This window comes from Hypomesus nipponensis, chromosome 14, assembly GCF_054491055.1.
Source record: "Hypomesus nipponensis isolate SF chromosome 14, ASM5449105v1, whole genome shotgun sequence".
NCBI classification, from domain to species: Eukaryota; Metazoa; Chordata; class Actinopteri; order Osmeriformes; family Osmeridae; genus Hypomesus; species Hypomesus nipponensis.
In genome coordinates, this window is record NC_140374.1 from 14,296,931 (window position 1) to 14,429,510 (window position 132,580).

Below are 132,580 nucleotides of genomic sequence, written 5' to 3' on the forward strand. Positions count from 1 at the left end.
GGTTTAACGAATGTACTATGGATCACATCTTGTAGTCATAAGTCATTATCTTTTGTTGCATCATGGCAGTGATCACTTGTGTTGCATATTTAAGACTTATATGATATTTTAATGTCTAAATGTGTTCCACGAAGAACAATATCAATACTGATCTAAATCGTGTCTTTGGAGACAACATCTAACTGCCATTACAGTAATATGCCCCAAGTCCATGACTCAAATTAAATGGGTTTCCCAAGTGCAAAAGCAAGTGGGGTACTTCTTAAGACCTTTCACTGCTGGCATTAGTTGTATTAAGGATTCCGGTCCAAACCAGTCCAAACCAGTCATCTTAATAAGCTTTATCGGGAAATCTGAAGACGTCAAACAGGCTGTGTTTCTTTGAAATGGCTAAAACGGGAATGAAGCCATCCATAGATTTATGCTTAATACACCCCATTAAAAAAGAGATACATTAGCGAACGATTCAGGCACTTACAATCGACTGAAGTCCAAATCACAGAGTCCCCATTGTGTCTGATGAATCACGTCTATTAGCATCTCAAACCCGCTGGTGTTAAAATAGTTTTATGTGAGACCGTCTCTCTCCCTCACCTCAATCCTCGGCAATCGCCTCACTTACTGTGTCTCCTCAACATTTCTCATAGAAGTTCTTGTCACGGTGGTGCTAATGCATTAAATGCTTCCTCCTCCCAGCCTCCCCCTTCATATTTACTGACGTTGCCTTTTTTCACGCTCGGTCAAGTGTGTGGAAGAGGTGTTGGTTGTATACCTCTCTCTTTCTCCCTCTCCTTTTCTCCTCCTTCCCTTCTTTGTGTAAGGGGAATAATCAGCAGAGACCATTTCATAATCTCCCACAAGTCATGTCATGAGATGAGTGCCCGTGTGTGCCACATGTCGGTGGCTCCTTCACACACTGACGATTCTGTGAGGCCTCAGATGGAGGAGTGGGAGGTGGAGAAGGAGCCATTCAAGGGAGAGAATATTTAAGGTTGCCGTACGCAGGGGGCTGCACGCGTGTGGGTGTGTGTGGGTTGTGTGTCTGCTTGTGTCAGAGTATGAGTTTGTGTGATAGTGTCTGTGTGTGTGTGTGTGTTTGTGTGTCTGCAGCAGAGATGCAGTCAAGTGAGGACAGCACCAACAGTACACTCCAGCCAAAGCGTTTCTATGTCAGTCGAACTGCCCTACATATCCACGGCATGGCAGGCCGTTCAGACGTGGCGTCAAGGAATCACAAAGAAAAGTGTTCTTTCTGCATTGCCAACAGCCTATCATTCTCTTTTCAGAGCGGGAGGAACAACACAGAGTTCCTTCCTGTTTCGAAGACAAAGTCGTGACTTTTTACCTCACTGGTGACAGTATTTGCCATGTTGCAGTTGTTTGTTGTGCCACCCTCCAAACAGCAGGGACTGCGTCACCAGGCCTTGCTTCACAAGTCTTTGAGAACCTCTCATTGCGTGCGATAAACAGCCATTGATTTTCTGGGACCGGCTCAACCGAGAGAACGTTGACGTCAGAGTGGACGTTGACAAAGAGAACTCTCTCATCTCAAGTGTTCTCTAGTGTCCTCTGTGTTGCACCTTCACATCCAGCCAGCAGCCTGTACTTGCAATGTCAATGTTGAAGAATGTGGGATTCTTATTTTATTTTTCGGGGCCATTTCAATTGACTCGACGTAAAACCACATATCCCAGGTCAGACGTTATTTTCAGATATTATTTCTCCATGTTTAAAAACCCGGCTGAGACATCTGATCCCAAATCTGTGGTGTTTCCTTGTTAATCCCACTGGCTGGTGGAAGCCGGAGCATATTACAACACGTTCCTCTGTGTGGGTGTGGTCACCAGGCAGACCTGTCACAACTTATGAGCCCTAAAATAAGCCAACTTGGCCTGTGGAGCCGTTTTCTCTCCTTCCCAAACGGACCTAAACGCAGACATATTTGTTTATATTTTACAGTAAGTGGTCTATCTCCGTCTGCGTCGGCTGTCTGGCTCTGTGGTGGAGAAAGTGGGACACTGCAGCACTAGTGTGTGGCACTGTGACAGTGATTTAGTGCTGTGAACCCTTTTACCCGTCTCTGCCACAGCCAGTCATTGATCTACATCCTCAAGACAGACCTGTAAATCTGTCATTGTTGACCAGGCAAAAGATTTACTCCTTAGCGTCTTGCAGACACAGCATCGTAAGTCTCTCTTGTAAAGGTAGGATCCCATGCAATGTGAGGGAAAAAAAGGTGTGTGTGTGTGTGGGGGGGGGGGGGTGTACGTGTGCATGCATGTGTGTGTATATGTATGAGATAGTGTATGTGTGTATCCGTGAGTGTGTCCGTGTGTGTGTGTATGTTCTACTGCCTCTATTCTACTGCATGTGTCGTTCTTCAGCCTGCTAGATGTGAGTTAGCGCTCCGCTTTGTCAAGCAAGACTCCCCAGAGTTGATTAATTCTGACGAAAACTGGTGTGATCCGGATCGGAGAACTCTAAGCTAATATAGTGTCGTCCCTGTCCAAGTTTGTCCAACTGTACCCCCATTCTTTTTCAAGAAAGAGTGGTGTTTTTCAAGGGAGTGAATACAGCAATCAGTGTTTCTAACTCTCCTCTTTGTGCTGGGATGCAGCTGTGGCGCTATTAGGACCGCGCCAGGCTGCGACTTACTCAGAACGACCCCCCCCCCTTCCCCCACCACCACCATCTCTCCGCTCCAACACCGCCGGCGCCCTCATCAACCCCTCGTTGCCCTTCGGTAGGCCACTTGCATACTCTCACACTCGGACCTCCCTCCCTCCCCACACCCGAAACACCTCCTCTTCCTCTCCCACCCCCCTATAGAATGACCTCACGCCGGAAACTCTTCTTTCTTCCCTCAGAGAAAGAAAGAAAGGAGCTCTTTTGTCTGGGCAAACAGTGGCTCCCTCACAATCAGCTGGGACTTTTTCTCACCCAGTTGGAGAGTGGAGCAGAAAAAGGGGAGGGAGGGAGAGAAAGAGAGAGGGATATAGAGAGGGGGAGAGAGACAGTGCCAGAGAGAGAGAGACAGAAAGGGAAAGAGACTGTGCCACAGAGAGACGCAAAAGGAGACTGAGGGAGAGGGAGGGAGAGAGAGAGAGAGAGAGACCGAGCGAGAGAGAGAGAGAGAGAGAGAGAGAGAGAGAGAGAGAGAGAGAGAGAGAGAGAGGAGGTGAAAGTGCAGAAGAGGGGAGACTGAGGGCACAATTTGCCTCCAGAGTTCCAGAAATGCCTCAGACCTTCCAGCTACAACCAAAACAAAGAGTCCACAGAGGTAGCGGCTCCGTGACCCCAACACCCCCTCGCACCCTGCCCCTCTCTCCGCCCCACTCTCCCCCTATCCCCCCTCTCCGTCCCTCTCTCTCCCGCTTAGGGAGAAGTGGAGCCCCTTTTTCAAGCCTGCCTTTTTCACACGGTGTGTTTTCTTTTAGTCGCCCCCAAAAAAAAGAAAAAAAAAAAGATCAAATCCCCACCAACGGAGCCCAGGCGCAAAACCACCGCCGTGGAGCCAAGATGTCTAGCGAGCGCCTCCTGAGGAACAAGAGGCGATTCTCGCTCGGCAGGTCCTGGCGGGTGCAGAAATAAGACCCCCATCCATCAAGAGCGTCCCCCAAGTCTTGAGTCTTTTTCCCTCCTCTCTGCTTCGACACAAGGACGTGTGTTGTTCACAATTGGCCCCTTGTCAACAATGTACAAAGAGTTCACTTTCAGCTGGGTCCTAAATGGTCGTCTCTTTTTTGGAAGAAAAGAGGTCCCTTATAACATCTTATGTGAGGTTAATAGAAAATCGGGCCCCTGTTAAACAAATGTAGCAGCAATATGACATGCAGGCAGTTGTGTTTTGTGTGTGTCTGCGGCAGTGGTGTTGTAGGGACGACTGTCATGGCTTTCAAAGAGCTGCTGTCCTCTCAGTAGAGCTTGAAAGGGGATCGTCTTTCCCAGCGCAACGCAGACGTGCCGTTGAAGGGCTCTCTCATTTCTCCCTCAGGACATCTCCAGCCTGCGACGGCTGAATGTCTTTGACGTCGGCCACCTCTGCACATGTCGTCGGGACCCTTTGAAACGGCATCATGGGACAATTCTACTTGAACCGGAAAATGTGGCGCTTACTTAAGATTTTGTCACAAAGCAACCACCAGCCTAACCCACTGAACGACTTTGCAGTATTTTCAATGAATTTCACGTGACAATACACAGCTACAGATTGGCTTTTAACGGGTGTTGCAACTTAAACAAGTTCTTATTACTTTCATGGATTCGAGTTTCCCATGTTTTGGCTGTTAGACTTTGATGTTAAGCTGATCCCATCAATCAAACCTGGGTTATATACTATGAAGTTGGTTTTGGTAGCGCTGTAGCCTTGAGTGAATTGCACAGCAAACAGTACTGAATGCTACTTTGTGCTTGCAGGAGTGCACCGCCAACAAGACTAACAATAGTGCTCTTTATTTTACAAGATAATAACATTGATGTTCACACTAATGACCCTATACAGTAAGCTGTTGTTCAGAGACACATCTGATATTCCACTGGTACATGTATGGTTCTTCTCCTCCATGAAGTGGCTTCAACTCCAAGTGAACAATGACACAGTTCGAGTTTTGCAATTCCCAAATATCAACCTAATCCCTGTGCTTGAATGCTTCACTGAATGGAAATAAGTCTGGTTAAGTGGCACCCCCTCCCACAAACAGTCACATACACACACAGAGGTTTGTCCTCGTGGGGACAAACAATTCATTCCCTTCCAAAATTGTGCTATCCCTAACCCCTAAACATCAACCCTTAATGGAATTCTTGCATTAAAACCAATTCTAACCTAACTAAGTCCTCAGCAATAGAAATATAGCTTTGCTTGGTTAACGGTGTAATACTGACCCTGTCTATGTGACTGCATCCTATGACATTACAAGCTTGTTCAGCAGCTTTTTCGTGTCCAAACATGCACACACAGATCGCGGGACATCCACATCAGCCTTCAAATGCAGATTATAAAGTAAACCCATTTGAGGGGTCAACAACAGGAGACAGAGTTCAATACACAGAAAGAATCATGCCCAGTATATGTATGTGGATGAGGTGATTCAAACAACAAGTGTATTTCTTGGGACATAAAAACAGAGCTGTCAAAGTGTAGTGCATGTGATATTTTGTGTGTGTTTTGGTTCCAGTGGCAAAGAAGCTTTTGTGGGCTTCTGTCAGTTCAGTCAATCTTCTAGGCAGTATTTTCATGTGTCAGAATGGTATGAAATCAGCTTCACCTTGGGTCATTGTCTTAAACCTTGGCACCGTTCTCCAATCACAAAATACAAACTGTAGGACATTCCAACCAGAGTTACTGAGCAAGGCTTACAGAACAGTACCGCTCTTTTTCCCCTTAAAAACGGATTACAAACCAAACAACACTTCTGTTAAATCCCTAGATCCAGTCAGCAGGAATGTCAATGTTCCACTTATGTTCCGTGTTCATCTTAAGAAATGAAAAGAAGTTCTTCAACATGACTTTCATTAAAATTTTGACCAATTGATTTACACTCCTTGCATGCCGGGGAAAGACATGATCTACATTTTTATCTGGTTAAAAATGTATTCTGCTGTTTTAATCAAATGAAATGTCTCACACAGTGCAGTATCCTCTCTGAAGCCACACCTTTAACACTAGTGTCCTGGCAGACATCCAGGAGTTCATTTCAGGTTCCCAGATTACTACAGTAGTCTAGTGGCTTTGCTAAACGACCTATTTCTGCAACTTCTGACGCTGTGCAGACGAGCGGTCCTGGCTAGAGATTCTCAGCCCCACCCTCCCTGACAGGATGCTGAAGTGACTGAACCACTGATGCTTCTCCTTTCCTCTCTCTTTCTGCTCCCTCCCTCCCTGCCTCCCTGCCTCCCTGCCTCCCTGCCTCCCTGCCTCCCTGCCTCCCTGCCTCCCTGCCTCCCTGCCTCCCTGCTCCCTCCCTGCTCCCTGCCTCAGTGCTCCCTGCCTGCTCCCTCCCTCCCTGCTCCCTCCCTCCCTGCTCCCTTCCTCCCTGCCTCCCTGCCTCCCTGCTCCCTCCCTGCCTCCCTGCCTCCCTGCTCTCTCCCTGCCTCCCTGCTCTCTCCCTGCCTCCCTGCCTCCCTGCTTCCCTGCTCCCTCCCTGCCTCCCTGCCTCCCTGCTCCCTCCCTGCCTCCTTGCTCCCTCCCTGCCTCCCTGCCTCCCTGCTCTCTCCCTTCCTCCCTGCCTCCCTGCCTCCCTGCCTCCCTGCCCACTCCATCTCTGTGGTGAGCCAGAGAGATTATTTTTGTTACAAGGCTGAATATCACGAGCCCGACCACTCCGAATGTTGCTAAACTGAAACACAGCGCTCTCTCTCTGGCTCTGTGTCTCTCTCTCTCCCGCTTTTGATCTCTCCCTCTCTCCATTCCTGAATTAGCCTCTTCCTTCGCACCATCCCTTCCCCTCTTGCGTGTGTTTCTGTGCGAGTGAACGTGTGTATCGGTGTCATTGAGGGACGTGTGTGTCCTGCGCGCGCGCGTAGATGTCGCTGCGTGCAGAATCGTGCTCGCGTGCGCCTATTACGTACTGTGGGCGTGTGCTCAGGTGTGTGTCAGTACGCAGGCTTGTGGGCGCGTACGCATGCAGAATTGGGTGTGGGAGTGTGTGCGTCTGCATGTGTGTGTGTGTGTTTGAGCTGTGCCTTGAATTTGGAGCATTAGCTGGAGCCAGCGTGTCCCCAGTTCACCTGCCTGCTGCCATGCTACAGAAGCAGCTGGAGACTCCCTCTTAAAGGCACAGGCGCCCCTCAGCCAGAACACAGCCTCACGCTCAGACAGAAGACGAGCACACACGCTCAGAAGACGCACGCACGCCCACCACACTCATTTCTGCAATCTCGTCCTCTGTTTTCGAACGAGACTCATCCTGCTGATGTCGCAGCGTTGGAGCTGGGTGGCCCCGCGTCACGGCGCGAGGCGCCGGGGCACGGAACGCACTCGCGAGTGCCCCCCCCCCCGCCCCGGTGTCTTGGTGTGTGTGTGTGCCCACGCGGGTCAACAGTGCGTCTGTGTTTTGTGCGTCGTGGGTGTACGTGCGTGTGCGTGAACATCCGAGCCGGGCAGGCCTGCTGAGGGTTGCCGTTCAGGCTTGCATAACAGCCCGCACCGTGTGTGTGCTGCACCAGTGGGTGGGTGTCCTCCTCCCTGGGACGTGTGTGTGATGAATGAAAAGCAGGGATGAAGCCCAATGGCAGAGCGTCTCTCTCTCTTTCCTTGTTCACTCTCTCTCTCTCTTTCCTTGTTCACTCTCTCTCTCTCTCTCTTTTCTTTTTCTCGCCATTTTTCCCGGTTCGCCCCGAGTCTCTTTCCTCGGCGTCCGTCCTTCTCCTCCCGCCCTCCTTCCCGTTCCCCCTCTCCGTTCTCCTTTTGTCTTTCTCGCCCCCTTTTCTTTCCCCTCGTCTTCCTTCATCCTCCCCTCCCCTTTTTTTTCCCTGCCCTGCAGGGCTCACGAGGGCTAGTGGGCTGCAGAGGAAGCGCAGTGCAACCCTGGCAGAAAGAGATGGGGGGGGTGAATCGTGTAGGGGGGAGGAGGAGAGAGGGGGAGGGTGACAGGGAGTGGAGCAGAGGGAGTGAGAGAAAGAGAGAGAGAGAGAGAGAGAGAGAGAGAGAGAGAGAGAGAGAGAGAGAGAGAGAGAGGGTGACTGACAGAGAAAGAGAGTGACAGAGGGGTGTGTATAGAGACAGAGAGAGAGAGAGAGAGAGAGAGAGAGAGAGCGCAGGGGAGAGGAATATTCACAGAGCGCCAGTGTGGCTGTGAGGGGAGCTGCGTTCTCCATCACGACAACGAACCCCCTGACCCGAATACTGAGCGAGACACGCCCTGCCCCTGATGCTACTACTGACGCAGAGCCCCCTGTGGCCCCCTGCTGGACAGACATGGTAGCGCACCTCCTTCAATGTCCTACACGTCTTCATCCGAGAGCACTGGACACTGACGTATACAGACACACACTTCACTCGGTTGTGTATTTTGGTGTCATTCTCTTGTGCGTGAATCTTTCATGGTTTGTGTTTACATAAAGTTGATGTGTTTCTCACAGGCCTGTTGTTGTTGTCGTAGTCTCTCCACTTGTTTTGTAGTTCATTTTTTGCTCTTTTCTGTCCCCTCCGTCTTGTTCCCTGTCTGTGTAGACAGAACTTCTGACCACATAACCACTCTTGTTTGTTTTCTCGCTCTCCCTCCCTCTTTCTCTCCTTCCCATTCTCTTCTTTCTATCCCTCCACTATGCTGAGAAAGTTAGAGCACGGTAGCACAGATGCCCACTGTGGGAGCGGCGAGTGTGTTAGTCCACGTCTCCCCTCTCTGCCTCGTTCTCTCGCTCTCGCTCTCTCCCCCATCCCCTCTCTTTCCTCCCTTCTTCCAGTCGTCTCAGGAGCCACAGTTGCAGAGACGAGGAGAGAACACTGGAGTCCAGTGTGAGAAACAAACCCACTTTTCTCTGCAGAGAGAGAGAGAGAGAGAGAGAGAGAGAGAGAGAGAGAGAGAGAGAGAGAGAGAGAGAGAGAGAGAGAGAGAGAGAGAAACTGTGTCTTTTCAGCCTCTGAGTCAAGAACAATTTGTCAGAAAAAAAGTACTCAATTACTCAGCCCTCAACCCTTCCCTCCAACGCTCACAGGCTGACTCATACACAAACACATTGGGACCTACCAATCAATCTCTAGGAAGAGAAAAGAATAACATTTTCATTGCAGACACAGCGCAGTGTAGCCTTGTTCACTTTCAGACAAGCGCATTTAGTATTAAGTGGTTTGTGGACATTCTGGTTCAAACGAATCAATGCTACAGGGCTTTGTCATTTATGAAGCTGATGACCAGATGTCTAGGTGACTTTATGCTCATTAAATGTTCCTTTTCCAGTTTCCACAGGGAGATGAATAAAGTACTTTATAGTAGTCTAAATAGTAATCCATCTATCTATCTATTTATCTATACATTTTTCTCTCTCTTTCTTTCTCTCTGTCTGTCTCTGTCTCTCTCTGTCACTCTCTGTTTCTCTCTCTCTCTCCTAAATTAGTACAGTAGCCCATGATCTGTAAGTCATGGTGAATCATGGCAAACCTATTATGACCCATAGTCACAAGACTTTTTATTGTGTTTGTATTGTTGTATTTAGTCAGTTACGCAAATCTGGTGAGGGGCACTCCAGGATATTTTACGTTGACAGGAACTCTATTTTGCACTCAGTGGGGGTGTGAGCATGAGACAGCAGACGTGACAGCCTCTTTTCCAGACACTCTGGAGAGCATGTGCACAAGTCACAGAACTTCCTGTTACTGGAACACTGCATCAGGCCCAGAATCTCACCATGGGCAGAACCGTTTATGGTTAAGAGAAAGAGAAGGGTCTGTCAACTAGATATACTGTACCTGCATTTGAAGTATGAATTGTGGCATCACGAGAGGACGTGTGGTGGAGGGGCGGTACGTGGCTCTCGAGGAGCCCGGGCCCAAGATGGCTGCCGAGAGGACTACACCTCCCAGAAGGCACCATGCTGCCAGGTGCACCTGCCTCAGTCCCCTGATTGAGGCAGGAGCTCAGGTGGGGGAGGGAGAGAGAACATAAGGCCGGAACCACCAACCCAAAGAGGAAGAGCGTACCTGGCGCAAGGAGAGGTCAACACCAGAAGAGCTTTGCGTTGAAGATACCTGGTAGGCGCAACTTTTTGTGTTCAACATAACATTTATGTTTTGCTTCCGGATCGAAACAACAACCGTTTTTTTGTTGGTAAATAAACCGGATTCCTTGTTTTGAACCCACTTTTGCCTGCTCTGTCTGGTTTGTTTGTTCCGGTGGTCTAGCCTCTCATGATACCACAGAATATAATATTCAAGGATGGTTACTGTAATATCTGCTGAGGTATCTGACCAAATTCATGTTTCTGGTGTAACAAACTGAAATATCATTTTAGGGATGATTTTTCCACTTTACAACAACGAAGAGGTTATTAGAGGTTATAATAGCTATACAGTACAGTGTCTTCACACAATGTTGGAGGTATGGCTTTCAAAGCATCTTCACTATGTAGACATTTGTATTATCTCTTCATTTGAATCACTGCATGCCTAGCCTGTTCAAGTTGAAAAGTTTGTACGGGAAAGAGTAACACACAAGACACACCGCCAACCTCAACGCAATCTGTCTATCAAGAAACAAAGATGTGAACTGGCGAAGAGTGAATAACCCCCAATCCTTCCACTGGTTCACCCTCTTAAAGGATCAAGTTCACCACTGACGTACGATCTGAAACGAAACCCCCTGCATTCGACGTCGGCGGAAACGGAAAGCCTCTGTGTGGACGAGCGACAGCATCGAGGCGCAGGACGCGTTACCCTTTCCAGATGTCAGTGCCCGTTATCTCCGTCATTGCACCGTGACCTTCTCCCTGCTTTCCGGTGCTCGTAGCAGGGAGGGTGACGCTCGACGGCATCTCTCTACCCCCCCCCCCCCCCACCCCACCCCACCCCCCGGTCTGAGGAGGGTGCACGCCTGGAACTCTGTGTTCCCTCGCTCTGCCTGGAAAGATGACAGAGGAGAAGGGGGGTGGGGTGAGGGAAGGTGAAAAGAGAGCGGGGGAGGGGAGGGGAGGTAGTAGGGGAATGGGGAGAGAGGAGAAGCAGAGGAGTGGGAGGGAGTGGTAGAGAGAGAGGTGGGGTTCAGGGAGAGGAGAGGAGGGGGTGAGAGAGAGAGAGAGGATGGGGAGGGAGTGGATTAGAGATATGTGGGGAGAGGACAGGAGGGAGTGAGAGAGATGGAGGGAGGGAGGTGGGGGTTTGTATTGGATGGTTTCATCTCTTATTGTGTAAGGGATGGGCTTGATGCCTTTGAATGGAGTCGCTCAATAAAGCGGAAGGTGTGTGTAATGGGGAGAGTGAAAATGAGAGAGAGAGAGAGAGAGAGAGAGAGATAGAGAGAGAGAGAGAGAGAGAGAGAGAGAGAGAGAGAGAGAGAGAGAGAGAGAGAGAGAGAGAGAGAGAGAGAGAGAGAGAGAGAGAGAGAGAGAGAGAGAGAGAGAGAGAGAGAGAGAGAGAGTATGTCTGTGTGTGTATGTGAGTGTATGTGTATGTCTGTTTATGACAAAGACAGAAAGGTCTGTCTGGGAAGAAACGGACGGGCTTTGATGCCACCCAGACACTAACTAACCCTAACTAACCCCCTCTTAACCCTGAGGCATTGTGAAAGGCCAACGGGGTACCCTCTTGTAAGATTGTTGGAACACACTCTGAAGTTCTTAGGGATTTGGTGTGTGTGTGTGTGCATTTGTGTGTGTGGATGTTCACATTTGCATTTGTGTCTGTGTTTGGGGTGGGATTGGGGAGGGGGTGACGACTTGAAATGCACATGGCGTTTTGGTGGCAAGTTTGGGAAAGTGTTGCGCAACCTTGTTAACACTGCTAGGTTTGGTGTGTGTCTGTGGGGTGGGGGGAGGAGGGGCGGGGGGGGAGGTTTAGGGGCGGATGTTAGCTGACCGTGTGTCCTGATCCAATTGGATCTCTCCCTGACACTCCCGAGGACCTATTTCAACACAGAACACACACAGTTTCACACATGCAAACACACCCGTCAAACACGCTAGCGTACGCAGCGGGGTCACCATGGCAACGTCCCGCTCTGCTGTGACAATGCTCCAATCGGCATTTCCAGCCGGATCTGCAAGCTCTTCCCACGCTGAGGGACGACAGCCTCGCACACACGGATACGCACACACACACACACCCACACACACACCCACCCACACCTCCTGGGCCAAACATGTTGACAGGGCTTCCGATGAGATGGAAACAAGAGAGCCTTCATTGTCGGAGCTGAATCTTTTTCCAATCAATGTCCTCTTTCATGCGTGTGCCGGCGTGTTTGCGCACGTTGCCTTACACCCATGTTGCATCACAGTTGCCTCCTGCTTGCGTGGACACCGAGCTCCCCTCGCTCCCTGGTAAACATCAGCCCTGATCGGCAACGCCGATCCCTACACTTCTCCTTTCTTCCCTCTTTTGTTTCCTGTGGAAGAAAGAATGGAGGAGAGGAAAGGAAGGTCAACAGAGAAGTCGACGAGTGTGCGTGTGCGTTTACGTGCGTGCGTGTTCAAGCAAAATGGGTGTCTATGGCCTTGTGTGTTATTGATGTTGTACTGTATGCGTGGGTGTATACAGCATGTTCACATACTGTTTTGTCTGGGGCCGTGTGTGTGTGCGTCTGGGTGAGTGAGAGAGAAGGAAACTTTCCGCCCCCTCTTCTACTACAGTGAAGCATGGTTTGAGCACTTATTGGCACTTGAACATACTGTATACACCCACACATACAACATCAATACGCTCACACACATTCACATACACAGAGACACGAAAATCTCCATTCAACAAAGCATGCACACAACTTATGGCCTTTAACTTAATGTATCTGCCCACACATGTCAAACATACAAATAAACAAACAAAGAAAAAAAAGCACATTTATGTACACACGCACACACAAATACTTACATCAATCGTACATGCCCTTTATTCGCAAATCATGTTGACATACACACTTACGCACGCACACATCCCTGCCCTTCACACACATCCAAACACCATCCACACCCATTCCATGCATGCACACTCCAAAGCCCTCCAAAACCAAACAGTGAGCACAATAGAGTTACTGTCCCCACACACACACTCTCTCTCAGCATGGAAAAGCAAAGTGTGCTGAACCCTCCAATCCACAGAGGACGACAACAGAGCTTTCTCCCGGAGCCACGACTCCAAAGCGTTCCCATGACCTCATTTGGAGACGGTAAACGTTCTGGACGAGGTTGTGTGTGTGTGGGGTGTGTGTGAGGGGAGGGGTGTGTGTGGGGGTGGGGGTTGGGGTTGGTCCTTGGCATCTAGTTTGTGTTCACATGTTCCGCCTCTGAGACTCTCTCAACAGGATTTTGAAATCCCTGATCAACATAAGGAAAGTGACTCAACTTTGATGGTGATGTTGCTTCTTGGGGCTGGTAGACCAGACTTTGCCATACCATGTTAAATACTAGTGTAGTCGTGCCTGCACATGCGGGTGCAGCTGGTCCGCATATATACACTTGTAAAAAGTTTACAAATCTAAGATACTATTATCAAGTATTTAGCAAATGTTGCTATAACAAAATGTTCCTCTCCTCTTCGGTCCTCCTCTCATTTCCTCATCTCTTCTCCTTTCATCGCTTCTCCTCTCCTGTCCTCCCCCCTCCCTCTCCTCTCTTGAGTCACAGTTCCTTGAAATTCTCTTACATGGAACCCCACCTCACACCCACACACACCCCTCCTCCAAGTACCCATCATTTTTGGGAGGTCTGGTCAACGTTACATTCCAAGAGAGTAATCACATTTCCATCCTTTACCCAAGAAAGGCCATGCTTTCATTTACACCGTTCCCCTCCCCCATATCCAACCCCCCACCTCTTCCCCCTCCAGCCTCCCTCCAGCCCCTCTCCAGCCCCGCTCCAGCCCCCCTCCAGCCTCCCTCCAGCCCCCCTCCAGCCCCCCTCCAACCCCCTCCAGCCCCCCTCCGGCCCCCACGACTCATCCCTTGTTCCATGCAGCTGGAGAGCTATTAAGGAACAGCTGACCAAGTAGGGGTAGCCAGACAGTGCTGAGATGCATACACACACACACACACACACAGGCACACACACGCAGACACACACACACACATAGACATTGACTGTGAAGGTGGTCCAGCCTGTGCTTCAGATCTAGTTGTAGAGGAGGAGACAGCTGGACTGGCTCTTGGTAGCGTTGGGAAAGCCCATTCCCCCCTTTTCCAAAACAAAGATATGGATTGTGTGTGATTTACACACACACACACACACACGTTTACACACACATTGACACACGCCACTACCCACCTTTCACAGAGACACATAATCAGGGCCATCCACGTGTTTACCACAGTGCTCACACACACCGGCTATTTTAGGTTGACTTTTGCACCTGCAAAACAATCCGGGGGTTGAGATGCACCTATAAATCAATAGAACGTCATCAGTCATCAATCAGTCTGACTCAAAGACATGGACATACCGCCCTGGTGTTCCCTGCATTCAGTACATTCACAACCAGCTTGCTGAGAGGGGGGGTTGAGGGATGGAGGGAGGGAGGGGATAGAGAGAGAGAGAGAGAGAGAGAGAGAGAGAGAGAGAGAGAGAGAGAGAGAGAGAGAGAGAGAGAGAGAGAGAGAGAGAGAGAGAGAGAGAGAGAGAGAGAGAGAGAGAGAGAGAGAGAGAGAGAGAGAGAGAGAGAGAGAGAAAGTGGTGGGGGAGGTGGGGGAGAGACACACTCCATTAATGCTCTTTTAAGGTCAAGGATAAGACAAAGTTCACAGGCGTTATTTACCCTTACCAGGCACAATTGAGAATCCGCCCGGAACCTGTGTTCCGTCCAGGCAAAGCAGTGGACGACTATTTTTAGCTGAGACCTCAGGAATGACTTTTTGCACATATGTGTTTGGTGGAACATAACCTTTACGTAACCTTTGGATTTATAGCTAACACTGCACTTATGATAACAACATGTTCTTTTGGCAGAGGCTTCTATGCACAGGAGGATTTGAACCTGCGACCTCTTGGTTTACCGTCATATCCTATCCACCACATATCTGCTTACTATCATACAGTTCTGTCCTTGATATGGGTGAGAGGTCAAGGGAAGGTGAAAGGTCACAAGGAGGGGAATAAAATTGAAATTCAGATGTGTTCATTAGCTGGTGCTTTTATTCATTAACTGGCACTTTTGTTAAGATAAATGTAAAAATAGATATAGAAAGTGCAGCAGTTATCAAGTACTAGAAGAGCTCAGAAGTGGAACAATATAACGAGTTATTGCCAAGGAATAGAATGTACAAGACACTGTGCAACAATACCATCATCTCAACCACAACCTTTCATAATTCAGCAGATAAGAGAACCCCAAACACAGCAACATCCTGTGTGGGACATAGGTGCACTGTGTTATAACACAGTGCTACAACAAGGTCTCAAAGACAACATGCCCCAAAAGTGTCCATCAGGGGAGAACACTAGTGTCGAGTCTCACATCCTTCACTATGCTCCCTTACTCATCTCTCGCGCATTTGATAGGGTCCAATCATGAGGTTCCTAGCCCTAGATCTCCTCGCCTGAAGCTCCTCAAGAAAAAGGCAGGGAGAATAAACAGAGCAAGTATCAAGAAAGAAGACATTCAATTGGGAAATCTGTGGGATTGTTGGAGAGGGTGACTGCGAAATGGCGTCTGTCCCTTGAAGCAACTATAGTATGCATGGGGCTCTTGTTGCCATGGCAGGGGAAGGAGGGAGGCATAGTGGCACAGGAAGTACCAGCAGGTTGATTGACAGGTCTGACATGTCCTAGATTGTAAGGCTAATCAGTGAGCTGATTAACGTTCGGGGTCTGCTTCTTTGTAGAGATGGGCTGCCTGGCTTGGTGTGTACATTGTGTACCCTGCTAGGAAGATTTTCTATAACTACATGCTTCATGTGAAGTTCATAGATGGTAGCAGCTCGTACATTTATATCAAGTGGACATGCTGGACCAAAAGAAAAGATTTCTAGAAAGAACATTCAGTCTTAACATATAGAATGACTCTTTATCTCATCGGAAACAGTCAAAGCAAATCCCTTCGCAGTTTTGTGTTGCCTGGCGTTGATGAGAGCCTGTCCCTTTCAACAGAGAGCTTCCAGGAAGGCCACAGTCCATATCAGGTTAAAAACAGGTCAGGCTGCACTCGAATAAACCTCACACTCCACTATCGAAAGTAAATATTGCCTGTGGGCCAAGTAAATCAGGGCAAGAACAGCCATGTGGGACCTATGACAGAACTGTTATCAATCCCCCCACTTCTGCAGGGTCAGAAGGGAAACACAAGTAAATAGTGACCCTCGATGTGTGCTACATTGGAGAAACCCAGGGAGTAGCCGTGCTTTTTTCTCAAGAATTATGCAACGAGTGTGTGTGTGTGTGTGTGTTTGTGTGTGTGTGTGTGCGTAGCGACAGTCTGTCTGTCTGCTCAGTGGGTGTTTGGTTTAGCTTTATGGGATTTTTTTTCCTCCCAGATTCCAAAAGTGGCCAGTGTGTGCCCCCTGTGGAGGCTGTGTAGAGTCCAGAAAAGGACAGCGTGTTCTCACTGTGACACCAGAGGAGCAGCTCTCACACAGCGCACACAGCTCAAACGCTCTCTCTTCTCGCTGGGCTGCATCTCACTTCACGCACCAGCGTCAGGCAGTACACAATAGTGTACTGTATGGACACATAAGCATCCCCCCCCTCTCCACACACACACACACCTACTCAACAACCCTCAGGCTGAGGAAAACCCCGCCCAATCAGGCGCAGACAGCAATCCCTCCTGATCATTCCGTCCTTTGCGTCATTCTCTAATGTACATCCTAACCTCCTCTGCACCCTGGCACAGGCTAGGTGATCCTCATTCGCAAACACCGTCAACCCTAATCCCAACCTCCATGGCTTGCTTCCGTCAATTTCTAAGTGCCTGCATTGCCCTGACTGTGCAGTTGTACTGCAGGCATCCTGAGTTGGCAATTTTCAATGCTCAGACATGCTCAGTTTCTTTTTCCCTCTGCTCCCTCCGTCCCTCTCACAAACACTCCCATATTGAACACAGATGGTCAGATATCTCTCAGACATTACAGTAAAATACACACGGTCACATTCCACACAGCGTCTGAATCCAGATCCAGACGTGTCACTGGCTGAGTTGTGGTTCTACAGCAAGCCGTGCTGAGGGGGAAGAGGGCGTTCTGGTGACTGGACTAAAACCACTAGCTTCCTGCTGTAGCAAGTCTGGGGTCGACAAGGAGACAGACAGTCTGAAATTGGTGTTGGTGGTCATGGTGTGTGTGTGTGTTTGTGTGTGTGTGTGTGAGAGAGAGAGAGAGAGAGAGAGAGAGAGAAAGAGAGAAAGAGAGAGAGAGAAAGAGAGAGAGAGAGAGAGAGAGAGAGAGAGAGAGAGAGAGAAAGAGAGAGAAAGAGAAAGAGAAAGAGGGAAAGAGAGTTTATGTGTCTGTGTTTGTGTGCTTGTGTGCTTACAGTATCTGTCCATGTCTTCACACTGTAAACATTTGACCGTTTTTGTTTTGTTTATAAATAAACTCTTTCTCTATCGCTAAGGCCGTGCTTCCCTCTCCCCATCTCTCTTTCGCACTACCTCTCTACCCCCTCTCTGTCTCTCTCGTACACACACACACACCTCATTGTAGTCTGCCTTAATAACACGGCGAGTGAGGTTTTGGAGTGTCCTAACATGCCCTCTGTGTCTTTCAGAGATCTGAACCCAATTACGTTTTATCGTGTGCCTTCGTTACAGAGAGAACGCGTGTGAAGGAGGGAGTGCAGCAGAGCGAGGGAGAAAGGACAGATGATTATGGGAAAGAGGGGAAGGTGCTGAGAGGGAGGATGAGGGACAGTAGAGAGACACGATTCGTTGACATCCTTCTTCTTTTCTAATTGTTCCCTCAACGCATTAACTGGAGCAGAGTGTTTTTCCCCAGGTGTAAGATGTTGGTATGGGTGGTCGTCAGGCTAAGTACGCTATAAAAAGGTACATTGTGTGCTGCGTTTCTCATGGGGTTATTGCTGTATGAGTGTGAATCTTTCCTTTAGCTAATCCATGGACTATATGTGAGTGTGTGTGTGGAGATCCTTAGCTCCTGTTATTTATGGATTTCTTCCCAACCTCAACCCCCACTGTTCTGCACCAGTTGGCCCTGCCCCAGGCTCCTAAATGAGGGTCAGAGAGTCAGGTTTGGGGGGTGAGAAGGTGAGTGGGGGTTGAGGTGGAGAAATCCAAGAACAGAATTTAATAGGTATGGTCCACAAGGGGTGGTCCGTCAAATCCTAAACGGAGGAAACACCCTCTGGAAACAGGTTTGAGGTGGAACACCAAGATTCCAGATTCCTCTTTGGTTTTTCCAGGGTTCCACCTGTTATGAACAGTGACTGCATAAGTAGCACTCACCCAGCTGTGAGGTAGAAGACACTTGACCCTATTGTCAGGGATGGCGGACAGAGACAATGTAACTGTACCTTCGTTTATGTGGCGGGACTCAACATGAGTTATTGTGTTAGGCAGCACTGGGTAATGATGGATTTAATCATCACTGGCGTATTCATAGGGTGGTGTACAGTTGGTTTGCGTGGCTGAAGATGTAAAAAAAGAGAAATGTATGAGGAGTGACTTGAGGTGATGTTCAAACCAATGGGGTAGAGAGGCTTGGGCGGGGTTTGTGTCTGGGGTTGTGGGGGGATGGGGCTGAGCTTCATGGGGGGAGGGGGATTTTAGGAGGGAGAGGGAAGGGTGTGGCAGAGAGAGCGAAAGAGGCCGGGGATGGGGGTGGGGGTGCATGGTCTCGCTGTGCACCATCTGTTAGGACTCCAAATGGATACTCCCAAGGGTCCCTATCTCTTCACTCTGAAGGTTTGCCATTGTTTAGCCGCTTTTCCACCGCATGGTGCGAGGTCCTTCGTCTTCCTCTGCGGAACAGAATACCCCTAATGTAGCTGGTCGTCTTAGCGATGCCGCATGAAACTGTTGTGATGTCATCAACGTGACACACACCACTCTTTCGGGATCCTTTCATTCTGCAGCCAGACAGAAGAACGTCTGCATCTCGGATTGTGCAAGTTGGCTTTTAATCGAGTGGTCCAAAAATTTGTGGCCACAATAGCAGCGTGTTAATGTAAAAATGACGGGGTTTGTGCTGAATGTCCCTTGTTGCGATTCTTTCACACCAGTTAGTAGTCTATTACATTTGGATTGACATCACCTGAACATAATTACATTCCAATTCTATTGACACTAAAGATTAATGTATTCCGACCTTTTCCATCAATTTTTTTCTAAATCGATGTTAATTTCAAACATTGTTGAAGATAGTAATACCATTAAGATGTATCTCTCTGTCTTAAATAGATGTCTCTCTGTTGCCCTCTCTTACATACTTGTGCTCATTCACACACACATTCACACACACACACACACACACACTCAAATATACACAAAAAGACCCCTATACACTCACCAAGGGTCCATGATTGAATAATCATAGCCTGTCTAGTAACAGGTGCCATCTCCTTTGTGGCTTCATTCTCCAGAGAGAGACTGTCTGTCACCCGGCTAAACAACCAGACAATGCCAATTGAGACCATGAATATCCTGCCTTAAAATGGCAGGATACCCCCGCTGCGCATGTGTTTAACATTCATTTCAATATGCTTTTTAACCAATTCCTTTTGTTAGCATTTTAGCTTTGTTAGCGTACCCTTTCTCTGCAACAGGGGGAGTGGTGGCCAACATTTTTCATCAGGTCCGGGACAGCCCAGCTTTGTCTTCTTAACTCATCTCAATATGGTTTCAACAAGGCGTCGTTATTAGCTTCATTGGGAGTAGCTAATTTATCATGGGTGTAAATATCCAGACTGAAGGGGGTGGTTGTGGTTATTTGTCAAACGTGACTCTGAAAGGACTGAATCGTATATTATATGGCTTGTGCTTCCTCTGCCAGACCTTTGTAGATTAGGTTTGGTCCAATATAATTTGGTAAAATATACCGCTGGAAAATAAACAATTTGAGAGTGGACTTTAGATTGACTGATGCATACAACTTGCTCTATCCAACATGCACATTGTTACAAACACAGATGTTACAAATATTTAACTTTAATATGAGTATTAATACAATTAGTAGTTCATACAGTATGTGTGTGTGTGTTTGTGTGTGTGTTTGTGTATGTACTGTATGTGCATATTTTCTAGGGGCTAGACTAAGATAAGAAAAATCCATAAAATTAGCACTGCTAAACGCTGTCAGAATTTGCGGCTTTGTATTTGTTTTTGTCATACCACACAAAACACAAAGGATATGCTTGTTTACTATATGATGAATCTTCTGATCTGTTCTATCATTGCTTTGACGTTGACCGATAGATTGTAGACTCTGTGGCGGTAACGTTGACATTAAGTGGAATATGATGGAGCGCTGTGGCCAAACAGAAACATTAGACAGTGGTTGGGGGTTTGGTGTGTCTCAAAGCTTTTGTACCTCATTGTTTGGCCAGATAATGGCTTAATGGCAGCTTGTTCCTGTAAACATATCAAGTTAAACAAGTGCCTGAGATTTCCCCACTACAATGAAACCAGTGGTGGATAACTGTACTGTAGCGAACTGCTACTAAATCTTTATTCTCTCACAGGAAATACAATGGGGGCCAGATACATGCTGTCTCTGCCAAGGAATGTCAGCATGGTGCGAGGGCTGTTGGGCATCTGATGCCCTGCCAAGTGCCAGGCATCCATTATCGCCCACAGACAGATACCCAGGGAGAGCCAGGCTGTGCTGTGGGGGTCGACGAGTGCAGAGCGCCACCGTGGAAGGGTCTGGTAACTGTCCCAGAGCAGACGCTTGAACTCTTTAAACTATTAGATTGTGTCACAGGGTGAATGAGTTGGTACGTTTTGTTTGAGAAAAAAAAGTGTTGTGTCCTGTCATTCCGAGGCCCCTCTCCCTTTTTTGTCCGTTGCTGATCCTCTCTTTGTTGTTTTTGTTTGATTTACATTCTTTCTGTTCTCCCTCGTTCTTTTTGCTTTCCAAAAGGCCTCATTTTCTCCCAGAGAAAGAAAAATCTCAAATTGATCTTCAGTATGCATTTTTCTTGTGAAATAAAATAACCATTTGATCTGCTCTCTCCTCCCTTCCCCCTTTCTTCTTTTTTCTTTCCCTCTCTCTGTTTCTTTTCTTTTCTCCTTCAGGGATTCACGTTCCCCTACCTGATACCCCATGCACCTGCTGAAGCTCAGTGATCCATCACCAATCCTGTCAATAAACCCCCTCCAAGGCCGATGTTTCAGGTCTCCTGCTGCAGGTCAAAGGGCCCCTGGGGGGCAGATGGTCCGCCTCAGTAAAGGATGTCACAGAGACGAGGGCCTGGTTTGTGATTGTGCACTCATTTGGCTAACGCCGCAGCAACCCAGGGCCCCATCCAGGGGTCAAAGGTGCATGGGCGTGTGCTGCGCCTGTGTGTGTGTGTGTGACTGGTGGGTGGGCTCTCCCAGAGAGAGAGAGGGGTCATTGGGTTTACGCAGGCTAGGTTGGAATGACTTGTTGTCTGTTTTTACTGTCCGTTCGCGGGGGTGTGGCTCTGCGAGGCCGGCGACTGATTGTCTGTTGGTTCAGAGCTGCCAGGCACCAGAGGCTTCTGTCCTGTTGTAAATAGTTCTGCAGAGGTATGAACTCACGTCTGATTGGTTTGTACCATGATATCATACAACCCTCTCGTGAACTGTCAACAGTGTGTAGTGTCGCAGCAGCTTTATTGTTCTGACATTCAACAAAGCGTCTCAAACATTCATGTATGTATATCAGCACAAAGAGTTCTCAATTATTTTATAACATAAGAGGATTTGGGATGAAAATTGTAATATCATATGTTGACTTCCACTCCCCCCGGCCCCCCCCCCCCCCGCAATCCCCACTCCCTAACAACAACAAAAAAACAACAAAAAAAACAAGCAGGTTGAACTATTTCAAATCCCAGCTGAACTCTATACAAATCAAATCAAAAGCACAAGAGAGATGAAGACGTCGGCTTTCTTTCCTTTCCCAGTCTGCCCCTGTCTCTCCCACTAGGCCCCCTCCCAGCCCAGGAATGTGTGTGTCTGTTGTTGCGGTATGCACATGTTTTTTTTTCTCTTGCAGGGAGACGTATGGAAAGGATCAGTGAGAGAGAGGGAGGACGTCTCCCCCCTAAGCGTTAAAGACTTCCAGAGACAGCAGGTGGAGACGAAGCTCGTTTCCATGGGACCGACTGGGAGGTTGCACTGTGTGATGGACAGGGGGAACGGGGGGACTGGGGGACGGGGGGGTTGGGTTAGGGTACAGACGCTGAGATCACCACGTCTGATTCCACTCTGGCCTAACGGACCTCACATGGTTCTGGTTTAACGAGGCTGAGCTCATTCGGATTCCTGCTGATTGTGACCCAAATTTCCCCCGGCTGGGTGGCTGGACCCCGCCTCTGGAGGGGGAATACCGAGGAGGAACATGAACTGCTGTGAGAGGTATATAAACGTCTTCATGTGGATGTATTGGTTTGCTTGTGAGACACGAGTAGAAATCATTGGGCAAGCTCTGAGGTTCATGGCTTGGGTTTTGCACAGTTCCACAGTCAACAGCCCAATGAAACAATACACTGTTAGAAACTGTAAAAACGTTCCTTTTCAGCTCGGTAAGGTGCAGTGTGTGGTTCAGCATGGAATCTTCCACCCAAACCCAAACGACCAGGGCTCTGTCAGGAAAAGGTGTTGTTTTTCTCACCTCTCGCCTTCTCCAAGGACCCCTCAGATAAAATCTACTCAATGATTCTGACACAAAAGAAAACCAACTGGTCTGAAACAATTCCTTCACTATCTGCAAAAATATATGTATCATTTAAAATATATCTTTGGCCATGACTCCCAACTTACCCCATCCCAAGGCAACACAAACACATAAATCACCTCCATCACAGTTCATCTAAACATCCACTCACTCACACCCTGGAGCTTACCACCCTCAAACCACTGCCTAAAAGACACACACACACACACAAACCTTCACCCCTAACCATCCATAATGACATCACCGGCTCTACACGCGCCCATGTGCGCCTGGCTGATCCAGTCCAGAGCTTGTACAGTCCTGTCCACTAACACCCCCCCCCCCCACCCCCACCCCCACTCGCCACCAACCCCTGAAATAACAATGTGCTTTGCGTTGGAATGTCGGGTTGGGAGGTGGAGACGAAAAAAAGAAGGGGGGGGAACTAGATGTTCATTATCTCATCCCACTGTTGTCTGTGCTCCATATTTGTGATTCTTTTTCATTGTCCTGGCTTACTCTGTCCTACAGGAATGCCCACATCAGCAGTATAGGCTGCATGCAGGCATTCAGCTGGGACTGTCTACAGCCCTTCCAAGAGAGTGAATCTACTGTAGCGCACACAAACAGCTTCACACCGTAGGGTTAAATGGGGTGTGGGTTTTTGTTGGTAAACAGCTTAAGAATTTTAATGTCAGTGTTTTGTTTTGGTGTGATACTAAATATGGATTATATATTGTACATCTCAGGAGTGAAGGAAAAATAGCATGTCTGTGAGATTATCTCTTTGTCTTATGCTGGCGCTGTAAGTCTGCGCTATGACCAACTTGCCTGCACAAACAAAAACATCTGCATGTTTCAGCAACACTCCCTATGCACACACACTTCGGGTGTGAGCATGATCTACTGTCCATTTCAAGACTTCCTTCCTCCCCAAGTATTTATGACACAAGTTCCCATCTTTCTGCTACACCAGGTCATTACACATTTTAGGCGAGCTGTTTGCCTAAGAATCTCAAGCCAAGCACAGCTAATGCTGCCTTCCTCTGCAGTACTGGTGTCATGACAAAAATACCCTGACAGCTGTGCTTTAAAGGCAACACATCTGGTTCAGGATGGGTTCAAACATGGCCGACACCCATACACACCGGAGGATACAAGGCTTCATGTTGAAACACAAACTTTGTTGTGATGGTGAGTGTGCATGATAGGAGCCTTTTGAAGCTCAAGGAGTGCCTGACAGGAAACGGATTAGTCCTCTTCTTTATCTTGTGCTATGCCATTACCCACATAAGGGCTCTTCTATTTCTCTCTCTCTTTCTTTCTCTCTCTTTCTCTCAATCTTTCTCTCTCTTTTCTCTCTCTCTCTCTCTCTTACACAAACTGTGTCTCTTTATCTCTCTCAATAATACACACTATAGTTGTGGTTTTAACTAAGGTATTATGTTGCAGAGAGCTTACATGCGTCATAGAGGTGGGATAGGACATGAGAGCATAAGCAATTATGTTTTGGAAAAGGATATGGACACCTTTTCTCAGAGTGCTATCACTATTATACAGCCTCTTCCTTTAATGGAACAACCATTATGATAACAACATAATTCAATGTCATTGAAAACTGTCTATCAATTGTTAGCTTTTTGAAATATGAGGATTAAAATATGGATTAGCTCAAGAATGTTGGAATATTCTTCAATAAACAAGTTTGCCCCCAAACATGTAATAATACATTGTTATTCTAGTCATACATTCTAGTCTTTTCCGAGCTTCATACTTACCTGTATAATTGCCCCACCTGCTGGTCAAGTGGACAAAATAACACTGGAGAGCTTTCTAGGAGCTTCCTGTGGTGGTAGAACGTTAAGAAAAAAGTAGGACTACTGAAAGGCAAACTTTCATCCCAAATCATTGATCCTGGCAGGTACGGCACTCTGGCAAAGCAGGGGGATGATAACTCTAAAGGAAGGGGCTTATTTCTGTTTAACAGTTGTGTACGGGGAGAAGTGGTGGTACTGGGGTGTTGGAGGGAGGAAGTGGTATGGAATAGGTTATGTACTAGGCCTACAGGGCTGTATTGTATGAAGGGTGCAGGGTGGAGGAGACTGTTGACCATACTGAATGTGAGGTGTATGACATTGAAAGGGAAAGGTTGTATGAGAAGGTCGGTGAGGTTGGACGGGGATTAGAACATAGTGGTGTAGTGCGAGAGGGGAAAGGTGGGATCAAGTTGGAGGATTTTAGTCGGGTTTTTTAAGGACACTGGGTTGTGTGAAGGAAAATACACTATAGCTAGGTAGGTCGTGACAGGCCACACACTCCAGCACAGTAGGTGGCGGTGTTTGCTTCAAACAGTTAGATGCGAAACGCCAATCAGACTCCAAAGAAGACGTCAATGTAGCATTTGAGCATTTGTATGAAGCACAGGCTGGAAGTGTCACAAACAAACTTAAACTTGTCATTCAAGCGTTCTTAAAAACAAAAACAAATTGTAGTACAAGAAGGCCGGGCGGCGGGCTTTACTTGGACACTTCCTGTCAATTTGATTGCCAGGATAAGATTTTTAGGGGAGCGCGGCTAAAAATGTTTAGTAGCCTACAGTAGCAGCTGCCCATCTTTGACCATAAGACCCCCACCCTCCCTACCCCATAAAAAAACAAACACAAAATGACTAGAAAAGCATTTTTTTCTTTCGGGTAAATATGCACAAAAATGCCACGGTGAGTTTCATGGTAATTTGCCATTGTACAATGGTACGTGAGCAGTGTCTGGATTGGCATACTTTACTGACTGCTACAGCTAATGTGAATGTTGTACTATTGTACCACCATAACTTTCAATTTTTTTCACTGTCTGGCGTGATGACGTGCAGTAGGCTATAAACCTAAACTTTGACCCTGCCTTGTTATCAGTGAAGAAGTCCAAACTGTCTTGCGCTACTCGTACGAAACATAATAGGCCTAAGTTAACCCACAATAGCCTATACAGGCGTTATGCATTGTTTGTCAAATTTACCCACAAAGTAAATCTTGTTTTGTCTTGTTACAGAATGGCCGGAATAACACCGTGTCCTTTGCTGTCGGTTGACCCATCCAGAGGGCTCGTGGATGAAAAGTTCACGGTACAAGTCAGTAGTTTGCCACCCATTCAACAGATCACATTGCACGCGCAGATCCATTCAGACGACGGTGACTTTTGGGATTCGTTTGGACACTATGTTAGCGATGCTTCGGGAGTGGTGAACGGTATGAAAATTGCCTGTGTACTGTAGAGTATGTTTTAATTTGGGTGGAGAATAATACAAGGTTAAATGCCTGACCACGTTCTTTGTAGTTATTGAATAAGAAATTATGCAATTAAACAATGAATACAACACACCAAGGTGTCATGACTAGAGCAAGGCACACAGGTCTTGTACCCACCTGAGAGGGAGGTGTTTGTTAGGTCATTGGTCAGAAGACAGTGGGGAGGGGATGCCCTCATCCTATTAGATTTCAATAAGAGTTTGTGGGCAGTCCAAAGGTCTGATGATGTCCAAGGGGGGGAGGGGACAGGGCAGAGGTCTGCTGATGTCCAAGAGGGGGAGGGGACAGGGCAGAGGTCTGCTGATGCCCAAGGGGGGGTGGTGGGGGTGGGGGTGGGGGGGGCTGGTGATGTCCAGATGCTGATGACTCCCACTCTCTAGACTTGTGAGGCCCATTGTACACTCTCCTGGTGCCCTAGTCCTCCCACCTCCCTTCAAGTATGCTGACTATTGCATTCCTCTCCTCACTAAAAGATACATCTTGGTGCATAATCATACATTTGGAATATAAGTTAATCATTATCATTAATTATTATATCTGGAGCATTGATTATATTGGGAATATATGTTCAGCATTGTCATTACACATTTTGACCTTCATCAGTAGGTTTGCAAATAACCTCGCCTTTCTTATAGGTGCCAATGATGCAAGCTTGGGAGGGACATACGATGGCGTTGAACCTATGGGTCTTCTATGGAGCATAAGACCAGTACCAGGCAGTCGACCTGGACTCAGGTAAACATGCTGTACACTCCTATAACTTTTGGAATGACTGTCTCCGCTAAGTCTTGTCAACCATTAGAAACACAGCAGATGAATACATCCAGTATTTTCACTGCAGGTTGAGGAAGAAAGAGGTCCATACTCCTCTGTTAGTCTGCATCTCTGTGTACAAAGGCCACATGAGCCAGGGCTTTGGAGAGCGGGCCGCACTGGCCAGTGTGGTCGTGGAACGCTGGTACATGGCACCTGGGGTCAGCCGGGTCGTCTTCGCTGAGGGAGGAGTCAGGGGGACCCTCTTCCTGCCTCCAGGTTTGCAATATTGATTTAATGACTTTCTTAAGAACATCAAGCTTAAACTCTTAACGTTCTAGACTGGTCCAGGCAATACGATAATGTGCTATTTCCAATAACATTCACTGGGATATTTAGATGCTGTACACAAAGTTACAGTTGTTTGTTGGATAGGATCCTCCAACCCGAATCCAAAGAAGATGGTTTGTTAATTGTTTGTTTATTTTTCCAGGACCTGGGCCCTTCCCCGCCCTGTTGGACTTGTGGGGAGGAGGGGGGGGTCTGGTGGAGTACCGCTCTGCCCTCCTAGCCTCTCGAGGCTTTGTCTCTCTGGCCCTGGAGTACCTCACCATCAAAACAGCAGACAGCTCCTCCAGAAATGTTGGGAACGCATACTTTGAGGTATGAGAATCCAGTCTGTCATGGAATTAAAGTTACAATTGGAATTGAGTTAAACAGCTTCCTGCTGATCCCCTTTATGGGAAAAGAACAACAGATTCTGTCAATATAAGGGTAATTCAATCATTTGACCTAAGTTTAGAATAAAAGATGTAGTGGAAAATGTCTACTATTCTATCAACTAACTATTCAATCATTTAACTTCACCATAGAAGAATGGGCACATAAAAACATAGAGGGCAATTTAACTTTTTTATATTGTTTAGAGGTTCATTGACCTCTTCCATACCAACACACCTTGTCCAAGTTATATTCAGCTGCTTACCTACACAACACTACTTTATTATTGTGAACTGATACTATATGATAGAGATGTAACAATACAGCCAACCCACAATTCAATCATAATCATAATAATGGGCTCATTTAATTTTCTCTAAATGTTTCTTTATAAAATGAAAGATTATTTTTCTGAGTTAGGGAATAAACCATGCTAAATGATGCATAAACGATGTAAAACAATGCAAATATCTCCTCTTCTTTGTTTAAGTGAAACTGAAAATGTATTACTAAGTTGAATTTAAAACAGATCCCACATCAAATGAATTAGAGTAATTCACGACGATTCAATTTTCTTGTCACGTAAACATCTAGCTGTAAATATCTAGAATTTTCAGTTAATAGCCACATTAAAAAATACTTATGTAATATATATTACACAGTCTATAAATATAAAACTAACAAATATATAACACATTAACTCATGTTCCCATGTAAACCCAGGCTGCATTCAACGCTATTCAGCAGCATCCTCAAGTGTGTGCAGAGAGAGTTGGCATACTGGGCCTGTCCTTTGGCACCTCAGTGGCGCTTGGAATGGCTGTGTACTCCGATCTGATCAAGGTGGGAAAGAATGAACATGTCTGCTATGTTTGTCAACATGACAAACATAGCGTGTAGGTTGTGCACACAAGTGTGAAGTGCGAAGCTCTGCTCGAGTGGCATGAAACTTAGACACAATTAAAATAACAGGGTCCTGGGACTTGCGTGCGTGTTTCCATGCCTACACATTAGTGAACCTTCCGGTCCTTCCCAGCCCAGGTGTTTGGTCTGTGTGAGTGGGAGCCATGTCCAGCCCGTCAAAGGATCCCTAGCTGATGTGTTTACTCAGATCGGAAAGTAAGTGTCCCCTCGTTGTTCCAATGCAAAACCAGTGGACTCAGCTTCACTGTTTACACATCGGACGGTTATGGCGGTCTTCGCTTGCATACATGCTTGCATATATTCTATTTTGTATTCCCCTTAGTATTAGCTAGACCCCCTTAGTATTAGCTAGACTTTGCTCCTTTTGTATAGTTTACATATTTAAGTTTCAATATTCCTATATGTTGAATGTATGCACCTTCCTGCCAAAGTAAATTCCTTGTTTGTGCAAACATTCATGGCGAATAAGATCCCTTCTGATTCTGATTCTAATACAGAAATGTCAGGAACACTCGCTACGATGAGGAAAATCGAGTCATCTGGCGGGATCTGCTCCTGCCCATTCCAACTGACCCCTCAAAGAAAGTGGATGTGAGATATCAAGCTAGATTATCATTTCCACTTTTGACATTTGATGTTACGGGAGGCTATACTGCCTTAAGAGTCCATGTCTATTCAGCAAATGTTGTGTTGTGTCACTACCATAGTTAGGGCAACTCAAATGTCCTCTTCTGCTGATCGTTGGGGAGGATGACCAGAACTGGCCAGCGTCCGAGTCAGCAGAAGATGTGAGTCTAACACATCCTTATAGGTCTTAAGGTCTTAAGTGTTATTTATGTAAATAGTCATTTGAATAATGCTAATATTTATACATTAGGGTACTTTGTGAGCAAAATCTGAGGGGTTGGCAAATCTCATAGCGTTTCAACATTGACTTTGTGGGATGGATGTCTTATGCTGTCTTATTTGTATGTCTGACATACAACTTTGTCCTCTTGTTTTTGTTGTGTAGATGAAGCAAATGATGGAGAGTGCAGGGAACAGCCACCTCCTGACGGTGCTGTCTTACCCTGGAACAGGCCACCTCATAGAGCCTCCATACACCCCTCACATACTGGCCAGCAACTTCATCGTAGCTCAGACCGGGGAGAAGGGTATGTTTCATTTTACATTTGGAAGTGTTCAACATTATTTTATTACCTACTTCCTTTGTCCAATCAAATAGCTCCCGATGCCACATGAATACCCGCAACCCCCCCTCCAAAAAAAACCCATCAATCTTGTTGATGAGGTTCTACAAAGTAATTTAGGTTTTTTGCACAAGCGTATACAATAGCCTACTTTTATGGATACCCAAAATATACATTTTGTTTGTAGAGAAAGCACTGACTTGATGTTGATGACATGGTGATTTGGTTCTATGTGTGGCTGCTATTTTGTCTGAAGGAAAATGTGCATGTCTAATCCAGTAAAATCTACTAAACCGAATGCAAATTCACTTCCAAACACCCAAATTCAGTTCAGGTTTCACTAAAACGGTTTCAAACTTGCTATGCAGTGATGGTTCTCTGGGGAGGAAAGACTGTCCCGCACTCTTTTGCTCAGGAAGACTCCTGGAAGAAGACCCTTGATTTCCTGGAGGAACATCTGTACCGCAGTAATTAGAACCACAGCCTGAGAAGATATAGACCTCTAGCACCACACCTCTGAAATCACACCTCTGAAATCTCATCTCTGTCCATCATCTAAAATGCCTTTCATCAGAGACAAGGGTAGACATGATTTTAATTATATGCTTTTTGCGGCCTTTAAAGTGAATGTTTATTTTCAAAGAATGTTGAACTTCATTTGAGTAGAATTGTCAATCCAAAATAGTCATGGAACCTTTGCATAACTGTGGCATATGTAAAAGGGTAACGTTTTGTGTTTCCCTGGCTAACCTGGTTCTGCTAACAGGCCTGCTCACCTGCATGTGAATTCATTACTGTAATAACTTCTTTCAGCCACAAGAGCACCTCCTACTGGCCTCTAACAGAATTTCGTTGATCTGCCGGTGCGCGCAGTAACTTTTTTTTTGTATTGCCCCTCAGCATTTTTTTGGTCAAACTGCTCGCCCTATACTACATTGTATGGCAGAATGGTTATTCACTCCTCAATACCCCAAACCTGAAGGACATCATTTCCAAATGCAAGAGTCAAAGACTTTTGTTTCTATTAGCCCAACTTGAAACAAGTTTCCAACTAGTTGAAAAACTAGTAAAATCATTAAGTAATTTATCAGCTTTTAGTTTTTCTCCTCCCTTGTAGGACAAAAGCCATCCTTGCCGGCCTTGGTTCCAGGCCCTTTATTGCCTTTATTTCTGTCGTCACCTGGAGCCACACTGGATCTCTGCACCTCTTGGTGTTGCTGTATTTATCGTTGCATTCATCACTTTCATTTATGCTGTTCTACAATAACGTGACAATGTTTCTTGGCTCCTCTTGGTATTGCCTTCTTCATTCATGATTTTCTTTGCATTTGACAATAAATGCTTCATTCATCACTCATTTTAACGTGGTGTCCCAAGGTCGACAATAAAATTAGACTGTCTCTTGGCTTCTGTTGGTATCTCTTCATTAGTGTGCTTGCTATTGTTCCAGCAGGGCACACTATTGTTACTTGTATGCTTACTGCCAGCAAGGCATCCCTTGCTGAGGATCATCCTCACAACTGGTCTTACAACTGGTTCCTTTAATCTCCTTAGTTGGACCTTGGGGCTCTTCCCTGTCTCCTGTCTTTCATTTACATGAGACACATGCACCAAATGCAATGGGAAGAAACACCACAGGAGGTTTTTGCCATTTCTAGATTTGATTCCTGTGTAAATGATTATTTGTTCACACTATGTAATAAACAATTACATTTCAAGTGGTCAAAGTTAGATTACCACTCTGTCTCATTAGATGTATTATGTTTAAAAGTACTGACCGAATGTTAACACACCCATTTGTAGAATTGATTGTTTTCACAGTTTAGAATTCACAACTAGTGGATTTGATTGGCTTAAAAGTGTAGTTACCCATGAGTTAAGTCATATTGTAGTTATTAAATTGTCAGATATTATGTTATTTATAACCTTTATAAATATTTTTCCCTAACTATCGAAACTTCTGTATATCGAAACAGCCTGGAAGACTATACCACTAGATGGCGCCCTCCAACTATGGTTTGGCAGAGCCTACTTTCATAAAAAGTCAACGCATGCTTTCCTTCGCCATACAGACTTTCCCTTGGGTGTATGAAGCCTGGTCGTTTCTTAAATAAATACGAATATAAAAATAGTTAATTTCCAAACAGCACCTAGTGTTTCCTTTATTAAGGGCATTTGTAGCCTATTGGTCCACAGAGTCGAAACTGAATGACGTTCGCCACTTTTACGTTTAAATGAAGTCCTGACTCGTGCTCACAATGTAGACAGTGCAATCGACGCATTTAGCATAATTGGGTATTGTAGGGTGCCTTGGCATGATTAATATATTTTGCTCACCGCAATGCAATGCGTCACTTCATAATTACGTTTCTGTTGCCCGTCTCTATCTAAAACCACTTCAAAGTAGTTGCAGTATTTAATAGTCACATAGTGTTAATGTGAAACTGCAAAACATACAGAAACAATTACGCTAAATGCTGAGATGTATCAGAGTCGGTAGACCAATCAGGGCGGTGTGGGAGTATTGAGTGATTCCAGCAGACCGAGAAGCGCTCGCTCGGTCTCACGATGCGCTGTTCTTTCAGCACCACGAGATTTCAGCACCACGCGCACAGGTTTGTCTTGCTGTGGGGAGAGCACGAGTGACCCTCAGGTAAGCCACGAGCTGTTGAATTTATCTAAATATTAATCCGTATACATGACACATGTTTCTGAATGGAAAAAAGTTCAACAATATTGCCTTTTCACACTTTAGATGCGGATATGTATTAGTTGAGAGTATAATCCCGCAAGTAGGCTAGTAATCAAATGTAGGTTGAAATAGGAAGGCTACATGAAGCTGTTGTCCACTTTCCTCAAAGTGTCCATCTGTAATTGGTTGATGTAATTCAACAAAGTCTTAAGAAAAGAAAGGTTTTACCTGTGTTATCTTATGTCTTAACTGCTGTGAGTTGTGATGTTATCCACCATGATCGATTGCCTATTGTCGAAATCTAGTGGCGAAAATATCAATGCAACTTCAACATGTATCAGAATGTGAAAAACTAAAACTGGCCAAAAACATTATTGTATTGCAAAGACATATCAGGTGTTTAGCACGAGTAAAAATTGCTCCAAAATAATCATGTCGAATTGCAGGTAACCGGCAATGAATGCGTAATTTGATTACACATTTGAATGGTCAGTTTAATGGCACGTAGTTTATGTCTTATAAACTGCAGAGGCATACTGTAGTCTACAAAAGCTGTGTAAAACAAAACAATGCAAACGTCACCTTCATTAAACATGAAACGTTCAATTCCATGCTAATTATAAATATAAATGGTCATTTTCCGTCCCCTAATTCAATTGCGGCTAAAACAGTGCCTAATCAGAATCCACTCAAACGAAAGTAGAGCTGCAATAAATTCGCGTTTTCCTGTTAGTTTAAATCTCTTCAAACAGTACAACACTGGTTAATTAAACACATCTATTGTTGTGTTAATTGGATTGGATTAAATACATTGATCTTATTGACATTGAGCCTATAGCGCACCATTCGGCAGGTTGATGCTGAACAGGTGCGCGTGCTTATAGCTTCTAGAGGGCAACAAGGGACTCTTTCCGGATTATTGAACAGTTTTACCCAAATATTGAGACCTAAACATTGTTCAAGCTTTAACATTGTATAATCAAATTTACCCCACATCATTACAAACACGGAGCTATCAACTCCACATAATTAGAAATAAGCAATCTCAATTGACTTTCAACGGCTCGAAACAACTTGGCTACAGCGTTGCAATAAAATGGAGGATCGTAAAACCAGTAGGTTTTTTAAACATTTAAGACTGCATAATGATCCCTAACAATTGTAAACAAAAGTAGTCAATATGCTAAAGAAAATGTGCTCAAAAGTAAAGAATGTAATTTGATACTAGCGTGGTCAATATACGGAGGCTAAGTATTCAAACTAATGAGATACATCACCCTATTACTACCGAGCCACTGCTATGTGATGTACTGTTGCCAACTGTGTGGTGGGTTGTTTTTGAATGCAATCAAGCTGTAGTACTCTATAACAGAAAAATAGATACATTGTTAGAAAAAAATACCTGTGAGACTTCACTGAAGGTTACATGATGCCATAGGGATTAAAAATAAATGTGTATTTAAATTAACATCAAGGCAAATGATTAGTCTCATTCCCAATACATCAGCTTATTGTATGATAATGCTTTCTTTGATGTTTTCATTGAGCACATTCTCCGTTTTGTAGCATTAGTTCATGCAGATGTGACAGCACACAGTGTTCACTTGAAGACGTTCTAGTTTCAAAGGAAGGTTCCCTGCAGTGTCATGTGGTTTGTTTGTTTGTTTGTCTGTCAAGATGCATGTGTATATGTGAGAAAGAAAGAGAGTGAGAAATGCAAGACAGTGCTAAACCAAATGCAAGGCAAGAACTACTGTATCAGAATGTGTGCCGCATATTGTAGACATTTGTATTGTGTTATCCTCCACCCTTGACTGTATCAGATGAATTCTTCATCTCTTTCATCTCACCCAGCACAAACACGATTCTGTGAGCTCCTGAGATCCAGGATCTGTGAACAACATCCCTGTCGTGTTGGGCTCGAGTCTACACAGCCTCTTAAGCACCAACATTGTGCTAAAGCTCCATCTCCTACCCTTCTCCATCTCCAGTGATGCTAGGCGTGCGTATCAGGGGCACCGTCCTTTCAAGAGGTAACCCCTCATAGGTGGAAACTCCCTCCCCTACCCTGCCTTGCCATAGTGAGGGAGGCACCCATGGTCCACCCTACCTCGTGCACCCACCACCACCACCCTCCAGAAACCTGCTCTTGGGATACCCCAGTTGACCCCTCCCCTTCGCCACAGTCCCGCTCCACACACCATGGCTAGGGAGTCCAAGCCCCCCTCCCTCTCCCGCCACTTCCTCTTCTTCCTGCTGACGTCCGAGTGCTCCTGGCTGTTGTCCGCCTCCCAGAAGCCATCGCTGGACTCCCAGCCGCCCGTGTCGGAGTACGCCCACTCCATTCGCCTGGACGGGGACATCATGCTGGGCGGCCTGTTCCCCGTGCATGCTCGCGGCGAGCGCGGCGTGCCCTGCGGCGAGCTGAAGAAGGAGAAGGGCATCCACCGCTTGGAGGCCATGTTGTTCGCCATCGACCTCATCAACAAGGACCCCGAGCTGCTGCCCAACGTGACCCTGGGGGCGCGCATCCTGGACACCTGCTCGCGGGACACCTACGCGCTGGAGCAGTCGCTCACCTTCGTCCAGGCGCTCATCGAGAGGGACGGCTCGGACGTGCGATGCGCCAACGGGGACCCGCCCATCTTCGCCAAGCCGGATAAGGTCGTCGGGGTCATTGGGGCCGCGGCGAGCTCGGTGTCCATCATGGTGGCCAACATCCTTCGGCTGTTTAAGGTAGGAGGCTCCTTTAGGTTCTTTTAGTGGTGTGTTTTGCCAAGATCCCATGATTGTCTTTGCGTGCATGTGTTTGGTCCGAGTCAGTATGAGGAGGCTTGTTTAGCTGTGATCAGTGATTCCGAGGAATCAGGTGAAGTGGACTTGATTGTCTTATGTAGATGTCCCGGATTTGAAGAGTCGACCAATCAGAATTGTGTAGAAGTGTACACAGGACAACACTATTGTTCAGGTCAAATTCATTGTGTTCTATATCAAAGATTGTGATTCCATTGGGTTAACAGCGCTGGCTTGGCTGTGATGACTCTGATGGGGAAGGGATTTTCCTAGACTCTATGGCACTAAAGCAAACTCTTTGTGCAGATGGAACATTCCTTCTCCCAATGCAGTGATTTGCCTTTTGTGGTAAACTTCAAGATGTTCTTGACATCAATGTTGTCGTCTTGTCATGCCATGTCACATTGCACTACACTGAATGCATTGACAAGTTAACATCATGGCTGCATGCCTGGCTTGTTCCCATTGAAGCAGATAAAGCTGCATTATGACAGCTCATTAGTAGGGGAGTCAGTGCTAATAACGTTGTTTGGTGGGTTGGAAGATGTGCGGTATGGTGTCCGAAATGAAGACTTGTACAATCATCCAAAGCCAGTACTAAGCCCTGCACAACACAGGAATTTCCTGAACAAGCACTTTCTATTCTCTATACTATTCTCACAATTATGGCACGCAGTATTTTCAAGTGTGAGAATCCCTGATGAACTGGTTTGAGACGTTCAACATGGCTGACTACTGGAGTTCACTTCAGTCTTAAGTGTTTTGAAATAATTCAAGTGTTTTGCATTTTTTACAACTATTCACATCTGTGCTGTTTAGTGATCCTGCACGGAGGGCAAGGTGAACATACATATTCATAGGAATCAAGAGCAATGTGTTGCCCTTTGGTAGACTGTGGGTCTCATTGCATTTTCTTGTCTTTATCTTTCTCCTTGTGTGTTCCAAGCACAGCATGTAAACGCTCAGTATAGCAGACCTGAAATTCGATAGGCATTCCGCATTTCTCAAACAGGCTCAGTGCCTCTTTTCATAGTCAGCAAATGCATGACTGGGGAAGCTCGCGGAAATGAATAAAGATTGAATAAATATCTGATCAACTGAGGAGAAAAGGTGAAAAGGGAGAGACAGCCTCCCCCCCCCCCCCTTTCCCCACACAGGGACAAATGGAAGAAGGAGGGATCGTTGCCTTCGAGCCGGGGCCATAAGCGATGGCTCTGCCGACCACATTAAAATGCTGATGGAATTCCTTAGCAAAAGCAGGCAGCTACAGAGGTCGAATTCAGAGGAGAGGAAGGGACTTGACAGGCTACATTTAAAGGTGTTGCCCTAACAAAGTGGACTGTGTAAGCCATCTGCTCGGGACGCGATGCAGAGCGAACCATGTCTCCTTATTCCGGAGCTACTCAAGGCATCTGTTGCTTCCTTCCTGCCCCCTTCTGGCTCTTCCCTCTTCATCACAGACACCTGGGGATTTTTGAAAAAATAATCAGAAGTCCGCCATATCAGTGTCCTTTATCGGATACGTTGCATCCTGGACAAGCACGCTCACATTTCACCCTCCATTGGCTCACATAAACAGACAAACCTCGCTTTCCTTCTCATCGATTAGCGTGCTGAGGCCAACCCAATTACAATCTTTGTAATGGAATGGATATGCGCTGCAGCTTCATCCTGGACAAACAGAAGAGTGCTCCTGGGACTTAGTTTTCCCTAAGCAATGCTGCTGCGATCAGGTTTCATTCACCCCAATTCTTCCCCTCTTAACTGTTGGATTTGTGGTTTGTGGTGCTCTTTCCTTCATTGGGGTCTTAAACATTGAAGGAGAGAGGAAAGGAAACATCCCACCGACCTGTCAGTCCAAACTGTGTGTGTGTGCACACGCACATGATGCACCACATAATTGGAATTATGAAGTCAGCAACTGTGCATAGGGGGACTTGAATAATACCCGAGCAAATTCAGAACTGCCCAGAGAAGCCGCTGTCACGAACATGGAGATGATGTGATCAACGGCACATGTGAGCAGGCAGGCGTGGACAGACTGAGAGCTCCACTGCTTCATGGCTGGGTGAGCTTGCAGAAGCCTGGAGGTGCACTCCACGTTGATGTGGCCCCTCCACTGTTCCACCGTGTCTCCTGACCCGAGCTGGGCTGACCTGTGGTGTGCGCTGCATGTGCTTAATGTGTGAGCATGACTCAACCACTGAGGCTGTGTGTGTGTGTGCCATCCAGCAGAATTTTCAAAGTTCAAAACGACGGTGACATTTTTGGCCCGTTCAAGTTCCAATGTGACAACAAAACTAAGGGTCCCTCATTTGGCCAAATACCACAACTCTTTCGTTAAATTGTTCTCTGCGACTAAATAAGTAATTGTTAGTTACAAAAAAAAGAAAATTCTCCTGGGAACATGGACATAATTCAGACAAACTATACCTCAATGCAAAGCCAGGGTATGTCACATGGTAAAAAAATACCCGGCAATAAATCTGTAATGAGACACATGAATCATCTTTAACAATGGAGATTCCATGTTTGTTGAAGTCTTGCATGCTTAATGAGGTAGGAAAGGGCTACCAAACATCAGTTAACTAAAATTAGCCATAAAGGACCCGAGGAAAACATGCCGGATAGTGCTGATGTGGCCATTTTCTCTCCCACCCACCAGCAGTGTTGAGACACCACCCCAGTATGAGAAGAGATTTCATATCTATTGAAGCTTTCCAAAGTCAAACAATGTGTCTCTGCAGTGTAACGAACCGTTACCGTGAAGGCCTGAGTGGTTTTTCAAGTGAGACAAGCGAGGCTGAAGGAGGGGAGACTACCTATAAGCATTCAACTTTTCCTGTGGTAACGCCCCTCTGGTGCAACAGATGCCTTTTAAAAGGAAATCAAAATGACATAACAGCAAAAAACACCTTTGAATAAATGTATTGTACAAGGGATACAAGACCAGACTTATTTGGTTCTATATGACCACACATTTGACTATTAATGTTCTGTTATATTTATAAAATAATATACCTTAAATTGAAATAGTCTAAAACAGGCTCGCTGTTCGATTGACTGTTTATGAACGGTTGACTGTTTATGAATAATAAATGCCCTGGGTCTATGTCATCAGTAAGCATAAATATTGCTCACATATTAAAATCCCAATCACTGCCAAAGTCCCAGTACAGACCTGCAGCACTGCAAAAGAAATATGTGGGATTCAGGATATTAAAGGATGAGTCGAATCACAGATTCTGATCATTAGGGAAGATTTTTTTAATACAAGTCTTGAGACGATCGACACAATGGTGCCTCGCATTGCTGCCTTGTTCCCTGCAGGACTGACCTTTGTATTCCTTTGGAATAATCATTCATCACCATCACCAAAATTCAATTTTATTAATGGTAATGACGTTTTGTCCCTTGTTCCCTGCATATGTTGACCCCTTGGATTATGTCATCAATGATATCCCGTGGTAACATGACCTATCATCACACAGCATAGTATAACTCCTCCACAAATGTACTCACAAATACACTCCCATGCCCCCCCCCCCCCCACACACACACACACGCACACACACGCACTCCCCATCGACACAGTCGCATACATCCCCCTAACTAACACACGCAAGACACACTCACTTGAAAGGGTACTAACATAGCAAAAGCCTCACTGAATGAAAAGTTACACAAATAAGATGTGCCCTTGCATTAAAAATACTTACACAGATTCTCCCGGGAGAGAAGTTATAACTTTATTGATCTATAGCCTTGAGGGAAAAGGGAATAATAATAACCTATTGCGGTAATAAACACTTAGCAACAGGGTTCTGTGAAGGATTTGGCTCTACAGTAACACTCTCACTCTCTCCCATACACAATCATTTAAACTGGTAATGATGATCATAGGTTTTAAGCATTGACTGTTGGCAATGTTTCCTTAGTGTGTACACAGCACAGCGTGTCCCAGTGTACGTGCTGGCCCTACATGAGTGTGTATGTGTCTTTGCGGCGTGTGTGGTGTATGGCTGTGTGTGTGTGTGCGGGGGGGGGCAACTCATCTTGCTTGGGAGTTAACGTGTGACGGCCACTGCCTGATTTCCATTATAGAATTAGATTGCTAGAGGTGTCGCAATGCAGTCTTAATCAATATACTGTCTGCGCTCTTCGTGTGTGTGTGCGTGTGTGTGTGCGTGTGCGTGTGCGTGTGTGTGTGTGTGTGTGTGTGTGTGTGTGTGTGTGTGTGTGTGTGTGTGTGTGTGTGTGTGTGTGTGTGTGTGTGTGTGTGTGTGTGTGTGTGTGTGTGTGTGTGTGTGTGTGTGTGTGTGTGTGTGTGTGTGTGTGTGTGTGTGTGTGTCCGTCCGTGCGGATTTGGGACGAGGGACAGAGTATGAATAGGGAGCTGCTCCTCTATTTGAACATGTAATTGAGGTTGCACCAGAATCCTATCACCCCCCCCCCCCCCCCCTTCTTCCACTGACCCTTCTAAAAACAGGGTAGACCTTTTTGAATGTCATTATTGAGCCTTCTCGTATTGGGCAAGTCTGGAAGAGGGCAGCACCAGGAGCCAGTTCAATTAAGACATCTCACTAGGGTGGAGATGGTGGATTTCATGTCATGTTTTTTATGTTTTGAAATCATGCCTTCCTACCTGTTCTTAGTTGTTGCTGGGGTTGTGTTGGCAGTCTTGACGTGTGGCTGTGGTTGTTAGCGAGGAGTTGCAGTCTGCAGGTAAGGCGGGTTCAGAGGTCCTATTCATATGGATTCAACTTCCAGCTGGCTTAATTGGGCATCTGAAATAAAGCATAGGAGTGCATTTTTAGGACACACAAGATCATTTTCCCTGCATTGTATTTGTTCATAAGCATGCCAGGATTTCTAGAAATAGATAACAAATCTTTGAGAAAAGAAATGTGTTCTGCTTTCAAATGCTGTCTGCCGTTGATCTCTGGAACTGCACTTTTTTTTATCCGTTACGTGATTGGCACCCGAGACTTATGTCCCTCATTAGTCTCTCATGTCTATAATTAACTAGCCGCACAGGAAGTGGCAAGGGCCACCGTGACGCCCGCAGTTCATATCATCACCAGATTGATAGGAAATGTATTGGAAAAACCTGAAATGCCATGACACCACTTAGATGTGCCATGGAGAGTCAATCAAATTAATTATCTTCTCTGTTAGGCTATCACCCTGCCACCCCTGATGGAAACCCAGTGGTTGGGGATTAACTAAACCCATTTGGATATTAGTTTGACGGCACCTACAGGCCTGTCGAGAGAGCGTCAGTAGACAGCATTACATAGGGGCAAGAGCCACTTGGGTGCTTGGGGATTATTTTCTAAAGATTTTCACCTTATCTATTGTGCCATTCATGCAATACGGCGAAGAAGAAGAGATACTGGGCAATATATGTGATGTAGCGAGCCAAAGATTTGTGTGTGTGTGTCTGTGCGAAAGAGAGAGAGAAAGGGCGGCTGAGAGATGGAGATAGAAAGGGGGGGGGAAGAAAAGAGAGAGATAAAGAGATCCCTGTTGTTCAGCTGACTAAGCGGCTTGATCATTAATGCATGTCTTGTACACTGAGGGCTGACGTAGAGATGATTTGTCAGCATGGTGTCTCTCAGTCACAGTCTCATTGTTGCCCGTTTTGCCAAGACCACAGAATTTACACCATTTAAAAGTAAAGTATACAGTCTGTAGAATTAAAACCCAGAACTGCTGTTTATAATGTCAATCAAAGGCAGGTACAGAAATCTCATGGGATTCAAACGCTTTGTAACAGATCAATAACCCACGGAAACACATGATCATTATGGACCTCTCAAATCTTTAATGTTCTTATATTCTTTTGGATGAAATGAATATCAAACAAACAAAGCTACAACCCCAACCACACATAGGCATTAACAACAAACTAGTAGGCGTTGCCCAATCCGTCAACAATGACTCAGCTATGCCTAGCATGTAAACATCAAGTCTCTTGGGAAATGGATGGCAACATAATTTTGAGGCCATAGTAATTACTTTAAATGCACTGCGATTACACTCTCACTGGCCAGTATACAGAGGTGCCAGGATTGATATATTGCACGGAGTTCACCATGGCATAAGCCCTGCAATATTGTAAATCTAATTTTCATTTGCTGTAATGGGAATCCTCACTATGGAAGACCTGCAGCACTGATTACTCACATAGTCATTTCCTCAGATCTACACAGAGTGGGTCAATGGGGATCCAAAGTCCTCGCAAAACAATTGTATTTGTGTGTGTGTGTGTATGTGTGTGTTAAGGTAATCTCTTTCTATCGGTTTACTTTTGGCCTGTGGTTATCCTGTGCACAAGAATTCTCAACATATTGGATGGTATCCGGGATGAGTCATGCTGAACTATCAAGAGAATTGGAGTCATGCTGTCATGCTCAACTGTGTGACTGAACAGCTCTTTAAAAAATGACGTTTTAGTTACTAGTTTGTTTAACGACTCCACAGTTTGCATACTAAATAGAAAAGGAGAGAAATTAATATACCAGCTGTTTTTATGCAGCCTTACTCGTGGCCTTATGTAGCAGTGTCGATGGCTCTGTTTTTAACCTGAAAAGCAAGAGCAAAAATGCTGATGGTCTTCAGGGTGGCACCATTATTCCTTCTATTGGAATCATTGAAGGCATATTGAACTGTGACATTTGGACTTCTGACAAACTTGTGCCCTTTCTGGCTCCAATCCCTCATCGTTGGAGCGCCGTCTTTCATTTATTGCGGAGCACCTCACCCCCGTAATCTCTCCACCGGCCAGAATCAAATACCCGGATTAGCATGTTGAGGAGCATGCCGACCCCTCCTCCCACCCCCCCTCCTCCGCCACCGTCACACACACACAGGACAATCTTCTGAGGCCCTTTTGAAACCGAGTACCAGTCAAGTGTAGAGGTGCAGCTGTGCAGCCTGCGGGAGGACACCCACAGTGGGAGAGGGTTGTGGCATGTGCAGTCCCACTCATCCTCCTTGACTCCACAGGAAGATCCACACCGTGTGCTAAAGAAACGTATCGTTTTTGAGTCAGCACTGATCTATTCTTTTTTTCTTGAAGAAAACCCGACTTCTTTTTCCATGAGCCTTGATAGCTTTGTCGGTGGTTGAGTCATTTCCCTAAATCTTGCGGGTGCTTTTCTGTACCGTTTGTAGAATGTCAGTTTTATTCGAATGATACACAAAGGTTTCGTTCGATTTATTACACCCTTACCCCCCACATATTTTTGCCAATGCTGCAGTAAGTACATAAACATAAGCTGTCATTCGCTCTCCCACGCACCAGCTAAGGGTATGGAAGGGAGGAGTATGGAAATTGGAATCTTGCAGATGGGAGAGGTGTCGGAATGCACGTTTCCAGCGTGACGCTAAGCAAACTGTACAGAATGTACAGTTTGTGCAAATGTCATGCAAATCTTGTGCCTCGCGCAATCTCACCTTGTGAGTGTTTCATTCGTTTTTATAATTCTCTTTTTGTGCAACTTTGGAGTCTAGAATATATCAACTATTTGATGAACGTGACTGGTGTGTGTAAGACAGCACAGAACGGAGGATCATTAGCATGGTGAACGCTTGGGTGGGGGATTCATGAGTTGCAAACACTAAGCATTAAGCTTGTAGCTGTTCCTGATATCGTTGATTACTCTAACAATGTTCTTGGATCTGGAGGAGGAGAATTAAATATGTATTGTTTATGGACTAGGATTTAGCCATCCGAGATGGTTTCTAAAATGACCTTAACATCCTTTTTTGAGGAGAATGTCAGGTCCAATCAGTATTCTCATCAAATATTGATAGGGTAAAAAGGCGAATGTAAAAATGATGCCGCCTTACCTATTACTAACTAAAAAATTAATCACCGCTTTCTAAGCATGAGCTCCGCTCTACACATCTGGGAGTTTATTGAGTCTAGATTACTTGGTTGTTGAATAACAAATTACATTTCATTTGACTAAAAGATGGGGTTTTGTAGAAGGATGATTAAATTGAAAAGAGAGAATCTGTTCCATGCACTGGTGATGATGAGTATGAGGACAAATTGCACATGGAAGAACTTTAAAATGTGAAGATATAAAAATTAAAAAAAGCACTTTCGCCAGTCATATCCTAAGGCTTTCATAGACTAACAATTTTCGTTTTAAAGCAAGGCTTACTGACAGGACATGTTTTTTTGATTGCCGTGCAGTCCATCTTTGGACTGCAACACATAGACCATAAGATAAATAGCAAACTCTTCTTTTTATTCATTCTGTGACAGCTCTGTTTTACTGGTGACGCAAACAATGCCACCAATCTGATTGTAAAAGCAATATACTGTACAGTAGGCCTTGTAATTCAGTCATGACAGAGCCGGTTGCCTTGGGTTGCGCATGTTCCTAAGACTGATGAAGGGAAGTGACTGATCCCTTGTTGCTGCTAATTCTGTGCAATCTCGCTGACGGTGAGAAGGTAATGCATCCTAAACCATAGACACAACCAGATATAACCAGATTACATACTTGCAAAGGGTTGATGGGGTGTGAATGAGGGATTTGCCGTCTGTAAATTACGATGGGAAATTAAATTTAAACCAAAATGCGGAACTTCGTTTTTTTTCTATGCTCTCCATCTGCGAATTAGGAATGTTGCAAAAGCAATACACTTTATTGAGGACAACAATTTGATCTTCCAAAAATTATTCTAGCTAATAACTTTTGTATTGTACCAACAGTGCCAGGCTGGGCCCTTTGGGGGAAGCTACAGTACAGTGTCAGACAAACAAGATGACAGTCTAAAATGGTAGAGATAAATTACAATGATGCATCAAGTAAGGTACATGAAATGTATGTTGCAGTTAACAGACATGACTGGACATTAAATGGATTACTAGCTAGATTGGTAGTACTCGGCTGCCAGCCCAACTTTTCCCCGCCCACAAAAACATTTGGTCGGGAAGTTGGGTCTGGGGGGGCACGTTTGGGGAAAAACTATGTCCGAACAGGAGCTGTTCGGACCAATGAAATTGTCAGGGCGGGCTTTATACAATGATGGACAGATGATCAACAGTAACGTAATCAACAACGTCACGAAAGAGCGCTTGGGTTGAATTTGTTTTCAACAAACAAATCACGTTGCTCTGATTGGTTGTAGGTCTATCCAATTGAGCGAAGAGGCATGAGTTTTATGAGTTTGGTTGAAACACGCCCCATAGTCACAGCCCAACGGAGATTTATCAGACTCATATTCTGACTAGAATTATGAGTATGACAACGTCAGGCTAAATCTGAACTGTGATTAAAATGCACACAAAGTAATTGTATTTAATTTTTTTAGCACTACAGTGTATTTAAACAACACCAACATGAGTGGGGATCATATCTGTTAACAATGGAACTACATTTGTAGTCCCAGTCAACTGTAATGGTTTATATTCTTTGCAGCAGTCAACATGGAACAGATTCACCTAAATGGCAATTTGTTTTACTTGGTTTGTTTCCGCATTATCACACAGAACCAATTCATTGAACATTCTAGAATATGTACTTAAAGGGCCATACTCGGGAAAGCACAGCATGTCAGCATCACTGACTGTACACCCAGATATCACCTGCAATTTACCATAGATTAAGCCATAATCACAGAAAGGACTAAGGAACAGTCCTCAACTCTCTCAGTATAATAGGGATTATCCCATCCCCAGGCACTGTTAATACATAATTTCCTTTATTAATACAAAATCTAGAGTTGCAGGACAGAGTCTGTACTTGGTGGGTCTCACACCTCATTGTGCAACTTACTGTAGCATTGCTAGTCATATATAGGGTCAAAATGTGGTCTGATTGGTTGTTTTACAGAAGACAGTGGGTATTAAGGGGTTTGTGAAGCATTGTTCTTGGGATCCTTCATCCCCTGAGGGCTTCTTCTCAGAACTGGTTTTTCCTTCTTCTTCCTCACCTCTTACTCTTTCCCTGATTTACAATTATCAAGGTAGAGTAGGTTAGAGTTAAAACCTTAATTGTAATTGTAATTTGTTTTATTCATGGTTTAATTCATTTGCAATGTTATTAAATTATATTTCCTTTCACTTACTTGGAACATTCTTGCTCTGATTTAACCTATAGAATCCAAAAACTGTAATTCCAGAATATTTGGTTAATATTCAAACACTATTCCGTTTAGCCCTCTTCCTTTAAACGTCTTTTGGTTGTCTGGCCAATAATGAAACCCCCTACAACACCAAGATAGACCCCTGGTCAGACAAGTCAAGGCTGATCACAGCTGTGAGAGCCTTCATTATATGCCACCCCTCCATTAGGGAGACCCATGCAGCTCTGATGGACGACAGCTCTGAGGGCCATTACCCTTTGACTGAGTCCTCCAAGGGAAACCCCGAGCCTTTAAACACGTCTGGGAAGATTTAGAGTGCCTATTTCCCCTTGGTAACTGATGGGAAACTAACCAGCCTTCTATCATTTGCACGCAATAAGGATTTAATGTGCCTTGGATGTCTTGTTAACCACCATATATTGCTGGTAAGTGTATATAATTATAGTGTAGCAGTAAAAGTAGACAAAGATGATTCAGAATGTGGTGTGAAAATGAACCAGGACACTAAGTGTGCATTTCCCATTGTGAAAGTCAATTTGGTTACGGGTGTAAGTATAGCATGCAGGTTTTGCGTCATGAATTTTCGAAATGTCTCTGGAGGTCACTGAGACTGACCTATGCAGCTAGATCACTAGCATTGAAAGTTTTAAATTGGAGTGAGGAGTTGGGGCTGCGGAGGGGTCAGTTCCCCCCTCCAGACCAGTCACCCTAATGGGCTTTCTAGACGCTCAGAGAAGGAGAGCAAGAGAGGGGGGAATACTGAAGAGTGCACTATTCAAAAGACTTTGGAGAAAATATTGTTTGGACGCTGATTTGGTGATAATAACTTACTATGGCAAATATTTATCAACCAGGAACAGTAAAAACTATACCATGCTATACCACTATACCTTACTACAGTGTTTAATATTGTTCGACTGTATACTAACTATACATGATGAATATTTGAGAGGCTAAGTTCAAACTAAAAGGCTTAAGACTAAAGACTTTGCCTCAGTGCACTCAGGGCATAGGATTTGTTTGTTAAATATCCCCACTACTTGCTTACAGTTGTGTTATAACATTATCACAGCTGCTAGTGGAGGTTCCTACCTCCCCAACACAAGACATGGAATGAGCCAGTTATGGCCATCCAGACAGGCCCCTAGAGGTGGAAGGCCACATAATAACCACCACTCACCTCTACTAAAGAGCCATCAAACCCAATCCACAGTGCAGACAGAGAGGCAGAGCTGAATCATGCTTTGTAATGGCGGTTGTCATCTCCACTCATGGGCCGGCCAGACTTTGAGACACAACCTCTCATCTCCACCCAAACCCCTGCCTCGCTGTCCTCCCCCTTTCCTCTCCTCCTCCTATCTCATCCCCTCATCGGGAAAGCTTTTAGATAACAATGTTCAGATAGCTCAATGCCAGGCTGCGTCGTGAAAACCGCTAACATCCTCTGTTCAAAGACGTCTTCAAATGAATAATATACATGCTTCACCTCTTTCTTTTATCTTGTGTTTGACGATCAGAATTGCTGGGGAGGAAAACAGTTTGGTCAAGGATGAAGCTGCGTGAATCCACCAGCGAAGTGTTTGAAGTTAAAAATAATGTGTTTGCTGTGATACTGTAGGTGCAATTTCTTGCAATTTTTAATTGCTGACTGGAGCCTTGGTTGGAGGTAGTTATTAAATTATTATTATCAGGTTGTGAATTGCCGGGGGGGGGGGGGGGGGGGGGGGGCGGGGTGGTATGGGGGAGGTTTTCCCCCCTCTGCTTTCGATACTCCCCTCTCTGTTCATATATTTTCTTCACTGGTGGGGATACATTTGATCCTATTTCAGCCATCTCCTGTATCAGAAGCAAGCTATGTGTGTGTGTATATATACAAATGTGGCTCCTCATTTTAAGATGGGGCCCCCCCCGAAAATAATATTCTGGCTATGCATACAGTTTTTTGGGGGGCTCCAGTTTTTCCCACCAGCATCCTTCCTTCAAGCATCTTTCTGCGCAGAGCCGGTACCGACCGCCCCGGGATGGGGAGTTGGCACGGAGCTTCCTGCCGGGCTGATGTCTGAACGCCGGCGCTAATGTTTGAAGGCTCTTTAGCTCATCGTCAAGGGGAACGTGGGGTCTTGGCTACCCCAGAGGCGTTGGGTTGCATAACTGAGCGTAGACCCTTCTCCTCACCCTCGCTAACTGTTCTTTTTCTTCCGATGCATTTGGTCAGGACTCGCCTCAAGGGGAACTCTTTAACTGTGACTCACACTGTAGCAGCACTGGTGGGTCGTTCACCTCTGACCCCTGGGTTGCCGTAGGAATTATTTCCCCTTTTGGGTATAGATTACGGTTAATGTAAAGGAGCCGTTAAACCATTGTTTACTCAGGGTTACAACCCTCTCTTTGGTTTGTCCCTGTCTAGGGAGAGAGAAGGGCCTAACAAATAAATGAACCGTGTTTGGCAGGGGAAAAGGGTGTGTGTGCCACAGCACAACAACGTAGGCAATAATGTTTCAACACAAAAGGGATATTTACTACAACAAAATAATTGTCATAGGGTAACAAGGGAACCATGAACAGTGCCAAAGAAAAGGAACTAATAAAAGTACCAAATTGAAAAACAGCCCTGTACTAAAAACATGGGGTAGCACCTGTTCCATACCTGGTGTTATTCAACAAAAGTAATACCACATGATGGGATGTATGCCCATGGACAGCTTACCTATCCCCTTGCTCCTGTGCGAATATTCAAACCAAACAGAAAGCACTTTACCACTTAAAGGCACAAACACTAAATGAGAGGATGATATTTACTACTAACTTTGATACTTTCAACAATCAACAACAAACACAAAAACCGATATCAACGAACTTCACACAGAACTAAGTCGACTCTCAACAGCACAAATACAGAATCAATCATCTGACAAACAGAAGACAGGTGGGGCTCTAATGGAAGCTGGGAAATTAGCTTATTGGTCGGGAGCAGTCACATGGAGTTGATTAGTTGAAGTTGGAACAGCCAGTCACAGACGGACCCCTGAATGTATGAATAGGTGCGTTCGACATGGACTGCGGCTGCATGAAACGACCGGCGAGAGTAGCCGCTTGCAGTCGGGGAGGAGTTGAAAATGGCTCTGTGAAGTCGGACATTCCACCTTCTCATGGTTTGCTGCGTTGATGTCAGTCATGGCCGATCAAGCGTTGTTTGCTTACTTTACTTTATTTATAATTAAACTTAGTCTTTCCGTTAGTGAAGAGGCTGACTAAAACCCTTTCTTCAACAAATTTTCAATTCAATTAAACTTTTTTGAGCTTTGGCAAAACTGAAGGTGACGCGTCAAAGTTGTCGTGTGTGAGTCTGGCCAATCATGAAATAGCTGTGTCGTCACTTGAACCCGTGCAGTTGCTCTTGAGAAAATGCGCTCGGCTACACAGACGGCAGTTCTCGTATCGATCTCACGGTACTTTGATGGCGACATCACAGTGACGTATCCTCGGCGCCGTCTCAAGTCGGACAAAAAGTCTAACCAGAATTCACTGTTTCAAGTCAGCCGCCTGCAGCTGCCTGCAGCCGGCTGCAGCGCCGCATGAAGTCGGGTCATGTCGAACGCACCTAATGAGAGACAGATGAGAAACAGAAGGGAGGACAACACAACTATACGGACGCAGACAGAAATATATAAACGTGGCCGTAAGACTCAACAAGGGATATTTTAACCGTTTTCTTTTTAATCTTGACCCTGGCCTTTGACCTTTGGTTGGTGCTAGCTCTGCGGTAATTATTGACTTCTCCACAGGCGTTTCACTCGGAGCGGCTTGAAAAGTAATCAGATCCATTCTCTGTCCTCTCCCCTTTCTTAATTTCACTGGGGAATTCTGGAAAAGTCACCACCTCCAGTGTTGCAGGGGTAAGTGCTAGATTTACACCCTTGAGAAAGTTCAGCCCCCTCCGAAGCTCATTCATCATAACCGCCAACAGATCCATTACTGGGCATCTCCATCCATTACATAGATCTGTTGTGTGAGTGAACTGTGGAGTCTAATCACAGGCAATGGAACAATGTTGTGGGGGGGAGTCACTGACGTCAGACCTCCTGGACCGGTGCAGCAATGAGTTACAGAGAGGGAGTGTTATCTTGCACTTCTTAACGCTCAACTTGTGAAACACAATCATTCATAGACGGGGTGTCAAGATGAATTGTCATGCCAGAGCGTAGAAGACGAACCAATGCGTTAGGCACAGATAGAAATAGTCATCGATTTAATGACACAGTCCCGTATTGTGGAAATGCAAGTGCTTTTAATGTCATTTACCTCCCTGGAAAACATGGTTATGAGTGTACTCAACCTTCCCTACGCTTCCATTATCTCAGCCCTACGTGCAGTCTGCGGTGAACAGTATGTACGAGTTCGTTCACCTGGCGGCTCCACAGTTCTGTGTTTTTCACACATTGGATGTGAGTGAATGTGTAAGAGTGAAGGTGGAGGAGAGCTGCATTCACACTCCTGAAAGTAGACTGCATTTTTAATTGAATAGTTGCAAGGGAGCACGGTATATTGTGTGGTGCCTAATAAAAATGCTTTGTATGCCCATTCATTGGAATATTGTTGAAAATCATTTAAGTTAGACAGCCGGACTGTCAACATGAACCACGATGAGGATGATGTTAATGACAATGATTCATAATGACAATTCTGTAACAGTTTGTCACCATTAGTTCCCCTTCGTGACATCCACAGGACACGTTGGTTCTCCAAAGACTGCAGTGAAATAATTCATTATAAGTCAAACATATAGAATGAGACAGTGTTTGTTGTCTAAACATATAGAGACCTTAAAAAAAAAAAAAAAAAAAAAAAGTTCTGCATTTGTCTCGAATGAACAAGAAAACAACAACTTATCTTCATTACATGTTAGTTAGGTGAAGACAAGTCCTGTTCTGTTCATACTCCGCTGGGGGAAAAGGGCAAGAACACAGCCCAAGGCTACATAATTCAACTACAAAAAGTAGAGCTATAAAGGCACTGTTCCATGTGGCCAAACAAATAATTTCTTGTGTTGGCAAGCTGCTGTCCTTCGGGTGAAATGGTTTTCTGCCACAAAGGTGGTTATTACCGAAATGATTCTGTAGCGGTGGTTTAATTGCCGAGGGCAGGAGACTGCCTCACTCCTCCTTTTCTTCCAGATCATTCATGGTTTATATGGTCCCCCTCCCCACAGGTTCTTAAAAGATGACTGGCCAATCAATGCACAATTAGCAACGATAGAACGCAGTGGCCCACATCAAGGTCTGCCATTTAAAATGACACCATTGCTCGATGCGGTCACGTTGTCTTGTGCAAACTGTCAAAGCCGATAAAAGCTTGTTCCATTATTGTGTGGTGATCAATGAGTCGAGAATACCGTTTTTGCATTCGACGGAGATGGAAATCACTAGATCGGTTTTCCTGTTCGCAATAAGCATCCAAACATTATCGATTAAACTCAATTACTACTCTGGAGCGAAGCATCGAGGCAGAAATGAGCAGATGAGAGGTATAACAGGTCGAGTTATGTTTTTTTATAGGCTGCCGTCTAAGAAATACCCATGAGGTCTGCAGGGCATTACGCCGTCATTAGGCTTAACAATTGTGCAACTCTCGCCAATAAAAACCCAGGTTGAAAAGCGCAAAGCCATGATTGACTAACAACCAGGGGCAGACCAAGAGCAAAAGTTTACTCAGGAAACTTTCTTTAGAAAACCAACTGGATGCTTCTGAACACTCACAGAGATCAGAGAGGAAATGTAACGGTTTGTTGCCAGCTGGTTGTACCTTAAAAATAATAAAAATAAAATGTACTTCTTGGAGCTGTTTCTCCCCAGTAAGCATGTGTCAGTTTGACATTTCAGGACTACCTAAGGGAGGGTGGTGCTTTATGTTCAAACACTAGACATAATAGGTTCTGACAGGTTTTCTGTGACACTCACCAGTCATTTGTTCATTGCGCTGTGGTGCAGGGGCCTGGTGTCTTGCAGCCGCAATAGAAGAAAAGCTTCCCTGTTTTCTTTGTTAAAAATTCACAAGCCCGTCACCGAGCAATGTATTAACATAATACTCTGAATGAAGAGGGCAATCATTTAGTTCTTTTCCTTTCAAGATTTTGGATTTTCGGAGTAAAACCTCTACCCTCAACCATCACCACTTGGGCTTCATGCCTAGCCGGATGCCGTTAGCATCTGCATTTCTGCCTAGCTATATATGTCTTCTCTCCTGCTCTGTGATGTTTCTGTGACATTGTGTAATTAAATCACTTAATTTGTTCGACTCCAATGCACACACGCTCCTTTGGGTTAGTGGAAGTGGAAAGAAGCAGGTATGATGATGACGACGACCATGTTTTGTCTGATTGAACTTGGACCTTTATGTTCTTTAGACCTGGGTGCTAAACCTCATCTTCCACAGACACATGCACCTGAATAAGGATGTTGGGTAATAACTGGTTATTATTCATTTATTTGTTTTATTCTTCCTCTTCAAGGAATAACATCTTAAGGAACACATCTTACAATTTGACCCCCCCCCCCCCCTTCATCCAAAGCGACATATAGTACATAGTAAGTGCAGCAGATAATCACCGATTGTGCACAGTTCTTAAGTATTTTGTCAGTGGAGGATTTCCTTAAGGAGGCCAACTTCAAATCAGACAAGTGTTGGTGCTGTGTGCTTAACACTTGTAGCTACAAGGTAAGAGACAGACATTTTCCTTAAGCCCCATCGTCATTTCTGAAAAGACTGTAACAATATAGCTCTGTCAAGAGACATCAGCTTCCCCGGGGGTTGGACAGACGCTTAGCTGTCACAAAGTGATTGCAGATTTTTTTTTTTGCGTCTGCCAATTCCACGTGGGCCGTCCCAAAGTGGTGATACTCATGTGTCCTGACACGTGTGTCTCATTGGTGAACTCCGCCACCCCCACCCGCCCACACACCCCCTTGGGCACTTGGACACCAAGGCATAGATCAGCCGAGGACCTGCTTCCTGTCATCACACTGTCACAGTGATGTGTAGGTGGAAGTGTGCGTTTGTGTGTGTGTGTGTGCGTGAAAGAGAGGGAGACATAGATAGGAGAGAGACAAAGACAGAGGAAAAGAGATAAAAAGCAGGAGGAGAAGAAAGCGAAAGCAAGGGAAGGAAGAGAGAGAGAAAGGGAGAAATAAACAGGAAAATAAACGTGTTTGGTGTAGCAATTGTGTGTGTATGTGTGTGTGAAAGAAGCAAACAGACCAGCTGAGATTTATCTCCCTTTCAGCTGCAAAAAAGCCTTTCTGTGTGATTGACCGGGCATCCCTGGTTACTGACCCGTAGGCCTGTGTGCGTCTGTGGGGTGAGAGAGCCAACAACGCCTTGATCCCCCTGATCCTGGATCAGCTGGCTGCGCCGCCCGCCTGGTCTGCTCCAATTACACCGTGATGGTTGAAGCGCACTGAATCACATTTGTGTGGCCAGTCAATATCCAGGAATATCAGACATGCTGAAACGTCACACCCTGCTTTGTGTTCTTTGCATCAGTTCTGTTGCGGAAGGCAGCTAAGAAAAGATGTAATGGAATACCCTCTTGGTTAACAATTAATTTTGATGGTCCATCTGTTGACACATTGTAGGTTATCAGTAACTACTCAGTAGCATGTCAACAATGTATCCGTTTACAATCAACAAAAGTGTTTCAACAGATACAGTATGTAGTTATGCATTCAACTAAATGTCTGTAGACTATCAGGTGCATTTCAAGTGTTGATCTACAGACTTCACAAAATGTCTGCTGACTTTCAAGGTTTTTAACCAATATTCAACTAAATGTCAGTTAACTGATACGTTTACTATCTGTTGATAATGTATTGATTCTCAATTAAAGATAATGTGCTTCTCTTCTTGATTATCCAATTAAAGTGAAAGACCGTTGGGGGTTGTAGAATAAACTATCAACAGAACACATATTAACCATTTGTACATAAATAGGGAGTCAGATGGCTGAGCGGTGAGGGAGTCGGGCTAGTAATCAGAAGGTTGCTGGATCAATTTTCCGCCGTGCCAAATGACTGTGTCCTTGGGCAAGGCACTTCACCCTACTTGCCTCGGGGGGAATGTCCCTGTACTTACTGACCTTTTGGTCAGGTTGCTCAACATTTTATTATTTAGCCAATTCCCTGGCCTGAATACGTCCACTGTAAACATTTATCATAACTCATGTATATGTATGTGTATACTCATGTAAAGGTAGGGAATCAGGCTTTTAATCAGAAGGTTGCCAGTTCAATTCCGGCCGTGCCAATTGACGTTGTGTCCTTGGGAAAGGCACTTCACCTTACTTGCCTCGGGGAATGTCCCTGTACTTACTGTAAGTCGCTCTGGATAAGAGCGTCTGCTAAATGACTAAATGTGAATGTTAAAAGAAAAATTTGTGAGTTGAATGCATAACTACATCTGTTGAAACAGTTATGTTGAATTTAAACGGATACATTGTTGACATGCTACTGAATAGTTACTGATAACCTATCAACAGATGGACCATCAAAATAAAGTGTACCAAACCTGTGTATCAGACAGTAGGCTATGGTCACAGTACTTTAACTGAGTTGCGTGAGAACTGAACTGAAAGTTCTGAAGTCATAACTGAACATTTGAACTTTCCATTTTGCCCACAATGACGCTTAGTTTTCGAGACAACCGCTAGAAGATCATTAATTGAATAAATTTGCTTCCGGATAACGTTAGAATTGAGAGTTTCAGCATTTGACAAACAATGCAAACTTGTGCAAGAATCCCCCCTGCATCCTTGACCCTGGACTAGATCCTGGATGTGTTCAGTCTCTCTTGGGGCAGACAGTCCTCGATCTGAATTGTTAACCATAAACCTCTCATTAGTATTCTGGCCCACGTCCCCCGGAATCGCTCCAAAGTTGAGGATTCAGTAAACATGTAGTATAGCGTAGTCACCGCTTAAGCTCTCTTTCCATCTCCCTCTCTCGCCCGCCTCCATACTGTATCTGTCAGTTTACACTGTCAAAACAAGTGCTGACACTTGTTTGTGTCTGTACACGCAGCTACACTTGCCCCAGACAATGACCTTCAGATGATCTTGGCTCGGATAAGGGTAATCATATACATTACATTACACCGCAATCCATTATTCATTAGTGTTGCAGACTGGCTTTCTGACCCTTCCCTGTTCTTAAGACCAGGATCATAAATACAGCCTGCCAGTGCTTCGCAAGTGAATAGCTGACCACATATTAAACCTAACATACATAAACATCACATTACTGGAGCTGGGACTTGTTTAGTTTATTGAAGGTTTAGCAAAAATAAACATTGTGATGTGGTATATGGCACCTGAATAGCAACACATTTAGATATCCTGACTTTGAGTCATGGTCAGGTCTTCCAATCCTACTTTCCTTTCCTGTTCTATTTGTCAGAAATATTTTCTCTCTAATCAGCATACATCACACCTAAATTAGGTTCTGATGCACTCTAGCTTTTGTCGCACCTAAGGCTGACTGACTCTCTGATAATTAAGAAGTGAGACTGAGACGGGAGAGGATATTTTCCATTTCAATTCCTCCGCCAAGAAAAGGCAGACTTTAAGTGAGCCATTGAGTACACTGAAAAATATTATTCGGACGGAATCCATCTACATAAATCCTGCTCCACAAGACTCCCCATAGGGCTTTAGGAACCAGGGAGCCTTAGATCACAGCAAGGACAGCCCAAGCAAGACACCAGGCTTTATTTTAATCTCACATTGCACTGTCACAATGTCCCAAAGTGCGTCAGAGCTGTACTTGGGTCTTCATTGGACGGAATGATTCTCTCAATTTAAATCATGTCTCAGTCTAAGGTTCTAATAGAAAAGAAAAAAAAGAAAATACTTCAGAAAGAAAAGACTTAAGCAAGTTCGCAATACTTTGTTTTTACTCCTAAGAAATCTGAACAACTGAAGGTTGAAGTATCCTCATCTCTTTGGGAGCTGGAGGACAATATTTCTGAACATTAGTTTTTGTGGATTAGAGTTTCTTGTTTTGCGGCTGTATTGAATTCCCTGCTGTGCACTGTCAGCTTGAAAGGATAATTGAAAGTAGATCTGAAAAAGGCAGTTGTCAGAATCAGCTTTGCTTTCAGTAGTGCTGGATCTCCTCGGTGTGGCTTTTGATTTAAAAAAAATTCCCTAACCACAGACCAAGACAAGTAGCTGTTTTTCAAATGGATACATCTTCACAGTCCGAACTGTTAAATACAGTCTCCCTACCCTGTGCATACCCAGTCCCAGAAGCATACGGAAGTGTAATCCCCATCTATTTCACCACACCCTCAGAGCAGAGAGATTTACCGTTGTTGGGTCTTTATGTGTGGCTAGCCATTTCAACTATGTTCTTTCCCACACCCAGCAATTACAAGACTGCAGTTATTGAGGGAGTAGACAGTAATTAGCCCAAGGAACTATCTTGCAAACTTTCTAAAGAAAAAACCCTGTGTTCCTACACTGTTGTCAGCAGCTAAATATATCGAGATGAACAAGGTGGGCTACGATGTCAGACAGAGGATGCTGGAAGGGATGTCTTGAACTTACTAAAATCTGTTTGTTTTTTTATCCTCACTGCATGACTAATGCTGATAGCCAATGCTTTTCAATAGCATTTTACTTCAAAGTTTACCAAAAACAACGTTTATAGTACAGGGCTCGTCAGTCATCAGTCCATCTCTTCATCCGAACAGCAGCATGGAAGACACTGAGAAATTAACGCAACTGGCCCAAAGCCATTTACTGTAACTACTGTATACTCAACAATACAGAGTTCAGATGAATCCTTAATGGACATCTAGCTGTTGCAAGGTACTGAAACCTTTGACAGAAGGATGTCACTTTGATTCAAGAGGACCGGTTGAAGTGTTTTCATCTTTTGGGGAAATAATTTCTTGTGCGATTTACTTTAACAATAATGGCACTTCTGACGTGAATTGGTAGCAGTAAAACATATTCATAGCACTTCCATTGCCTTCAGTGACTGTGCAGCGATGGTATGTTGTTGCGATAGCACCAACATAACAATCTTTTTGGAGTTGTGTTGTAATGGGACATATTTCCATTTCAGAACAGCAATGTTTTAGCATATGGCTATAGAACCACAGTACACAGGTAATTTGTATGCTTTGTGGTAGCTCAACTGTGTGTCCTCATCTTACCCGTATAAACATGGAATAGTCAAAGGACAGGAAAAAGAGTGAAGATTCTATCTTCCAAATGCGTTCTAAGACATCCTGAAAATCAAATAAAAGTATTACCCACTAAAGCAACTTAGTCTATCCTAAATAATGCAAGCCGAGGGAAATGATTAGTGTATGTCTTTCTCCCTTGTAAATGATTCAGTGATTCTTAGATGCCAGAGCAAGCACAGCAGGGATGATGTCAAGGTAAACTATTATCAGGAAAAGCAATGCTAACACTTATGTCTTGCTATTTATGTTAATGGAGGACTTTGCATTGGAACTCAGCAACTCCCTTATCCCCCGACCTTGCTGATGATATGTTGCTGGTTTATAGGTGACTTTCTTTGACGTACTAATGGCTAGTAGTCCATACAGTACTCATATAATTTTCTTGCGACACTTTAGGTGTACATATAGTAAAATACTTCAAGCATTACATTTGGTTATATAGTTGTATGCTTGCGCGCGTCAATCTGAAGGGAAGGGGGAAAGGGCACAAACACTTTGTGTGTGTGTCTGCCTGTCAGGTAGATAAACTTTGACAAGTGCAGCTAAGCATTTTTTCCCCACAGTGTACCCAGAGGGTGACTTATGCTAATCTTCAGCCTTGCCTTCATCAGAATAAATCCTGTTTTCTCCTTCATGCTGACAGCGTCTAAGAGTTGGTTAATCTTTCCCTTTCCAGGAGATCTACTAATATTCCAGACTCACCCAAAAAAAGCTCACACAACATCCATAATCAATGTTCAATCAGATATGAACTGTTGATGCAGAGGTTGCTGTTGAGAGCCGAGGATTTAGCATGAGTGATTGCCGTCATATGTATAGTATTACAGTCATTGTTCACCTAATGTACATCTAGTTAGCATGTAGTGTGCATCTCGTGAGCATCTGTCGTTTTCATTTATTGTGTCTTTAGTGTGCAGCTACTATAGCGAACCTCTAGTGAGATTTCCAGTATCTACTCATGGATTGGATAAGTGTATCTCTTTCTATCATTAATTATAGCTGTTTGTCAGTTGAAAGCAACAGTTTGTAACTAGCCACTTACCGTACCGTCACTCTATTGTTAATTGACCAGCCTCTGTTGTTGTTTAGCAACATGCTAAATATTGTGAGGGAAACGGCAGTGAAATTTGATCTGTTTGTTGCACAGAGGGTATCATTTTCCTTCACCACATACTCAAAGATTATCAGCAGCAGGGGGAGGGTGGTCTGGCTGTCAGGTGGACTAACCCCCAAATATCCCCATCTCTGAAAAATAAACAGTGATGACGTAGCGGGAGGAATCTGACAGTCACCTGCTTACCGAGGCAGGGGTTGTTGGGTAGCCAGGGGAACTCACAGGGGAGGTATGCAGAGCTTAGGGGCACCGAGCTAAACCGATTGGGAGGGGAGCTAGGGGGGGAGAAAGAAAATAAGGAAAATTCCCCCGATGGAAGGGAAATGAAGGCCATGGGGAGGGGAATCAGGAAAGTGTGGGCGGTGGGAAGGGTTAGGGGATGGACTGTCATTAACTTTGGCGGTGACTGCTGAGATGACTTGGTTATGGTTCTAAGAGGTTCTACATTGCCTGGGGGGGGGAGAGAGGCTGGGAGAAGCGAGGGGATTAGAGGAGGAAGGTGGCAGGGAGGCTTGGAGACGGGGATTTGGGAGAGTGAGCTGCTAAACGTGTCGGAGAGAAAGGAAGAGGAGAGGAAGGAAGGAAGACAGTGTTCATTCAGGGCGAAAAAAGAAATGGAGTGAAAGAAAATTAATTGTCAGCCACAGGAATGAAGGTATATACAGGGATGTTGTTCCTCAGTCAATGACATATATGTCTGTATGTATAGCATGACTTTTCAATCAATCAGTTAGTTAAACATGATTATCCAGGTCAATGATGATAGCTGGTTGGAAAAACCTACTCTCAGTTGCCTGCTTAGTGCTCGTGTCACAGCTCATCATATTATGTCCAGTGGCTATAGGAGTGGTAGACCTTGCCCTGATTACTTCACCGATGTTTCACTAGCAGTTGCACACGCTTGACTTGTACTGTCTGTCATTGTGTGGGGAACATGATGAAAATCTGCCAGATGGGTTGCCATGCTACTGTACCCAGGAGCTCACACCTGCCAGCTAAAAATATGCTGCCGAGCACACTTGGCCAATCAGCAGACTCTGTTGACATCACTTTGGTGCGTCACTGCACGCCGTTTCTTTTACACCAAACTTCTGCCAGTGTGACAGGAGCAGCCGTGGTGACATTTGGGTGTGGCTGGTATCCAACGCGACAAATCGAAAAGAGGTCTGGTGCCTTTTTTTTTGTCTACACTTTCTATCAACTAGCCACCTTAACACCCAAGAGAATAATCCATACAGAATCAGTGTTTTTACTGTCATGGATCTTTTGTGTTACCAAACACGAAGAGACACCAGATATACCATAATCTATTTAGTTTTATCTGTACAGTAGATTAACTCAAATTGGTTAGAGAGGTTAGTTCAGTAAACTGTATACAGCAATTATGTCACAATGTATGTAGGGCATCCTGGATCAATGATGTGTAAATAAACACACAGAAACATGTTTAACTTTAGCACAGAACAAATCATATTAAGTAATTTCCAGTACCAAAAAAAAAACAGGGAGCCTGTGAGTTGGACTTGGATTGGGAAGAGCCACTAACTGGTAATATGTCAGGCAGTAAAGGCTCATGTGTAATTAGACCCTCTCAGTTCAAGTCAGGTTTAGCTTTACAAAAAAAAAAAAGCTTCTACGATTTTATTTTAGGTTTTGTGTGTTTCAGTTTACTTGTGTAAGCGCGTTTGTGTGAGCGTGTGCATTATTGTGAGAGAAAATGATAAAGAACCATAACATCTGTAAGCATAAGTACTAAATACAGAAATATCCACTACCGGATTCCCCTTTAACTGAGACATTGTTGAAACAATGGTGTTGTCCTCTGTGTGTCTCGATGTTATGTGATGTTATGGGTGCGTTCGGTCTGAGGGTGAATTGTGGGGTGAATTCATTCACTGCATCACAGGAGGGTCTGGTGAAGAGCAGCTAAGCGCTCAAATCTATGGAAGGCACAGAAATAGTGGAACCTAAACTACTGTCTCAATGCAGTACCATAGAGGGATTAGTGGAAAAGTCTTCATAGTGAAGAGGGTTTGGAGAACCTCTTTAACCCACCATGGTGGACCCAGCATATCACATGTTCACCAGACTTGCCGTCTGAGTGTTTTTTTTTTTTACCACTTAGGCTGGCTGCAGTTTGGCGCTCGTACACAGCAAAACAAGCATAGTCACCCAGGTAAAAAAAAAACTGGCAACACCATGAAAGGGTGAATGAGCCCGACAAGCCACATTAGACCAACCGGGCTGTGCTGCAAAGCCAATGGGGCGGCAGCGACACTGTGTTCCCCTGAAACCTGCCAAGGCTTTCAGAAAGCGCCTGGCAGGTTCTCTGAATGGAGCAGATGACAGAGTATCACAGCATGCCGGTTTCTCTCGGATTCTTGTGGGCACTTTTCCTTTGTCCCTTCCACACAGCGACAGCAGACTAACAGGCGGCTAATCAAGAGTCCCCAGATCTCAGGTCAGATCAATGTGTGTGGAAGAAGTTTACTCAAGACAATATACTACATTTGAATTCACATTGTGTACCCGTTTCTTGTCATTATCAAAATCTCAGATCCCAGAACGTTTTATTTACGGGACCAATCCCATATTTTTACCACTCCTTACCAAGGCGTTCATGACCACGTTTGAGTTGTTGCAGAACATGTTGGAGTTATTATAATGATGACATTGACTCGATTATTCTACTCTGGAGACAGGTTTTACTTGTCTATGTTATATTCTGATGCTAACACCAGCGTAGCTTTATCTGAATGTGGTCCAACACTTTCTGAAGTTTGTGACAAGGATCTCAAATATTGGCCACTGATGTTGGGTGAGTAGACCTGGCTTAAAGATGGTGTTAGAATTAATTTCAAACGTGATTAATAGTGTTTTGGTTAGGGATATGTGCAGAAGAAGGTCATGTTTTTCCATATCTGAGTCTGCAAAAAAAAAATTGTATGGACCTTGCTTTCTACATGGGGGCATCATCAATCCAATTAACAATCAGAGCTATCATTAATAGTTGGTTTGCTAGAACCCTTAGTTCTTCTGTTGGAAATATGAATGCTACAACATAAAATGTAATTCTATCTGTCGTGAGAGTTTGTTTATTACACTCTCCAGGTGTGTCTGAGCAAGCGTGGAGGACCGACATTATACAGTTTGTTCCACTGAAAACATGGCAGACGTGTAGCATACTGGAAACAGTCCAAAGGTTTCTGTTCCTCAAATACTATCAGCCTCAGAATAAGGAACCATAGAATCACAAACACAGACATTTGTTGTTTTTCAATCACAGGAAAAAGAAATAATATGATGCATAATACTGGAAGAAAGAGCAAGTTCCTAACTAGAACAGGTTGTGGATTACCTTGGGGGATTTCAAGTAAGAATGAGTGCACACTGCAAAGACATTTTAGGACTCTTGTTTTCCCAAAAAATACATTTAAAGAAAGTGTGATCCAAATTGCTCTCTTAAACTCACTATTCCTCTTATCAAGCATCCTTCAAATAAAGCATTTTGTTGAGAATTGGGCAGAGCAATATGAGAGAATATAAGAACAACAACAGGGAAACGCTGACCCAGGACCTGAAGCCGTCCCTGATGATTGTTTTCAGCGTGTCTCTCACCTGTCACTTCCTTGTCCCCACATTGAACAAAGACAACATGCCACTTTAGATTGTCATGAGTGCTTGTCCCTAAAGCCTACGCAGAAATAGAAGTATTAACTAGGCAGGGATATCATCGTAAAAAGGAATGAAGGTAGTATGTGACTGAGACAGAATGTAGGACCAATAGAAGTATTGGGATGTTGTGTTTGATATATGAGACTGTTGCTGTCCTGTCTTGTAAGCACAAACTGTTCTTGGCACTAACCTATTAGCTGATATTGTCTGCTTGATACTATTATCTGCTGCACTTGGTATATCTGCTTCTTTTTTTCTTTCTTTTTTTACGTCACCTTGGATAATGCTACATAAAGAAATGTAAATGTAGCCATTTTTAGACAAGCGAACGATGTAGATACAGATTATCTCCAACCTCGATGGAAGGATGTAGATCTGTGTGAAAAGTGCCTGTCGAGATGAAGCAAATGTCATTAGAGGAGCAGAAATGAAAATAAATGGATTAATAAAGATACATCAAATTTAACTGGATTAAGGGAGTCATACCCTGTCATGTCAAATTGAATCTTCTTCTTAATTACCAGCAGGCAGGCAGAAGTGTAGCGTTCAGAACAGGCAGTTGTCAATATGGGATTTAATGGTGCAGATCGCATGTGAACACACGTGTCGGTTTCTTGTGAGTTTGTACACATTTGAGTGGGCGGGAGGCCAAATATATGGTTCCATCCATCTCTGTTTACATGACTTCATTGGGACACTAGCCTGCTCTTTGCTTAATTGTCTCAAGTAAAGGTTGTTGTTTAGGTTAATGAGGATTGTGAGGACACAATATATCAGCCTGGCGACACACATGGTTTTACAACTCCATTAGCTGGCTTTGTGGTTCTCTGCAGAAAACATTCAGCTGGATTATTGAAATGGAAGCGAGGCTACGCAAGCCTGATGTACAAGAGACTGTTGAAGGTGATCTGACTCCTGTTTCGGTATGGTGTGAACGTTAACATAAAACAAAGGCCTATAGTTTAGAGACCGACAGAAGACAACGATTGAAGTCATGAATGGGTTCCCAGACATCTTGGAGCATCACGTCACTCGTCTGATGCTGTACACCTGAGGTCGATCTTTACCTCAAGACCCCGAGAAGAAACACTCCAAACGAGGATATCAATTGCACACAGTGCAGCTTGTGTTCTGCAGGTGTGGTTGAGGTAGAGAGCTCCCCAGCCTTTTTCACGTCAAGACCCACCCACACGTTGAGTCCCACCCCTCTCTACAGACTCCTACAGAGAATGTGGGAGTGCATCTGCTCAGCCCCCGAGTTACAGCTGCTCTTTTTTTCTTCCCCTCTCAGTATACATTTAGTCTTTGCTAACAACCCTACCTCTCCTCCTCTTCTTCCCACTCTCTCTCATTTCTGCCTCTCCTCACAAACACACTCACACACACGCCAGCACACTTTCTCTGTCTCTACACACACACCCCTGCTGTGGGGACATCTGGATGGCCGCAGTAGCCATGTGGAACTAGTACATGATTTATCTTTTATGCTTATAGCTTTGAAAAGGCAAAGTGACTCAATACCTAGCCAACTAATCTCATAGACCTATAATCAACAGCAATGCTGTTGCCACATGGGCGTCCTCAAAGTTAAAAGCCATCCTTGTTATTTTGAATGTCAAACTCCAGTATGCATAATCCATGAATTGTCTGAAAAAATTATTTTCTCGTATCTCTCTTATCTTGCATCCTCTCAGTATCTTTCTGTTTATCAGTGGTATTAAAGTGGTGGTCTTAAGAATTCTGGTCTGGTCAAGCCAGTGATTCTACAAAGGCTAAAAACAGAATGAAACTTGATTTAATTTAATCCTCAAGCTTTCACTTTATTCAAACGACGGTAGAGAAATTGATGTTGATTTCGCAGGTGATTAGCATTTGAGAGAAGAGGGATTTTTGTACTTCATGGCCAGTATAATGTACAAACCCAAAATTAAACAACAACAAAAGCATCTGAACAGTTAAAAAAAAGTTTTATGACATCTAAAATTGAAAGAAGAATGTCTAAAACGAATTCTGAAATTACTGGAATTACTGGAATAATACACTGGTCAAATCGAATATTTCATACCCTTATTTCAACTTGTTTTATTCTTCTCTACCTCTAATGCAGTTATGCATAATTCATTTTTGTATGCGACCCTTAAAACATCCTAGAAGTTTGCATTGCATTATGCTGATGTAGGACTGTTGAGTTTGTGTGTGTGTGTGTGTGTGTATTACAAAGACTCGGCGAGATCTCTTGTGGCCACTGGCCAGTATTATTTATCTGGCTTATAATGCAATTCTGCAAGCACTTTAGCCCTGTGGAAACCCTCACTGTCTGGAATCTATTGGAATGCATTGAACTGACCCTGCAATGAAGCTTGTGTGTTTTATCAGATTAACGTGTGATCAGTAAGGGAAAAAAAGGAAGAGAGCTATAGCAGATAACGGCCGTTTGAAATCTATCCTTTCAACCCCATTAAAGCAGAAATAAGAAGTGGGCTTTGTTTCAGCCCAGATCTTAATCACTTAATGGAGAAGATTCATTAAATGAGAAGATTATGACTGCTTTAGAAGTTGCCTCAAGTTATTCATTATCATCTATTATGCTCTCAATATCTTAAATACTTTACTACAGCCTGGTATATCTTGCCTCCTTGGCATTAAACAGGTCTTAATTTCCTCCAACCAAACACCAATGGGTTAAACTCCTGGAAGGCACTCCCGAATGTTTGCACCACCCAGGTGATGTTTGGATTAAACAGGACGCGGTAGCGACAGGACCCGCTGCATTTGTATTTACCAGCCTCTAATTTGTAGCTGTCTAAGAATGAACAGAGATGGGCTCCAGTTGCCAGGCTGTGAGTGGCATTTGTATTGCTGGCACAGCCTTTGCGCCTGTCTGTCTGTCTTTCTCCCACTCCTCTCAGCCTTGAATACCAATGAGACAGCCTTTAGGCCCTGCCCAGCACCGCCTGCCCTTTGGTTGAAGCGAAATCAATCAACCCTTCAATCGTTTTCTAAAGGACCATTATCCAACCGCTCCCTGACTTGTCTAACTGTCTGCCAGGGAATCTATGACCTGGTTCCCCATAGTGTCTGTCTGTCTATGGCTGCCTGCCTGCCTATCTCTCTGTCTCTGTATGTCTGTATGTATGTCTGTTTGTCCATTTGTCTGTCTTTACTCTGTTGGCATCAAATCTACCCCTCCGTTTATTAGTCAGTTAGTGGCCCTGGTGACTGGTCCGTTGGCCTGGATGACATGTTCTGGGGGTTGCCCACATTTTGACTCCTCTCAAGGTCATTCCCCAAATGTCAGGCTGGCTTCACCTTGTAATCACACGAGCCAGCGTCGTCCAAGGGAACATTGTCGTGTCTCCACCCTGCTGACGGCCTCCTTCCTCTTCCTCTCCTCTTCCTCCTGACCTCCACAGATCCCCCAGATCAGCTATGCCTCCACGGCCCCGGAGCTGAGCGACAACACCCGCTACGACTTCTTCTCCCGCGTGGTCCCACCCGACTCCTACCAGGCCCAGGCCATGCTGGACATTGTCACGGCGATGGGCTGGAACTACGTGTCCACGCTGGCCTCGGAGGGGAATTACGGCGAAAGCGGGGTCGACGCCTTTGTCCACATATCCAGGGAATCAGGTACTGTGGGCGAAGCATGCGTTCGGTTCAGTGTCGTTGTTTACTGTATAGACGTGACCATAAGTTTTGGCAGGGACACATTTTGGGTTTTGCAAAGTTTGCTGGTTCAGTATTTGAGGAACATTTTTTCACGTTTCTATGGAATACTGGAAATCAATAATGGACATTTCAAAGGTTGAAATGTCATTTTCAATACATGCAAATAGTCCCCTCTTTTACAGCAATCAATCTGCTCTTAAAATCCTATCAGAATAATAGTCATTTCACCTGGCTAGAACTAGTTCACACTTTCCCTGTACTGATGATATAACTTCTGTTAGCAGTCATGTTATGCCAGGGCCCAAAAACTGTGAAATGTGGGTTTTTGTGATACATTACATTTTACGGGGGCCAATGAAGCTTTTATTTAAATCCATCTGATCACTCTGCATAATAATGATCCATCTGATCACTCTGCACAATCATTGAGGAACATTGTGAATCAACACCATAACAACTGAAGCAGCAAACTTTGCAACACAAAATGTATGTCACTCTCAATACCTTTGGCCACGTCTGTACATCAGTATGATGCAAAATGGCAGCTAGGTGACTTTTTGAACATACATGGTTGTTTTTGTGTCTTTACAGTGTTTTAACAGTAACTATATACACTACACCGTAGCAAAGTGAGGGATAACAAAATGTCTTGTTTGTCATCTTAGGATGTTCAAACAAGCTAGTGGCTCTGATCCCTAGACTTGCTGTTGGCAAACAAAAGTTTGATTCATAAGAGACACACAAAATAAGATGATACATAACAAAACGTACCGTTGCTCAGCGGTGTCCCTTCCATCCACTTCAGTGTTGTCTAGTTTGACAGTGAGTAACTCAGAATTTGCTGTCTTGACAAAACAAGGGAGAACTTGGGTTCACATGTCAAGATGTTGCATGCTTCAAACACCAAAAGCCTGTGTGCGCTTGAGAGAGAAATGAATTTATGAGGGAAGAAAGACGACAAATGAGATGGCATTCTCTTCCTGCGTTGCCTCCCTTTCCCGTTCAAATTAATTTAGAGTTGGTTTGTGAAGGGTGGAATTTAAACATGACGCTAGGACGTACATGTTTTGTTGACTAGGGAAGCCACCGGTAGCTAATGAAAGAGATTATCTATGTAATTACTGGTAAAGACATGGCAGTTTTTTTTGTACGACTTATGTCACAATTAAGTTTAGTTCTCTCTTTTTTCCTCTCTCTCTCTCTGTCTCTGTCTCTGTCTCTGTCTCTGTCTCTCTCTCTCTCTGTCTCTCTCCCCCCCCCCTCCTCCTCAGCCCTTGTGATAAATTATTATTGCAGCTTTTGCCAGACGCAGGCATGAGGCCACACATTAATGAAATTGTAATCGATGAATTAAAATTCATAAACTGTAACATGTATGTCCGAGATTAACAGTGTGCGTGCTTGGTAGCCCCGGGCATATTATAAACGAGCCGGATCTACACCGCAGCATGGAAAGGCCTTCCTATCACCAGACCTAATACTTGTGGGCCGCTGCCTTCCCCTGGTTCATATAAGTGCTGCGCCTAATGGATCAATTAGAGCTATTGATCGCCCCACGACTCCCCCCACCTGTTTTCCAAGCCGTCAGCAGGCTAGTGGGACGTTGAAGTGGATGATGCACGGCAGCACAGGTGGAAAACAAGATGGCCTCTTTAAACAGTCCTAATGCACTCTTACTCTCACCCAGAGATCCTGGTTGGCTGACATGCTGATGCGAGGGCGGGAGTAGGCGTCCAGTGTGGTGGCCAATAGATGGCATTTTCTGCCTCAGCTGTCACTTGGGTTGAACTCTCCTGTCAAGTGAATACCAACCACCCAGAGCTGAGATAAAAAACCCTCACTGGGAGGAACAAGGGATGCAATTGAAAACAAAGCAGGGGCATTTTGGTTTACTCAGGCGCTCATTTGGTTCGTTAGCCTTGGAATGGACTGATGGGGGATTTTCGTGTGTGTAGAGGCCTCCCTTCACGCAACTTAGAATTGCAACATTAGGAAACCCAAGCTAATCCCAGAGAAAGAAATGGTTTAGTAGGTATCCAATTAGCAAGTAAACTAACCCACTCAAACACATCAATAGCTTCCCAGTAATACTTCCTACACAAACAGTATACAGAAATGCAGTTTCACTCTTGGCTTCTCGTAGGAATGAACTGTTCCAAATATTCCTTTCTAGTAAGCCGTTGAATGATAATGATGTTGTACTTGCCGTACAAAAAAATCACATTTGCACAACCAAAGTGTGTGATTGCCAGGCAATTTACAATCTAGTAGGACAACCAACAATGGTCTTTGGCTGTTCATTAAAGCTCCTTCATCAGACCTGATTGCCATGTAGCGAATACCTTAACCCACCCCATTCCTGCAACCCTTCTCCCCTCCCCCAACACCCTATCATGACAATGCCTTCACAGCCAGCTTTCCATGGCAAAACAACAGCATAATCTCGATATAAATGGTGCGAGCAACTTTAATCGTGAAAAATGTGAGCAATATGAGGTTTAAAAGGTTTGGATTAATAACGAGTAGCCATAAGAAGAGAGGTTTTTTTTTTACCTCGGGGAGTCACAACAGCACCTCCCTCCTCTACGTTGTCCTCCTCCATAATGAAGGCCATTCCTCACCCGTGTTGTTCTCACCAGGCTAGAAAAAGATACCTGCCTGTATGTTTTTCACTCATGTCAATTTGCCGAGAGACAGAGAGAGAGACAGACAGAGAAAAACAGAGAGAGAGAGAAACAGAGAGAGAGAGACAGAGAGAGAAGGGTGCTCTTCATAGCTGTGTGCACATCGTGGCAGGTTGCGTTCAGGCCCTCAGAAAGCGCAGGCCGCTTTTCGCAGTGTGAGGTCGCACTCCTATTGTTGTTCGTGATGTGAAGGACAACACCCCACTGGCTAGCAGAGATGAATAGCACCTAGGCCCACACCTAGGCCCACACAATCTTCTCTGCCGGCGTGAAAGGGGGAGAGGGACGTGTAAAGAGCTAATGATAGTGGCAAGTCAACATCAGACTTGAATGTAATATCCTCTAGAGTTCAACTCAGAGGTCTCTTGAGAGCACAGTAAAACAAATTACAATTACAACTCCTGCAGATTTAATTAAAACAAAATTATATATATATATATATATATATATATATAACATTTATGACAGGTCGTTTTGCATCCTCGTTGGATGTTTCTACAGGATGAAAGTGACACTGTCCTCAGCATACCACTAGAAAACAGTACACCTCCGACGTCCAAATTGCGAGCCAGCTCACATACCTGTATTTGTTCTTTAAAACGCACCGCTGTTGTGTACTTCTACTTCTTTGCTGTTTCCTATTTTTTATCTCACAGCACGTCAGTGGATCTTTGGTATTTTGTTGGTGTTGCACCTTGCGTTTATCTAAGGGCCAGAGAGACGTGCACAAACGACGCACCAAACGGAGGCTGGATACGCGCGACAGCCATTCAGCGCACGCCTACACGTACTCAGAGTGAAGTCTGTTTCAGCCTTTTGAGTGGAGAGATCAGTTGTTTCCTGTTCCAGCAACAGATACCTCGAAGTCGCCCTGTGAACACCAGCTACGTGTGGAGTCCCACTAACAACCGTTGAGGTGAGACAGGGGAGACCTGTCACTTCCGGCAGCCACTCTCGTCCCCAGCCCGTTTCCATGACGACGGGTGACAGACGGGTGAGGTGCGTTTAGCCAGGCAGACGGCCGCCAGGGGGACTGACGCCACGGACCGAGGGAACGGAAGACAATAACAAGGTGTCATGTCCCCTGAGATCTGACCTGGAAGCTAACGTCGAAGGCTAGGCTCTCGGGTAGGGAGATGGGAATGGGGTCTCTGGTTTAGAGTCAAGACAACGTCAAGTACTGAACGGTAGTTGATGTACATTGCCATATCAAAAGAAACCGCTTTTCTACCGTGGCATCCGTGTCTGTTGAGCAGCTGAGTCATTTTCTGCCCGGGGCGCTTTGTCTTAGTTGTACTGTTCTGTTTGAGAAGCGGTTTGGCTAGTGTCTGAGAAAATGATTTTTCCTATTGGCATGCAGACAAAACCCACCTGCCACGTGTCGACCCTGTTGTGAAAAGACTCCCAAAATCATCTGACACAAATTAAAAAAGGTTTAGTCCCTCATCTCACCAGTCCCGCCACATGCTGCTATTTCCCAGAGGGATTGATGAAGTATCTACCCAACCTACCTACCCATTGCAACCCCTCCCCCAACCCCTTGTCCCTTTACCCCTGATTAAAATTGGGCCCTCTGGATGTCCCTGCTCTGCTCCACTGAACCACCTCTAATCAACAGAACTGTGAATCAATTATCTACACCTACAGACTAGTATAACTACAGGGCTCTGGAAGCTTCCATTTAGACCCCAAGAGGCCCTGGAGAGGGGGAAGCCGTATCTTCCCCTGTTATTATACTGTAATGATCCCCAATCACTGTACCCAGGGAGTGAAATGGATTCTCCCGCTAGGCTAAATAAGACGGCGGCACCCGACAGCTAACATACCTCTCACTGCCAGGCCGGCTGCAGACAAAAACTTTCAAGATGCACGATGAGTCTCTGACCTCATTGGCAGGGATAAGCTGTCATGGATTAAGATGCCATTTACATAATATCATGGCAAATGGAATTTTGTCTCTTGCCCGGAACCACCTCGTTTGAACTATACCATTTTTCTTTCAGCAGAACCTCTAACACCCATGTAGAAAATATCTAAATGTATTTTAATAATCATTTCCCCCGCCTGGTAATCCTATTAGGAGTTTGATTAAATGTATTTTCTTCCTTTGCTACCTTTGAAGTTTCAAACTTTTCTGCCATCAGCTTCTGTATCAGCCTTGTTCATAACTCTTCTAGCCCACCTGGGGTTTGGCTGAGCCAAGCTGTTTCCGCGGCAACCCTTTACTGTGACAGATAGTGTCGTTATTGACATTGCAGAATTGGAAGGAACCATTCACACACTGCAGGGGTCAGTTGAACATACCAAGAAGACCCAGGCTCCCACAGCAGACATGCATGTGGTGGTTTGAGAGGTGATCAAATGTATTTCTTTTGAAAAGGATCAGGTGGGCTAACTGTCTCCTAAACGTTCTTGCATACATTAGCTGAACATGTTCAAACATAAAATGTACAGAATTGTTTCCTTATAATATAAGGAAATGATTCTGTACATTCTATGTTTATGGTCTAGCATGGTCAGATTGCTACAGACTATAGTACACACAACACAACTACTCAAGTGAGCTGATAGTTATTTTCTGTTCAAACGCCATGTCTGGTGGCTTTCTTGACATGTTCTCAGTATGTCCCTAGCTAATAGGGAGTTAAGAGGAATCAAATGAACAGAGAGCATGAGAGACAGAAGCAGAGGTTCTATTCCAGTTTTCCTTAACTGCAGAGTTCTGCTGGTCCTTTTCCTAGTTATTTTGTTGTTGTCCCCTATAGGACCTATGGTAGAAATGTTGGTCATATGCATAGATGTATGTGTATGATATCTACAAGATTCTACCTTCATTGGTAAGAGACAGGAAGGGAAGATAATTAAGTTGAGTTCAAAGGAATGTGAGGTGCTGATGGCTCTGTGGGCAGCTTGCCCTGGGGGATGGGTGAAGCATCGTATATGGCCTTCTGTCCTCTGGTCAGTGTAAGGGGCAATAGAGGCAGTTAATCTGAACTTTGGCTAGAGAAGGACTGTGTCCTGTTTCATTGTTTGTGTTAATTAAAAGTACTGTTTGAAGATGACCACACAAAGGACAGTTGACCATTTGGCTGGCCAACTCCTAGGGCTTTATCTAGTGGTTTGGGGAGAGATGTCACATTAAAGAACAGTGAGACAATTGATATGGAGATACAAGCTGTCACTGAGTTGAGTTAGCCAATCACAGAGTTTGCTACATTGATTGATTGACCTTATAGAATGCCATTTGATCTAGAGTTTAAATAAGGCAGTGCATGTGTGATAGTTCTCTATCACTATTGCGGATGATTTGTGACTAGCGCACCCTTCGTAATGACTGATCACAAAGTACTTTGTTTAAGCTTATGTAATTGTATAACCTAAATACATTTGATTGAAATCGCCATTTTGACTTTGTTCAAATATACACAGTCCAGTCCAGCCACAGTCAGAATGTTCTTTCACAGGCCGTGATTAGCTTAGATTTATGTCCATTCCTTCTATTTTTGTCAAGAACAGCTCTAATTGAATATTGCTTTGTTGTAGTAAAAACGTGAGTATTTACAGTACCACACTGTACAACGTCTCCCACAAGCACAATTAAGGTTATCACACTCCCATGAAGAATGCATTGAAGGCTGACATTCATCAAGTTCCTTTTGCAACATATGGTGGAAGTACATTAAACACAGTTCCTTACTAATGAACACCGCAGATTTGGGTCTCAAGGTGAACATGAACCCTTGTACAATGACACATCATCAAGGACGTATGTGTTTTTCATCCATCCTAGAAGATGATTTCAATGTTTTCCTCCCTCCATATTCACACAACTAGACCTTCACAACTGGATGCCCTCTCCTACTGGCCCCAATGCCACTGTATTCATGTCCGTTATTCAAAATGGGTATGTGGTTATAGGCACCATATGTCCATTAGCATGTACAGTAGATATTGGCTCAGTCTAAGGACACATGCTTGTCAAACATCTCATTCCTAAAATGATGGTCATTAACATGGAGTTGACAAAGTGGTATCCACTTACTTTTGACTATATAGCTTACACATCCCCATATTCCTTTCATTTGTTTACCTCCTCTTATGTTACCCAATACACCATTGTATTTGTGTCAGTTATATATATAACCTAAATCATGTTTAGGTTTACTCGAATGAGAGGAGTGTATCATTTCCATAGTTACAGTAACTGCCATTATACTAAGTCTGGGATTTAAAGTTTGTCCACATCCAAGATTGTAAGTGTGCTGAACATCATTTGAATCACTCTGGGCATTTCATATTTAATTAATAACGTTGCTAGTATTTCACTGATGCTGAACCTGCAGTTAAAGACAGCAGTATAACAATGGTTAAAAACTGTCTCCACTGGCTTGCAATACTTACACCAAAAAAAAACTCCACGACAGATTCCACTGGAGTAACTTAGCTACTGCTACTGTAGACCAGAAAACCTCTCTGGAGTTCTGCTCCAGTGGGTTTCATATGACTGTTTGAGGTAGTATGTCTATGTTGACCTTTAGAACTGGGTCAAAATACAGGATAACACATACATAACAGAAGCAGCCAAGGTCATAAGGACATACAGTCCAAGGAACACAGTACTAGCGAAGGAGTTTTTTTATGTGAAATGTAAAAACAACTGTTTACTTATTGGCCTCTTTCTTCTTGTTGGAAAAAAACCCGGCAGTAATACATTTCTTTTCAACCATACATGGAAAATGTGATTTAGCCTCTGGGAAGGAAACGCCACTACAAAAATGGGGGAGGAAATCACACAAGTGAGATGAAGAATGCACAAAGCAGCTTAAAGTGTTCGGGGCATCAGCCTGAGAAAAGAAAAAACTGAAACCTAATGTTGTTTTCCTCAGTGACAGCTCAGCAAGTTTGCACTGATTATTGTCCTCATGCTCTATTCTTCAGACACTTCCCAGGCAGCAGTGCCAGAAATCACAGGACTGTTAGCAGCTCAGAACCATAGCTGCAGGATGCGTTCACCAGCTTTTGTTCTGCTATGTTTATAGATTTGTTCCTCTGTTGTTGTTGTTGTTGTTTGGGTTCATTCTGAGGTGAATGAACGCATGCCACCATTTCTGAATCAGACTTACAAGACATATACTGTACAAAGAGAGAGATGCTGGAAGAGAAAGGGAGTGAGATTGGAAGACAGAGCTAGAGATCAGACGAGGAGAGAGATAAGAAAAGAGAGGATTGACAGAGGTAAAATCCGCCCTGCATGTAATAATGTTGCCATCACCAGGTCTGCAGCGTAATAAATAGGCAGTCATTCTGTGTTTTGATGAGCCAGGTCTGAAATGTAGAAAATTAATTCCCCTTTGGTGCTACAGTTATTACGTTGTACTCAGTCTACTACCCAGACATGCCGAACATCCGTTCTGTCTGTCTGAGTCATTTAGGGACACTTTTAGCTTCATAACTCCTTGTTTGCCCCTGGCCAGTAATGTGACCTTTGCTACTGTGTATGTTGCTCCATACTAGCTAAACCCACAGAGGTGTTTATGCCCTCAAGCCCAGCAATAATGCGGAATTCCCCTAGCCACTGGAACAATGTTGATCCTGTTTTCTGAGTTTGGCCTGAGTGTGTACACAGGAGGGGGCTTCAAAAGGCATTCCGCGTGTGTGCTTAACCAACATTGAGGTCGCCAAACAGGAGCAACCTTTTTTCTTGCCCGGGTTTTGCCATCTTCTCCTGCGCAGGTTCTGACCCTGGCATAAGCATATTTTGTTTTACTTTGTTGTTGTTCATTTGTGGTCAAAAAAATATATATTTTTAGGGAAGGGAGTTTAAACTCCCTTGCGGTTTAAACCGCAAGGCCTCGTGGACAAAACATGATCACCTCAGACCAGGCCACAGCTGTTCTCAAATCATCCTCACATTTTTCAGAGGCTACCCACAGAGACCCGAGGACAGATTGGGGGAATGAGGAAGTGGGTAATAACAGAGGACACATCCAAAACAGTGTGGAGTAAGTGTGTGTGATCTCGGAAAATGGGGCCCGGTGGCTTCCTTCGCGTCCCTGGTGTTGTTGTCGCCCCGCGCAGCGAGCAGCCGGAACTTAAACGTTGTTGAACTGAGATTCTCCAGCAGGCTGACAGAGAAACATCCTGTCGTCACAGCGGGTGGAGGACTGACAAAAGGCTGACTTGTAAATGAACCCCATCCATTGAATGTTTGAAGAGCTGTGTGGCAGAGAACCAATTACTGTAGCTGTGCCCAAGTCCAAGTTCCTGACTTTGTTTATCTGCAGTAACTTTGATCGCAGTATCATTTACAACCAGAGTTTAGCTCTATGTAAGGGCTCCCCCAGGTCCAAGTTTGAGTTCAAGTTAGTTTCAAGTTCAAGTATTTTATTGTCAGATGCACAGAACAACACAAGGTCAGAATGGGCACTGAAATTCTTAGAACAAGACAACACAAGGCAACCTGGCATAACATGACATGTAAGTACACATAACATAGATTGCATGTATGCTAAATAAGGAAACTTCCTAATTATACAGATAATATATCATATTCTATACAATATTCTAAACCTCTAATACACATAATAACCTATACTAACCTTATAAACCTATTCTAGCCTAAACAAGAGAAGTACAGTAGTGCAAAATTACTTATAGTGCAACCAGTAGCTGAAAGTGACAGTGTGTAAAGTGACTAATGTAAGGTGAGTCAATGTCCATCTCGTCCATTCAGAAGCCTGATGGGCCTTGGAAACTGTTGTCCAGTCTGCGTGTGCGAGACCGAATGCTACAGAATCGCTGGCCAGAAGGCAACAGGGTAAAAAAAATGAAAGATGTGTGGGAACAGACTCTTAGAATTCTGCCAGCTTTCCTGAGGCAACGTGTGTGGTGTAGGTGTCCTGTAGGGCTGGGAGCTTCCTGCATCCTGATGATGAACTCAGCAGAACGGACCACACTTCGTAGGGCCTTGCGGTCCATGTCTGTGCAGCTCCCATACCACACTGTGATGCAACCTGTTAGTAGGCTCTCTATAGAGCATCTGTAAAAGTTAGTGAGGATGACTGAGTCCATGCCAAACTTCTTCATTCTCCTCAAGAAGGAGAGGCGTTTCTGGGCCGCTTTGACCACCTTGTCCGTGTGAGCAGACCAGGTGAGGTCATTGCTGATGTTCACTCCGAGGAACCTGAAGCAGCTGACCTTCTCCACTTCAAATTCGTTGATGTTAAGGGGTGCATGCTCCTTCTCCTGCCGCCTCCTATAGTCCACAATCATCTCCTTAGTCTTGCTGACGTTGAGAGAGAGGTTATTGTCCTGACACCATGATGTCAGGGTGTCAACCTCCTCTCTGTAGGCTGACTCGTCACTGTCAGAGATGAGGCCCACGATGGTTGTGGCGTCAGCAAATTTAACAAGGAGGTTGGAGCTGTGCGTTGCCGCACAGTTGTGAGTGAACAAGGAGAACAGGAGAGGACTGAGCACACAGCCCTGGGGGGTGCCTGTGTTGGTGATCAGTGTGGATGAGGTGGAGACAAGTCTGGAGGGGATGATGGTGTTGAATGCTGAGCTGTAGTCAATGCACATCATCCTCACATACGTATTCCCTTGGTCCAGGTGGGAGAGAGCGGTGTGCATAGTCAGGACAATGGCATTGTCTGTAGACATGTTGGACCGTTATGCAAACTGTTTAGGGTCCAGGGTGGGAGGCAGCAAGGAGCAGATGAATGATTTGACTTGCTTCTCGAAACAGATGTCAGAGGTTTGTCATATCACAGAGAGATGATGATAATAATAGTTTGATTATACATTCACAATGCATTGCAGTTATTCTTAACTAAAAATAGTAACAATAATTAATACTAAATCATATAATAGTAAAGGAAAATAAATAGAACATGTGTTTCGTCTAGCTATAGGCTGCCTAGCCTTTAGTCTGGGTGTAGAAACTGTTTTTGGATGTCCCATTTTATGGTGTGTCCTTTGAAATCGTATTGCTGCTTGTTGTATGCTTGGTCAGAAATCAAGATGGGTCAAATTATTTACTATAATACTTGCATTTACTATAATACTTTTAAGATAGCTACTGTAGGCTGGAAGACACCCAACCCCACCTCAAAAATAGTTGCCTGGGGAAGTCTGTGCTCAATGATCCACCACACCTCATTGTGTGAGAATTCCTGTTGCAGTGGTAGTCATAACATGACAACTATGTGTTGATGAGTAAGGGTAACGACACATCTGATTGGTTGTTTCTCAAAGAGGATTGTTGGGTGGAAAAGGGAACCATTTTGTAAAGCTTATTGTTCTCCTTGCTGTCTTCTTTTCCATGGCATTTCTTCTCCACCTTGTTCTCTCCTTCATGGCTTTTGTTCTTCTGGCCTTGGCCATAATGCCTGGCATTTTTCTCCTTTTATCCATTTGTAAAACCTTCATTTTTAAACGTTTGCCTCGTAATTTGCATGCCTTTGTAATGTTATTTGAAATCCAAGTCATGTAACTTTGACATTCCAGCGTATTTGGTTGAAATTAATAGACTATAATTACTATAATTAATAAATACTATAATTAATAATCTATGTTTGCCCACCTTCCATCAGACCATGAAGCATAGTTCAAGATAAGACTGAATAAAAGCCAATATAGATGTTCACACTACCATATACAGTACAGTTATGTCCACACAGTGCACAAACAGGGTCCTGTCAGAGGGATAACTTGTACATCAGCCTTCCTCCCAACGGTGGAACTGTTGATGGGCTGTAGAATACTTTATTCAAGGCTGACTGCCATTGAAAGTTGGCAGAATAATTTTCAGTAACAGTCAGCTTGCTAATTTACACTTCACTCACAGCACAAAGTGCCAATAACAATACGACCATACTTCTCACTGTCTGAGCAAACAAGTAAGTGGACTTGACTCGAACGACCTCGAACGAACCCCCAATTATTGAAGAGAATTGATTCCAGTGAACATCCATGTTGCTCGGAAACTGCAACGACTTTCAGTTGGTGCATTCAGGTCTTATTCTTTATCATACATTCACCCATGCAAGTCATCCTGTCCTAAGTCCCACCAATCATCTCTCAGTACTCTCCTGCTCCGGCCAGCTCTCCAGCTTGTCCGATAAATTTTGCCTCGGGATTAAGAACAGGCACCCTGTTACGTCTCTGGTATAACATCTTAATAATCTGGATATTCCCTTCAGAAATTCCAGAAGTGCATGACATCCAACCATCTTAACAGAGGGACACAAAACCAGGGAGTGAAGAAATATAAACAAACATGCAGCAATCCCACAGCCAATAAAATCCTCTTGAAGGATTCCTAAAGGAATGGTAGAACCTAACCTAGCCTATTCTGCTTATAATTTGTGGAATGCTCTTGACAGCATGTGAATGAATACAGTAGTGGTTCCAGAGCATCAAAGTGAAGCAGTGCTTGAAGATTTTCAATTTGCAGTTGGAAAATGAAGCCATTACATGTCTTATATTGCATTGCGATGAAAGGGAAGAGTGGTCAAAGCAGAATTTAATGACTTTTTAAATTGTGTGTGTGTGTGCGCGCAAGTATTTGTCCCGGTGTGTGTGTGTCCGCGTGGTAGGGTTTGTTAGAGTTTGTGTATATGGAATATGCTCCCATCAAAAGCTGTACAGGACATTCTTGCAGATATCCTTCAACAGTTGGCAGCAGTCATTCTAGATATGCTCATCTATGTTATGCATCATCACTACAAAATCCGTTGGAGAGAAATCGAGCTCAGTCCCTTTTCCTCCTTCTGCCTTACTCTCTTTCACACACACATTCACAGATATTGAGTAGGTGGTTGTATGTGGTCTGTCCAGATTTTGTTTATCCTCGTATTGCAAAAGCTTAAGCTGAGATCACTTCATTCCTGGTAAACAAATGTTCCATGTCTGAACATTTTACGTATTGCTAATTGCCTCCTGGGGTTTAATAGAACAAAATGACTTTACGCTTCCCACATGAATTTGTTTCCTTGAAAGAACTGTAGCAGAGACAACTTTGAGAGAGGCAGAAGAAAAGAGAGTGACAGTGATTATCTCCAACAGGATAGTGACCATGTATAACAAAGTAGTAGAGACTGTATCTAAAAACTAGGAGGAGCTACAATTCTGAATTGAGTAGTAAGTTACATATGTAAGGTATTCAGGCTGAAAATATGGTCTGAGGGCTAGAATGTTGAGGTATTAATATTTTATGACAAGGTATTGTATTCCAGCTACTTTTCTCGTCCCACAGGGAACTTGTGTCTGACTGAGTAGCACACTCAAAAAGAAGCTTTTGGGACAAACTGAGTAGATGAACAGTAGAAACTGATTCTTATGAAAGTGAAAACATAAAAAAGCGTGGCTGTAAGGGAGAAACTGAGCTTTTCAGAAGTGAAAGCATAGTTATATACTGAGGGAGAAAGTATGTGTTCCAATTAGTTCCACCATAGATCTATTATCGATGAGTTCTGAATAATTAGAAAACTCAAGTTTCAAAAATTTTCAGAGTGAGAGAAACAGTCTTCCTCATTACTCCCACACCTCCCTCCATTCATGTGATTTTGAAATAATTTAATTTACAAAGAGCTGATAAGGAAAACCAACTGGACTTGATCTTTCCTTGACTGAGTGGAGTTTTTGTTCACCAATTCATTTAATTGGCAAGCAGAGTGGTATTTACAAAGACAAACAGGATTTTAGGAGGTATCTTTTTGAAATGCTGAAGTGCCACAGCTCAAAGGTGCCTGTGTAACCTATACCCAAGTAGCAAGCTCTTGCATGACTTCCTGCAAAAAACACATTACATCTACACAATTCTACCTTGTACATTTGTAATATTTGTATTTTCATATTGTAATTCAGCAACTTATATTTTATTTCTGGCAACTTATATTTTATTGTACATTTTATTTAATTCTAATTCCACTTACCATACTGCTAGTTTATGTACCCTTAGTATAGATAGTCCACATATGTTAATTTTAGGTTCCTATATATTTATTGTATGCACCTTCCTGCCAAAGTAAATTCCTTGTCTGTGCAAACTTTCATGGCGAATAAATCCCATTCTGATTCTAGCCCATTAGTCTGCTGACATTTACCGTCAGTGACCACTTACGGACCCTGAGTTGTTCTTGGTTCACTGAATTGAAATATCTATTTGTATTTGCCTTTTTATTTGTTTCGCGAAAGTATTACGATAATATATATTGCGACCTTTTTCATGGTAATTGATGGTGTTATTGTTCACTACATATCAGGTTCTCAGAGGAAAATGAGAACTTAAGCTCTGAGCAAGCGTGTTATAGATAAGGGCTATTTTTTTGTGAATTACTGTATATTCAATCCGGTAAATGTAAAAGGAAATTGATTGCCCACAGTCAGTTTCATTGTCTCACTCACTAAAGAGATACTCATACTGCACAAAACATTTGCACAAAAAATGTATAGGGAAGACAATGACATGCAGTGTTTTCGAGGGAACATTTTTCTAGAAGAGTCAAATATGAACGGATTTTATTTAACCTTAATTTTACAATCGGGGTCCTTGTATCAAACAACCCCTTCTGCCTCAGGTTTGCAAAGTACCATATTCCTGGAGTCACTCACTGTTCATCAATTATGTTCTTCAGAAAGGTTTGCAAACACCTCTGGAGGAATGGACCTCCTCTCTTTCTGCAGAGAGCATACATATTATAGTGTTTGATGAAACAAGTAATTTAATAATGGCTTCTCTTTCTCACAATGCCAAATCATAGTCGTTGGCTTCACAATGGTGAAATACATGCCTGTGGCAAACCTCTCTTTAGTTCATATCTATGGAGAGTGAAGGGTCAAACAAATTATGCTTGACTTGAAGGTGTTAATGTCTGTCTTAGGTGCCAACCATTCTAGGTTTTAAGCATTAACAAGTTTAATATCCATTTTCTAATTAACTTCATCGCTAGTGCTGATGGTGGGGTCCTTTGTGAGGCCTTAATATCTTTCACTCCAACTCAATTTTTTATCCTTTTTCAATAGTTGAGTCATGCAACTTAAAACAAGTGGGACTCACAATTATCATCAACTTCTTAGTATTTCAGTATCTGTGTTTGTTGACATATCTGTGACTTCTGTAATCTCTGGGAAACCTTTAGTGCAATAAAATATAACAGCTTTTATGTGATGAGTTTTAGCTCTTTATCTGTTGAAACACATGAATGTTGAATGATTTACAAGAGGAACGACCTTGACAAGACTCCCAAGACACAGCCGCATTGGCTGCGGCGCTGGATTTCGCCGTGTTACATCACGTATCATTGCCCAGTCTCATCGTAAACGCAAACTTCTTCTGTCTTCCACAGAAGCAAGGTTTAATGAGACGAAAGTCAAGTAGAGGGAGGCATCAACTCAGTAATGAGGGATCTTCAGCAGCAACTAAAACACAGTAAACGAGGAGAGGTCAAAGGTAGTAATGTTTACAATGACTTATTTGTAACGAGCCAAAAGGGGGTGATGTGTTCATAAAATAGAGAAAGGGGAGGGGGGGGGGGACTGACATGAAAGGCTACTGATATATTCTTTTTGCTGCATTCTTACACAATTCAAACAATTCTCTTGCAAGTCAGTTCCTTAAAAAGGTGTCCTTTTCTTGAACTTGTACTCACAAGTGACTTGGCCTGCTGGGGACATTCTTTAATTTTTTTATTCACTGACTTACTATTACCTCAGAGTGCAATGTCGTATTTATGAATGCATTTACATGGTTTTTAACTCTTGTAATTGTGTGCAATTTAGTAGCCAGCTTGTTTAAATCCATCCATAGTCTTTTCTTTTCAGTGAATACACACAAGAGCATGCTGGAGATTCAGAATGCTACCCTTAGCTTCTGGTCACCTGGTTCTTGCAAATTTGCGACAAACTCATGTTTTCCATTTTAACAAAAACAATTTAGCCTTTTGGGTGAACTTTGGGCAAATCTCTGGCCAACTCATGTAGCAAGCCTCCGGGGGAACTCTACAAGATTTGCTAAAGAAATTTTCTGGAAACGTCTGTCAAACATGACTCAAGCTTATGTTCGAGATGGCTCCCTATTATAGGTCTGCAGATGGGAGCGCTCACACACTTTTCTTGTGTGGAACAGCCAGTCTCACAGAGATCTATATATCCCATCTCATGGACTTTGCTTTTGAACAGTACAGTGATTATCCAGCTGTATGATCTTGGAGGGGATTAACCCTGAAGAAGAACTGAAGGTTCTGTCTCAATTGGATCCACACTGCTTGTTCAGTTAAATGTTGACAGAAATGCACTAATGACAACACATAAATAGCTTATCAATGGGGAAAAACATATCAAACATGGCAAAGCACACAACCACCAAGAGAGGGGAAGAAAAGGCCACTATTTGCAAAATAAGTCTTATTTTTGTTCCTCCATCTGTGTTGGGGGATTTAGCTAGTCAGCCCTGGTCTTCAAAGCCCACCGTCCTGTATGTTCTAGATGTTTCCCTGCTTCAACACACCAGATTAAAATGAATGGTTGTTATGCAGTAATAAGAATAAAACAATGAAAATATATTATGGATTTTTGGTCTTGCCACCTCATGAGCTAGAAACACCACTTCCATCTTTGTGAGAACAAAAGAACAACGTTTTCACAATAGGTTCTAGCAGAGTAGGTGACTTTTCAGCGTGTGCCTTGCCCTCACAAAGTTTGGGTTTCTAAAGGACTTTAAACCTTTTCGTTCCATCTCTATTCAGCAACCTTTCATTCTTCAAAGTAAACGTCCTCAAAGCTGGGAAATGAAGGCCTTGAGTGGGCATGCTCCTCATAATGACTGCCCGCTTCATGCCTCCGTAGCAGAAGCTGTGCAGCCATAAATTAATTAATTTCCATGGCAAACCATGAATTCAAAGGGAGTTTCAGTGGATTGTTTCAACTATAACTTGTGATTCAATTAAACTGTATCACTCAGAGTTGTCCAGTTACTTATTGGTATTTTGACAGCCCTTCCTTCTATTACAAAGACGCATCTTTCTTTTGTTCTAGTAAATGAAAGAGCCACAGGATATTAAAGTAAAATCAACACACAAATAATTGAGTATCCACAACTCACCCAAACAGCCATGGGGACATGTACCACCCCTATAGCTGTAAACAACCAATATACGTGTAAGAACGACTGCATCATTCAAGAGCAACGCAAGCAACTTTGTGGTCTCCCAAAGATCATTTTGACTTTATAGGCTACACTTCTTGTCAGATAAGAATCTAAAACAAGTTTGAAGCAGCAAGATAGTGATATATGTCAAATAGCAACAGGATGTCCGACATAGCTTGACGAGGAGATAACACTGGTGCAGACAATCTGGGCACACTTGCTTTCAGTGCATCGAGGAAGAACTTGTGTTTAGACGTTGGTTTCAATCTGACCTCCGACCCGAGCTGTCGTTCCTGAGAGGACTTTTAATACTCCACTTGAGCGGTTTGAGGATCATCCCTCCGGAAACCAGTTTCAATAGATGCCCTCCCTTCAACTTGTCTTGGTTTCTCTCGAGCTCTCTCCTCTCAAAGTCTTGGCAGCGTCTTTGGGTGGATGTCTTCCCTGAAGTTTCCTCTCTGCTCTGCTCAGAGGGAGTCCAGAGGAACCTCTCAAGATCTTGTTTGCATTTCTTCCCTGTCGACACTCTCAGTGTTTCTGAATAATATCCCAAACCTTGGGTGGTGTCCCGGACTTTGTTGTTTGCTCTGTTTGAGGAGTGACAAATTGCTGGCTTTGGATGCAATGCTCCCACACTGTGGCCCACAATAGATATGTGCTCTCAGAGCTTAATGTAGCCCGTGGAAATCAATCCCCAACCAACAAGAGGCAGTGGCAACATCCTAATCTCATTCATAGGAGCCAGAAGTGCTGTCCCATGTCTTTTATTGGCACATTTTCCTTATGTGTGTGTCTGTGTCTGTGTATATGTTACACATGTGTAACATGTACACAGTGTGTATATTATGTGTTCGCATGCCTTTTCTATAGTTATGTAAAATGACCCTGAGGTCCACTGAGTTTTGATGGGAAGACAAACATTCAACTGAAGATATGATCAATTGTTTTTGTATTGAATTTATGGATGTCTATGAGTTTAATATCTCCATGCTGGTCCTTCTGACATCAGTTTCCCTCTGACCTTCGAGTACAATACAGTTGAGGTCTATTCTTCAGTTGGTTCTGTTATCATGAATCATGAAATGTATTAATTAAGGTATGGCAACGCAAGAAAGCTGAACAATTAAGTTTAAGAAGCCATCAGATTTATCACTGCAATTTGTTTGAGATGGTGTGGTGTTTAATAGAAAGGGGACTTCATTAGAGTTGAAAATGGGCAAGATTTCAACTCCTTAAGATCTACTCACTAGGTCCTGTTTCTGTAGAGAGAACTCCTGGTTAACTAACGAGGGCATGTGGGAGAACTATGACAATGATGACAAAAGATCTGCGCGCATATTATATGTTATATACTGTATATGTCACCCATCATGTTGGTTTGTTTATCACAATCTCAGTAAAAATCCTGACACTACAGCACTCATGAATACTGAATCATCTCAAAATGATCTCACTCGGTGACAGAGAGCATTGTAAGAATTAATGTGGGATAAGGAAATGCTGGGATGATTTGATGCTGTGCAGCGTCAATGATAAGAACAGTGTCTTGTTTTGCATCGCAATGTAGTGTCTGCAGATATGCTAGTGCATAATGTGGATCCTAGAAGAGAGGGCTCAACAGACCTTGTAACCAAAGATTTGCTCATGAATATGTAACCCTCTCTCTATCTCCATCATGGATGCAGTGAAGTAATAAGCATATTGAAATGTTATGAGGGTATCCATCAAAGAATCTGATAGGAGTTACATATTACTGCCTGACTAATAGTGAAATTCAACACTGAAATGTCACATGCCTGCAGCTATAGTTTGTGTTCCTGAGGGGTTTCCCATAAAACTGCAGATATTCCTTCTCAGCTATCAGGTTAGATCTTTTGGTTTCACCTTTCCAGAAAAGGTTTGAGATGGGAAAGTTGTGTTCCTAGCAAGAGGCGACGGGTTGATATATTCATGGTCATGGCTAATTCGTTTTGGAAATTTGACCCTCTTGCCCATGCAACCGGTCCACACTTCCCACAAATGTTTTCATTGTATTAAGTCTATATTTCAGCAAGGATACCCAACCACAGAAATGTTCTTCCAACCCCACACCCAAAGGGCCGTAATAAACAGTTGAGGATAATCATATAACTGTGACTAATTGATGTAATAAGCTCACTCATGTTGCTACCTGTGACACTAGAGCAGTGTCAGATTGTATACAATCAAACTTTATTCGTATAGCCCTTTTTTTAATAAGCAATATCACATACGCTCATATAGATGCACCTAAACCAACCTATACCCCCACAGAGGACAAGGAAAAAGTCCCAGGAAAACAGTATCATTGTGTATTTCAGCTTCTCTGATATACATTGGCGTTTTCTCTTGAGTGTCACGACGAAAGAGCTACAAAACGTATTGTGTGTCACGCTTGATAACGCCAAGTCTTTCAGGAATTGCAGTGAAATCTTGTCTCTTTCATGGACTGTTGAATATGTTTAAGGGAACACACTGCCCAGTGGCCAGATAAGAAAACCAAACCAACATTTCAGATGGAGGCAAGAAAAAGGGGGCAGCATCAGGTTTCTACCGGCACCATCACCTCTGGAAGAGTTCTCCTTCCAATCACACTTTCCTCAAAACACCATACATTTGAAATAGAAGTGATTGAGTTTCAAATACTTGTGACAGAATATCTTAAAAAGCCAGGTTGCTGGTAGGGTTGAGGTGACATAGATAAGGATTTAAATAGGCACAGCGCACAAGGCTAAGCTAGGTGCCGAGGGTGTAATGATGAGAGGTGAACTGCAGACAGATGGCACGGCTCAGTTAGAGGTTTCGACCCTCCATAAGTCATCTTTTTACTGAACTGGATGACGCGGCTGTCCTTTTTCAAATAGTACGTGAAATGACATTAACATCCTTAATGTGGAGGATTTGCTGACATATCTACTGTGGTCTCAACCTCTGTCTCCTTCTCCATCTCTCTGTCTGTCTAGGCAAGGCAGGGTAGGCTTGGAACTAACTTGCACCTACAGCCTTATTCAATTTACAATCAAAAGTGGTTGTCATCACCAATTTATCAGTGGACACAGATGAGGTAGCTGAAAGCTATCAGCAGATATTTAATTAGATCCAAACAGATACCCCCCAGGATACAGTCTAGGCTGGATGTTTCTGTTGTGCTATTCATCCTTAAGACAGATAGAAGAAACATCTGTTCTCCTTGCTGCCATAGATACTGTAAGTACTCCAGTTATGCTGGTTTGGAATGGAAAATATTTGAGCAACGTGACACCAATACCTAAATTGTTGAATTGTGAATCGAATAGTCAGTTTGTCCCCTCTCAGTAAAGTAAAGCCCATCTCATTTGCATGCAAATATAGCAACCAACTGTTACAGTGGAGGAAACTACAGTCTAACATTTCAATGTTTAAATTGAAGGTATTATTATAAATATGAACATGCGCCAATGCGCAAAATCGCAAAACATTAAACCGACAAAGTCAAAAGCTTTAGAGGAGCTATTACAGCTCCACTAACATATTCATAGGCACACTTTGTTTTGCACCCAGAAAATTAGACATGACACTAGCCATTTACCATCTTAGCATATATAAGGAAAAAGCATCGTGTGGCAGACAGTACAAATGGCATTTCCAAGTGAGAATATTAATGCGGTACCCAAGCAAGAGCCTGAAGTCCAGTGTTCTGTGTGTGTGTATCAAGCACTTGCATTGTATTTCTCAGCACAAGTATTTTTTTTATGATGATGATGATGATAATGAACGTTAGAATGTTGGTTTTGTGTGACTGGAGAGGCGGTGGGTTGAGAGAGTGTGGGTTGTCGGAGTCATTTCGCTCTCAGACATCTGAGAATGTTTGGGCTGAAGGGGCTTCAGAGGGGTAGGATGTCAGTGCAATATTCTGCCAACTCAGCCACTCTGTACCCAGAGACAAGGGTACTTTAGACTGCAGACGGCACACTGCAGCGCTGATCCAACCGCGAGCCTCAAAGAAAGAGAAATGCTATCTGCTCAAATTTGCCCTACAAACACAGGGTCTGTTCTTCACAAGTCCTTTTCAGCTCAACTCTAAAAGGTAGCTCGGTTCAGACAATCCCAGTGAAGGCCTTCTAGACCTGAGAGCCTGTAGGCGGGTTGTGCGAGGGTTGAGAGGTGGGGTCGGGGTCAGGCACTGCTTGTTTCTGATGCACTGTGATGTACTGAAACAGTACTTATCAAAATGAGCACATAGGGAAAGCTGTGAGTAAGATTCCCGCAGCTTTGCAACCCTGTCCCAGTGTGTGCTTTTGCTCTCTCCCTTTCCTCCCACGACAGAGACGGCTGAGATGGCTGAGATGATGGACCAAAACAAAATCTCTGTGGCAATTAAATGGGAAAAGTTGATATGGGGGGTAAAACTTGAGAAGTCAGATGCCTGCTACCATACTTCCTTGTCTGATCGAGGCAGGAACGCCACCTCAGTGGAACTTCAAAGGTTTGTTCTGTTGTGCATCCCAGGGGCTGCACTAGAAGTAATGATATGTCAGTGGTAAACTTCCCTTTTCTCCATTTTTCTTTTGAATTTTTGAGGGGAAAATTGAATCTTAACAGGCAAATGAGGAGTACACATTAAAGTAAAGAGGGAAGATGGGTCGTAGTAGTATGCTACCCAATAGGTTTTTTAATGTGGCAGTGTTTGGGTAAGTTTCTACGGTGCGTACTGTAGTTATCAGAAAGGGGTGGCTTCGTGGCACAATACTCTAGGCTCCATCGTTAGTATGCAGACTCCTAAACAACCACACTGTGGATGATTGTGTTCGTATGCGGATGTAAATAGCATAACATACAAGTGTGTCACATACGAAGCACACACATGCCAGGGGGTCCACCACAGAAATCCGTCTCTGCTTTTGTCCCATCCTGCTGTCCTTCCTCCCTTCTGTCGTTATTTCCCACAAGAAATAAGATACATTCGCTTTATTGAAACATTTTACCAGTTCCGTGTTCTGTGTATATGTGCAAAAACCCAAATGAGACACTGCATGCCACACAAAGTGAGGAGAATATGGAAAGTGTTATTTCTTGAAATATCAGTCTAGTTACCTGGGCAGAGAGCTTCTTCATCTCCCCATGACAAGTCAAAGGTGTGAAAACTGGATTGTTTGTGCTGCGTTGGAGTGATGGTAGGCGTGCTCACACAGACATTGTATCACAACGCGCAGCTCCAACAGACAGTGCTCAACACCTTTCCATTCCTTTTGACATCGGCATCACACCCGCTCTATAATTGGATATTTCGGCGTTGAGTCCAAATAGTACAGAAACAAGTTCTGATCCACTGCAGTGGAGGGGGCATGTTACCCGTTGTCCCTGCCCACCTCCCCCTCCCCTGGCACTCCTTCACCCCCCTTTTCACCCTCCACCTCTTCCCTTCCACTCGACCTCAGCCTCCACTTCCATCTCCTCCCTCCCCTATCTCCCCCTCATCCCTATCCCCCTACCAACCAATCAACAGGGCTTCCATTAATAATAAATGTGCAAAGAGGAAAGGAGAGATAGCAGTAAAACAGCAGGAGGTGTCACACCCTGAGAATCTGATTCACTCTGGTATCAACAAGGAGCTGATGCACACCGAAAACCCCTTCACTTTTTATTCATCAAGTGATTTATTCAATGTCGTGAAAACACACCTGTAAATGACTCGTGCCCCCTCACCGTGTCATTTCCACAAAGCCACAAAAGGGGACATGAGTCATTTATGTCACACAAAGAGACTTGATTGAATGATACAAAAGAATCAGCATATTAACAGTGCCGAGGGGCTCTGCAGTATTGCGGGGCAGAGCGAGGCATGATCGTTAAGTTGTTAAATTACATTGTACTGTGCCAGGGGGAATCCGTCCGGCCATTAGGGCGCAATTAATCTCTTCAGAAATTTGAATGGATTTGTGTGGGCTACACACACGCACTCACACATAATATTCCAACAGTAATTTACCTAGCATTGTTCAACTGGTGGCTATAGTGCTCTGAAATTAAACGTTCCTTGTTCTCATCAACGGAACGTGGGCTTGGTTGTCGTCAGCTACTACCAAAGTTCCAGATACAACGCAACTGTTCTTTCCACTCAGGCTGGCCTTTGTAGAACTGATGGTGTAGATTCAGATAGTAAGTCTTCTGAACATGTTGGTAGATCGCACACTGCATGTACTCAGTCAAATCTACACAGAATATCTAATGACATTGACCACGCAATGGGATGAGATATCGGTGTTGCCCTTTTAATAGAAGATCAGCTTTGATGTATAGTGCAATCAGGTTTGAGATCTGTTGCTGGAGGCAACTTCCAGTCGCAAAGTCACTGCCTAACCCGTGTTTGCTCACTTGGGGAACATTTTGTCATGACACAGACGGCTAATCTCCTACCACTGTTGCGTTCTCTTTGAAGTTTGATTTTGTCATGAGATTCCTTCCGATTGCAACAGACACAAACACACACATAACACACTCTAAAACATACTCTCACACACACGCACGCACACACACAAACAATCATGCTCAGACCTGCACAGTCCTATAGATACAGAAATACATAAAGACAAACCGACATAAACACACACACACACACACACACACACACACACATACTGTCATAGTGCATCTCATCCACTTGAATGCAAACCCCTAAAACTGCTGCTCCCTCAAATAATCATGACAGGGATTATGATCCAAAATAAAGGATAACCATTTTCTAAGCATGACCTGAATGCCAAAGCATGGTACAGATTGGTGTTTACCCTTAGAAGGGGAATATGTTTAGGGCATAAAAGCCGAATTGTGTTTGGACACCCGTAATACACGGTGATGTCTCCCCAGACAAAGGGCCTTCTGTTGGGGAGGCACTGGGGAGATGAAAGTGGTCCAGATGTTCATGAAATGGACTGTAACAAGGAGAGATTGGATTCCAGAGGGGAGATCATTGCTTGAAGTTGTAGGGCTCTGCTGTAATGATTTTAATAGAGTGTTCTGAGAACGATGCAGTGTTATTAGAGATCCCTGTTAAAAACGACGACGGGTTCCATGTTAGCTTCTGGCTGCTACAGTAGGCATGTCTGCTCGGCCGCTCCTTCTGCTAACCATGTGCTACTGCTAACCTGTCTGACTCCTAGCCATGTCCTACTACAACCAATGTCCTACTGCTAACCTTGTCCTACTGCTAGCTGTATCCTATTGCTAGCCAAGGCCTAATGCTGGAAATAGTGGACAGTTTCACAAGACACCTTGCCACAAGACTTAATTGTTTTTCAACTGCTGATGTTTTTCTAACACTTAGGTGTGACAATACCATCACATGTAATGAGGATCTAAGTGTTTTTGTATTCTGGACCAGGGGGAATAAAAACATAGATGGACTTTGTCATTCCGTTCCCTAAATATCTCATCAGTATGCTGAGAAAGTCTCCGTCAAGGGAATCAGATAATAATGGTCTAGCTCTTTCTTTCTTGTCTTCTTTCCATTGTCTAAACTCTATCTGTCGTGACCCTGCTCCCACCCTCCATCTCTCCCTTTCTTTCTTCTTTAAATTCATTCCTTTCCTCCACTCTATCTCTCCCCTCTGCTTTTTCCTATCTCATGTTTTCAGCCAAACTTTTCCCTTCAGTCTCAGCCTCCCCGATTCTGCCCTCTACTTTTCACCCTCTTCACTTATCTGTCTCAACTACCTCCTTGGTTTTCTTCCCAACCCCACACAACACCTATAATTCCTCTCTCCCAACCTCTCTGTCCCACATGACACCTGGCCTTTTTGACTCCTCTTACTCCCAATACTTTTCCTCTCTCTCTCTCTCTCCCTTGCTCTTTCTACACCCTTAATTTGTCTGTATCTCTCCACTATGAATTCACCCCTCCATTTTCTCCTTTTGGCATCACTTTATCTATCTCTTTCTTCCATTGTCAGTCTCCCTAAATTCCAATTATATTTCTGTATGAACTTCATGTTTATATATGTACTCAAAAGGATACTGAAAAAGTCAACACATAAGAGAATAATTGATCTCTATCTCCCTATCTCTCTCTTTCTGACACTGCCTCTCTCTAACCCTCTAACGCTCTCTCAGAGTCCCCCTATTTTTTCTTTCATTCTCTCTGAGTTTCTCCTCCCTCTCTTTCTGTCTCTCTCTCACCCTCTTATGCATCTGCTCTTCCCCCAGGTGGAGTTTGTATCGCCCAGTCGCTGAAGATCCCCAGGGAGCCAAAGCCGGGGGAGTTTGACAAGCTCATCCTGCGCCTTCTGGAGACCCCCAACGCCCGCGCCGTGATCATGTTTGCCAATGAGGACGATATCAGGTGTGACTCACTCTCTCATTCTTTGCGTCTCTTTTGTACAGACACACGCTGGCGGATGAACCCACACGAGTGCACCTGAAGAGAAACACAAGCACCCACAGCACTGCGCACACACACACACACACACTCCATCACTGCACTCTAGGCAACTCTGAGTCAAGACCAGATTGTTTATCCTCCATCAGCTAATCCACAAACTCTTCACTGAGGATTGAGATAACGATGTTTCGATTAACTCTGAGAACACGGGGCTAAGAGGACCAATGCGTCAAAGCTCTCCTGAACCTCAGTTCTCTTCAATGCATATCTTTTCAGGGTTATCTCTGCTGGATCTGATTAAGCTGAAATTAAGAAGTGGTGCTTATCTACAGTTATAATTTCAGGTTTGATATGAAAGCACTTTGCCATGCTTCTCACCTCAAACACCTGCTACCCAAGGAGAGTGAACTCTCCCCAAAAGTCATTGTCCTTGATAGAGCGTTGAGGAACTAAGCCAGGTTTCCCAATCTTCACTGAAGCCCTGCAGTCGTTCCATATTTCTGTCTTTCAGAAATGAGTGAGTGAGATTGCACATTCCGGTAATCTGTCTTGATTTGATGACATCCTACCTCAAAAGTTACCTGTCGTGGACGAGACTGTAGCTTTTATCTTAATGTCAGGGTAACCCTGTAAAAGAAGAATCTTGTTGTCCCTTGTTGAAGATTTCTAGACAAGGTGTGCTTCATTTGGTGTTTCGGATGGGCGGGGGTTCACTTGATTTGGTGTTGTGAAAGAATGGGATGTGCTCTTCTCGAACCATCTACCCCATACCTTCTCTCTCCTCTCACTGGCCGGTCTCTCTGTTTCTCTTCCCATAGGCGTATCTTGGATGCCGCCAAGCGGAACAACCAGACGGGTCACTTCCTGTGGGTTGGCTCGGACAGCTGGGGCTCCAAGATCTCCCCGGTGGTGGGGCAGGAAAGGGTGGCCGAGGGCGCCGTCACCATCCTCCCTAAGAGAGCCTCTGTGGACGGTAAGTGGAAGCCTCGTTGGTTTAATTCGCTAGATCGACATTGTTGTGGCAGCGTCCCGGAAGACTACAGAATGCCAGCCAAACAAATTACAAATTGAGTGACTCCAAAACAAAGGAAGCCAGTCTCAAGGCTTTTAAAGCAGACTGATTAGTATAGTGGTAAAGCCATTAATGGACAGTGCCTGAAATCCACACTTTTATAGTAATCACTTTTTGGACTTACTGGATTCATTGCAATGTAAAACCTCCCAGGTTTGCCTTTAAAGAAAAGCCCTCTAGTCCAGTACAGATATGGGCCTGTCTTGTCTGTAAATGTTGATATTTTGCTTTTGTTTCAGTAACCATATTTGATATCAGGATTAGACTTAATTCGATTAGTATATGTGATTTGTTACAACTAGCACTGAATGTAGAAGATACCTGTACACATGAACTCTTCCATCAGATATTCTGTATGCACCCCAATTTCTCACATAAATTGGTTTCCTCTCATTGATTCCCATTTACTGCCTGGTCTTCTGGACATCGCAGCGTTCGACCGGTATTTCCGAAGCCGCTCCCTCTCCAACAACAGACGGAATGTGTGGTTTGCTGAGTTCTGGGAGGAGAACTTCAGCTGCAAGCTGGGCATGCATGGCAAACGGCCGGGGAGCCCTAAGAAATGTACAGGTATGCCACAGCCTAGCGCCACAGCCTAGCGCCACAGCCTAGCGCCACAGCCTAGCGCCACAGCCTAGCGCCACAGCCTAGCGCCACAGCCTAGCGCCACAGCCTAGCGCCACAGCCTAGCGCCACAGCCAATATTGTGAAGGTTTGGACAAATCCCTAAACCAATGCAAATGTTTTGTGTATGTTCTATGTAAGTGTGTTACATATATGTACATATATTACATATGTGTGACATTGACCAGCTTGGTTACAGACTGATTACATGATGGTGGATGGTAAGATTAGCCAAATTTGTCTTCAGAGTAGATTTACTGCAGGTCTGCATAGTTGGTGCTGAAGTATTTGTCCATAGGAAAAATTCCACTCTCATGCCCTTCTTAAAATTGGATTATACTGTAGTAACAGTACTGTACAAACATGTAAAGGATACAAACATGTAAAGGTTAAGTATACTTGTGGTAGTGTATCATATTACAGCCTTCGAAGTCCTAAAACTTGGAGTCAGATGGCTGAGCGGTGAGTCGGGCTAGTAATCAGAAGGTTGTCGGATCGATTCACCACCGTGCCAAATGACGTTGTGTCATTGGGCAAGGCACTTCACCCTACTTGCCTCGGGGGGAATGTCCCTGTACTTACTGTAAGTCGCTCTGGATAAGAGCGTCTGCTAAATGACCAAATGTAAATGTAAAACTTGAAAGTCATGAACAGCTCTAAAACAAGACCTCATCTCTCCAAAGAACCAGGTCTAAATAGTATTGACATTCCCCATCCACATTTAGGCACAGCAATATCACAGAGCCTGTGTACATGAACAGACCTCACACCAGTCCTCAGCCAGCCAGACAGACAAACAAGGCTTTGCTTCCCTAACGCAAACCCTGCCTGTTTAAACAACCCACTGCCGAGACGGCAGGCCAGAAATACAGAAAGTCGAAATACAGTGTCAACACTGTACCGGCGTCCCCACATGCCCAAAGTACTTGTGATATCGGACAGAACTGTCAGCGAAGGTGACCCACTCAGTCATGTGACACGGTTCTCTAGAACTGTACATGTGGCTCTCAAACTGTGTAGCCACAGCACCAAGACGTCCTGGTGAGATGAGAGGATCGTAGGATGGCATTAGAGCAGTGGCTGTCCAGTATGTACAGTACAGCCTCCGATTAAAGTGTCATGACTAGCTGAGTCCCTTACTTGTTATTCAAGTATTTGTCTGAAGTGGTTAGACCTGAAGGCCATTACCTCACAGGAACCTCATAGACTCACATTTACATGTATTCATTTAGCAGACGCTTTTATCCCAAGCGACTTCCAAGAGAGCGCTTTACAAAAGTGCATAGGTCACTGATCATAACAACGAGATTGCCCCAAACATTGCGGGTAGCCAAAACATGAAGCATACATTGTGAAAAGCCAAATAAGTGCCAAAGGGAAGAACCATCAGAGCAAACAAGTTACAATTTAAACAACATGAACCTCAAAAGTGCAAGAGTGCACTTGTAGAAAAGCAAGCAACAATAATATATTTCACAGTGAGTACAGGAATTTTAAATCAGTTACAACAAACCAACAAGAGCAACCAGTCTCTCAATAAGAGTCATCGTGATCCTGGGGTAAACTAACATCAGGACCAGCAAATCATTCCTAAGTACCGTTGTTACTCCCGTAACAAGTGCGTCTTGAGCCTTTTCTTAAAGGTGGGGAGACAGTCAGTGTCTCTGATGGAGGTGGGGAGTTGATTCCACCATTGGGGGGCCAGACAGGAGAAGAGCTTGTGTTGGGACCGGACGCTCTTGATTGGTGGGACCATCAGACGGTGGTCAGAAGAAGACCGTAGGGGGCGGGTGGGGGTGTAAGGCTGCAGGAGAGACTGGATGTAGTCGGGTGCAGTCCCATTCACCGCTCGGAAGGTCAGTACCAGGGTCTTGAATCTGATACTGGCCGTGATGGGATGCCAGTGGAGGGAGTGGGGTAACATGGGAGCGTAAGGGTAGATTGAAGACCAGGCGGGCTGCTGCTTTCTGAATCCTCTGGAGAGGGTGGGTTGTGCATGCTGGGAGACCAGCGACTTCCACTCAGACAGAGCTTGACTCGTTATAACTCGAGTTTGAAAACAAGAATTTGGTCAAGGAGGCCTTGTTTGCTGTCATTTAGATTAGGGAGTCTCCATTCTGTGGGGCTCTTAGGGGGTCTGACAGAGCTAGGGGCAGCATAGGCCATGTGGCAGACAAGTTGTACAGAATGTCTGATCTGAAGCCATGCGTTGGTATGGGAGACCCCCGAAGAGAGAGGAGGAGACTATTTGTGCGTGTGTGTTTGTGACTTGTGCTTGTGTGTATTTCGGGTTTTAAGCAGTCATGGGTATCCAATCTTATTTCTCTTGTGTGCATTCTACATTTGTCAACCCTAATAACAATAATTCATCCCCATGGCACATTCATGATCATGGATGACTTTCATTCATTAGACATTCTTACATTGTTCTCGTCTTGCATGTGGTTGTGAATGTCTTTAGTAATGTGGTTGCGTCCCTTGGCTCAACACTCTATTTTCTTTCTCCTAGAATGTACACAAACGCAGACGTCTGTCCCTCGCCCATATCCACGACAACGCTTATTTTTCTGACACAGCGACTTGAAGTAATGAGAATAATTACAGAGCTGTCGTTCCTGGGTATTGCTTGCTTTTCATTCTCTCTCTTTCCGTCCTCTCTCGCTCACTCTCCTTCCCCCTCCTCTCTCGCGTTCTCTTCCCCACACTCTCTCTCTCCTGTTCTCTCTCTTCCTCCCACCCCCTTTATTTCCCCCTCTCTTTTTCTGTCTCTCCCTCTGTCTATCTCTCCCCCTGTATCTTATCTACACTAGGATGCACATAACACTTCAATGCTGATAGATTTGTCTGTCAGCAACGCACAACCCAGCTCCTGTGATTATTATCACACATTTTAAGAGGAGAACGGGGAAGGCAGACATCAAATCACGACGGCGTGACAACAAAAATATATAAATAACACAGAGCGTCCTGACAAAAAATACACAGCCCATAAAAAAACAAACCAGATGCGCCTTGATCCAGCAAACGCGAAGTGTCGCCATAACTTTCGCTGCGCCGGAAATTAGACTAAGTCATCACACTTCGGTCTGCTGAGACAGACAGCGCAAGAGGCCCGGGGGGAGCAGCTCCAGAATGAATTCCACGTCACTTAGCTTAGCACACAGCTCGTCCACCAAAAAGTGCCATTGTGCTGACTACAATGTCCTCGCCAAAAAGTAATCCTTGATGATTGTTCGGGTCTTTTTTGGAAGCAAGGGCACTTGTTGAGGGGCCCGATCCTTCAGAGACTAGTCCGATGCACCCGGCAGGATTCAGATTGGGGATTCGGTGGTGAACGTGGCCAAGCAGTTTGAACCGAAAGAAACTGTCGAAAGAAGAAGAAAAACTAGCTCAGCTCTTGAAAAACTATTCATCGTGTAGTGTCCAGCGTCGTGATAAAGTTGGGTGTGATTTCCCCATGAGGCTGGGAGTTTTGAAGGTGATGCCACAAGCACTCTGGAGGCCTCCCCTACTGTTCACTCTTCATGGGAGCTGGCAGGGAGAACAGCAGCTTGAATAGATTTTATTAGCAGCTCGAGACTGAGTTTTAGTGCCATGAGGAATGAGAGAGGCGCTGTATAGGCATCTTCTATCAGAAGCCATCGCTTTCAGAAGAGTCATCATGTAACCAGACAAACGGCTGAATCAGCAGCACCCCTCTGGTCATACACCACCTGTGTGTGTTTGTGCGTGTGTGCCTGTCTGTCTGTGTGTGGGCGTGTGTCGTGTATTTCTTTATTGTGTACCTGTGTATTGATAGTTTGCAACCGGTGCAATATTGTACACAATACACGTCTATCTCTCACAAACCTCTTAAGACAGCAATGGCTTACGTGTGTAAAAGTACATTGTGTGTGTATGGGGCTTGGTGGGGGGGTGTTTATTGTGTGTGTTGTGTGGGTATATTATCTGTCTTTGCGAGCATGTGCGAGTTTGGTTAATATGTTGTCTGTGTGTGAGTCCTTTGCTGTGGAATTACAAGTTTGTGTGCGTGTCTGCATAAAAATTATATCACAAACAGTGTGTGTGTGACGGTGCGTGTGTGTGTGTGTGTGTGTGCGCGCATCCAGCTATGTGTTCCCCCACAAAGGATTAATTTAGGCAGGAAACTCTGTAACTAGAGAGAGCCTGCATTCAGTAAGCTCTCTCCGGGGCACACCTCCAATATCATGTGGAACCTTAATGGGGTTTGATTTTAGCATTGTGTTACTGTCGTCCTCCCTGCTCTCTTCACATCCTACTGTTTTGTCAGATTGCATAGTTCTGTAATACAACCACAAGCATATCCTCTGCTGGGTAGGCTAAACCTCGACCAATATGCAAGTCACTGTCCCACTGGAACATTCCAGTAGACAACAGCCTCAGCCTACCGTGGCCGCTTCCGTGTGGCACAATATTATAGTTTTTTGTTGACGCCAAAAATACCATCATAGCATCCCAACATGACTAAGATCAAGACTATGACTACAGCCCACGTACAATACCCCGGAGGCTGTTCACTCATTCGCTCAGTCACAAACAGGATTAACCAGTTAGTGTACAAAAATACTCTATCATAACTGAGCTAAAAATATATGCCCCACTTGAACAGCACTATTTTATTTTGTATCATATGCAAAACAAACAGAGACATGGCAATAGACAGTAAGTATACCCTACCATGCACATTTTCCACCATGCACTGTGAGTTTACTAAACAACTGACTCACTGAAGAGGCCAAAGTATTGTTCCAGGACAGGGTTTACCACGTAAGTACAGTACAATTCCCTAGGGATGTGGAGGTGCACTCAATACATTACGTATGATAATGAAATTGTAGCAATGGCATGGCAGATGATACTGGCCAGCTGCATTGAAAAGCAAAGCAACTGCTCCCATGTCTGATAGTGTTGGCATACAGGGTTGAAAGAGCGGACGCGTAAGAGAGTGAGAAAAAGAAAAAGGAGGAAGAAAGAAAGAGGATGAAGAATAAAGAGCAAATGAATTAATCAGATGAAGAAAAAAGAGGTGTTTGCTCTGGGATGGGTCATGTGAGGCCACAGTCATTAACTGTAACTAATTGTGATGGTTAAAGATTGAACAGATATACTGACCTGGGGTCAGAGTTCACTGTATCCAATGTTCCGTTGTGCGGGGTGTTCCCGCCTCTGCTGATGTGTTCCTCTCTGTTGAACAGTGTACATGTTTATAGCCCCATCCTTTAACTGCTCATTTCCTCCCAGAGAGAGGATGACCCTCTGTTAAAAGCAATCCAATCCATGCCTTCAGGCATGTGAGACATAATAAGACAAATCCATGATTTAGTAATTTAGTATGTGTGAATGTGTGTGTACTCTACATGTGTGTGTGTGTGTGTGCGTGTGCGTGCGCGTGTGTGTGTGGGCATGTATGTGTACGTGTGTGTATTTGTGGAGTGTCAGTGTGTGTATGTGTGGACAGTCGGTGTGGGTGTGTATGCTCACCAAATGCCAATTGTTTCAAATTGTTATTGTCTTCATCTTTGACCTCCCCCTAAACAAGGGATTTTCAGTTCAGTTTCAGGCAATATAGTTGTACAAATGGTTTGAAATGCCATCCAGTACTTTGTGAAACATGACTTTTGCGATACTGCCTTTAATACACCTGTACATTAACATCTAACCTTTATCTTAGCCTTCATAATAATTGACCTATATGGCACTACTGAATAGTCAACAGTTGTGGAGATACACAACCAACAGTATCTCATCATTGTTGTGTCCTGCCTGAAAGAGACTGTTGTTAAGGGGCAGGGGGTCAACTCCCCTCATCTGGAACATAGCTAGCCAGCATATAGCATATCTAGCTAGTGGACTGTATATCCTGAAGGGTAGCAAGCTTGTGCACATATAGTATGGTATGTTGGTAGTGTAAATAGGTCCTGAAGTTAGTGTGTATAGAATATGTAGGTCATGTAGTTAGGATATATAGTTATGTAGGTAGTGTAGAGTATTGTAGGATAAATTCTCTGTACCAAGAGACAAAACAAGCTGTCAGTGTGGTCGATAAGACTATGAATATTTCATCACAGCTGCGTGCTTTGTTGCACTCTGCACTCCGTCCAGCTTGTTTATCCCATCTCTAAAGAAGCTTAGCTACTACAGTTCTGTTGTCTACCCTCTCACATTTAAAAGTAAGTTAAAACTGTACAAATTTCCCTGACATACATTGGGAAAACATGAAAGTATTATATTGTATTTTATTTTGGCAGTTGGTTTCCACAGCACTATTTCCTAGCACCGTCTTTTGCACTCGACAAGTGTACTTGATTCTGATCATCGACAGATGAAAAGCAATCTCCACAAAGCCCAGTTATTATTTATTTATATAACACATTTGGTGTGTGTTTTTCCCCTCCGTTGTGGAGACTGGCTTTTTGCCGGTTCTCTAAAGGCCCCCATCTCGAGATTTGAAAACAGCATGAGAGCTAAGGGGAGGAGCTGCCTTTTGTCGGTGCCACAGCGAGCACTGCTAAATGCCTACCACTCAAGAACATTCTGGAAGGCATGCTTTGTATGTCTTTTTTTCTTTCTTTCTTGCTTTCTTTCTTTCTTTCTTTCTTTCTTTCTTTCTTACTTTGAGAAAGTACAAATGGAAATTTCTTGTGCTCAGTCCTTTTTGCCAAATGTCTTCCCAAGGTAGCCATTAGCACCAAATAACGTTTACATTTGTCTTTAAAGATGGCAAAGCCAAAGTTAATGGTTCTACAGCTATAGGGGAATAAGAGGTATAAAAGGTTATTAGTGTAGTCAAGTCTTTGACTATCTGGGGTGTGGTGCCTTGTGTATTTCACAGACACGTTAATGTCCTCGTATCATCTCACATTAAAATACTGTAGCTGAATTATGCTTACAGACAAACCTGATAACAATAATTTTTCTTAGCAGAAAACATTACGGTATTAAAATCAAGAATATCATCCTTTTAGGGCTTTGGAATACACAAGTATCTAACGAATTTTAGATTTTTTTAATCTCTTATCTACTCACCACCTCTTAGACACAGCGGAGTACACTAGCAGAAAATTGAGGGATGATTTTTAGATGGCCGAGGAGCTTATCACTAGAATTTGCAGTCGTATATTGAAATCTCAAGTATATTTACCTCCTGTCTAGAGACAGGTGGTATGAAGTGGATATGCAAACAACAGGTCCGATTAGCATTATTTGTTAATTGAAAGAAAAATTACATACGCAGACATAAAAAGCGCAAATTAACCCCCGCCTTTCTTTTCAGCTGTCAGAGCTGCATCAGTCAAATGTAGACATAAGCTTGGCAGCCGAAGTGGCCCAGGCTGGTGTGTAATTAAACATTTGTTAGTTTAATGGCAGGCTAAATATTTAATTTCTTAATGAGCAAAAACAAAAAGTCATTAGCCGAGCACCCAGTTTATGGCCCGATTTATTATGATGTGGCCTCGTCAGCCAGGCCTAGCCACCTGAGATTCTCCCTAGTTGAGGTCCAGGCTTCTCCGAGGCCTGGTCTGGCACGTAAATGATCTGGTCAAATGATCCCTGTCCGCAAGCCGTTAAGTATATCATGTTGAGTTCATCGTTCATTAGTTTGTTTATCCAAAGGACAGTGTTGTCATCATTGTTGCATCCATTTACTCTTGTTGCCAGATGAACAGACAGTTAAAATATCTCACCACTTGTAGCTGTGAAACCAGTCCTACTGTGGAGCCAGAATCAATGGTTTCCCATCACCTTTGCAAAGACTGTTTGCAAACAAAGAAGTCCAGTGTGTTTTCTGTCTCATCCATGCTGTTGAAACCTGAATGATCCCATTGTGCTTGACTCATGTGGGGGAGCAATAACCCTGATACATCTACATGTCTCCTGGTGAAACCTTGCTGACTTGCTCAAATGCTACCAGCGTTTAAGGTCATGAAGAGAGTAGGGGTTGTGGCAAGGCTTGTCCCCTCTCCACCATTAATGCTGAGCGACTGTGGCAATTACGTGAACTTCACACAACCTCTGCGTCCGACAGCTCCTCCTCCTCCTACACTATGACCAGACACTGTCGACACACCGGTTCACCGTCTTACAATAACTCTAACTCCCTTTGAGGCTGCGAGGGCGTATCAAGTTGTCTTTCTACTGTTCTCTCATCTCATCTTTCTCCAGCAGATTGTAATTTGACTTAATTAATTTGAGCAGCTGCTTTTATCCATAGTAACGGCAGTGTAGGGGAAGAGGGGAGAGGCGGATTGAACTGGAAACCTCTTGATCTGCAGTCAGTTCCTGTACTACTCAGCTGCCCACAGAGTATATTGCTCCAAAGAAAACCAGATGGACATGATAATGGCAAGTAAGGGAATTAGTGGAAATGATATGAATATTTTTTTGAAGATTGTTTGACCTGACTAACTTACTATAACTCTCTGAATACTGTCCTGATAAGTCCTGTGCCTATAATATAGTCCTGACCAGTCAAGTACCAGTATGTTTGAACAATCGGGTTGGAGAATGGATTTTAGACAATAGCACTGAGAGAAATCTCATCATTGGAGGTGGCTGCACCTATCACAGTGAATACTCGCAGAAAGACCATGATACCATGACAAACAACTGTGTAATAGAGAAAAGAGTGATACAGACAGAATTCATTTATTACATGTACTGCTGAGCGGTTTTCTTTTCATGTCACCTTGTACTGTATATCTCCACTTGATATCTTTATAACAATGAAACACTGAGGCCAGCCAGTGCCAGACCATACCGTTATTAATGCTACGTTGATAGAATATGACAAAAGTTTGACGCAAGCCATAAACAATAAGGCTGCATGATGATGAGATATTAATGTAAATATATTCCGGCTTGTCAGACATGCTGTATACGTACACCAGTGATGCCACTGCTGGGATTATTCTTATTTCATCTTATCTCACTGTCTTTGACTGTCTGTAATTAGTTTGTCATTTATCTGATTTTCTCATTTAATTGAAACAGCAGTATCCCCTCGCGCTTCATAGAAAGGCAGAAAACAAACGCACGTCTGTCCTGTAGAGGGGGAATTAAATTTGCCCTTGTAAGTGATGTTTAATTGAAACGCCAGCGTCTGTAATGAAGTTGTCCGTCAGGCTTATTGCCACACATCATTCAATATGATTGAGGATTTCATCTTTCCTGCATCGGTTAGCTGGTCTCGTTATCAAACACACAGGCACATTATCCCCCCCGTAAGCCGTGAGTCATTATTTGGTGAGACTCTACAACAGAGTCCATGTTGTTTTGCAAACAGGGATTTTGTCTTACCAAGTTTTTATGTCACTGTTCTTCAATAATAGAAACATCCATGTGTTATAAACAGCATAGAGTATCACACATGATTTACCAGGAATTGCTGTTACATTGTCCACCTATTTGAAGGTAATAATAATGCATAATTAATATTTTAAGGAAAGGTCCTTGCGCAAAAACAATTTTTTACATTCATATTGCAAGTGCACTTTGGAAATATTGACTATTCCCTATTCCCATATTTGCATACTTTATCAGAGCATTACAAACCAGGAATTAGCTCAGAGAATTAGCTGCCACAACACCACATAAGATTCTCAGATCACATAAGATTCTCCTGACGTGTAGTTAAACTTACAGCCAAAGCTAGTTTGGTATTATTTAAGGCCCTAAACATAAAAATCTTAAACTCAAGAGAACCCCGTCTAAGCTAAGCACAAAATAGAAAGATTAAAATGGACAATATATGAATACATGACTCTAGTTTATTATGCATTGTCTCATTTTCGCATGATTTCTCTTGTTCTCAAGTGTTGCTGTCTTTTACATGTAGGCGCCAGAGCACTGACAATGTCTACACCTTAACCTATCCCAACGTTAGCTGGTAACTGTCAAAAATCAACATCTCAGTCATGTCTATCACGCCTCCACCCTGTCAGACACTGGCTCCCTGGTTCAGCACCGGTACTATTCATTATGGCACCACAGACAAGTAATCAGTCTTTACAGCTGGAGCAAAATGTCTTCCACTTCAAAGTGATCTGTCACACCCACAGATGCTATTAAATTGAATTAGATTTAATTTATAAGTTCCTATTAATTCAAAGTTGTCATGTCCACTAATTCAGGGCCAGTGTGACCAATGAGTTCACCGTCATTGCCTTAGCCTTGTTTTTTCCCTCCCTGTTTGTTGCCATGAGGTATGTGCAATAAATGAATAAATAAATACATAGGGAAAGTGGTGACAAAAATTACAGTGGCATTTATTGGATGGTTCCAGAGATTGGAAGTCCACAGATCAGATACAAACATTAATATACAAACATTCATAAAAGTTTTCACGAAAGACATCTCCTGTGTTTTTGTCAGTTTCAAATAACAACTACAAATGGGTGGAATGTCTGGAAACCCGAACTTTTTTCTGATGCACAACTTTTTGGTGAAAAAAAAAAATCAAGGTCCAGCTGAACATGAGTCAGCCTAGTCACATGTTTTATAAAGACCTGGGTGTTGAAATGCGTTTGGAAACGTGTGCATTGTTAAATACCACCGTTTTGTCTGCTGTTACAGTACACAAGGTGAAAAGGTTTTGCTTTCAATGCAACGTTTCTACATTCATTGAGTTTACATTGTGAGCTGGTATTATTCACTCAAGATCAGCTTTAAAAGAGCCAAGGACGAAGTTGCTGAATCCCAGGCAGTGTGACTCATTCCGAGATGTATTGACCTTTTTTCTTCTAGTTTCTGCACAGTGCAAGGACGGTGTTCTATCGAATTGTACAACCATGTCAGCATTTTTGTACTACCATAGTGCAAAACAGTCAGACTAACTTTAACCTTGGTGTGCTCATGTACAGTAAGCACTGAAAAGGAAAATCAAATGGCTAGGATAAAATGTTCTTGAACATATACAGCACATTTCCACTAAAACAACCACAAACAAACCAAGATAATAACCCAAATTCTGCTCCTCTCGATGGTCAGCGCTGGAGAAGGTGGGCAGGGACTCGACCTATGAGCAGGAGGGGAAGGTGCAGTTTGTGATGGACGCGGTGTACGCCATGGCCCACGCCCTCCACCGCATGCACCGCGAGCTGTGCTCCGGGTACCCCGGGCTGTGCCCCCGCATGGCCAACATCGACGGGAAGGAGCTGCTCAGCCACATCCGGGCAGTCAACTTCAATGGTAAGTATGGTCATATTTATTTCTGTAGCACATTTGCAAACGACTGAGGTTTTACCAGAGTGATGTAACGTTTTTTATTTATTGTTTAAATATTGTGGTTTGAGTTTTTTTAGTTTAAACTTTTATATTTTACAATATTCAAATATTGTATCATTTTTATTGTCATCCGACCTTCCGTAATAAGGTTAGGAACTTGTAGCACTCCAGTTACACGTGCAGTCTTTATTATTCATACACATACAAGGCCTTTTTTTTCAGTTGACTGATGAGCGATCTTTATCTTTTAGGAGGAAAATCCCTGTGCAGGTTTTACTCTTGACCCCAATAATGGCATGCATTCCTCTTTTTTATCACTGTTCTTCAGTCTCTCTTCACTTTCATCCATTTCTGCCCCCATCCCAACTCCCCCAAGGTCTGACACTTCCGCCCTCTTTGGCTCTTTCGTTATTCATTATTCCCTTCTTTCCCTCCTGCCTTTCTCCCTGCATCTTATCCCAGTCTTCCTTGCTTCTCTTTACTTTCTTCTTTCATCTTACTCCATTTTATCTCGTGCCATTTACACACCTCTCCCCCTCACTGCTCTCTTGAGTCCTGGATAGTGAAAAAACCCTCATCATTCACATTGTCACATCTGACCACGTTTCTGAGATCTATTTCTGTTCAATTTTTTTTTAATTCTAAGTAGTCTGTCTTTGTCTACTAATATTCACTATCCTGAATTACCTACTCTCTAGGCATTTTTAAACAACCAATCACCACAACCTATTGAAGTACTAAGAACTGTCCTTTGAATAATGGGCTTTGGCTTCCGTACGCTGTAATGGATAACATGAAAACATGCCAGACATGAGTCTCGCCTGGACGGCTCATCTTTTGAAGCTGGGCTACATTCTCCTGGAGTAGGTATCAGACTAGCGTTAGCAAAAACACACTTTGAAAAGTCTTGAGGACAGAAGCGAAGCGTGCTTTCAGATGGATTTGGGTCCTGCTGTATTTTAATTGCCACTCGCTGGGGCTAAAGGAAAAGGCAGGGCTTTGATATCTGGTATTTCTGAGAATATGAGATCAGTTTAAATGTTTAATTGCCAATACTGTTGCAGCTGTTGTAGGGTAGATGTTGTCAATTAGGAACCACAAGAAATACAGTTCTAGCAAAGAGTTGCAGTCGTTGAGTTGACTGTTTCATTTGAAAACATTATTTTTATACCAATTACAGGTGAATGGATATTTATCCGTCATCACGGATGAAATATTTAAGAACACCATCATTTTAGCGATAGTCTTTTGTAGTACATGTGATTTTAAATAATATCTAACCCAAAAAAGTCTCCAATAAATAGAATTCTACATTAATTGTTTGTGTAATTGTGAGTAGCCTTTTGAGATAAAACCTGACAGTCAACATTCTGGTGTTTGTATGACCCAACTATTTGGTATATCCACACCGCAAAGATTCAACTTTTTTCTCTTCCTCTTGAAACTAGCAACAACCTGCCAGCCCAACTGCTTCAACCAGGAATTATCACAATACTTTATCATCTTTTGCGAAACACGGCCAAAGAAAATGAGAAAATGATAAAAGTCCTGCCTTCAGCTCCCTTCATCTCTCTTCTCTTGGCCCTGCGTGCTTCTCCTTGATCTACCTTGAAATGTTTAATACTTCAGGCAGGAGAGTTACCACCACGGAATCCACCTCACCCTGAACAGAAAAGTCGATTTGAATAATTCTCCTATCTGCGTCTCAAGCAAGGGGCACTGTAGGAGATACAAAGCCGAGGGAAACAGGTGCACTCGCTGGGCTTCGCCAGGCAAACATACGGAATTGGTAAAGCTTCACTTGGTTGATTTTTCCACATCTTGCAGACCTCGAAGGGATTCCTCTCTCTTCCAGGCATGGTGAAATGTGGAGCAGTCCTGTGTTATTTTGGGAGGGAATCAGGGGTGATGGTGGATTAACAAAGAATACCTCACCACAGGCCTGAGATAGAAGATAGCAAATGGCCAGACCCACTTGCTGAAACAAAATCTTATTTTTAGTCGTTGATGACAGATCACACATGCATGCATTTGCAAATCTTGCTAAATCATTTAGACAAACACATTCAAATGTGAAATCAAGCATGATTGTGGTCTTGTATGTGGTTCTTATGGTGTCTGTTATTGTGGGTGTGTTTGCTCTTATAGGCTGCACATGTGCTCCACACTTGATAACACTTTGCTTGGGGTACAGTACACTGTAAAACATCTGTAACACATGCATGCTTCAAGATGTGTGTGGGCATATCAGAGCTGGGCCTGCACGCTCTGTGTGTGTGTCCCTTGACTGGCACAATCATGCTTGATTGAGCCTGCAGCAGAGCCTTAGCATAATCCACACGTATCACACATGAACATCACCAGTGTGTGTGTGTGTTTGTGTGTGTGCTGCCACACACTGTTTTTCTGAGAACAGGGCACCGGGGTTACCCATAAATCGGAGTTTGAAATGTAGCAAATCAGACGTCCAGCTTTAAGCAGCACTCTGACAGTGACTGTGACCGAGGCCGCAGGACAATCGCCAGCTCAAGCATGATTCCACTCGCCCCAGTGGCCGCGTGCATACGCTTATTTTTAGATGAGCGTTGCGAGGCTAATGGAGACTGAGCATAAACAGCTCCAATTGCCCCTAATGCTAACATTTGCTATGATAAGCCCTTCTGCACCAAGTCCCCTTGTCCGTGTGTCTTGTTTTGAATACGATTACTAGAGCGTGGAAGAATAGAACAGGCCGTCAGGGGGATGTTTCAGATTACTTTTGACAGGGACAGTTAACAACAAGGGTGATGAAAAGCAGTCCTATTGCCATTTTTGTTGTTCCATTATGCAGGCCATCTGGAAGATGTAATGTCTGAACTTTTTGTGGTCCTATAAGGAACAAGGAAGCACGCATGTGTGACTTAATGTGTGATAGGATGTGTTACTGAATTGATGAATACATAAAAAAAAGGGGAGGCCGAACAAAAATGTGCAACAAACACAAGAAATCCTCACCCAAAGTGGAGAATCTTTCTAATACCTTGCACAGGCCGACAGTGTGAAATATGCTGAATAGCCTTTTACTCTCCCTGACTCTAATAAACTAGCCAGAGAAGCCAGGGAGCAATCAATGCGAGAAGATGATTTCAATGGGTCAGAACCCCCCCATGTAATTCCTCAGACCTAATACTGCCTGTCAGTTTCTTAAAGGACAGCTCTAGGCCTAGACTTGTCAAATTGCTATGGGGTTGAAGAGGTTAGACCTCATGGCTGCAAGCACTTTTACCTGATTTGCCTTGCAGCAGGACTGGCATTGGAAACTTGACACCACATCACCGCCTGGCACCCCAAGCAGCAAATGGCAGTTGAGGATCTATGAGCAGTGTTCGTGCTTTTTGCCTTGCCGATATACCGTGAAATGAAATATAGGTGGGGGGTTTGGCACCATTAAAGTAAATGCCTGGGAATGTGGCTCCTGGAAGTCAGAGCAGTCTTCAATACAAACATTTTTTTTTTTTCACAAGGACACAGACGCACAGTAGTTGCCATGGAGCTTTCAAATCCAATTGGCTGTGATGCTCAGTACTCAACACATAGTCAGAAAAGGGCCTTTTGTAGACACTCCTTCAAAGAATCATTGGAATTTGACCTTAAAACTGAACTGAAAATAACTGGGAGGCTTCTTTACACGTTCCACTGTAGGTGTGTTGAAACGCATTCCATTTGAAAACTACAGCGCTTCCTGTAGGATACTGAAAACATGAATAGTTATATTGAAATGTATCTCACAATATGTAGACCTAATGTTTGTTGGTATGGATTACCTGAGAAACGATACACCTATTGTGAAATAAAACGCATCAGTAACCTTGTTGTCATGCAACAATGCGAGTTCACTCTTGGGAGTGAACGTATGGAAGTATACATTCACTGCAGTGCATCAGTAGAGTATCAGTGAGATTGTTCTTGTCCTAAATACCGTCTGCTGGATGTCAGAATGTGTTCCAGTACACCAGGGGTATGGATATGTTTTAAAATGTGTGTGGGACAGCGTCTTTCTTTTTTTACTGAGTATGCAGCCTTTAAGTGTAATGTTCTTAATAAAAAGTGATGGGACATGTATAATGAAACCTATGCCTCTGCTATACAGTTAACTGTAGAGGCATCTCAAAAACAAAGTTATGGATTATAAGACAATAAGCTTGTTCAGGAAACTCAAACAACCCACTTATTTTATCTTTTTTTTTATCCCCCAAAAGATACCTGTCTATAATCCCTGTTCCTCCCTGCCCACTGTATGCAAAACAGACATTGAATTATTCACAAATTTCCCAAGGCAGAAGTAGTGATGACTTGCTTAATTTAAGGCCCAAATCAAGGTTGATCTTGAATATACTGCAGTATCCTTGTATCCAGGCTGTTAATCATTCACCACTAACCTTAATTTAACAAGCGTCCATGAATTTCATTGAAGATTAGGTGGCAGATGTCAGAACCGTGTGTGCGTGCGTGGGTGTGTGTGTGTGCGTGCGCTGGAACGTGCGCTGGAACGTGTGCCTGCCTTCATGAGTGTGGGTGGGGTTGGGAAATGGAGAGACCATTTCACTGACTCTCTCTTTGATGTGCATTTGGAGACGTCAGGGTGAAAGATACGACAAGACCTTGACGACTCCCTCAAGTCATTTTAGTCTAGTCATATGAAAACAGAAAAGTACTTGGTTTCAGGTTCTCTGTAGGATAAGGAAAACCATGAGCTAGACAACCAAACCTTGTACGCTTCGAGCTCCAGGCTTTAGAACTTGGGTCTACATTTTGGTTTCTGCTTGTTTATTTGCAGTTGCAAAGTTACTAGTTTTGCAAGCCTCTTCCCCACTTCTCTTCTTATACAGAGCTTTACTATATTTTGCGAAAGTGTGAGTTTCCAGTTTGTTAACAGTTTGGCTGTCAGATTAGATTATTAAGATTTCACCCAGAGCACCCGAGTTCCCATCACAGAGTGCTAATATGGAATATTTTCAAGGCTCGACACAAGCGTTTTCTTTTTTTTCTGTTGCATGGCTCTCTCCCCTTGCGCCCAAATCTTATCATTTATCAAGACAGATACAGCAAGCTGTAGAAAGCCCTACTTTTATCTCTACTTGGATGTGCTAGCGGGGGAGAACCAGATCGTCATCCCAAGGCCGCTTGGCTTCCCTGATTCATAGCTGTGCGCTTGATTTGTGATGCATTTATTCACCTTATAGAGAAGCAGGGCCTAGACATAATCAAAACTAACACCCACTCACAAATGATAAATTACTGTGGGCGTGCACTTCTTCATTAAGAAAGACCTTTTCCTTTTAAATTCCAACTCTGAAGGAAAGTACTTTGAATGTGGCTCACATAATTGGAGTCTAAAGAGTGGGTCAACATGTGATTATGTCCAGGATTGGTTCAATCAAGGCACCACATCACAGCCTCATCATCCTGAGAATGACTCCCATAATGGGAAAACATGTTTGTTAAAGTTCCAATCAAGAGGCAATGATTGGGAGAGCAAACAGTCTAAGGTAGTCAGGAGAAAGTTTAAATAAGGTTGTGGAATTTTACTGTGTGACAAACTGGAATTTTGAAATACCCCATGTGATCATTTGTTTACTGCAAACCATGTTTGTACTATATTCAGGCCCATATCCATTCATGCCCATATCCCTGGGACTCTGTAGTCTGTTTCCGACAGCACCTGTATCTGCGGCCATACTCAGGGGCTCGTTTACTAACATTGCGACCGCAGCTTAATCTGCGCCTTTGCTCAACCGCAAATACCGCACGGTGTATTTCCGCATTTTGCGTGGTATTTATCAAACCAGATCCTTGTCGGGCAATCAGTGCCATACTCCGCCCTTTAGTGTCAATTAGTGCGCCATTAAAAGACGGGAGAAATCGCTATTTTACGCTTGAAGTGGGCGCAATCCTGTTTGTAAATGAGGCCCTCAGTGTCCAGAATGAGGTTTGTACCAGTTAACAGCTGTTTACCCACAACCTTCTGGCCCCTTTGGTTCTTCTGGAATCAGCAGGAACAGATGAGTGCAACGTTAATAATGGACATGTTTTTAAAGTTTACAAATGACTGTGGGAACTTCGTTTGTCAAACGAAATGGCTAGAGTGCCAACCTGAAAAACAACAAACAAATAAGGAAGTCACTGCAGAGCACCAAACTTCCTTGTCTGTCTAATTAAGACCCCAGAGTGCTGCTGTGAGAGCCAGATAGATGTGGTGGCATGTGAGGCCCTGCAGTTGGAACGATAATTGCAGCTCTTAGTCTCACTGCGAACCAAAGAGAGGGGTTTGATTGGCGTTAAGACGGGGGCTAAGTGTCTGAACTGATTAATTTATCAACAAAGGACACCGAAGAAGAAACGGCTGTAGGTGGTGTTTTGAGAGGTGACTCACATCTCTTTATCTTATATCCAAGGCCCCGGCATTTATTGATTTTCCTCGAATTTTTCCTGAGATATACATTTTTACATACATCTCGTTTATATACCATGCCCTCCTCCTTTCACACTGGATTAAGATGACTATCTTTACGGACACTGTGTGAGAGATCATTTGGGAGCTTCTCTTGTGGAAACTGATGAGAGGTATTTTACTCAGTCTGAGGGACGTTTTGTCCTTATCTGTGAAGTCCCAGAACGACGTAATATACATGCCAGGGAAATGAAAATGAACAACCGAAAACAATACAGTCCATCCTCTCCGTGGAGGTACAACATATGTCAAACTGTCTGCTTTATGTTTGCTATTTACTTATCATTGTAGTTTTTCTGCGATTTCCTGTCTTACAGGAAGTGCTAGCACCCCTGTGGTATTCAATGAGAATGGAGATGCTCCGGGACGCTACGACATTTTCCAGTACCAAATGAACAGGTCGACGGCAGAGTACAAGGTCATAGGTCACTGGACAGATCAGCTTCATCTAAACGTAGGCACAACCCACTAACTTCTAGCTTTGTTTTTCACCTAATTAAATGTAGGTTGATAAAATATACAATTATGTTATGATGACTGAGGAAATTTGGTAATTGAAGATTAGGATCATGTCAGGATCCCCATTTCCATACTAATTTCCCTCCAATCCCCCCTCCTGTCCCCTCTCTCCTCCCAGCTGGAGACCATGCAATGGACGAGCGGGGACCCGTCTGTGCCCGCCTCCGTGTGCAGCCTGCCCTGTCGGACGGGCGAGAGGAAGAAGGTGGTGAAGGGCGTGCCGTGCTGCTGGCACTGCGAGCGCTGCGAGGGCTACCACTTCCAGGCCAGCGAGTTCCTCTGCGAGCTGTGCCCGTACGAGCGGCGCCCCGACCAGAACCGCACGGGCTGCCAGCCCATCCCCATCATCAAGCTGGAGTGGCACTCGCCCTGGGCCGTGGTGCCCGTCTTCATCTCCGTCCTGGGCATCCTCGCCACCACCTTCACCATCGTCACCTTCGTCCGCTACCACGACACGCCCATCGTCCGCGCCTCGGGCCGCGAGATGAGCTACGTGCTGTTGACGGGCATTTTCCTGTGCTACGCCATCACCTTCCCCATGATCGCCGCGCCCGACGTGGCGGTGTGCTCCTTCCGCCGGATCTTCCTGGGGCTGGGCATGTGCTTCAGCTACGCGGCGCTGCTCACCAAGACCAACCGCATCCACCGCATCTTCGAGCAGGGCAAGAAGGCGGTGACAGCGCCGCGCTTCATCTCGCCGGCGTCCCAGCTCGTCATCACCTTCTCGCTCATCTCCGTGCAGCTGCTCGGCGTGTTTGTGTGGTTCGCGGCCGACCCGCCCCACACGGTGGTGGACTACGGCGAGCAGCGGACGCAGGACCCGGCGACGGCACGCGGCGTGCTCAAGTGCGACATCTCGGACCTGTCGCTCATCTGCTCGCTGGGCTACTCCATCCTGCTGATGGTCACGTGTACTGTTTACGCCATCAAGACCAGGGGCGTGCCAGAGACCTTCAACGAGGCCAAGCCCATTGGATTTACTATGTATACGACCTGTATCATTTGGTTAGCTTTTATACCGATCTTCTTCGGGACGGCACAATCAGCGGAGAGGGTGAGTCACCTTGTTTTCTGTGTCCATGTTCCATAGGTAAAGCAATACCGAGGCTTACTTGCAAGGAAAGTGGACGTTTCTCGTTTTTCGAAGTGGCAGTTTCTAACATCTTCACTTTTGCAAGATGCTTGAGTAGGCTCGCTATATTTGATGTGCCATACACAAAGGTTTTTCAATACAGTCTAGAGGGCGCCATGGTAGCTAACTGGATAAGTGCACATACCAGCCCTCACCGCAGCAGCTTGAATTTAAATCCAGCCATGGCCCTTTTCTGCATGTTTTCTTTCTCTCCCTACCTTTCCTGTCACATGCCACTTAAAAACTGTCCAATAAAGCATGAAAAATGCCAAAGAAATATGTCTTTAAAATACGGTCTAGTAAGCACTGACTTGTAATGAATGGCCTACCTCAACTCAGGCCTGGCTTGTTCTCTGATGTGACAGCATAACTACTAGTCAGGTTCCCGAAATGATTGTGGTGCAGGTGGGAGATTACCACACAGACACATAATCACGCTACCGTGAGGGGGTTTGCTAATTTGAGTCTGAACAGGGATTTTGAGAAAAACATCCCGTCAATATTTTTCATGTGAGGTGTAGTGGGACTCTTAATGGGATTTATATCACCTTTGGATTTCAGTTTTATTGTATTTTTGGGGTCTCTGAGGAAGAGAAAAGAGGAAGGTGGTTGGGTTCTCTGGCATGTTCTTTTATAATGGGCTTCACTGTCGGGTGTGTGTGTGTGTGTTTGTGTGCTAATGTGTCAACTCAAACACTAGTACAAGATTCTGACATTTCACAATTAAGCACTGCATATTGCCATGGATGCGTTCAATGGTATATTCAACGTTACACAAGGTTTTAAAAGATAGATGGTTGCCAGATTCTCCCACAGGCTGTTTCTTTAAGGGAGGCCTGCAATTGAAGATCCCCTGTATTTGTGTGAGTGAATTAAATTGATGAGATGAGGATGTAGACGGCATGTAGCAACTGAAGGCTATTTTTCTTCACAAGGCTATATTTAAACAAGCTCTCATTAACACAATATCTGTATTCAGGTTTATCTGCTGTCACTTAACTGAAATACTTTAGAATGTTGGGAAACTGTGGTCCAAACTGTATACTGCAGCTCATTCATTTATTAAGCAGGCAATACATATGGATTGCTGGATATATGTCCATTGCACATATGAATCAGACTTCCTAAGTGAGCTTACATCCATATACAGTAGGTCTGCAGTATATGGAAAAAGATGAAAGTTGACTTTGAGCGTATGTTTTCAATATTTTAGTTAGAAAAGCCTGGTAGAAGCGAAAACAAAGCTCTACAATATTTCACATTTTCCCTCCTTTCCTGTCTGTATTGTTGACAGACAACAAGCTGGTAAACTCAGAATGGTTTCACCTCTCTCCACAAGTACTTCACACTTTTCATGTTGACCCCGGAGCTTGCATCTAGCCCCTTTCAGTGACTTTGTAGTTGGTATTATTAAGATTTATGTTGTCTCCAAGGTCACAGTTGTTGTCAAACATAACTGCCTTGTACGGGGGTCCTATCAAGCAATGCATGACTAATCAAGTTTGTATGGGATTTTTGGGGACACCATGCTAACCACAAGCTGCCTGTTTTGAATCCCGATAGAGTGCAATGCTAAGCTAATTATAGACTACCCACAGTGGAGCACAGAATAAATAAACAAAATGAGTCCTCGATAGATCTCTCACTTGACCTTTGTAAAACCCAGTTAAGTTAAAGAAAAGCTTACGCCAGCTGGTGTTTCTAGCTCATTAGTTTTAGCTCCTTGTGTCTCAGGTATTCTGAAGTATCTGCTACTCTGCAGTCTTTCAAACAACTCACATGGGTTCCCTACAGTATAGACATGTCATATTATATCTAATGTTTTCACTAGGAAATGAACATTAACAAACGTTGTTTTGTCATACAGACCTAATTAATTGCCGCTGGGAAGAACATTTTTGTGTACGTCATTATAGTTTGAGGGACTTTTTAGTAAGCGGTTTCTTAATTTCCACTATACAGTGTGTTATGTTATTATTGTATGCAAATGTGTGGAGGGTTGTTTTTTGTATATTGTTTGGTTAACCTTGAACACAACAACAACTTTGTCATCAACAGCATTGAGGGCCAGCCCAACTCGCACAGTGGCCGGATCTTAGTCCAGCTCTTATTGTACACAGATGGCTAACCTAGGCTATTTGAATTGCTAATGTATGAGGTCCACATTGTACGTCTGGTGTGGGAACCAGGTAGATCTCCAGAAGCCCGGCAGGTCGTCATGGAAAGTTCAACTCCCCCCAAAAGAACAAATCTGACTTTGGGATGTGATCACGAGCAGGTAATTGGGTTGACAGTGCAGATGTTTTCTTGCTGTGCGGCACAAGTCCGATTCCACGGTCCAGTCATGGGGCTATTCCGTCCTATTGAGCCAGCACGTCATATGGATAAGTCTCTCGCGAGAGGGAATTATGTAGTCATCTTTTAGCCACCTGTGAACAATAACAGTTTTCCCCGACTGCGGTGAGAAACATGACTAACGCCAAGGGCTTGTTTATTATTCATTGAAAATATGTTGTGTCTGCTTGGCTCTCGAATGAGAAACACAGCTATGGTCAAAGCTATTGACTTTTCCGTCACCCTACTTAGGAAATGGATGCTCCAATCCCATCCCAATCCAGTGTAAACATATGCTAATAGTACAACGCAATGAATATAACTGCAGCTCAGAAAAATCAATGAATGGCTGGAATTGTACAGTGTGCCTGGCATAATTGAGAGTTAAATTCTCACTCCCAAATGACTGACACATACATATTTATACACACACGCACACACACACACAGCTTGAATTAGACCTACTATCCGCCAGTCCAAGCTGTTACTGCAAACCCAATGTGTCAAACTCACCATTCACCAGTGGACTGATAGCAGATTGTTTTGCCACAAGACAGAATAGCTGTCAAATTCTCAAACGGTCTGCAGCCCTGTATTAATCTTTGCAGAATTACTCTGCTCTCTAACGCCCCATGAAAGATCCCCACAGCAGGCATCATTTGGTAAAGACCTGCAAACAACACACATCAACAATCCTGTCCTTCTGACAAATGAAACTCAAATACTTTTGTCCAGAAGGCTGGTCAAAATCACCTGCCGAAAAGTTTTCCAAAAAACAGACTTTTGTTTTGAAAAACTTTGGCCCCACCAATAGAATTAGGAGTATTAATTCAAATATTTGCCATAATCATCTACTCACATGCATCACACAGTACTTCCACTACTGTTTTTACATCTGTGCAACCCTTTTTTTAGCCTTGTTGTCATGGCTGTCAACACATGGTACGACAGTTCCCAAAATACCCAATGTCCAGTTAGCTCGGTGTGACTCATTCCACTTGGACTTGTCTTGTTTAGTCTGCATTTAAGCCTCCCAAGCTGGCTATTGCTTTCAGTGGTTTAACTGAAGCCCAACTCTGTATCACCGAGTGTCAGGCCTGGACTCAAAGCAAGAGCATAATGGTGAAGAGGATTTGAATACAGTTATCACATACACTCATTATGTATTATCAAGAATATGTTTGAGCAGTGACCTGTTTCTCCAGGGTGGATGTCTCCATAACCATCAGCTCCACTTCCAGCTCACTTCAGCTCCCTTATTTACTGGTAGGATCGGGCCAATCAGGGTTTTCCCCAGAGAACATGACTAATCTCCTAAGCTACTAGTACTGAATATACTCCTCTGGGAGATCCGTCAAAATCCCAAACAGCCTAGGTAGGCTGATGCGCAGAAAACTGTCAGGAATAATCAGGGTAGTTATTGCTGTGCCATTGTCAGCCGTTCTCTGTTGCAAAGCACCTCTTCACCACTGATTGCCTTATTACATGGACAAGAGGTGGTGTGATTACAGATGGCAGGAAGCTGATGTCCTCTTCCTTGTTGTTCTTGTCTGTGAAGTCCGATACAGCATCGTTGCACAGCTTTCCAGGCTGCACTGCTGGGTAGGTGTGTTTGGCGTCAGAGGGTGTTTTGGGGGGGCTGGTGCTGGAACTTCTGAGAGTAGTGAGAGCTGAAGGCAAAGTTTCGATTGGACGCCCATCCCTGTGGCTGATCTTTCCCTCTGCAGCTGAATGATATGTTGCCCATCCTGTGGCCCACGGGTTCACCGAGAATATAGGAACGGAGCTTCAATGATAGCTATGGATGGTAGTAATAAAATTGCAGTTCATATTGACTTTCTCCGAGTCAAAGGTGAATGAAAGCCACGCAGCCGAGCGAGGCTAATCGTCCACTTTGATAGATTTGGAAAATAGCTGTGAAATAGATGTAAGGGGGAAAGGAACGCATCATATTTGTCAACGTATACAGATATCAAAGACTTGCTCGGTTGAAGTCTATGAAATATATAAAGATAAGGTCAGCTGTAGTAGTTTGTGTGCTGGAATACAGCACTGGACTGAGATGTAGTGAACACATGGTCTTTGAAGTTTAAAATGAGGCTTAACCAGTCAAAATGACAGACAGTATCTGACCTGAAAAAGTCCAACTTGTTTTCCATCTGCCCGTCAAACCCTGTTCAAAGATAAGTCTGACACACTGCAGGAGTAGTAGTAGCCTACACAATAACGGTGAATTTTTAAGAGCAAATATGTGAGCTGGCTCGAAATTATACAAAGACATACATTATGTGAAGAACTGAGACAGACTTGCGAGAGAGAAGGTAAGCCGAAGGTTTTTAATTGCACCTTTTGGTGTAAAACAAAAACAAAACTGAAATCTATGTCTGCATGTCTCTTCAGTCTTCAAGTGTCTTAGCCTCTGGCCCTCCTGGCTCAATCATTCGGGTTCTTCTCTCCTTACGGCGAGTCTGTGTAGCGTAAAACGTCCACAACAACCAACATATCACCCCTTTTTGTCCCCTTTTGTACTCACCAGGAGTGGGGTAAATGAGCAACAGGTGTACCTCGTTGAGGCTCTCTCCCCCAGCCCATGAGTAAAGGGCCAACAGGCTGCCAGACCCATGGCTGACGAGGCCCCCTTGTCACAATTATCAATACCTCATCCTATGTCGCCATGGTTATTGCTGTTGTACAAAATCTGAAGTAGCTGTCAAAATAATTAACCACCAAATATTTTGTCACTGGCATGCCTTCTAGTGGACAGTTTTTAACATCAATGTTGACATGAAGATAGCAGTGGAGAACGTTTATAATGCTGCTTGCCTAGCTTTCGTGTACATACGTTGTGGTATCATGAGATGCTAGATCACTGTGCGGGGTGTAGGGTAGTGCGTCACCACCGGCCAGAGCAGGCAAAAGGGTGTTCAAACAAAGAAACCGGTTTATTCACCAACAAAAAAACGTATTTTCGAAAGCAAAACATAAATTATTTTAAAGCAAAACAGAGGCCTCATAAAGTTGCTCCTCAATTGGATCCTACCAACGGTATACTCAAATCAAAGCTCCTCGGGCCACCCTTTTTTCCTCTCTCTCCCACACCTGAGCTCCCGCTTCAGAGGGCTGAGGCATTTGCACCTGTTGGCGTGGTGCATTCTGGGAGACGTAGTTCTCCTGTCAGCCATCTTGTGGCATGGTAGCCACTCCTAGAGAGAAATATGCCGTCCCTCTACCACACGTCCTCTCGTGATGCCACACAGTACACATACAAAATTGAGGCCTTTATTCACATTGTACCTAAATATCCATCCTACTGCAAACACTTACAATATAATTGCAAGGATAATTACCCTTTCCGCAACCACAGACTGAATATCATGTGTTCATTCACATAAGTGGTTGCAATTATATACACACAGGGTTCTCAGCAAGTGAACTTTGGTCGAGAAAAAGTGGAACATTTGAAAAATTCTCAATCATTCTGTCCTTTAAGAACAGGTGAGAATATAGACTTAAGGTATAATGTAGCAGGTATAAGGTAGCATTCCAAACCTACAATAGGCTACAGGGGGCAAACTCAATATATGACACCATCCAGCCCTAGTTTCCTGACACCTTGGTCCGATTTGTCTCCTCAAGGCTCCTCTCCTCTTGCCCTAACATACAATCTCGGCTGCATTATGCATCAGGCTACTATAGGGTATACGTTTATTAGTCATTCTCTGACATTGTCGCTATATTTTGCCATGTTCTGGCATACTGTAAATGTCAGTGAATTTTGCGCCCCAGATTTCTCTGTGACCCATATGCGAGGGCAATATCAGTCGTCGGTCCTGTTGCCTTCTAAAGCTCCACTTGATCACTCTTAATATAGATCTAAGGAGCATGCTGAACTGGTTTAAACTAGGGGCTACACGCCAACAGCCACATGTTGCCTCTGCTGGAGACTGAAAATAGTAGGAGAATCACAGTCAGAAGGATATGAAAAAATCGTCAACTAGCTGTGCCAAAAGGTTTCTAGTGGGGTATAAAACAATAACAACATTGGTATGTCGGTGGCTATGTATGATTGTTTGTATTAATATAATATGTATGCAGTCTATTTAACAGACGCATTTGTCCAAAACGACTTAGAAGGGGTGTTTGGACTTGCTAGTTGTTACCTCTTGATCTGCAGTCAAATGCTCTCCCACTGAACACCGAGGCTATTTTAAGCAATTGTTTTCTACTCTGTCTCCCTTGTAATTCATCTCCAGATGTGATGTTTACAAAACTGCCTGTCCGACCTTGAAACGTGCGATCTAAGTGGGGCCGTAACAACGTTTGGTCGTTGCATTATAAATCACTCCCCAAGTCGTTACTCAGAGCCCCTACAAATGGTTTTATGCTCCAGTGTCCACAATGTGTTTTTCTAACGATACCTTTGATGTGCGATGGAATCGCTGTTGTAGCGATGTTTGGATCCCAGGGAGAGTTGCCATCTGTTGCGAGTTCCTCCTCCTCACTCTTCGCCGCCAAAACTGCAGAGACATGCTTCAGCGGCCCCCCTCTGAGGATTCCCTGCTGTCAGTTTACCACTCAATGAGAGCGCTATTAGTCCTGCTCCCGGGTTTCTGAGGCAGTTGCCATGACTACTCAGGTGGTCTCGCGGCGCGGCTGAGACGTGTGCGCGCAGGTGTGTTTGCATCAGTGCTTTTTGACAGGCATCAGCCTAACGGCAAAATGGCAAAGTGGAAGAAAGGAAACACCATCTCATGTCTTGGTGTGTGTATGGATGGATGTGGAGGATAGGCAAAGTGTTTGTGCGTGTGTGCTTTTGGTTAAGGAAACATAATTTGCTTTTGTACTATACATGGTTAAGTTGTTTTGGTTGGAAAGCTCCCTGTGGGTTTGCAGTGGATTTGTAAAGTAACTGTTAAACACAACTTGAAACTAACCAAGCATGAGCAGGGAGCAGAAGAGGACACTGGGTAGATTTGACGCAGCATTTCTTAAGACAGCTGGACAATGTTTCTCAAAAGAAAGTTTACCCATCCCAGGTTCCCAAGATGCAATTTACTTGCATCCCAAACACCTTTAGATTCAGATACATTAGTTGAGAGAGGTATGGTCTGATAGCCAGGCAACGCCATGTTTATTAGTCTGGAACCCCTCTGTTCCATTCTTGACATCCAGTGGGAGTTAACAACGGACGCAGACCCAAAATGTCTCTGGACTCAATTGGATATAATTTGATAGATGCTATGCCTCAATGAGGCTCCACTTTCGTGTCCGCATCAAACCTGCTCCATTTGAATTCATTATGATGGGCCCAGCACTTTATGGCAGAGGGAAATCTGTTGGAATGGGAATGCGGTTAGACCAATCAATCCTGCCAGAGCACATACATGAGCTCGCAGACGAGCATGGTTCCCTGGCTAATGGTCTTATACAATAGGAAAACTCCCCTATTGCTTGTCAGCACGGTACACCCAGTGACCTTTGACCTGTGCAACTTGAAACTGTATTCACAGTGCATGATTGACAAGCTGCTCACCAACCTGAAGAGCACTTCCCTCTTAGGCTACTCACTTTGAAGCAGATGGGACCAAATGACTGATGTTCCTCTCTCTCCCTGTCTCCCTCTCCTACTCTCCTTCTTGTTACCTCTCCATCCCTCTCCCTCTTTCTCCCTGCCTCTCCATCCATACCTCCCTTTCTCTCTCTCCCTCCCTGCCCCCCCCCCCGCCCTCCACACAAACCCCCTTTTTCTCTTCGCCCACCCTCTCCCTCTCCCACCGTCTACTCAATGCTGCTCCCTCTCCCTCCCTCCCTCCCTCCAGATGTACATCCAGACCGCCACCCTGACCGTGTCCCTCAGTTTGAGCGCCTCCGTGTCTCTGGGCATGCTCTACATGCCCAAGGTCTACATCATCATCTTCCACCCGGAGCAGAACGTGCCCAAGCGCAAGCGCAGCTTCAAGGCCATCGTCACCGCCGCCACCATGACCAGCAAGCTGTCCCAGCTGGCCGCCGAGCGGCCCAACGGCGAGGTGAAGACAGAGCTCTGCGAGGGCATGGAGGCCAACCGTGAGTCTGGGTGTTTGGGTTTCATTGAGCTGATTACTCTGCAGACGTTTGCCTAGGGAAATGTATTGCGTGTTTTGGGATATTGTGCGTGCTTCACGCTCAAGTGGAGCAGACTTTATACCCAACGTACATCAACATTCCCCTCACGAGTTTCAATTTTTTGTCCTCCAGGTTTGGCCAAAGTCTTAGGTAATCCTAATGGCTACATTGCTGTATGCGTGTCGTATTCACATAATCAGCCTTTTAAGTCTCAAGTTGCTTTAGGGTGAATTCAAATTGCTTTAGGGTTTAAGGGTGGTCTTGAAAGACTGGCAAATAGACCATTGAATTCTAATTTGGCAAAAAATTGCATTAAAGTTTGTTAGAAAATCACTTGAGGATGGAACTGATAGAATTAAAGTTCTTATCACTCAGGGTTGAACATCATAGATGTTTCTTCAGCTTAAGTCAGTAGAAGTTTGAGAATTTGGAAGAGGCAAAAGTTACTTGTTTGTTCTTTGAAATTGATTTATTATCTCGCAGAGGCCTGATCCCACAAAGCTTCTAATCTGTTTTATTCCAAATTACTGTTTGGTCTTTGTGTCAACATTACTCTCATATCAACATACAGTTATTTTGAGTTCAGATTGACGCTTGCTGCTGTATGCATGTCATTAATATTCTATAGGAATCAACAAGGCAAACTTGCACTCTTTGTTAATTTGTGTTTATTTTTTCAGTGCCGACGACCAAAACAACATATGTCAGCTACACAAATCATGCCATTTGAAAAGGGATGCTCCCAAAGGCCGCGGGCATTCACATGCAGACTTGGATATGCCTCACTCGAAGCCGACCACGACTTCCAACAAGCATGAGACATTAATCTTGCTCAGTGTCTAACAAACAATTGAGAAGGCGTTCAGACAGAATAGATAACTGTCTGTGTTGTCATGTATACAGACTTGGACTTTGGGGCCAGTATCAAAACAAAAACAAAACGCCAAAATCCATCTAGAGACCAAACAAAAAAGGCGATGGTAAACACACAAAAAAACGACATAAGTTAAAATAGAATTTAAAAATACATTGTTGGGATCAACCATGTTAGTTGTTATTCTTATCGTACAGTACGTAATTTGTGGTTGTGAAGATTTTCAAATTCTTGTCTCATGTCGTCTGTCCGACTTGCATTATGAGATGAGTATGTCTCTGTATTGGCTATCTGAAGGGTAGCCTTGAGTTGTGAAATCTGTAAATGCCATGGTTTAAGCATGCCAATTTTGATACAAATACTTTATTTATAATAAAGGAATGTTTTGCAAATGTTTAGCTTGGTGAAAGTGCATTTTAGAAGAACTAAGATAGAAACTGGATGGTAATAGAAATACACAATGACACAGTCGAGATGATACTTGATTAAGGTTTTTTTTTCCCCCTCAACCACCTAATTTGGTGGGCGTCATTTTAAATGAACATGTTGTAATCGTAGGGCGTAGCTCTCCACTCAACACACACTGTAGGACTGCACAACATGTCCCTCGACAGAATGTGAAAACCAGCAAAGAAGATCAATATGGTCGATGGAACAGGCAGGGATGAATCAATAAAAAACTGCAAGTGAAAACTCCTCAAGCATGTAATGAATATTTCGGCATTTTTCTTGTGAGGGAAAGGACAGGTACCTGAGTGATGAAGCCCTCAGGCATTCCTTGTTTATTTCCCTGGCTGATGATCTCATTTCACCCTGTGTCGCCAGGAAGAACTAACGAAAAACATGCTTAATCCCCCTCAGTGTCTTGACCATGGGCAAAATGGCTTGTCCGTTAACGGGAAAAAATGTTTTTCCTGACTTACAAAGACACCTTCTCCTTTGAATTCTCCTTGTATTTAATTGTTTTTACAAATTCAGCAGGCATGATAAAATATGAACACATGTTGATATTGACTGACTGCTCTCTGGAGAGAGGCTGGAACACAGCATTTGACCAAACAGCTCCCCTTCAACGCTGCAATCAGTTTGTTTTGTTCAGTTTGGTTTCTTAGGCGGGAACCCCGTCTCCAATCCTATGTGGTCTACTAGCCATGTTTATAGTTGGCCTTGGACATGTTACTCAGAGTTATTGATCAAATGTCTTTTTTTGTAGGTGTTTTAGATTTATTTGAGTTTTGACCGACTTGTGGTTTCACGACATTCCCAGGTGTGGTCTCTGCGTCTAAAAATAGCTTGGGAATATAGATTTTTTTCATTCACCATCCAGACATCCTCTGCTGTACCTTTTTATTTATTTGTAAGATGGATGTGACACATCCATCTACAACCTACTGTCCCTCTCAAACCTAAATTAGGTAGTTGAGGGATTTAACAACAACAAAAATAATCTTAAATCTTAATCTCTAAATAATTTTAATTCATTATGTCAACCACACAAAAACAAACTACAGCCATCCAATTATAACTGACTCTCAATGCTGAATCAAATGTTGGATAAAGGTCTGTAGCTTACATCTAAAGTAAAAAAAAAAAAAGGACTTAAATGTCAGACTAAGCTGAATTGACTTGGAATCGCCTGTCGTATTGCTCTCAACCTCCTCCAAAGACGAGTTATGACCAGGAACAAGATGATCCAGCAGAAGAACGCTTTCAAGTATGCAGAATTGTCATTTCTCCTGTTCTCGTTATCTGTCGTGAGCTAGTTGAGGAAGACCGGGCAGGCTTGCACCATAAGCTTAATTGGCTCTGACAGGCATACTGCAGGTTTCTACCACCAAGCACTTTCTTCATCCACTTTTATAGACTGGACGCACTGCCAATTACCTGGTGAAGGAACGTCCTAATTAAGCCTCCTGCCATTCTCCAGTGAAGGTATATGTGGGAAAGTAGAGATTAATTAGAATGTGACCTGGGTATTATAATGTACTTGCTCTTTCCATAGAAAAGTAACATGTCCGTCTCAGTCAGGAAGATCGTGGAAGTGAAATGTTACTGTACAGAGCGGTTTTACACGTGTGCAGTCTCTTGAGTTCAGGGTTTTAGATAGGGACATTATTATGTGATCACATAATGTGATGATTCTCTCTCGTTCAGTTAATTAGCGTTAAATCACATACAGTGACATAGAAACCTCTTGTTGAACCAACCAAGCTCTGAGATCTCATATGTGAATCTAATTGACATCGATGTTGATGAGCTCTCTATCTATCAGAAACTTCCCAAAAGTGCGACCGCCGATCCCCAACATGCCATCATTAAACCAAGCACTTTCAACTTCTCAACCCCATTGATTTGAACACAATCGAAGGTTCTTCTTTTTATGACACCCTGGCAATTTGTTTTGCCCGAGCTATCGATTTTTACCCGTTGCCCGTCACAATCCTGAGAGAGCACGGCTCTTTTGTGTCTGAGGAGACAGGACAGGGCAGCCTGGGGAACAGCCGTCGATGCTTCCTCCCTCAGAATTGTAGTCAGGATCCACTGGTAAGAGTGGCCATTAGACAAGTAACACCCCAGTTGGTTGCTCCTTAATGCTAAACCCAAACAATATGTTAACAAGCTGAAAAGCCTCAGTGTTGTTTTTCCTATGTATTTTTCTGTGTGTGTGTGTGTGTGTCTTTGTGTGTGTGTGTGTGTGTGTATGTGTCTGTGTGTCTTTGTGTGTGTGTGTGTGTGTGTGTGTGTTAGAGGAGAACAAGCAAAGAGACTGGACAACATAGTACAACAAGAAATCTATATTTCCCGAGACATTCAAAGCCTCACTGCTGAGTAACCCTGGGATACCCCACCACATCCTCACACAGTACAGACCCCGGACACGTTAAACAGACAATCATGCCCATTTTCTGCTCAGTGCAATTGCTCTGATGGGGTGGAATTTAGTTGATGTGTCGAAAATGGAGCTAAGTGGAGGTACAACCTCAGAACTGCTCTCAGGCAAGATGCTGAGGAATTATCCTCAGTGACATTACTATGACTAATGCCACACGCCTCATCCGCCGTCTCGTTAACGGTAGAGGAACATTGGTCTGCCGCCATGTAGGTCAGATAGTCTGAACTCTCGTGGACTGTACTACATCCTCCCTCTCATCCTGCTCCTTGGCTCGATTCAGTTTTGTAAGCCTATGGTAACAATCGTAACAGGCGAAGGTAGTTAAGATCAAAGATGAGTTGTAGGAAAAAAAGCTCTGTGGCGCATGACTAAGCTCAAAATGCCATTTGCAACGTGTCATTACATTGTGATTAGAGGAAAAACACCCAAATTAACCACATGAGCATAACAATGTTCCGACTTACTGCATTTTCTGCTTTAGATATTAAGAGCGTGCAGACTGATTAAACACATTTCATACACGACCAGGCTCACTTCTAATGCAGAACTGCCACAGACAACTCTGAAATGAGAACAGTTGGATACAAATCTGCAGTTATTGTCTGTGAACAGTCATGTCTTCTGTCTGTGCCCACACTTTTCCCAAATGAAGGAAAGAACACGTTTGCCTGGGAGTGACAGCTTGCTTATTTATGCTCTGACACGCGTCGTCACCACCAGTTCTCTGTCTACTGTCACATTTGCTTGCACATTACGCTTGACATTTCCTGGGCATAATTTCCTCTGTTTCACATTTTTTATCAGGGAGCCTGTTCAGTGGAGCATGTCCGCGTTGCATAAATACATACCAAGCACACTTCAACTAAAGTGCCCACTTACGGGTATCTGCTGTAATGAATAATGATCACTTTACAAACATTTGATAGGCAAATGGGACTATTAGCAAAAATTCCATTGATTGACATGACATGGCATTGTCCTCAGTTTTGATGCCTTTGATGAATAAAAGGCTTGTCATTTCAATAACTGACGAAAAGGCTGAGATGGGATTTACACTAACTGTAGAATGTCATAATAGTGGTATCTCATTGAGCTCTGTGCAACTGGTTTGCCACGACCACTAAGTACACAGTCAAGCACACACACGCATTCACACACGCTCATTATACATACACACTTACACTTAAGCATGAACACACACACACAGTTGCACACACATGCATTCCTTCCCCTCTGCTTGATTTGAGATAGATGCCATTGCACACCCACACAACACAGGCTCCACAGATCAAAAGAGCCCTTGGTGCACTGTGGCCCAGATAGGGCTGCAATGTTGACTTCTTTGTGGGTTCCAGCCAACCTTCCATATGAGAAGTGTCTGCTGTGGGCCAGAGAGGTCGTAAGCAGGGAGGCAGGCTAGTGGGACACAGTGTGTGGCAGTAACAGTTCCACCTCAGGCTGTCTGCTCACGCCACAATGTAAGCGCTGTGACATGCACTATAGGACGTCCACTATGTATTGTCAGAGGCTGTTGATGAGTCTGGCTGGGATGATGAGCTTAAGCAAGAACAATCCAAACCACAGCTCCTTCTCATCCCCCATCACATGTTTAAGGATACAGTCGGCCTGATTCCCTGGAAATTCCCTTCATTTTCTAACAATTTTTGTTCTTGGGGCTAATTTTTTTACAGAGTACAATTCCTTTTGTAGCTGCGAAAAATGTTTTTGCATTGCTGCCCAACTGCTCATACATCAAAATTGTCTGGGTTAATGAACAACAAACCCAGTAAGATGATTCATCCAATTCACAGGATCAATACTTCTAAGATCCCGAAATATGTCTTTGAAGTCTAAAATAAATGTATGACACGAGGGCTTTGAACATAACTTGTAATTAATTAATGAAAATATTTACAAGATTGTGTATTCAGTCTTAGTAACTGGTTCTGGGTGGACAACTTTATACTCAGGGTGAAAATAGGGTTGACTGCCTGTCATCAAACACAGAGCTGACTAACTGCTCTTGATCTCCGCTCTCCGGACTCCTCTCTCACACCAAGCACCCATTAGGACCACCCACTGACCCAAGCTACGATGGGTTTGACACACAAATGTGAACACACACACACTCAGTTGTGGCTACACATATTTTTTCAAACACCCAGCATCCACCTCCTTCTGCTTCCTCCAGAGGTAGACTATAATTAGTCTGGAAGTCCCTGGGGGAGCCTTGGCAAAGATGACCCAAGCTGGACAGCCTGTGCCTGAATTAATGATCCACAAAGACTTGTCATGCGTTAAAGTTGTTATTCACCAGTAATTTATCTATCATTTGGCTACCGCTGAAGGAGGAATTCTTCTCCTTTAATTATAGTTGACTATAGAATGGAGCAGGCTCATTCATAAGGAATACTGTACTAAACTGCACTATGTACCTGAAGTATAAAGCTATAGCATAATTGATTCCAGCGTTGTTTTACCAAACTGTAGAATGTTATCAGTATTATCAGTAACTACTTTAGTGGCTGACATACCTTATGTTCAAAAGTGAGACAGCCGATCTGAGCTGAGCCAACTGCCCAGATTTGGCCTCAGGTAATGGGCACTACACTACTACACCTTGTTATTACTTGTACTTTCAACATGCTTCAGTTAGGTCGAAGCTTCCTGTCTCTCAGTGACTGCACCTGCTCATTGGGAGGTTTTAGCACAGTCAGGTTTTATGTGTGAGAGATGTTTTGTTTGATGGCACTTGGGTTTCTATCACTTATCTGTTGATATTGTAAGGCGATGAAGTACTCATCCAGGGACCTGCGCTCTAAAGAGTGCGCCCTTGATTCCCCATGACCTGAATTATTCTCTGGTGGCAGCTCATCTACAGCTGTGCCCAACATCCTCAGCAGCCATGGACGACTCCCCCCTCAGCCCTGCTGTGGAGCCCTGGAGACAGAAGAGAAAAGTAACAATTAACCAGTCTTAACCAGCCATGGAGAGGAGAACTGCTATGAAATGTTATCTACCCAACGACAGGATTTCTGAACCATGTCATAATGAACATAAATGGCTATGTAATATGATACGGCACTGTTGTTGTTTTATGTTTCTGCAAAAAAAAACACCTAGCAGTTGGCTAGTGATAGAAGTTGTTCTCTCATAAGGTTTCTACTCAAGATTGGTTGTTTTGGAGTCTACCTGGTATACCGGTATACAGATTGCTGAAAACTGCCAAGACTACCTCACGGGAGGTATTTCAAAACCTTGTGACATCAGAACAGGGCCTGGCATACACAGGCGAAGATGACCTTACCCACAATGCAGTTGGTTAGATTATAGTGTATCCTAACACCTGCCCTGTCTTCATTGATTTCGTCTGAGACTGAGATAGAGGGAGTTGCCTCAGATAGCATGAGGAAGATATGCAGGATAAAAGGACTGGAGTTAATTAGTTTTCTTGGACTGTCTGTCATGTCTTCCAAGAGGCATTCTCAAAGGTCATTTCATAAGTGTTGAACAGTGACCTTGTGACATGCTTTCAAAGAGAAGGCATCTTATCTCTACTCGCTGGCTCCTGCCAGGAAAATCAAATGAATGATGTGTTATTTTCCTCTCAAAGATTTTAATCATTTGATTATTGAATGAGGGTTTTGTTTGATTCAATTGACATTAGCAAGCGTTGAATGGTCCAAACTGGGTTCAGGGTCTTTAACTCATGTCTTTAGGAAGTGTATTCTTCTCTTCTGCATATTCAATTTGTCACTGATCAAAAAGTGCCCTATATCCTATTAACACAATAAAGCATATCATGATATATAGTGAGATAATGTTCAAACACAAATCTTGATTTTAAAATAGCAGGTCAGGCCACAGCTGTAGGATGTACTGACGATGGTACTTGTGTACACCTGCAGCACAACACACGCACATAGCTACCTATTATCCCTCCCACTGCATGAATCAAGTTTAAAGCTGGCACACCAGATGGAATGAATCCCCCTCTAATTGAACTTTCCCCCCATCCTCTCCGAATAGGATGTTTCACAGCTTCTGTATAAATGTACAGTGTGACTGTTTGATTTTCTAGTTGCAAGAACAGAACAGTTTTTGTTCTGTTCAGTATTTGAAACATTTTTTTTTATGTTTTTCTGAATTGTCCTTGGTATGGATACAGCAGTAGAGAATGGATGTAATGAACAATGAAAGTAGTACAGTGGTATCAAACAATCAAATATAACCATGCAAATTAACTGTAGTCACGCTGTGTGTATTTGTGTGACTCCAAAGATATCTTACGCAGAATGCTTACTCGCTTAAAGTCAACAACACGGATATAACATGTCATGTTGTTCCTCTGTATCTTCTCCCATATACTTTGGTAATTCCTATCTTATTTACTGACATTTTACGTCCTCAATGTGTCATGTTTAATGACATGCTCCCGTATGGATGAGCTTATAGAGTTCCGGGACTACTCATCAGTTGTGTCCCGCTGTCATCTAAGATGTTCTTTTTTGACTTAACTGAATGCTGTGACAAAATTGTGAGGTGTGTCACCTGTCCTCGGAAGTAATTTTCCTTAGACTATACTGAAAGGATTTCCAAGATGTATTGGAGGGGCACCAGCCAGATTAAGCTCATCTTTAACTGTTTTTGTCTACTCATCTTTGCTTTAGGTTTGAGGTTCATCCAACAAAAAGCATCCCTCCAGAAAACAAAACCTTTTTTTCATAGCTTGTACTGATAATAAATCACAACCCATTGCAGTTTGAATAGCATGGTTAGACTATCAGCCAAGGCCTTTCACCATCAAAGCAGCTAGGTTCGGCAACACAAGGAGGGTTCCACTCTTATAGCACAACAACCATGATGCCTTCATAATAGTCAATGTGCATTTCCATGCAGACTCCAGGAAAACCTTACAATGTCACAAACACGATGTGGGACTAATTTATTAGCGAGGCAGGCTCCATGCCACAATAAAAATATGCACGCCAGCATTATTAGCTCTGCTTTGTCTGCTTTCCGGATGGGGGAAGCAGAGCTTCTGTGTATCGTGGTTTTTAGCGAGCCAGTCCAAACTGGAATAGACTGCTCCAGGATATGTCTACTGCGCCCAAACAACACTGTGGACATCCCACATCCCTACCATAATCTTCACCCTGGAGAGGAAGTATCCAGTGTAAGCATGTGGGGCTATCTACTTTTTAGGTTTAGGGAAGGACAGGATCCTTACCGATGTCAAGAGACCTTTGAAAAGTCCCCACCAATATTTTGCCGCATGGCACAGTAGTATTAGCACATAGGTTTACTTTTTTGGGGGTCTCCACCAATAATCATTCCACATCCATACCTCCACCCTCCTCAGGCTGCAGTGAGGCAGTCAGCAGGACAATATGATATGATTATGATTAAATAATGACTGTGATTACATAAAATGCACTTCAAGAGTATGTGTTAAATTGTTGACACATTAACAATGATCGAAGAAAAAAAGGCCTGGGATGTTTTGACATTATTGTAAGATATCTCATGACCGTGGCTGGTGTACGCAGTAATGGAACACACACACACACACACACTGTGTTCCCTCTCATAGATAAGATTCATGATGTCACAACAGTCCCTTCATGGTCATGACAGTACCACAGACAGAGAGGGCAAATATACAGATGATGAAAATCCAGAGAAAATCACAAGAGAATTACAAACACAGACACGTTTCCTCATCAAACTCTCCCATCTGTTGTTGGTCTCATGTTGTGAACTGCTAGCTCAAGCTCTGATGGTGGCCTGCCAGAGATTCCCCAACGCCTAATCACATAAATCCAATATAATAATTGAGGGTTAAGGAGATTCAGCCACTCGAGGGGTTCAAATTGACTGTGAGAAAGTAGTTAACTAACCCTCTGGACCCCCGAGGATTGGAAATGTTTATTTTATAGTAGCAATCAGACCTTCTCCTCAATCCAGAGAGCCTCCTAAAATATGTAAACAGTGTAGCGCTTGCTTTTATAGTTGCTTCTATGATAGCACAAATAATATTAATGCCTCATGCTACTAGATATTGAGATGTTAACCACTCAATTTCAGAGAAAAGGAAAATAAGCTAACTATTATTTTTTACTATGTTATTTAAGCTCTCACCTGACTCTGCACTTGTTTACATGGAGTTCCCCTTGACCAACATGATCAAGGGCTTGATGTAAAAATCAGTCATCACAGATTCAATATCATCTGGTATTATTAGGTAATAGACTGCAGATTGGATTTAAATTGTGCACAGGTTGCATGGAACCATTCTCAATGGAGATTGGGGACACAGAACACCATTAAATCATCCAAACGTAGCTCTACATCGATCACTTTAAAGATTGATGTCTTGTTCAAAGAAGAATCCATGCTAATTACCTTAACAATGCGTCTGATTGTATCCTTGTCTAACACAGAAAGGGCATTTAAATGAGTTTTGTAAATTCTCAGACAAAAGGTGGTTTCAATCCCACTTGATTGAACATGATTTCATACTATACCCAGATGTAATCCTGGCATGGGGACACTGGTGGTTACCAATGGTTACCACATAATTCCGATGATAAGAGAGTGGAAGTATCAATACCCAGATGAAGAAATGCAATGTTCTGTGTAAATTGACCTTTCTTTATCATTACCTAGCCTGCTTCTAATTCTCTTCTAGTACTTTATCTTGTCCTGAAAGCTTAATTACTGTAATTTTTTTTATTACGCTTAAACAATGGCTTTGGTCACATCAATATATATATGTACTATAGTAGCACTTCTCGTACTCTGTTATTTCTTTTTAATTCTGTTGATCTTGACATGAAACACTTGGAGTAAGTGTGCACCAATAAGAACACTGTACTACCTCCCTCGATTCAACTGAAAGCAATCAATAGTAATGTGACTCTGAAACAGAATGACACTTCACTTATAAAGACAATCTTCTGTGCTTTAAATTGCCTGCTCAAATAGACATCAAAACCTATTTATAAAGTAATAGTCAAATAAAAAAGCTAATATTGCTGCTTGAAGTGAAACATCAATCATTTCTTGGTGAAATAGTCCACAGCGGTTTAAAATTCAACTCCTTGTCAAAATAATTACACACCCCTCAGTGACATTTAGAACATTTGATGTCTAGAGGTGACATCAAATGTGTTTTTTCACCCATGAGAAAACACATTAAATAATATGCTGTATATTGTTGACCTATATAACATGACACTTGGACCATGCTTGGTGAATGCTTTGATAATTAGCAGATGAGTCAACAACAACCTTTTTGCTCATTTTTTTTGTTTTAACATTTAATGATTCATTCATACATTTTGTTCTGTCTGATAATGAAAGATTCAAAGCACCACACTGGCTTGGGAAACTTTTATTTTGAAAACACTCTCAAAACCCCCCTCTTATTTTAAGGGTCTCTAAAGACAAGGACACAGAGGCATCAGGCTTGAAGAAGTATTACTCTGTCTCTTTCACTAATACAGCTTCTTAAATTAGCTTTTACTTGGAAAACATTAAAATCAATGAGGCCATAAATCAATTTCAGTTAAAGGCGGTTGGCAATGGCAATTGATTTCTGTCAGAGCTTTTTAACGCTTAATTCAGGATTAGACAAACCTGCCGTAAAGTAGATTGGTCTATGTCAGGAATAGACCTCGGTCACTTCAGATTGAAATCGGCTTTTGGATGTATCTACTTCACTGACTTCAGTTTTTTGACATGGTAGTTTTATAAGGAAAACATGGTTTACCCTATTGATTTGAGAATTTGTCCTTTTGACTCACTTGTCTCATTTCATCCCCAAACTTCACAGAGAAGTTATGAAGGTTATTTGCGGAGGGAACATGACAAAAGTATGTACAGTACACCCTTCAGGTACAGAACAGCTAAATATTTCAAAATGACACACTATACAGTATCTAATGTAGCTAATTTATCGGTATCTAATGTATCTGTAGGTGTATCTAAATACACCTACAGTATAACATAGACAGAATAAAATTGCAAAATCTTAAAAAGGTCTCATTTTGTGGATCTAAACCCTTCCAATAAACCAATTCCAATAAACAATCATATGAATGAGCTGGTTCATGTGAGATAGAAAGCATATTATGCATGTGTGTGAATGCAGTAGAGCATGTGTGTACAACCTTTCCAGTTGTCTGATAATTGTGAATGGCAAGGGCCCCTGTTTGTTCATGTGTGTTCCTTGGCGTCTTTGGGGTTAAATGTTAACAATATTTACAACATGTTAGCCTTTGTCAACATATTGTTGCAATTCTAATGGAATAATTGCCAGCTGCTTGTTGTCTCATTGCATTGCAAAAGCAGAAGAACAAGTATAATCACTAAAGCTTAAATTATTTACCCAAAGTGCCACTTGAATGTCAATAATATTGTTGTTCTTCTGGTTGCTCTTTCTTTACAATTGTCCTGTGCATGTTGCAGTCTGTGGGTATGATAGAAACATGTATGGCCATCTGGTATACAGTTGCAAAGACTTGGCTGTGACTCAAGAAAGTAATTCATGCACTATGGTCAAGAAAGTCATGCATCAAGTCCAGAAATATTGTCCTTCAGAAGACCCCCTATGTAACCATTAATATTGAAATGAGATCAAAGCATGGCTAAAGAAGATGTTTTGCAAGCAAGCCTCCACTGACTGTCACATGTTCAATGTCCAGACATCCAACCAACACTTGCATAAACAAACAACACATACCCTATGAGGAATCCCCTAATTCTCATTTAATGTGTACACAATCCCTCCCCAACTTTCTAAAAATTATTCCATGGGAACAACTAATGGGATTATTTTAAATGAGATGCAACTTTGTAATATTTTCTCAGAGTGGTGATTTATTCTTCTTCATCTTTATTGATAAAAAAAGTATTAAACAAGACAATGAACATGAAAACACATAAACATATACACACAAACATGTATTGTACAGTAAATATATAAGTATGAATGGGACATGAATGGGGTAATAAACAAGGTTGATGTGATGCTGTGGATTTAAACCTCTCACCTACTGACTGTATTTGTTTAGGCAATTTTAGCATCTCTTGAGATTATTATGCAATAGCAAAGTAGTGTTCTATTGACACTAAAGTATGGTTAATGGAAGAAAATCTATGACAAGGAGTAAGTACTCCATGATTAAAAGCGATTATGTGATTTCCAGCTAACCAAAACATACTGTAAATGGTTGAGGGATACAAATAAGCAGGTGTACTTATGATAGATCGTACTTCAATTCCCTGCAGTTGCTTTGGAAATCACTTTTCTGACTAGCACTAGCCCAAAACGTACATGGTTTTCCAAACATGACAAAAAAGCCACGTAAGTGAAAAAAGTCAATGGAAAGAAAAGAAGGAAAGAGTCAAAGGAAAGAGGGGTCAAAGTAGTGGGCGAAGGGTCAGGGGCAGGACGAGGGATTCAAATA

General features: G+C 43.7%; 2 protein-coding genes across 7 annotated transcripts; both read left to right on the forward strand.

Annotated features, from left to right (window-relative positions):
• Nucleotides 1-24,283: 24,283 nt before the first annotated feature.
• On the forward strand, nucleotides 24,284-30,679 carry LOC146258737 (acyl-coenzyme A thioesterase 3-like). 6 transcript variants are annotated; one of them, XM_084672942.1, is made up of 11 exons: nucleotides 24,284-24,348; nucleotides 25,473-25,669; nucleotides 26,365-26,464; nucleotides 26,571-26,761; nucleotides 26,976-27,145; nucleotides 27,926-28,045; nucleotides 28,239-28,321; nucleotides 28,624-28,717; nucleotides 28,834-28,914; nucleotides 29,139-29,280; nucleotides 29,685-30,679. In XM_084672942.1, the coding sequence occupies exons 2-11, from the start codon at nucleotides 25,474-25,476 to the stop codon at nucleotides 29,789-29,791; spliced, it is 1,284 nt and encodes a 427-aa protein (XP_084529068.1). In that variant the 5' UTR covers nucleotides 24,284-24,348; nucleotide 25,473; the 3' UTR covers nucleotides 29,792-30,679. The 6 variants fall into 6 exon arrangements, with proteins under 6 accessions (XP_084529068.1, XP_084529066.1, XP_084529069.1 ...); XM_084672940.1 differs by lacking the exon at nucleotides 24,284-24,348 and adding an exon at nucleotides 24,828-25,144; XM_084672943.1 differs by lacking the exon at nucleotides 24,284-24,348 and adding an exon at nucleotides 24,828-25,144 and having other exon boundaries at nucleotides 25,473-25,551.
• A 3,531-nt stretch (nucleotides 30,680-34,210) lies between these two features.
• Nucleotides 34,211-120,610, forward strand: LOC146258738 (metabotropic glutamate receptor 8-like). Its single transcript, XM_084671831.1, has 10 exons — nucleotides 34,211-34,744; nucleotides 64,358-64,574; nucleotides 89,646-89,781; nucleotides 90,639-90,793; nucleotides 91,325-91,462; nucleotides 102,524-102,724; nucleotides 109,568-109,704; nucleotides 109,888-110,823; nucleotides 119,055-119,301; nucleotides 120,021-120,610. The coding sequence occupies exons 1-10, from the start codon at nucleotides 34,211-34,213 to the stop codon at nucleotides 120,068-120,070; spliced, it is 2,751 nt and encodes a 916-aa protein (XP_084527957.1). The 3' UTR covers nucleotides 120,071-120,610.
• The last annotated feature ends 11,970 nt before the right edge of the window (nucleotides 120,611-132,580 follow it).

Excerpts from the sequence above, each read along its gene's own strand:
- LOC146258738 (XM_084671831.1), top strand. The coding sequence starts at position 34,211 with ATGGCTAGGGAGTCCAAGCCCCCCTCCCTCTCCCGCCACTTCCTCTTC. Across the intron at positions 102,725-109,567 it reads CCGGGCAGTCAACTTCAATG|GAAGTGCTAGCACCCCTGTG; the intron begins GTAAGTATGGTC and ends CCTGTCTTACAG. Across the intron at positions 109,705-109,887 it reads CAGATCAGCTTCATCTAAAC|CTGGAGACCATGCAATGGAC; the intron begins GTAGGCACAACC and ends CTCTCCTCCCAG.
- LOC146258737 (XM_084672940.1), top strand. Across the intron at positions 26,465-26,570 it reads GGCAGTCGACCTGGACTCAG|GTTGAGGAAGAAAGAGGTCC; the intron begins GTAAACATGCTG and ends TTTTCACTGCAG. Across the intron at positions 28,915-29,138 it reads CGTCCGAGTCAGCAGAAGAT|ATGAAGCAAATGATGGAGAG; the intron begins GTGAGTCTAACA and ends TTTGTTGTGTAG.